The 144,179-nt window shown below is 35.9% G+C and overlaps 9 protein-coding genes and 2 long non-coding RNA genes across 22 annotated transcripts in view; 2 read left to right on the forward strand and 9 right to left on the reverse strand.

Annotated features, from left to right (window-relative positions):
- Positions 1-473: 473 nt before the first annotated feature.
- Positions 474-44,435, reverse strand: LOC144199646 (uncharacterized). Its single transcript, XR_013326954.1, has 4 exons — positions 43,151-44,435; positions 41,583-41,697; positions 1,316-1,471; positions 474-579 (listed from the first exon to the last, which is right to left on the reverse strand). It is a non-coding gene; the product is annotated as an uncharacterized LOC144199646 (long non-coding RNA).
- On the forward strand, positions 19,048-29,577 carry thrap3a (thyroid hormone receptor associated protein 3a). Of its 4 annotated transcripts, XM_077720787.1 has the most exons (10): positions 19,048-19,200; positions 20,831-21,676; positions 21,777-22,406; positions 22,483-22,655; positions 24,109-24,217; positions 24,395-24,479; positions 25,862-26,025; positions 26,092-26,263; positions 27,791-27,922; positions 28,046-29,577. In XM_077720787.1, exons 1-10 carry the CDS (start codon positions 19,070-19,072, stop codon positions 28,253-28,255), a joined length of 2,652 nt encoding a protein of 883 aa, XP_077576913.1. In that variant the 5' UTR covers positions 19,048-19,069; the 3' UTR covers positions 28,256-29,577. The 4 variants fall into 4 exon arrangements, with proteins under 4 accessions (XP_077576913.1, XP_077576912.1, XP_077576915.1 ...); XM_077720786.1 differs by having other exon boundaries at positions 25,862-26,263; XM_077720788.1 differs by lacking the exon at positions 19,048-19,200 and adding an exon at positions 19,901-19,997 and having other exon boundaries at positions 25,862-26,263.
- sh3d21 (SH3 domain containing 21) lies at positions 30,889-41,486 on the forward strand. Its single transcript, XM_077720444.1, has 17 exons — positions 30,889-31,024; positions 32,068-32,225; positions 32,293-32,350; positions 32,877-32,983; positions 33,216-33,306; positions 34,029-34,090; positions 34,164-34,203; positions 34,610-34,704; positions 35,049-35,150; positions 36,048-36,099; positions 38,026-38,076; positions 38,144-38,261; positions 39,392-39,557; positions 39,654-39,719; positions 39,797-39,996; positions 40,783-40,846; positions 40,926-41,486. The coding sequence occupies exons 1-17, from the start codon at positions 31,021-31,023 to the stop codon at positions 40,956-40,958; spliced, it is 1,467 nt and encodes a 488-aa protein (XP_077576570.1). The 5' UTR covers positions 30,889-31,020; the 3' UTR covers positions 40,959-41,486.
- Positions 44,436-44,451: 16 nt separating the features above from the next.
- On the reverse strand, positions 44,452-69,782 carry eva1ba (eva-1 homolog Ba (C. elegans)). 4 transcript variants are annotated; one of them, XM_077721455.1, is made up of 6 exons: positions 69,657-69,782; positions 61,064-61,159; positions 56,722-56,903; positions 47,528-47,682; positions 45,883-45,965; positions 44,452-45,048 (listed from the first exon to the last, which is right to left on the reverse strand). In XM_077721455.1, exons 5-6 carry the CDS (start codon positions 45,947-45,949, stop codon positions 44,591-44,593), a joined length of 525 nt encoding a protein of 174 aa, XP_077577581.1. In that variant the 5' UTR covers positions 45,950-45,965; positions 47,528-47,682; positions 56,722-56,903; positions 61,064-61,159; positions 69,657-69,782; the 3' UTR covers positions 44,452-44,590. The 4 variants fall into 4 exon arrangements, with proteins under 4 accessions (XP_077577581.1, XP_077577579.1, XP_077577582.1 ...); XM_077721453.1 differs by lacking the exons at positions 56,722-56,903; positions 61,064-61,159; positions 69,657-69,782 and adding an exon at positions 54,515-54,783; XM_077721456.1 differs by lacking the exons at positions 56,722-56,903; positions 61,064-61,159; positions 69,657-69,782 and adding an exon at positions 54,515-54,783 and having other exon boundaries at positions 47,524-47,682.
- A 2,314-nt stretch (positions 69,783-72,096) lies between these two features.
- stk40 (serine/threonine kinase 40) lies at positions 72,097-93,214 on the reverse strand. The gene is made up of 11 exons (XM_077721650.1): positions 92,987-93,214; positions 86,344-86,470; positions 84,551-84,636; positions 82,380-82,523; positions 81,820-82,044; positions 81,679-81,731; positions 78,921-79,036; positions 76,951-77,095; positions 76,601-76,720; positions 75,248-75,332; positions 72,097-74,208 (listed from the first exon to the last, which is right to left on the reverse strand). The coding sequence occupies exons 2-11, from the start codon at positions 86,459-86,461 to the stop codon at positions 73,972-73,974; spliced, it is 1,329 nt and encodes a 442-aa protein (XP_077577776.1). The 5' UTR covers positions 86,462-86,470; positions 92,987-93,214; the 3' UTR covers positions 72,097-73,971.
- Positions 93,215-93,876: 662 nt separating this feature from the next.
- On the reverse strand, positions 93,877-100,471 carry oscp1b (organic solute carrier partner 1b). Its single transcript, XM_077720719.1, has 10 exons — positions 100,159-100,471; positions 99,751-99,905; positions 99,008-99,175; positions 98,854-98,934; positions 98,205-98,308; positions 97,172-97,300; positions 96,353-96,422; positions 96,152-96,285; positions 96,011-96,074; positions 93,877-95,424 (listed from the first exon to the last, which is right to left on the reverse strand). Exons 1-10 carry the CDS (start codon positions 100,268-100,270, stop codon positions 95,296-95,298), a joined length of 1,146 nt encoding a protein of 381 aa, XP_077576845.1. The 5' UTR covers positions 100,271-100,471; the 3' UTR covers positions 93,877-95,295.
- A 630-nt stretch (positions 100,472-101,101) lies between these two features.
- LOC144199373 (guanine nucleotide-binding protein G(olf) subunit alpha-like) lies at positions 101,102-104,842 on the reverse strand. Of its 3 annotated transcripts, none has more exons than XM_077720968.1 (12): positions 104,567-104,842; positions 104,408-104,480; positions 103,396-103,447; positions 103,199-103,318; positions 102,977-103,074; positions 102,857-102,911; positions 102,707-102,780; positions 101,888-101,946; positions 101,696-101,816; positions 101,498-101,628; positions 101,346-101,413; positions 101,102-101,268 (listed from the first exon to the last, which is right to left on the reverse strand). In XM_077720968.1, exons 1-12 carry the CDS (start codon positions 104,700-104,702, stop codon positions 101,122-101,124), a joined length of 1,134 nt encoding a protein of 377 aa, XP_077577094.1. In that variant the 5' UTR covers positions 104,703-104,842; the 3' UTR covers positions 101,102-101,121. The 3 variants fall into 3 exon arrangements, with proteins under 3 accessions (XP_077577094.1, XP_077577093.1, XP_077577095.1); XM_077720967.1 differs by having other exon boundaries at positions 103,393-103,447; XM_077720969.1 differs by lacking the exons at positions 102,857-102,911; positions 102,977-103,074; positions 103,199-103,318; ... (1 more) ...; positions 104,408-104,480; positions 104,567-104,842 and having other exon boundaries at positions 102,718-102,782.
- Positions 104,843-105,880: 1,038 nt separating this feature from the next.
- Positions 105,881-108,650, reverse strand: LOC144199375 (cornifelin homolog). 3 transcript variants are annotated; one of them, XM_077720971.1, is made up of 5 exons: positions 108,542-108,614; positions 107,306-107,364; positions 107,105-107,230; positions 106,905-107,041; positions 105,881-106,077 (listed from the first exon to the last, which is right to left on the reverse strand). In XM_077720971.1, exons 2-5 carry the CDS (start codon positions 107,325-107,327, stop codon positions 105,973-105,975), a joined length of 390 nt encoding a protein of 129 aa, XP_077577097.1. In that variant the 5' UTR covers positions 107,328-107,364; positions 108,542-108,614; the 3' UTR covers positions 105,881-105,972. The 3 variants fall into 3 exon arrangements, with proteins under 3 accessions (XP_077577097.1, XP_077577099.1, XP_077577098.1); XM_077720973.1 differs by lacking the exon at positions 107,306-107,364 and having other exon boundaries at positions 105,882-106,077; positions 108,542-108,595; XM_077720972.1 differs by lacking the exon at positions 107,306-107,364 and having other exon boundaries at positions 105,886-106,077; positions 107,105-107,274; positions 108,542-108,650.
- On the reverse strand, positions 108,617-111,864 carry mrps15 (mitochondrial ribosomal protein S15). The gene is made up of 8 exons (XM_077720970.1): positions 111,589-111,864; positions 110,989-111,057; positions 110,825-110,900; positions 110,683-110,731; positions 110,532-110,616; positions 110,410-110,468; positions 110,032-110,223; positions 108,617-108,898 (listed from the first exon to the last, which is right to left on the reverse strand). The coding sequence occupies exons 1-8, from the start codon at positions 111,710-111,712 to the stop codon at positions 108,785-108,787; spliced, it is 768 nt and encodes a 255-aa protein (XP_077577096.1). The 5' UTR covers positions 111,713-111,864; the 3' UTR covers positions 108,617-108,784.
- Positions 111,865-112,638: 774 nt separating this feature from the next.
- csf3r (colony stimulating factor 3 receptor) lies at positions 112,639-122,064 on the reverse strand. The gene is made up of 16 exons (XM_077721513.1): positions 121,981-122,064; positions 120,793-120,874; positions 119,392-119,691; positions 118,362-118,494; positions 118,115-118,281; positions 117,483-117,643; positions 117,195-117,342; positions 117,027-117,109; positions 116,737-116,944; positions 115,839-116,027; positions 115,666-115,767; positions 115,388-115,534; positions 114,426-114,566; positions 114,256-114,352; positions 114,104-114,182; positions 112,639-113,275 (listed from the first exon to the last, which is right to left on the reverse strand). Exons 1-16 carry the CDS (start codon positions 122,062-122,064, stop codon positions 112,829-112,831), a joined length of 2,568 nt encoding a protein of 855 aa, XP_077577639.1. The 3' UTR covers positions 112,639-112,828.
- A 284-nt stretch (positions 122,065-122,348) lies between these two features.
- The window catches only part of LOC144199233 (uncharacterized), a 104,473-nt gene continuing 82,642 nt past the window's right edge, over positions 122,349-144,179 (reverse strand). For both annotated transcript variants that reach the window (XR_013326869.1, XR_013326868.1), the window contains 2 exons: positions 132,743-132,796; positions 122,349-122,478 (listed from right to left, as the gene is read on the reverse strand). This is a non-coding gene — a long non-coding RNA (uncharacterized LOC144199233). The remainder of the gene's footprint in view (positions 122,479-132,742; positions 132,797-144,179) is intronic.

Here is a 144,179-nt window from a genome sequence, read left to right on the forward strand (position 1 = left end):
TTTTTTTATAAATAATATTGCACATTGTTTTTGTAAAGTGTAATATTTTAGAATGACCTTATTCGGACATGACTTTTTAAAATAAATAATACTTTAAAAAATGTAAAAACTTGGTCTACTTTTTTTTTTATTTAATATTTATTGATTATTTATTTGTCTATTTTGTTGTTGTTATTTTTGCACTAAAAAACTCTAAATCTTGTCAAATTATAGTATTTAATTTAATATTAATTTTAATACATCAACTTTTACTTTTCATTTTTTTTCACGTTATTTTTTAAGCATATTCTATTTTTATAAGCAACTTTTTTCCAGCTAATGGCGTCTTTTTCTTTACACGAAAGCTTTTATGACGAATTGTAATTTCACGCAAATTTGACACGCATGTTTAAAGCCACAAAATTCCATCAGTCTATGCTAACAAGCGTGCTAGAAGGAAACTAAGACAAAAAATAAAAAATAAATGACACCTACCTTATGGGGGTCAGCCAAAGGGGGGATTTGAAAGTAGCATCAAAAACGGCTGTCCGTCGTGGCGAGAAAAAAAAATCCACTGCCACCAGAAAGTCGAGAGTCATACTGAAATAAAAAATTTAAAAAAATCATAAAAGAGCAGCTGAGACTATTTGTATGAAAACATGAAATATGTATTTGATGTATTTTTCTTTTATAAATGGATTAAAAGTCCTGAATATTCAGTTTTTTTTATAGATCTAAAACAATGCTTATTTTAGCTTTTTTATATATATTTTTTAGATTTTACAAAATGATTTTTGAACTAAAAAAACTGAAAAAAATTGATAAAAAAATTACAATTATTGATTTAAAATGGGGGAAAATCAGGAAATTTAATATACATCTATACTCTTTATTTTAATTTGATCCTAAAACAGAAAGTCGGCACTCATCATTGACTTTCCCGGACCGCACAAAATGATGCGGCGGGCCCAGATTTGGCCCCAGGGCCGCCACTTTGACACCTTTGTCTTATATTGTAATCAATTGCAATTTTAGCCATGTTGTGTAAACTTTGGTTTGAAAATCTTTTTTTAAAATATATTTTTAGATATTACAAAAAAAATTGAACTAAAAACAGAAAAAATGGATTAAAAAATGACAATTATTGATTTAAAAGGGGCAAAATCAGGAAATTTAATATACATCTATACTCTTCTATTTAATTTAATCCTAAAACAGAAAGTCGGCACTCATGATTGACTTTCCCGGGCCACAAAAAATGATTTGGCGGGCCCAGATTTGGCCCTTGGGCCGCCACTTTGACACACATGTGCACTTTTTAACTTGACAAACAAACCTGTTACAACTCATCTGTGATGTAAATCCCAGCCAGAAAGTTTCTTGATGTTCCATTCAGGAAAATCGGAACTTTCTAAGTCCTGTTATCGTGGAATTGTCTCCAGATGCAACGTACCTACGTACCAACGTACGTTCGTTGAATCCACGTTCGTGTCTACGGAAAAAGCAGAAAAGAGAAATTAAAGTCAGGAAAACGTTGATATCAATTGTATGTTGTGACATTTTTAAAAAAATGGCGAGTTTAAAATGTAATGACTCAAAGTTGTCAAAAGTTTTTGATGGCGTCAACGTTTGTGCTAATTATACGAGACAGATGGGCTATGCAAATTTGATTGGGTGTGGGCAAAGTATGAGTCATTCCTGAACCAGCTGCACAAAGCCTGTTGGCAATCATGAAAACATTTGAAGATGTTCAAGTTGCCTTGACTTTAATCATATTTTTTTGGGTCATTCACTTTTTCGGTTTAACCATTGTCCCCCAAAAAACGACTAATGGGAAAAAAATAATTAATGGGAAAAAAATAACTAATGGGATACAGTGGTACCTTGAGATACGAGTTTAATGCGTTCCAGGACTGAGTTTGTATGTTGATTTACTCGTAATTTAAATGAATTTTTTTCCATAGAAATGAACTAAAAAGTAATTAATTGGTTCCAACCCTCTGAAAAAAACACCAAAACAGGATATTGGATTGGAAAAAAACATTTGTATTTGTTTTATTTCGCCATCTATTAACAAAGTAACAAATATCTAGTGGTTTAATAGTAATAAATAATAACTCAAATGAATATTTTCCATAGAAATGAACTAAAAACTAATTAATTGGTTCCAACCCTCTGAAAAAACACCAAAAACATGATATTGGATTGGAAAAAACCTTTGTATTTGTTGTAATTCGCCATCTATTAACAATGTAACAAATAAGTAGTGGTTTAATAGAACTAAAATGTGTTTAATAGTACTAAGATGTGTTTAATAGTACTAAAATTACTTTTTGCATGGCAATGCGCTCGTAACATAAACAAATTTAAATGAACTTGGATTACGATGCAGGAACACTCAAAAATAAATTTAATCTAACTTTACACTAAACTTAATTCTAATTTTCTTTAAAATTTTGATACCTTTCTTCACCTGGATTGGCTCTATTAGCCCCGCCTCCACCTTGACTTTTAGACAACCTATCGGGGATTATTTGCTTTTGTATTCGCTTCAAAATATTCCCAAAATAATACACACAAATGTCCTCACAATAGGAAAACACACAAAACAAGAAGTAGTATATACTCCTCTCGTATTAGCCAACAAGCTCCGCCCTTTGCACTGACTAACAGCAAAAAAAAAAAAAACACGAACAAAATGCCACCAGAAAGATAGTGGCCTTGATGTACAATATTTGCTAGAATTTTTTACTTGTATCTCAAATTGCTCTTATGTCAAGGTATTACTGCATTCTGACTGCCATTTTTGGAGAATTTTCCAACCAAGACAATGCTAACGCTAATCATATCCAAGTGATTTTCCAATAAAACGAAGCCAAAGCATGGTAGAGTTTAAAAACCAAGATTGTGATTAAAACCCAAGTCGTTGCGCCACTTTAGCACAAAAGCGCATTGTGTGGCCACCCAAAAAAACACAACAAAAAAACATGTGCTGTTCATCTGGCTTTAAAATGGCTCAACATTGTTGAGTGAGATTTTTTTTTTAGGGGAGGAAAGTACAACCTTTGGGGGGTTCCAAACTTCTTCCTGATCAGCTGCTCGTAAAAACCGCAAAAAAATAGACGGGTGGACTAAATGAATCTTACAAAACGCGAAAATAAACAAAAAAAGTACAACAAATCTGTGTTTTTAGTGGTTTTGTGACAATGGAAGGTTTAAAAAAGCACATTTTTTGAGGGAAAACCATCTCCGCAATCATAGCTTGGCACCATTGTTTAAGGTGATTTTTTTTTTGCAATTATGCGGAATAATAGAAAGCCTTAACAAGTTTTTGGCATTCCAGTGGGTTACATAAAAAATAAATACCGTTTTTGGCAAGTCCAAATTCTTTTGGCATTCCAGCCTTGAGGAAAACCCTTGGCTGGATCTCATCAACAAATTTCTTTAAAAAAATAGCAGATTCTCATTCATTTTCCATAGCGCCTACCGTCACAATATCGGCAGGGGGTGCCGGAGCCTATCCTAATGGACAAGGGACATCTAGAATTGGTAGCCAGCCAATTGCAGGGTCCATTTTCTCTCTATTGTTGTGAAACTTAGATATGACATACACAGGACGCATTTTATAGTTGAGAAGGGTGTCAAAAGTATGGTCCGTGGGCCAGATTTGGCCCCAGTAGGGGGTCCGATTCGGCCCCCAGCGGGGTTTGTTCTGCCTGAGCGCTACTTTGTATTTTTTATACTGTACGTAAAGAACTACAATATTTTTTGGATTATAAATCACTTTTTTTCATTCACATTATTATATAATTTAAGTTATTTTCACACTAAATCGCAAGGGGGCGCTCTAGGCCGGCGGTTTTGACATTGCTGGTAATAAATGAAAACAACTTTTGCTAGTTATCCGAATAACTCTTAATATGTTACATAATATGAAATGTGGTAGACATGTCATTCATGTAACGTTAGTATGTTTATTTTAATTTGAATTTTCTTTTAAATAATACGTATATTTTTGGTGTTGAATTTGATCTAGTAAATTTCCCCCAAAATGCGACTGATACTCTTAGTTTTTTTCCTTCTTAATTATGCATTTTCTTTTGCCAATGCGACTTATAGTCCAGAAAATACGGTAAACACTTTCATTTTTCCCCCAAAAAAACAGATTTTTGTGAGTTGTGTGATCACTTTCACTCATTCGAAAACTATTATGCCCCCAAACTAACAACAAGTCACCAGAAAATGCTCAAAAATCAACATGAACCAACCAGAGAACCAAAATTCTCCAGTAAAAACCCTCAAAAATCAACATGAACCAACCAGAGAACCAAAATTCTCCAGTAAAAACCCTCAAAAATCAACATGAACCAACCAGAGAACCAAAATTCTCCAGTAAAAACCCTCAAAAATCAACATGAACCAACCAGAGACCCAAAATTCTCCAGTAAAAACCCTCAAAAATCAACATGAACCAACCAGAGAACCCAAATTCTCCAGTAAAAACCCTCAAAAATCAATGGGAAATGATCCAAAATGTCCTTTAAAATGACTACGATGACCCTAAAATGACCATAAAATGATACAAAACCAACTCATTACCTGGAATTGACAATGCCAAACATCCAACTCAGTTAACACAGTTTTTAGGCCAAAAAATAAAGACATCCAGTCTAGAAAATGATTGACACAGACTGACCAGTAAAAAGATGGATTGTAGTTCTTTATAAAAAATGGCTAAAGAGTTTGAAAGAAGATCAAGTTCATCTTTAGACCTTCATTGGATCGCACCATTCCAGATATTAATCTGTTTTTTAATCTGCTGACTTTATGATTGGCCCAGATCATGGCGGTCGGTGTAGGGTGTCGTTTTTGCTATTCTCGAAAGCTTAGAACGGCCTTCACGACGTGAAATTGGGAAACCATCCAAAAAGAACATGCCATGTAACTATAGGGTCAACGACAGGACGGCGCTATGTTATATCTGTACGTAGTGTAGTGGTTTTGACAGCCTGGCTATGTCAAAGACAGAAAAAAGAAGAAAAAAAATGTGTGGAAGGGAAATGCCACTAAAAAACTGAAAGTTGGAGGAAAACCAAGACCCGCAAAAAAGGGGAGCGTCTCAAAGGACGGACGGAGAAGACAGTAGAACAGTAGTTCTATTCAAAAGGCATTTTCTTTCCCCTTGGCAATGGTTTGAATGGGATTTAAAATGAGATCATTTTTTTTCTTCTTCTTCCTACAGAAACGCCAACAGAAGTTTAAATGAAGACAGAATGTGGAGGTTTTTCCACTGTTTGGGAAAAAATGAAAGATAAAGTTGAGTTGGATGGACGGAATGGCGACAGGATGAAAGAAAATATAATGTTAATGATATTAACATAGTCTTAAATACATTTACTATTTATAAAAATGGCTAGAAAAGGCATATTGCTAAGCATTAATGTCAACTTGATTTTATATGGGCTGGACCATTTTAGATATAATTTTTAGATTTTTTTTAAATTTATTTAGTATTCAGTTTTTTATATAGATCTAAAACAATGTTTATTTTGGACCATTTTAGATATAATATTTAGATCTTTTAAATTATAAATTAATTAAAAGAACTGGATTAAAAGCCCTGAATATTCAGTTTTTTATAGATCTAAAACAATGTTTATTTCGGACCATTTTAGATATAATATTTAGATTTTTTTTATTATAAATGGATTAAGAGAACTGGATTAAAAGCCCTGAATATTCAGTTTTTTATAGATCTAAAACAATGTTTATATCGGACCATTTTAGATATAATATTTAGATTTTTTTTATTATAAATGGATTAAAAGAACTGAAAAATATTGAATATCGTAAACAGGAAGGATTCGGAGTACGACAACAAAAAAAACACTAAAAAAATTATGATTCCCCAAAGAAGTATTCTTAACTAAAATATTCTATTTTTGCGGTTAATCTAGACCAGAAATGGCCGCCCTTAAATGGAAAAATGCAAAGTATGGTGACCCTTATTTAATTAGAAAAATTTAAAAAATTAAAAATTTACAAATAAAAAAATAAAACATTAGAAAATTAAAACATTAAAACGTTAAAAAAAATAAAAAAAATTAAAAAAATAGAAAATTAAAATATTAAAACATAAAAAATGGAAAAATTAGAAAATTTAAAAAAAATGTAAAAAATATTTTTTGGGGTCAATTTTCCTTTTACACAAGATGACATGCACATGTTATTCACAAAAAAAAAAAAAAAAATAAAGCCAATGTGTTTTTGTGACTCACGTTGGAATGCCACCGAACTAATGTGGGTTTACCCGGGGTCCCACTTTTTTTTTATATACACAGTACTGCTTTGATTGTTGTTTGTTTTCAACTTTGCTTGTGTGTCTGAATATGAAGACATGTGTTTCTTTTTAGCTGAACAAAAAGTTCACTTCAATCCCTTAAAAAGGGGAAACAAGGGCAACAAACACGTCAAGTTTCATTAGCAGGAACAAAAGTGCATTGTTCTCTGACAATTAGCATTAGCTTGTTGTACCCAATGAAACTATCCAATACACTCATTTTGTTTCCATAACAAGCAAAAAAAGAGCTAGCTTGACATCATAAAATGTTTAAATGTACCGTGGAACACCGAGCGACCGCTCGCGACCGCTCAAAGAGTGTCAACTTGCAAAAATCCACAGCTGCTTAGGCGTAAAACGTTAAGCACCTCTTTAATTTAGTTGGCCAACCAAATGTCTTGGAGTGGGCGGGGTGGTGTGGCCCGAAAAACAACAACAACAACAAAATGAGGATCAGATTAGTTTTTCCTCTCTGATCTCCATTTTCTTCAGGACTTGAAAAATCTTTTGAAATCAACCAACGGGTGCCTGATAATATTAAAGTTTATTAAATTGAGTTTAATTGTGGTTGAAGTAGTAGTAGCAGTCATATTAGTAGTAGTCAGAGTAGTCGTAGTAGTCGGAGTTGTAGTAGTAGTAGTAGTCAGAGTTGTAGTGGTAGTCGAAGTTGTAGTAGTAGTAGTAGTCAGAGTTGTTGTAGTAGTCGGAGTTGTTGTAGTAGTAGTCAGAGTTGTTGTAGTAGTCGGAGTTGTTGTAGTAGTAGTCAGAGTTGTTGTAGTAGTCGGAGTTGTTGTAGTAGTAGTCAGAGTTGTTGTAGTAGTAGTAGTCGGAGTTGTTGTAATAGTCGGAGTTATTGTAGTAGTAGTCAGAGTTGTTGTAGTAGTAGTAGTCGGAGTTGTAGTAGTAGTAGTAGTAGTAGTAGTCAGAGTTGTAGTAGAAGTAGTAGTCAGAGTTGTAGTTGTAGTAGTCGGAGTAGTAGTAGGCGGAGTTGTAGTAGTAGTAGTAGTCAGAGTTGTTGTAGTAGTAGTAGTCAGAGTTGTTGTAGTAGTAGTAGTCAGAGTTGTTGTAGTAGTAGTAGTAGTCAGAGTTGTTGTAGTAGTAGTAGTGGGAGTTGAAGTAGTAGTGGTCGGAGTTGTAGTAGAAGTAGTCAGAGTTGTAGTAGTAGTCGGAGTTGCCTTGCAACCATTTCAGGTTGTGGTCTTTATCGTCTGGGATGGGCTCCAGCACCCCTGCAAACTTTATGGGGATAAGCGGAAATAAAAATTAAGCAACAAACGCACTACTACGCTTATTCGTCAATACACAACTTGAATTTCCTGTACTTCAATCTACTTTGAAAGTCCAGACGGCCCCGCATTGAAGGTTGAGTGGCTTTTCACAAGGTCTAATTTTACTCTTGGTAACCCACAGATAAAGACTAGGCCATGTTGTTTTACAGTCAAGTGGCTTTTCAATAAGGGCAGGGCCTAGTTTGTAATTTTTTATTTATTTATTGTTTTAACGGGTGTAACAGATGGCAAGAAAGAGAAGAGAGTGGCGACCTCAGCTGTCGTGCTGACGGCTGTCCTCGATGGCATCGCTCCGTCACCGCTGTGATGAGAGCCAAAGTGTTTTTCCGCACGGTTCACCAACTCCCACCAGAGTATCGTGCGCATTGACCAACACACACGCGCCCACACCGCCACGGGTCAGTAAAAATAACGGAGAGCAGGTCCAAGTATGACTGGCGACTACTACTACTCTGACTACTATTCCGACTGCTACTACTACTCTGACTACTACAACTACGCCGACTACGACAACTATGACTAATACCACGACCGCTACTACTATGACTCCTACTACGACTACTTCAACCACGTCTACGACTGCTACTACTATGACTACTACTACAACTACTTCAACCACATCTACGACTATTACTACTATGACTACTACTACGACTACTTCAACCACATCTATGACTACTATGACTACTACTACTACTATTACTACTACAATGGATTCTACTACTATGACTATGACTATTATACTACTACTATTATTACTACCACAGCTACTACTACTACTACTACCACAGCCTCTACTACTACTACTACGATGACAACTACTACTACTACTACGATGACAACTACTACTACTACTACCACAGCTACTACTACTACTACTACCACAGCTACTACTACTACTACTACCACAGCTACTACTACTACTACTACCACAGCTACTACTACTACTACTACTACCACAGCTACTACTACTACTACCACAGCTACTACTACTACTACTACTACTACGATGACAACTACTACAACTACTAATACGATGACAACTACTACTACTACTAATACGATGACAACTACTACTACTAATACGATGACAACTACTACTACTAATACGATGACAACTACTACTACTAATACGATGACAACTACTACTACTACTACAATGACAACTACTATGACCACTACTACTACTCCTACTACAGCTCCATCTAGTAGTGGATGTATAACACAACCCACTACTACTACAGCTCCAACTAGTTGATGTATAACACCCCTTATTCCAACTCCAGCTTCATCTAGTGAAAGTATAACATAAACCCAACCACTACTACCACGCAATAGTCACCTCATAAAAACCACAGCGATCCCAGACATCCAGGCTCTGCACCCTTTCGCAGCCCGATTAAATATCCGATCCAAAACACCGAGGCGCAAAAGTGACAGGCGATCCGACGCCAAGGTCCACGAGGTGTCGGAGAAGATGCCGCAAAAGGTGAAGCGTGGCCTACGTGACCTCTCTTTAGTGCGGGTCGTCAATTAGACCGAGTGGCGTTGGCTCTAAGAGAAAAATGGCGGCGCCAACTTGGCCTCTCACACTACTAGTGGCGCATTTAGCTTTGCACTTTTAAGCTTAAGCATTCCCATTTACCAGTCCCTGTGGTCCTCACTCTGGAGACCTCTAGACTAAACAGTCCTCCCTCTTAACTCACTGGACTGACCATTCCCGTTCTTGTTGGCACAAACTTCAAACTAGGCGACTTACGACCCAAATTTACTCAAAGCATTGAAAGTTTTTTTAGAATAACGCTACTAATAATGTTAAAATATCTTCGCTCACCAAAATGTTTGCAATTAAAACTTAACATTGAGAGAAAGTTGACTATACAAGCAGGTAGTAGAGCTAAAGTAGTTGTAGTAGCCTAAAAAAAAGTTAGCAAGCGCAACCTAGCTCGATATGGTGTTAGCATATGCTAATATGTAGCTCTTAAAATCCAGGATCCTTTAAAAAATAAATAAAACGTAACCGATTTTATTGCGACTGACTGGGGACCAATTTATGGAAAAGTTTGCCGGGATAAGCTCCAGCACCCCTCTGGCGTTGTAAATAAATAAATGCATAACATTTCAGTTAGCAAATTCTAATAGTTAGTCCTATTATGATCCTATGTTGGAACAAAAAGTATAACTACTCGAAACTTGCAAACTTTTGTACCCGGGGGCCATTTTGACTTTAAAAATTTAACTGATGGGCGGGGTCAGCACTAGATAAGATACATATAAAAAAGTGCATCCGTTAACAGTACATATGAAACATAAATAGGAAAAAAAGGACTAAAGTATTAAGATACTCATCCCTCATCATTAAAGTAAAAAGTATTAAGTACAAAGTAAAAATAAATGTATTAAGAAATATTAAAATGTCATTTAAAAAAAGATAGAGGGGCAGTAAAACACCAAAAACAAATAAGAGTGGACCGAGCTACTGCCAATAGCTTCCACGTGGCGGCGCCATCTTGTGGAAGAAAATACCTTATTTGCACAATGTCGGCGGGCCGGATTAAAACACCTTGAGGGCCGAATATGGCCCGCGGGCCGTAGTTTTCCCACGTCTACCGTAGAAGTTAATTCTTTCGTTTACACTGGCAAAATAGATTCATCACGAGGACACCTGTTGGTGATTTTAGGTGGTGAAAGTCCAAATATTATTGGACATGGCCAAAGCATGTTGGGGACTGCGATTTGGTTTCAAGGAATTCCGCACTTGTAAAGCCACCTTTCTACTTTTAACTCCTCATTTGCCTCCTAATCAAAATGAGCTTTTGCTCGTAATCGCCGCCATCTTGGGTTTCCTCGGATTTTGCCTGTTTTGAAAACAAGGTTGCCCGTCTAAATCCCGCCGTGGACATATGGAGAAGGTGATAATGGGGCGTTCATAGGGGGGAGAACCGGGTGTTTGTCACCGAGGGACTTGAGGAGCCCTAGCCAGCTGTCTTTGAATATATGCTCATCTCCGTCACCCCCATGGCGCCCCATGGTGTTGACAACAAAGACAAGTGGGACATCCATCTTGCGGTTTGACGTGCGTCACATGGCGCGGCAATTGTGGCTATGGTAACGGCTAAAAAAGACGGAGGATTGGAATTACAGTATTTTCTCGCATATAAGTCGCATCTGCGTATAAGCCGTACCTTTAAAATAGCCTTAAAATGGTTGAATTTTTACAATTTCTCGAGTGTAAGGCGCCTCATGATTTATAATTTTATTTTCCATATTCATGGTTTTAATAGGGAGGACAAATGTGTTATTTTGAAGGGAAATTTTTAAAGAATTTTAATTTTTTTTAATCAAAAAGTGTGTGCGTAGTATAGTTTTTATCGCTAGGTAAAATGGCGGCGCCCTGATCGAGCAATGGCATATAAAAGTGAGTTTTTTAACGTTTTATGCAAGATATAGTTTGTTTTATTTTCTTGAATTTCATTAATAAGCGTAAAATACATTTTAGTGTTTTATTTGTTACATTTTTTTGCTTGAATTTCATTCCTAAACGTCAAAATAAATTTAGTTTAGCATTTTATCTGTTTATATTTTCTCTATTTTCAAATAAAATGGCCGCATTATTTTGCATTATGGCATTTTGTCCCAATTTCGTGGATGTCAAATCTAATTTATGCGCATATAAGCCGTACCCTCCATTCAATCATCATTTAAGCGACAAATACAACATATATTCAAGAAAATACAGTAGTTAAAACATCCCAAAACAGCAAAAAAAAACCTTTAATAAACTCCAAAATCCAAATTTTAGCCATTGCTAGCTTTAGCCATAAAAAAAACAACTTCAAGTCCTCAGTTTCACCTCATTTAACGTGTCGATTTCATTCCATTACCCTCATTAAAAACATAGTGCTACTGAAAAGTACTTTAGTTTAAACAATTGCCTCCTTTCTTCAAACTAAACAATGAATCATGCTACAGCCAATAAGAGACATTTGGAGATTTACAAGCGCTAACAACAACCAGATGCTGGAAAACATGGCCAATTCTTCATAAAAAAAACACTCCTCTCGAGATTCCGACCATCCAAACATGACTTCCAACTTTTTGGACAATAAATATTGCATAGTAACAACAAATATTGCAGAAAAGTACTGGTAAAGTAAAAGAACTTCTGAACTAATGTGTTGGAAAGGAGTTGAATTACGAGACCCAATGGGGGCTAACTGTTAGCGAGGACATGTACGCATCCAACAGGTGGCTGCGGGGTGCCGTGAACTCATTTATCCAGACAGTAGTGTCAAGGGGACAGGCTATAAATAGCCCAGATGGTCGGGAGGTTAACGGGGCACTAAAAATGAGATGGGAAGGGTTTAAAAGCTGAAATGTGGAATGAAGTTGAGGTTGAATAACACCATTGTTTTGATAGGTCAGGAATTGTTGATTAATATGATTCAAAAATATGTATTTTATCAAACTGGCAACAACTGATACATGACAATTTTGCTATGAATTCAGTTTATTGCTTATTTTTTTAAATAAAGTTTCTGATTGGCTGATGATTTATGAATTAAACGTTAATTTACAAAAGGGAAGCTAGCAGGATGTAGCGCTAACTATTAGTGATACTTTTTCCCAATGTAAACACAGATGCTAGCTTTATTTTGTAGTTTTTTTTTTATTCTGGCCTCAAGTTGAGTCAAACGAGTAGAATTATTTGGCAGCTTTGAAAGGCTGTCGTCATGGTAACGGCGTATCTTACTTTCCTGCAACGTAAACACAATCTGACGCGACTAATTAAGTTTCAAGCATGGTGGTCTCACACACTCACTCACTCACTCAGTCTGTACATTTTGTCTGGCTTTTTCCTGATTTCGCACAAAAAAAAACATCCATTTTTTTCCCTAAAGCCGTAAAAATGGGATTTGTAGGGCTTTCTATAACTAGAAGACTTTTGTCCAATTGTCGTCACCCCCCCAAAAAACTGCAAAAACAGTTCTTGTACTCATAAAAGTGATTAAAAACTTCAAATTTAATAAAGATACACTTTTTAAATCCGGACAATTAAGTCACCTGATTTAGAAGAAATCCTGGAGTTTACATGCTCAATAGATCTTGTGTGGGTTTTCTCCGGGTACTCCGATTTCCTCCCTGATCCTAAAAACTTGCATGCTAGGCTAGCTGGTAACTTGCATGCTAGGCTATCTGCTAACTTGCATGCTCGACTAGCTGGTAACTTGCATGCTAGGCTATCTGCTAACTTGCATGCTAGGCTAGCTGGTAACTTGCATGCTAGGCTTGCTGGTAACTTGCACACTAGGCTAGCTGCTAACTTACATGCTAGGCTATCTGATTAAGCACTTCAAATCGCCCTTAATAGATGCAATTGGTTGTCCTTTTGTCTGCGATTGGCTGGCAACCGATTCAGGGTGTCCCTGGGATGGGCTCCAGCACCCCCTGTGAGCCTTGTAAGAATAAGCAGTACAAAAAAATGAATGAATGAATAGATCACTGAGACTCTGAACACTGATGGCATTCCCCCACACACACACACGAAAAATGAAAAGTGAGTAGCATGGCCACGCCCCCTTCTCAAATGCACACACACACACACACGCATAAAACCACCGCCACACACCCACACACACACACCACAAGATGCCGTCGCGTCTGCAGATCGCACGCATGGAGCACTAGGACGACTTTTAGCGCTTTTATTGGTCGCCTCGTTTGAGTTGAATACAAAGCTGAAAAACAGAACGGTAAGTGTTGTTTTTGTTGTTATTTTGTCATTTTTTTGGTCAATTTAGCCTTATGTATGCATGTAACATATTGGGAAAACAGTTTAAATTGAAGGGAAGATGAGTACCGATAAATGTAAGGGTTAAAGTGATTGTGGTGGTTCTCAAAATAGGGGTGGTGGGCCCAAAAGTGGTCCGAAAGCTTGATATGTGGGGTCGAACTTAACTAGGGTGAAACAAAACAACATTAAATATCTATAATTGTCAATTCCACTGCAATTCCACTACTTTTTTTGTTTTATTTTTCAATTCTTTCACAGTTTTTGTTATTTTTTCAATTTAATTTATCTTTACTAGTCGTCTTTTTTAGACCGCAAAGTCAAAACGGAAACCCAAATGGCGACAGGGTATTTTTTGCAAGTATAGAGCTACAAATCATCACTGACCCGTCCCCCCCCTGTGGACCGAAATAGAGACAAGCGACTTAGGGTGATGGTGTACTTCTCGTGTACGAACTCGGCGATGACAAACGGGTCGGGAAGTGAGTCAACGCAAAGATGCCAGAATGACATTTGAGAGTAGCACCCTGAATCTTGGGACGTTGTCCATCAGTACTGCATGGAAACCATTAAAACACCCTTAAAAACTCAACTCACAACTTTAACCGTTAAAAATAAACACAAAAAAACCTGAGATTAGTCCAAGGGTGTCAGACTCGGGTTGGTTTGCGGGCCTCTTTAACGTCAACTTGATTTCACGTGGGCTGGATCATTTTAGATATAATATTTATATATATTTTTTTAATAAATGGATTAAAATAACTGGATTAAAATCCCGGAATATTCCATTTTTGTATAGATCTAAAACAATATTTATTTTAACTTTTTCTAAAATATATTTTTAGATTTTACACATGATTTTTGAACTAAAAACAGAAAAAAATGATTAAAAAATGACAATTATTGATTTAAAAAGGGGGAAAATAAGGAAATTTAATATACATATATACTCAAACAATGTTTATTTTAGCTTTTTTTGGATATATTTTTAGATTTTACAAAATGATTTTTGAACTAAAAACACAGAAAAAAATGGATTAAAAAATGACAATTATTGATTTAAAAAGGGGGAAAAATCAGGAAATGTAATATACATCCATACTCTTCATTTTAATTTGATCCTAAAACAGAAAGTCGGCACTCATCATTTACTTTCCCGGGCCACACAAAATGAGGCGGTGGACCAGATTTGGCCCGCGGGCCGCCACTTTGACACCCTCGGACTAGACTATTAATCCGATAAATTACGGTAGACATTGCATGGGGATTCGATGCAAAATTCGGTTGAACCAATTTAAAAATCTCTGAATTCGCCAAATTCTAAAGCGAACCAATTGAATGCTTTTATTGTCATTATACAAGTTTTATTATTGTTTCAAAAAACTGAGTCAGAACTGACATGGCTTATCTTCAATCCATTTTAAGCGCCTCCACGTGTCTTAACAATCACATTTAAATAACTTGCTATCTCCGCAAACAACAAATGTAGCCAATCACCCCCCACAACTCTACCGAGGCCACTTTGCAATTGGCAAATGTGATTCCAGCTGGCGGCTAAAACGATCCCGTCTTTAAAAGAAGTGGACTGTTTGTTTCCAGGCACTCAAAGTAGCCTATCAAGTTACAAGTCCATTGTTGATTATCTGAAATAAAACTACAGCTGCGTTGTCCTAGTACATTCTAGATCTGCGATACCTTACGACAACAGATCCTGGTTAACAAAAAACTTCTATAACAGTCATGTTGATCTCACAAACAATTGTCAAGGGATTACGCTAAGTGTTACTACCTCTAGCAAGAGGATTTAGCCCAGCATCCCCTCGCTAGGAGAACCTCCAGGGGGATTTTTACGAGTACTACCATGCAGTCATTTGATATTACCGACTGGCGCCGTCCATCTCGGGATGTCAAGTTTGCGATTTAATCCGGAATGAAGCACTCTATAGTTGTTAACCTGGAATAAAGTCGATATCTGCGTGACCGGACGTTTGGTCGCCAGTCTTTTGGTTCTTTTTGGTCGCCGGTCAAATGTACTTAGATATTAAAGAGTACTTTGTTATTAAACAGTACTTAGTTATTAAAGAGTACTTAGTTATTAAACAGTACTTAGATATTAAACAGTACTTAGATATTAAACAGTACTTAGATATTAAACAGTACTTAGATATTAAACAGTACTTAGATATTAAACGGTACTTAGATATTAAGCTCTCTCATAGATATTAAACAGTCTCTCTTAGATATTAAACTCTCACACTTAGATATTCAACTTTCTCTTAAAAAATATAATTTTGAGGGCTGGCTTCAACAGTAAACTCCCTGTCACCATTTGACCGGCGACCAAACGTCCGGGCGACCAAACGTCCGGGCGACCAAAAGTCCAGGCGATCCAACGTCAGGGCGACCAAATGTCCGTCAGTCCAACCAAACATCCGGGCGACCAAACATCTGGGCGACCAAACATCCGGGCGACCAAACATCCGGGCGACCAAACGTCCGGGCGACCAAACATCCGGGCGACCAAACATCCCGGCGACCAAACGTCCCGGCAACCAAAACATCTGATGACCAAACATCCAGCGACCAAACGTCCGAGCACCGATATCTGTATGCTAGCGTCTGGTAAACCTCTAAACAAAGTTCAACTACCACAAAAAAGTTGGCCAAGCTAGTCGATACAAAACGTGTAGCAACAAAACAGAACCTTGTTTACGAAATGTTTAGGGATTAAAATGTCCTCACCTGTCACTATGTATCATCCTCTATGGGAATTCTAACCTTGTTTAGTTAGCTTCTGTTGTCCTCGTTATAGAAACGTAGTATTTTCTCTGTGAATTACGGCTACTGGTGAGTGTTATCAAGTGAAAAAACCTGTGTGGTCTACAAAAAATTGTTGTGAATCCTTTAAAAAAAAAAAGGGGGGACCTCACGTGTGTTTTTTAGCCTAGCGCGTTTAGGAACAAATCCAGAGTTGACTGATTAAAAAGGTCGAATGTCCCACAGGCACACTTAAGAGGCTAAAAGCTTGGGTGATTAGCCTGTTGACAGAATTTTGCGGTGTGGGGGAACAGCTGCACGTGGTTATCAGTTCAGACCAAAACAGATGCTTCCACTGTGGAACTTTTTGTGACGTTTCAATGACGGGGAGAAAAAAAATGTTGTGTTTCGGGGGCGTTTCTTGAGTTTTTTTGCGAGATTAGTACAACACTATAATAGAGGGGTACCTCGATATGTGAGCAATTTGAGATCTGAGTAAAATTTCGGGCATATATTTATCTTGAGATACGAGTAAAATTTCGGGCAAAATATTTATCTTGAGTTATGAGTAAAATTTCGGGCAAAATATTTATCTTGAGATGCGAGTAAAATTTTGGGCAAATATTTGCCTTGAGATACGAGTAAAATTTTGGGCAAATATTTATCTTGAGATACGAGTAAAATTTCGGGCAAAATATTTATCTTGAGATACGAGTAAAATTTCGGGTGAATATTTATCTTTAGATAAGAGTAACATTTTGGGGAAATATTTATCTTGAGATACGAGTAAAATTTCGGGTAAATATTTATCTTGAGATACGAGTAAAATTTTGGGCAAATATCTATCTTGAGAAACGAGTAAAATTTTGGGCAAATATTTATCTTGAGATAGGAGTAAAATTTCGGGCGAATATTTATCTTTAGATAAGAGTAAAATTTTGGGCAAATATTTATCTTGAGATGCGAGGAAAATTTCGGGCAAAATATTCATTTTGAGATACGAGTAAAATTTCGGGGAAATATTTATTTTGAGATACGAGACAAAAACAAACAACCATCGATAGGTTACATCGGAAAGTCAGGGTGGAGGCGGGGCTAATCAAGCCAACCCAGGAGAAGAACGTTATCAAAATTTCGAAGAAAATTTGAATTAAGTTTAGATTAAATTTATTTTTGAGTGTCTGCATTGTAATCCAAGTTCGTTTAAATTTAAATCTGTCTAATGTATTACTATTAAACATATTTTAGTACTATTAAACCACTAGTTATTTGTTACTTTCTTACTAGATGGCAAATTAGAACAAATAAAAACATTTTTCCAATCCAATATCCTGTTTTTGGTGTTTTTTCAGAGGGTTGGAACAAATCAATTAGTTTTTAATTCATTTTTATGGGAAACGTTCATTTGAGTTACGAATAAATCGACATACAAGCTCACTCCCGGCACAAATTAAGCTCATATCTCAAGGTACCACTGTAACATAAAAACTTGATACCATAGTTCAATTCTCACAGCCACAAAAAAAAAAAACTTGTTATCAGCCCAAAGAAGACTTAGCTTTTCACCCGAAGAAAACCCGCTAGAGACCCATAACTGTCGCTAACCGTAAAAAAAACGTGTTCTTTAAATGCAATCATCGGCAATTTGAAAGAGAAAGCTCCCTCAATTTTACACAGTGTTTTTTCAATGTCATCCAGATGTTTTTAGCAAAAGCTACTGTCCATGCAAGGGAACATCTTAAATACATAAAGAAGAAAAACAGTCCACCATTTTGCTAATAAAACAAACATATGGGAATGCTACAGTCTCGAAATATGCAAGCTAAGCTAAATGGATGCACAAAAAAAGCCGAAAGGAAATGGTCCTTCGAAAGCCAATGACAACAAAGTGCCAGAGCTTGTCGAGCCCACGAATGTAGAAGACTGAAAAAGAGGCGGAGCTAACAGGAAGATGGATTGATTTAGCTATTTTCCACAATAATAGCGACTAGGACCACCAATGAAAAATCTGTCATTTGTGGTGAGTTGTATGTCTCCAATCAAAGTCCGTGGAGATGAACCTGTGATTTAATTGCTTAAAGACAACAAACTTCTGCCAAAAAAGTGAAGTTTTTCCTTGTTTGGGGGTTCTTTCCACCTTTGGGAGCTCGTTTAAATTGGATTGAAGCACTCACTACTTTACAGTCACTTCTAGAGCCAGCCATTGTTGATATTTTGGATTTTTTTGTATAAAAACTTGCAGTGGGGGAGGAGCTATATGATGGAAGATTTTCTAAACTAAGATGGCATTATCATATTTAAAAGTATTCAGTTCAGGCGTTTGTGTTTTTTTAATATCCGACAGTGATGGTTTTCTGTTTTTTTCCATATATAAGGCGCACTGGATTTTAAGGCGCACTGTCTATTTTGGAGAAAACATAACTTTTAAGCGCGCCTTATAGTCGTGAAAATACGGTAAAACCAAGAAATCCGAGAACTGCAGACAGAAAAACATCCGTTTTAGACTCTAATCTGCAATTTTTAGTATTGGAACATGGTGGTGTGGTGTAGTAGTAGTTGTCATGTGACCCCAAAAAATCCCGCCTACTAAAATACTAAACAAGAAGTAGCTAAATAAAAGCAACTTGTGTTGAATGCCTGACGGGAATAAGTGTTTTCTTCTTGTCTACTTTAGTAGCTGTGTAGTCTTTTTTCCCTACTTTAATTTTTTTGGTTTATTTTCAGTTGGGAGTGTCTTTATTTTTGCATAATGCTGATCTTGCTGTAATTTAAGCCTGCAATAATACAACGGATTCCATGTGCCACTGCACCCACTGTGCACAGTTTGCTTTTTGTGGGAAACAGTAGCTATAATTAAATACGTTTTTTTTTCTTTTTGCATATAAGTTTGAGTTCCTAGACCTGCCACCAGGAATGTCCCGAGCCACAAGATCAGCCTCTCGGTCTCCGAGCCACTCCAGATCCCGTTCCCGATCCCGTTCTAGATCCAGATCCACTTCAAAATCTCGAAGGAGTAACTCACGATCCAGAAGACATCGTTACAGGTAAAGGTTAGCAATTAGCATGACTTGTGTCCATAATAATTACCGTATTTTCACGACTATATGGCGCACCGCATTATAAGGCGCACCCTCAATGAATGACATTTTTTTCATATATAAGGCGCACTGTATTATAAGGCGCACAGTCTATTTTGGAGAAAATTTAAGACTTTTAAGTGCGCCTTATAGTGGTGAAAATACAGTAATTGCTATTGACTTCCAGGTATGAAGCACTCACTACTTCACAGTCACCTCTAGAGCCAGCCATTGTTGATGTTTTGGATTTTTTGTATCAAATCTTGCAGTGGGGGAGGAGCTATATGATGGAAGATTTTGTAAACTAAGATGCCTGATCTGCATATTTAACAGTATTGTTTCACTTCTGGCGTTTGTGTTTTTTTAATATCCGACAGTGGCGGTTTTTCCTCTTTGGTTTTCTGTTTTTTTTCCATATATAAGGCGCACTGTATTATAAGGCGCACTGTCTATTTTGGAGAAAATTTAAGACTTTTAAGTGCGCCTTATAGTGGTGAAAATACGGTAAGTTTCCACTCAAGGACGATACGATTCTAAAAAGGATTTTCTGTAATCAGATATCTTTTAATAATCTGGGCCATGTTAGTATAACGGCAAACATAGAGTCAAAGTTAATTTTGCGTAGAGCCCTCCTCCACTCGCTTGTCCCATTTGAAAGTGAGTTGGAGTGAAAGTGTACTTCATTTCCATTGAAGTTTTCCGAGCAGCTCAGTCATTTTGCTGCCTTTCGATTCGCTCGCTATTCCAATGAAAAAGAAGACGCGGTGAGTTATTTTAATACCTTTTGGCAGTCCGCCATCTTTTTTCCACATCTTGTCTTTTGGCGTTTCGTGTATTTATTGTTAAAAGAATGGAGTTCAGTCGTAGAATGTTTCCATAGTTGGAAGCGCTAAGACTATAATGCTATGCCTTTTAAAAGTCTGAAATATAAGTTGTTAATGTCTAACCCATATGTGGAACATCCATAAGACTAAATGTGCTATAAATCTATAGAATCGTGGCCATAAACTATAGACTTGTGTATCTTTTAGGTTGAGTCTAGACTGGTTTGCAAATGAGGAACGCTAAAGCCCCCTGGTGGACTATTGTGGTTCTTCTAGTTGCTTCTATGATAGTTCAATTCTTTACAAACAAAAATATTAAATTGGAAAAAGTCCTTGATGAACAACAATAAGTTTTCTTTCTAAATAATCTGCAAAGTACAGTGTTCCCTCGGTTATCGCGGTTAATGGGGACCGGGACCACCCACATTAAGGGAATTTCCGCGAAGTAGGTATTCCCCTTCAAAAATGCTTAATTTGAATTTAATTCCAATTTTTTTTTAATATTTTTTTTATTTATTATTATTTTTTTAAATTTGTTTTTAAATTTTTTTTAATTTTTTTTTAAAAAAAATTTTACCCCACTGTAACAGTACACCATATAGAATACGGGTAGAGAGAGTGAAATTCATGTTATAACAAAAAAAAAAACTAAAATATGTTATTTCAATGTAATATTTGTATTATTTTTTACCAAAAAAATCCGCCAAGCTCTGAGTCCACGAAGTAGCGAGGGAACACTGTATTTCAGTTGTAATACACTTTCTCTCTACTAGTTCTAGGTCTCGATCCCGATCCCGGTCCAGATCGAGATCTCAATCCCCGCACTACAACCGTGACAAGAGATACCAGAACCACCGTGAATTCCGTGGTTACCACCGCGGCTTCCGTACGCCTTACAACTTCCGAGGTAGAGGGCGTGGCTACTTCTCACGTGGCCGATTCCAACGTGGTGGCGGCAACGGTGGTGGTAGAGGCTACCATAACAATAACAACAACAACGGCAATTGCCGTAACAACTGGAAAAATTACAAGCAAAACCCACAGAAGCAACAAAAGCAGCAAATTCAAAACCAATCCCAAGGGCGACCATATAACCAAAAACCCTCCCGAAGCACTTCTCCGCCCGGCAACTCCCGCCAAAATGACCAATCCCCATCTCCCTTATCGAGACAACCCCAATATTCTAATGGCACTTCGCCAAAAACTGGTCATCAGAGACCTGACAATGTGAAAGAGGACCCCCTGGTCTCAAAAGAGGTCCAGATACAAGGGGTAGAACGGGAGAAAACTGAATTAGGAGACACCCAAAATGGGCTAAACATGGGGGACACTGATGGAGGCTGGCAAATTTTGACAGAATACAACAGTAGTCCAAAGAAAACTAGTCCAGAAAGTCTTGCTGTCAATATTCAAGACTTAGACCAGCCTGGTTCCTCAACCCCAAAGCTGAATGACGCCAGTAATGGCGCTCCCTCTTGGCAGCCAGTGTGTACTGCACCTAATGATACAAAAAAGTCTTCCCAAGAAGCTTTGAATGAAATGCTTTCCAGTCTTGACATCTTCAAAAGTGAAGAATACTCCAATGGCGATAAAACAGCTCTTTCCATCGCTTTTAGAAAGTAAGAAACTTTCAATTTTCTTTCCCGAAAATGTCTTTCCACGTGGTTTTATAGCTGAAACTCGATGTTTTTGTCTTTGTGTTTATTCCTCTTTGTTTAGGTTCTTAAAGGAGCAGAGTCAAAAGTCCAAAACGACTTGGGAAAATAGCCCAGAGTCAAAAACTATCGCCGAAAACCGAGTCGATACAAATGGTCCTTCACCTATTGGTCTTACTGAACCGCCTTTAAAGCGTTACAAAGAAGACCCGAATGGCAAAGTGGCTTTAAACCATTTATGGAAGGATTTGTCGTCCCCGTCTGATGAGACGGAGGACAAGATGCCTCTGAAGGCAAGAAACAAAGACGGGCAAAATGGCGATATCAACAACTCAAATGTAAACGTTGTTTACTCGGCGAGAGAGCCGTTTAAAGAGTGTTTTGACCGATGGAAAATAATGGCGTCCTTGCAGGAAGGTGGTGGAAAAACTGATCCTCTGAGAGATGAGCTATACATGGCTAATAAATTAGCTTCGGTCACTAAGCGAGACACGGAGGTGACGTTTGACGATCTTGGTTTCAGACCTAGAAAAATGTCCGAGTCTCCTTTAACGGCGTCTCCCACGGGAATGTTGAGGTGGAACTCTGACAGGGACATGTCCACAAAGGGAGAGGACATCCCGATTTTGCCTCTGAGAAAACCCGACACCAAGATTAACGTCAGGATGGATTTCCTCGGAGACGGTTTGATGGGGTGAGCTATTATTTTTCCTGCTGGCAGATTTTGATTTAAACGTTTGCTGATGTCCACAATCTACCGTTTTTTTTAGCAATTCTGAGATTTTAGCTCAAGAGAGACAGTTGTCTCAAGACCTGGTGCAGTCCTCAAAGAGGGACCAGGAGTTCCGGTCCATCTTTCAACATGTTCAGGTGGCCCCTGTGCAGAGGACTCCCACCGAGCTGTTTGCTCAGCACATTGTAGCCATTCTGCACCACATTAGAGGTGAGTTTAAACAGATTTAAGTCTAATCCTAGGCATGTAAAGACACTTGGACGCAAAAACTAGTCATGTAAAGACACTTGGGTGCAAAGACTAGTCATGTAAAGACACTTGGATGCAGAGACTAGTCATGAAAACACTCTTAGACGCAAAAACTATCCATATACAGCCCCTTGTAAAAAGTATTCAGTTCTTAACCATAAAATCTCACATGTAGACCGGCCATCTTTAGCCAAGAACCCATGTATACAGACACTTAAGATGTAAAACCTAATCGTATACAGAAACTTAGACGCAAAAACTAGTTATGTACAGACACTAGGACGCAAAAACTAGTGATGTAAAGATACTTGGACGCAAAAACTAGTCATGTAGACACATGAACCCAAGAACTAGTCATGGAAAGATACTTAGATGCAAAAACTAGTTATGTACGGACACATGAACCCAAGAACTAGTCATGGAAAGATACTTAGATGCAAAAACTAGTTATGTACGGACACTTGGACGCAAAAACTAGTCATGAACAGACACTTGAACGCAAGAACTGGTCATGTGCACACACTTAGACACGAAAACTACTCAGTTCTTAACCTTAAAATGCCATTGTAAGCCAAGAACACCATGTATACAGACACTTAGATGTAAAACCCAATCGTACACAGAAATTTAGACGCAAAAACTAGTCACGTACAGACACTTGAACGCAAAAAATAGTCATGTAAAGACACTTTTACGCAAAAACTAGTCATGTACGGACACTTGAACACAAAAACTAGTCATGTAAAGACACTTGTACGTAAAAACTAGTCATATACAGAGAGTTAAATGCAAAAACTTGTCAAGTATAGAAGCTTAGACGCAAAAACTAGTCATGTAAAGACACTTGGACCCGAAAACTACTTGTATAAAAACACTTGGAAGGCAAAATCTACTCAGTTCTTAATCTTAAAATCTCGTATGTAGACCAGCCATCTTAAGCCAAGAACCCCATGCATACTGGCACTTAAGATGTAAAACCCAATCGTACAAAGAAACTTAGACGCAACAAATTACTCAGTTCTTAACCTTAAAATGTAGACCAGCCATTGTTAACCAAGATCCCTAAGTATACAGACACATAGACGTAAAACCTAATCGTATACAGAAACTTTAACGCAAAAACTAGTCATGGTAAGACACTTGGATGCAAAAAACAATTTGTATACAGACACTTGGACCCAAAACCTACTCAGTTCTTAACCTTAAAATCTCACATGTATACCGGCCACCTTAAGCCAAGGACCCCAATCACACAGAAACCTAGACGCAAGGTATACTTTTACATGAGACTGACCAGAAGTCAATATAATATTAGTCATTTCACTCCTAAAAAAATAAATAAAATGACACCCCAGCATTCCGCATTTTGCAGGATTAAAAATCCTCCTAACACATCCATTCCCTCTTCACACAGCTCAGCACTTTTCTCCAATCCGACTGACACTTAACGAGAGATTCACCTTGTACCAAAGACAAGCCGCCGAAGAGAGCAAGAAGCTACGAAAAAGCCCAGAGATTCACAGGTAGAACCGCCCTTAACCAGCGGAACCGTCAACCTTCACCCTAACATTTATTTGTTTTCCCTTTTGGGCGTATTTCAGTTCCTCATTCGTCAATATCCTAACCGACATGGTCTTCGGTGCGGCTCACTAATTCCAGTGCGCACGAAATTGATGTATTTCTTATATCTTCCCTTACAGGAGAATTGATGTATCACCAAGTGCTTTTAAGAAACACCCTCAATTGTTTGAGGCACTGAAAAACTCAGAGGATGGCACTCAAAAGGTGACTGAAAATTTCGCACTATGACGTATAAACGTGGGGCAGACAAAAACAAAAAGTGAGCAAAGCCAAAGAGAAAGAGAGATGTCTTTTAGAGTGCTGGCCCTCCCACGAATGAATGAACAAGTGTGCCATGTTGACTTTGTGTTGTGACTCGGTTGTTGTGTTGGCATAAGCCTGACATGAGGCAAATGAGTAACATAAAAGTCAAACGAAACGTGGATGGCGCTGTTCCCGAGCTGTACGAGGGACTAATTGCTTTTGTAAGTATCAAAACAAGCGCAAGTTGTTGCAAATCTGCTTCAAAGTATATTCAGGAATAAACCTAATGTCATTAAATAAGCCCAAAGTATAATATATACACGGCAGCACGCTCGTAACATAACAAACAAATTTAAATGAACTTGGATTATGATGCACACACACTAAAAAATACATTTAATCTAACTTTACACTAAATTTAATTCTAATTTTGTTTGAAATTTTGATACTTTGATACTCCTGGATTGGCTCTATTAGCTCCGCCTCCACCCTGACTTTCAAACTCAACCTATCGAAGGTTGTTTGCTTTTGTCTTCTGATAGGTTAATTAATAATTACCCTTCTTTGTAATTATCAATAACTGCAGGCAGACATCTTATTCAATTATTGACATTTAATTAAATAGATTGGATCACAGATAAGAACCTTAAGGGAGGATGTCTTCAAAAGTACCCTTCAAAATATTCCCAAAATAATGCACACAAATGTCCTCACAATAGTAAAACACAAAAATGAGTAGTAGTATATACCCCTCTCGTATTAGCAAACAAGCTCCGCCTTTTTTACTGACTAAAAGGGTAAAAAAAACACTGTGAAAATGCAACAATCAAAATCTGTCTCGTATCACAAGATAAATATTTGCTCAAAATGTTACTCATATCTCAAGATGAATATTTGCTCAAAATTGTACTCTTATCTCAAGATAAATATTTGCTCAAAATTGTACTCGTATCTCAAGATAAATATTTGCTCAAAATTGTACTCGTTTCTCAAGACAAATATTTGCTCAAAGTGTTACTCATATCTCAAGGTAAAAATTTGCTCAAAATTGTACTCGTATCTCAAATTCCTCATATGTCGGGGCACTTGTATGTCAAGGTACTACTGTAGTTCAATTTCTTCCCACAGGCAGTGAAGGCATCGTTTGTTTTTTTAAGAGATTCTCGCAAAGAATTGAATGAAGACGATGTAAACAATTCAAATTAGCTAAGCTAAACTTGCTCCAATTCCCACAGACACTTTAGAGTTTATCTTGAGACCTTCTTGGCATTTTTTTTGTCAAAACATCTGCATGCTAATCAAAAGTCTGTCCACGATCTTGTGTTCTGTCTTTCATTGCTCAGGACAACATGGAGAAACCAAAGAGCGACACTTTGGACCTGCGTTTGGATATCGAACGCCGCAAGAAATATTCCAGCCTTGAAAGAGATTTGGACCAAGACAAGGTTGACGATTCCCCAGACCCAAATCGAGAGAGATCTCAGGAAAATGTCTCCATAAAGTCAAAGTATGTCCAACAACTTTTCTCAAAACATGATAGAAGATGGCTGCAATCCGCAATTTCCATCTGTAGGACCGGTGAGATGAAGACATCTCGCTCCAGGTCGTCTTCCTCATCATCGTCTTCCACAAAGTCCAACATGGACGATGTTGCCAAACCCGAAGTAAAAAATGAAGGTTTTAAAAGAGCACAGCTGTCGCCGATTGAAACCTCCGTTGAGAAAGAAACGCCATGGAGAGGATTTGTAAGCTTCTTTGTTTTCCACTCTGATAACCGATTACGGGATACTTTAACCCCGCCCACCAGTTTCTATTTTTTCTTCCCTATCTCTCGTTTCCCTTTAAATGAGTTGACTTATCTAAACCGAGGTATTTAAAGTGGTCTGATAAGTAGCCTCAACCTGCTTCAACCCCCCTAAAAATATTTAAAAACGTATTTTCTCGCATATTAGTCGCCTCCACGTATAAGCCGTACCCTTAAAATGGTCTAAAAAATGTTGAATTTTACAATTTATGGCCACAATTTCCTCTACATGCATGGTTTTAAATGTCACTCTGAACGGAAAACTTTAAGAAAAAACGTACGTGGTACTTTTGAAGTACTTTATGTATCGAAAGAACAGTATTCTGGATTACATATTGTTGCCTGCACGTAAACAAATTCAAAAAGGAAGTCAAGTGAGCAGTACAACCAGGAAATGTGTCCATAACGGGCTAGTTTTTAACTTAAATTAGTCTCTGGGTGCAATAACTGCATGGGATACACATTGCGCTAATATTTAAATAAGACCTTCAATCAGTCTTATAAACTATTTGGTTGACATAGTAAGATTTTCACGTTTTACCCAAGATACTTTTTTTTAATTGAATTTCATTCATAGACATAAAAATAAATTTAGTTTAGCATTTTATCGGATTATCAATTTTGACATAAATGACCGTATCGGCCACATTGTGGCGTTTTTGTCTTTGTAACCTTTCAGTTTTGTGCATGTCAAGTCTAATTACCGTATTTTCACGACTATAAGGCGCACTTAAGTCTTAAATTTTCTCCAAAATAGACAGTGCGCCTTATATATGGAAAAAACTGAAAACCAAAAACAAAAAACCACCACTGTCGGATATTAAAAAAAAGACAAACGCCTGAACTGAATACTCAATACTGTTAAATATGCAGATGCCACCTTAGTTTACAACATCTTCCATCATATAGCTCCCCCCCCACTGCAAGATTTTATACAAAAAAATCCAAAAGATCAACAATGGTTGGCTCTAGAGGTGACTATGTAGTGAGTGAATGCTTCATACCTGGAAGTCAATAGCAATTACCGTATTTTCACCACTATAAGGCGCACTTAAAAGTCTCACATTTTCTCTAAAATAGACAGTGCGCCTTATAATACAGTGCGCCATATATATGGAAAAAATGTCATTCATTGAATGTGTGCCTTATAATGCGGTGCGCCTTATTTTATTTTTTAGTAAGAAAATACTGTAAGTTGGAGTACAATCAAGTTTGCGAGCAAAACACTCCTCTAAATACTCCGCTGTGATTCTAAAAAACGGACTATGTTTTCATTTCCCATCCCCTTTTTAGGCACCTCTATAAGGGAATTAAAACGCCAAGACAATGGATAAACAAAAATTCAATAGTTCACACTCACTTCTCTCCCCCAAATTGTGAACTGCTATTTAGTTTCAACTAAATAAGCAACAGAATCGATTCAAAAAACCAAAAAACACAAACTTGAGTGGCTACATTTCTCTTGTAGCAAGTACAATTTCGTGGAAGGGGTTGGAAGAGTGTCCAGAAAGACGGCAATCCAGACAAGGGAGTACTACTACCAACCAAAAACCAAGACTGGGACCAGGAAAGTCCTCGAAAAAGCAGAACATACTACTTGGTAAGAGCTTTCCTTCTAATGTTTATGTCCATTTTTAAACTCCTGAAATTCCGGAGTCGTTGAAAGCTCTGGTTTTGTCAAAAAAATGAACATATTTATGGTTTTTGCAATCGTTTTACCTAGCATGACGACAGAGATGGACAGGCGGAAGACGGCAAGTTGTCGGACAACCGTGGAGGACAAGGAATCGGCGGAATTCCACGCTGTCGAGCAAGATTTATCGTACGCAAAAGCACCGAAAATTGGGCTCAAGATAAGTTCCTGGTCAATGGAGAGAAGGGCGACAAGTTGGAGAACCAGATGGAACTAAACCAGAAAGACAGAAATATTTAAAGAACATCTGGAAAGATCATCTGTGGGATCCGACTTAAGTTTTTTTTTTGACGGATTTAGATTCCAGAGTTTGGCGTTGGATAAAACTTTGTACGAAAATGTTACTGGATAGTCATTACACAGTGGATGTCTGTTCTGTTTTGAATAAGTTCTCTTGCCATTGGTTTGCTTTACAGAGTGACTATTGAAACTTTTAAAGAAAGTAATACAAAAAACAACAACAACAATCACAATTGTGCCCTGAATATTTATCATTATTACACGTTTCATGTTTTTTTTAGATACAGCTGTATCGCATTGGTACTGTTGATCTGAAAAAGGGACCAAACTACAGGTTACCGTATTTTCTCGCATATAAGCCCCCTTCACGTATAAGCCGCACCCTTAAAATCGTTGATTTTTTACAATTTCTCGCGTATAAGCCGCCCCTGATTCCCAATTTTCAACTTAATATTCATGGTTTTATTAGGGAGTACAAATGTAACAATTCAAAAATGAAGTCATGTAACCAGTACAACCAGGAAGTGTGTCTGTAGAGGTCTAGTTTGTCATCCCTAAGTAGTATAGCGGCACCCCGAGCTAGCGCAAGTAAGTGATTTTTTTCATGTTTTATGCAACACGTTTTTTTTCTTGAATTTCATTCATATACATCAAAAAAATAATTTTCTAGAGCGTTTTATCTGTTTATATTTCCTCTATTTTGAAATAAATTAAAGTATAGGCCACATTGCGTTATGACATTTTGTCTAATTTATGCGCATATAAGCCGCACCCTCGATTCAGTCATTTTTTAGCGACAAATACGGCTTATATGCGAGAAAATACGGTAATTAATTTAAATGTCTTGTCATCTAGAAGATTTACACTGACTTAGTATGACGTACTCTAATTGGTTTGAGGTGTTTATGCTCCATAAAATCTTATTTTTGCGTTTATTTTTCAAGCCAAAACAATACATCGTCTAATACTCAACATTTTAAAACTAGAAACCAATAGGAACATTAAACATTTTGTTGGTCGACATATCTTAAAAACAAATACTTTGTTTACATCTCTTTGTGTATACAAGAAAGTTTTAGTGTCTGCAGTATACACAGGATGTATACCTGAGCGATATTTATACAAAGTGTTGAAAATATTACAAAAAGTTGCAGTGACTAGTCAATTTAAGCAATGTGCCAAAATGAAATAATGAAATAGTACCTGGTGTGCCTGTTTGTGATACTCTGGTGCGCAGTGGCGCTAAAATAATCGCTGTTTCACGGGTGTTTACTGTGTTTTTGAAGATTATTTTATTAAATGGAGCAGTGATGACTATTGAATTTGACTCAGTCTTTCTTAATTACGACAGTTCAATGCATATTTTAACCACGTCAACTGACATTTTTGGACTAATGACTCATTAGAAGACAGACGGAAAGACGCAAATGGAAACCTAACGATGGATGTTGATTTGTGACAATTAATCTCTATTTTTACCACAAAATTTTAAATTGGCCTTCATTTGTTCACCATGTATCAATTCGGTAACGGTTCTTGTTATCTGAAATTTGTGTTTTAACTTCGTGTTGACTGATACTTTTGAAGAGTTTAAATTAAAAAGACAATCCACATCCACCGCTAAATGACCATAACAGCCAAGACAAACAGACTCAAATACAGTATCTTCCCAAGAGCCGTCACCATACTCAACTCGAATACTACACCTATGAGGACCTAATCAATACACACTACTAACCACTTTAGTCACTTTGTACCTACTTCTTTATGCAATCAATTATTCAATGTTGACTACTACTTATGTACATACTACATATTTCATGATTACTTCTTATTTTTTATCTCTTTGTTCGTTTGTTGTTATCATTTGTGCAATTCCCTACTTATTTATGTTGTGGCTACTTATATCGACTACTTAATTATTAATTACTTATTGATCATTTGTCTGTTTGTTGTTATTGGTGCACTTTACTACTCATTTAGGTTGTCACTACTTATGTTGACTATTTGATTATTTATTACTTAATCATCGATTATTAATCCATTTGTTTGTTGGTCTATATTATTAGTGCACTTACCTCCTTATTTATGTTGTGGCTACTTATATTGACTACTTAATTATTAATGATGTATTACTTATTGATAATTCATTCATTCAATTTGTGTGTTTTTGTTATTTGTGTACTTCCCAACTTATTTATGTTGTGACTACTTATTATTTATTACTTATTCACCAATTATGTATATGTTTATTTGTTTTTCTATGCTATTTGTGCACTTACCTCCTTAGTAATGTCCTGGCTACATATAATGATAACCTAATTATGAATTATTTATGACTTATTGATCATTTATTTCACTTTATGGTGAAAGCTCCAACTCTCATTCTACTTGTATCCTGACAATAACAGCATTTAATTTAATTCAATGGCCGGCTATCTCATGTCAATGCTCCAAAGTTACGTAAAGAAGGTAGTAAACAACCTATGAGGAAACCTGGCTAAGCTACGCCATTATAAACCTGCCTCACCTGTTTTTCTTCAGGCTGAATTCTCCCTCCCTCCGTCCCTCTTTCTTTCCTTCTCTTGTTCACGTCACCCTCCCTCCTTCCTTCCCTCCTCCTTGCTGTCGACTTGTACTTGTACATACATACGCCCGAGGAAGCATTTCCGCTAACGATAAGAAGAAAGGTCGCAAGCGAGAGCGACGCGGGGCTTGGAAGGTTCCGTGAACAAGACATATTGAGGAAGACAAAGTTGAATACAATGGGTGAGTGTTCTATATTGATTTGACTTTTAAGTCGCAATGTGACATGGCTGACATGTGGAGTTTAAAACTGACACTGTATATAACGATATCATTACATGAGGACTTCAAACAGCACCAAAAACAATGTATTATTCAAGTATATGATAAATTCTTCTACCCATTCTCACAAATCAGATCCCTTTTGAGTGATTTAAGTTTTCAAGGGACACTTTTTGAAAGGTTTATTCCAGCAATAACAAATGATATGTTCTAAAAATAGCAGTTATTGTTGGAAGTTTATTTTGTGAAAAACATTTTTTTTTTTTACATTTTGGTCTTGTTATTAATTCTGATTTTGATTCTCTGGCCTTTTATTGATAATTTGCATCAACTGTTTAATATCTAAGTACTGTTTAATATCTAAGTACTATTTAACATCTAAGTACTGTTTAATATCTATGTACTGTTTAACATCTAAGTACTGTTTAATATCTAAGTACTGTTTAATACCCAAGTACTGTTTAATACCTAAGTACTGTTTAATACCCAAGTACTGTTTAATACCTAAGTACTGTTTAATAACTGAGTACTGTTCAATATCTAAGTACTGTTTAATATCTAAGCAGTTCAATATCTAAGTACTGTTTAATATCTAAGTACTGTTTAATATCTAAGTACTGTTTAATATCCAAGTATTGTATAATAACCAAGTACTGTTTAATATCCAAGTACAGTTTAACATCCAAGTAATGTTTATATTCAAGTACCGTTTAATATCAAGTACTGCTTCTTTTCAAAGTACTGTTTAATATCTAAGTACTGTTTAATATCTAAGTACTGTTTAATGTCTAAGTACTGTTTAATATCTAAGTACTGTTTAATGTCTAAGTACTGTTTAATATCTAAGTACTGTTTAATGTCTAAGTACTGTTTAATATCTAAGTACTGTTTAATATCCAAGAACGCCAGGCGGTTTAAAAAGAACAAAAGTTAATCATTTTAATGACTTGAGAAACAAAGACAAACAAATCTCATTCATGTCCTTATTAATTATTTTGCCACAGAGGTTCTGGTGCTGCTAGATTTTGAGGGCACCATGGGCGACGAGATCACGGTTCGGACCGGTGACGTGGTGAAAAATGTCACCAAAGCCAGCGAGGATGGCTGGTTGGAGGGAGAAGTACGAGGGAAGCGAGGGATCTTCCCGGCTAACTTTGTCAAGGTTTGTTTTCTAGCTAAAATCAATGCGGTCATCACATTATTTACGATAATTTGGTCATTATTTTTAGGAGGTGCCTGTTTTTTTGATGGGTGACCACGAGAGGGTACCAAGAAGCATTCGGACAAGTATGTATGGCATCTACAATATACCCCAAAGTAAAACTAACGAACAAATTTGGTTTGAAATGTTTTTGGTTTGAAAAGATTTTGGTTGGAAATGTTTTTGGTTGGAAATGTTTTTGGTTTGAAACGTTTTTGGTTTGAAAAGTTTTTGGTTTGAAAAGTTTTTGGTTTGAAAAGTTTTTGGTTTGAAAAGTTTTTGGTTTGAAAAGTTTTTGGTTTGAAAAGTTTTTGGTTGGAAAAGTTTTTGGTTGGAAAAGTTTTTGGTTTGAAAACTTTTTGGTTTGAAAGGTTTTTGGTTTGAAATGTTTTTGGTTTGAAATGTTTTTGGTTTGAAATGTTTTTGGTTTGAAATGTTTTTGGTTTGAAAAGTTTAGGTTTGAAATGCTTTTGGTTTAAAACGTTTTTGGTTCGAAACGTTTTTGGTTTGAAATGTTTTTTGGTTTAAAATGTTTTTGGTTTAAAATGTTTTTGGTTTAAAATGTTTTTGGTTTGAAATGTTTTTGGTTTAAAATATTTTTGGTTTATCCAGCAAAAAGGAAGAAAGTACGAACCTGTGAAGTGGTATTTCCCTACCAGCCAATAAACGAAGACGAACTATCGTTGTTTATCGGAGAGAAAGTGGAAATCATCAGCGAGGTGAGCGATAGCCACTTAGCATCCACCACTAAACTCCTAAATAAATAATTAAATAAATATATAAATCAGTGTAGCGTACACAACAGGTTTGCTCATGTGAGAGTTTCCGTTTCACATTTCCAGTCTAGCGTAAACATTGTGGATTGTTATCTGTTTTGCGGGTTACATTTTAGGTAGTTAATGAACCACGATGCATTTTATTTAGTTTGTGTTTTTTATTTCAATTTGACAGATCGAAGATGGATGGTGGATGGGCATGAAAAATGGCAGAGTTGGGGCGTTTCCGGCTAACTTTGTCCGAGAAATTTTCGTGGTCCCGAAAGGTGCGTATACCATATTTTCTAACTAAAAAAATTATGAATGAATCAATTGTATGGCTTATATGCGCATAAGACTTGTTATAATGTTTTTTACTAGTCGATGTTGACAAAGTATCATTTACTATTTGTTGGTTATTTCCTGTTTTGCAGTAGTAAGAAAACAACTATTACTGGATGAATTAATTTCTTATGATATTGACTCTAATACTATGTTTTTGATTCAAAAAGTATCTCAGAAATACCGCATGTGTGATGATTTTTCTTAACATTTTCCCTTCAAAGTAACACATTTGTACTCCCTATTAAAACTATGAATATGCAGGTAAAAATTATGAATCAGGGGGCGGCTTATATGCGAGAAATTGTAAAATTCAACGATTTTAAGGAATTTAAAAAAGACAATGTGGCTTTTACTGTCATTTATTTCAAAATAGAGAAAAGATAAACAGATAAAACGCTCAACAAAATGTATCTTGATGTTTATGAATGAAATTCAAGAAGAGAAAAAAATGTATCTCGCATAAAACGTGAAAAAGTCACTTACTTGCCTTCCACTTCCCGCTCAAGGGGGGCTTATATGCGAGAAATTGTTAAATTCAATGATTTTAAGGCAATTTTAAGAGTGCAGCTTTACGCAGGGCGGCTTATATGCGAGTAAATATAATAAAATTTGAGGGAATTGCGGTATTCATGGTTATTTTACCCATTTTTTTTCTTCTTTTAAGATGGTAAACACAACGACAGCAAGACCAGACCAAAGCTAAGCGACGCCGTCTTCAAAATAGACGTAAAGCAACACAAAAAGTATTGCCTGAGACAGCTAAATTGGTCTTTAAATCATGTTTTTATCCATTTTCCAGAAAAATCATAGAACAACTGTACGCAGCAAAGCAAAAAATGGTAAGTTCCACTAAAATTCTCACTATTTTCATACTACTTCCAGATTTCCACAAAGAATAAACCATACACACGCTCTAAAATGGGTCTAATTTTAGCCTAGCAACTCGTCAACAAATGATAACCGGTAAGAAAAATGAACTCGTCAATAGATGACAAGCGAAAATTCCAGTAATGGCTTTGTTGTGGGTGAAGTCAGTTGGCTACAATGTGAATAATTGGCTGACGTCTGTTTGTTTTGTTCGTTATGACTAACTTTAGTGGAATAGGGATTTCCCAATGCTAAATTAGCGTTATGGTTATGATAATCTAGTTTGAGTTTCAACACAGTCTGGGAGTTTTTTTTTTTCTTCGGATGATTAGCTAATAAATTCCAGTTTAAACCATCGTGTCGGCCATCTTTCTACAGTGGTGGAGTGTTGTCAAGTTATGTTTGACTACAAGGCGAAAGCAGAAGACGAGCTGGAACTCAAAATGGGGGATGTTGTAGTCCTACTAAGAAAGGTTGGTGTTGTATTTTTACGAATATTCTTTTTGCTTAACAGTACCTTGTTTTTTATTGTTTAATGCTACTTGTCATTATGGTCAAAATCAGGTAAAACCAGTTCTACTGCTCTCAAAAAAATGTTTTTTTAAATCACAAGCCAAGATACAATACACAAGTCATATGAATGTTTTGATAAGGATTATTATGATGAATTGTGAGATTATTCAGATTTGGAAGATTATTTTGACAAATGCCTACAATGGTTTCGGCCATTTTTACATTTTCACTTTCAATTGTAATGTTTACGTTATGTTTAGTCTTATTTTTTTATGATAAATGCTACTGTTATCTAAATTTGAAGGAAACTGAAGATGAAGGCTGGTGGGAAGGCGAAATTGACGGACGCCGTGGGTTTTTTCCTGATAATTTCGTCATGGTGATACCGCCAAAGGACAGTCTAAAGGTGAGTACATTACGGCTAAAAATGACATACAATTGATACTTTTTATGGTACAATAATAGTTAAATGCCCACCTAGTGACAGTGGAATATAAAAGTAGATATTAGCTTTCTGAAATATGTCCCTAGAGGTAACCTTTGCAGATTTTTTTATGTATTGGTAATGCAACTACATGTTACATAATGTGATAAGTTTATTTGGCAGTAGGCATGGTATGCAGGGTCTTTGTTTAATTAAAAAAGGGTAATATTAATCATTTTTAATTAAATAAATGCTTTGGAACGTTTTGGTTTCAAATTAAATACAAGTGAATATTTGTTTTTTTTGTAGTATTTCCCTAGTAGTAGTTATTTTTCCTTAATCGTTACAGCTATATCTTTATGGTAAAAATATTTTTCTAAGAATTGGGGTTGAAAAAAAAACAATTAATTTTTTTAATAGATAAGAAAAAAATAATAAATTACAGCAAAAGGCCTGACATTTTACAAATACTATTTTAGCCAATCAAATGCACTAAAGTCTCACAGTGTGTATATGTGCGGGTATAACTGACATCACAAAATGGCCACACCCATAAATTGACATATTTTTGTGTTTAACACTCATTAGTATTCTTAAATACTTTGATCAACCATTATTGTCATGAACATCATGTCCTATACTTTCCCTTGAATAGTATTAATTCCTTGTTACTTATCCAGAAAAGTTATTCTGCCCGGATACTGAGTTTTTCCTCTATTTTGGGAACTACAACGCCCTAAAAAGTCCATCACTGGAAGCTATGTGAAAATGTCCAGGAATAAAATACATGAGTGTCCTGAATACACAAAGGACTACAGTGTGTTATGGGATAATTTGAGTTTTTTTTCCCCCTCTAAGTCTGTGCACTTTTTTTTTTAGGCTGGGGACAAGAGCTTGCCGCCTGCACGCAACATCAACAAGGAAGTCTCAGGTGTGTTTTGGAATGTTGACGCGTTTAAACACGGCGGTGCTTGGAAACTTTTAAACTCTGTGAGTTAGCTTTAGCTTGGATTGAGTCGTGAGGGCTTCTTGTTCTGTTTACAATTATTTCCCGTTTTTTAAAGTCATTGGAGTAATGCTTTTTTGTGGTTACAAAGTTTAGATAGGAATATATATAGTGTATTTTCTCATATATTGAAATAAATTACAAAAATAACATTAAAATTGCCTTAGAATGGTTGAATTTTAGAATTTCTCGCGTATAAGCCGCACCCTTAAAATTGCCTTAAAATGGTTGAATTTTAAAATTTCTCGCATATAAGCCGTACCCTTAAAATTGCATTAAAATGGTTGAATTTTACAATTTCTCACGTATAAGCCGCCCCTTGATTCCCAATTATTATCTCCATATTCATGGTTTTAATAGGGAGTACAAATGTGTTACTTTGAAGGTAAAATCTTAAGAAAAATTATCGGACATGGTTTTTCTGAGAGTTGAAGCTTCTCAGGCTTATTTTTGAGTAACTGCATGATATATATTTGTTATTTTTGGATTGTTTATCATTTTATACATTGGAACTGACGTTTGGGAGGGTGTGGTTGGTAGCTAGTTTCTTCAGAAAGGAACATTTTGACTGATTTAGCAAACAATAACAAATGTTTTCAGGTGTCAGGGTGATTACGGTTCAGATTTATAGGCTTAAAACAGGATAGAGTAAGTATTTGGTCTATGAGTCAAGAAGACATGGTTGAAAATGACCGTTTTTTGGTTGATGAGGTCTGCGCAAAGTCTGCTAAAATATACATTTAAGTGTAAAGTAAAGTACTTTTTTAACATGGGGTGTGTTAGAAAAATTCAAGGACTTGTGTCACAAAGACAAGAACTTGATTTGGTTCTCACCTGTTAAGGTTAGTAGTCACAAGATAAGGTCAGAAGTATTGTGGTTTATGGATTTTAGGGGGCGGATTTGATGGCATTGTTATTTTTTTTCCCTGAGGAAGTACCCCAAAAGTGGTGGTAGTGAGCAATAGCTCATGTGACAGTGTTTGGGAGTCTTGCAAGGAAACTAGAGGGTGGAGGGAGAGAGAGGCAGGACTTCTGGATTTAGAGGACCTTTCTACAAGTGGCATATCTGAGTGAGGTTTTACACTTGAGGAAATGCTGTGAATGCTCAAGGTGGACTTTCTGTGTCGTCGCTACGTTGGTTGTCGACTCTGCCATGTAAGTTTAAATCTGGTCAGCCTGGCTATGTTTTGTAAAACTGGATTCTAACTGGATGAGAGAAGGTGCGTTTCAATAATTGTCCCGGAGATGGTGCTATGACTCGAGGGAGTTGGGATTGCGGTGTGATTGGTTACAGCTGAGACCTGGTAGTAGTACTCCTTTGTGGCTTATTTATGTATTTGTTTAATCGAGAGTCGTGTTGACGTAAGGTTGATTTTTGAAACTTTATTAATGCACTTGTTCTTAACTTTATCTGAAACAAAAATAACATCGATTTGAAAAAAATCTAATGACGTTCTTTAAATTATTGTAATAAAACAATCATATTTCTATTGTTCTTGCTATTTTTCATCCAAAATGTCTTTTTTTAAACCTCTTTTTTGTTTTACAGATTTTTTTATCATTAAATGAAAATGGTTGTTTGATTTTTGGGGTAACGTTTAATGTTTGCGTCTCCAAAAGATAAAGGGGTATTTTTTTCAGAACACGGAAACTATTTGTTATTAAACGGTTCAGTTTGTTTAGTCCTTTTTCCAATAACAAAAAAAATGTAATTGATAGCTTTAACATGCGAGTACATCAAAATTCCTTCTAGCTACTTTTAATTGATTTTTTTCCATTTATCGTCAAACTAATGATTAAAAAAAACCACGAACATGAATGAAAATATATTTTTTAATATGCATTTTCCAGTGAAAAAAGACTCCCCAACCATGGATAAAGTTGTCCCACCAAAGCCAAAAGGTAAGCCGAAAAATGTGTCAAAAAATAAACCGGATATAACATTTTTTTTAACCTGGTCTCACCACAGAAGAAAAACCTGAACTAAAAGACCTTCGAAGCAATCCTCCGACCAAAGTCAAGCTTCCGAGCATCAACAAAGTCAACCCGATTCAACTTAAAGACAAAAGCAACAAGTCTCCATCCAAGTAAGACATACCAAAAGATCTCCAATGATTGTCCGACTTCCTGAAAAAACGAAAGGTCGCAAGGGAAAATATAAGAAACGCTGGTCTCGCTTGGCACCAAAAAGCAACAAAATGGAGCTTTTGGTTGCCACGGCGTCCTTGGAAAAGAAGAATGCCAGGATGCCCGACCTTTAGCAGCAAACAACGGAAAGTTTAGGATGAGTCAGGCGGTCCCCTCGGCGCGAGACTAGCCTACTTCCTGTTTCCTGCGTGAGTCTGTGTCTAGGCCCAGAAAACCAAAACAAACTTGTCTTGAAAATTCAATGGAGGAATAATATTTAACCACCAGTTATATTAACTGGTCTTTTAGTCACCGGTCAAATGGTGGCAGAGAGTTCACTGTTGAAACCAGCTCTCGAAATTATATTCATGAGAGTTTAATATCTAATAGAGAGAGAGAGTTTAATATCTAAGTACTGTTTAACATCTAAGAACTGTTTAACATCTAAGTACTGTTTAACATCTAAGTACTGTTTAATATCGAAGTACTGTTTAATATCTAAGTACTGTTTAATATCTAAGTACTGTTTAATATCTAGGTACTGTTTAATATCTAAGTACTGTTTCATATTGAAGTACTGTTTAATATCGAAGTACTGTTTAACCGACGTACTGTTTAACATCCAAGTACTGTTTAACATCCAAGTATTGTTTAATATCTAAGTACTGTATAATATCTAAGTACTGTTTAATATCTAAGTACTGTTTAATATATAAGCACTGTTTAACATCCAAGTACTGTTTAATATCTAAGTACTGTTTAATATCTAAGTACTGTTTAATATTGAAGTACTGATTAAAACAGTAGATATTTAGATATTAAAATCTCATGAATATGATTTTGAGAGCTGATTTCAACAGTACCTAAATATTAAACTCTCTCATGAATATAATTTTGAGAGCTGGTTTCAACAGTATTTGACCGAAAGACCGTCCACCAAACGCACAGTCACGATATTTACTCATTAGCTTCCATTGATAACAACATACATCCAATCCAGTCAAAACGGACTGGACGGCTATTTGTGAGCGAGTCAATGTCCAAAATTATTCACGAAAACTTTTGGCAAAGAAACATTTTTCCCCCTCAGAACCAACGGAGACGCGTCCCCAAACTCGCCGAAATCCCCCGGGGTGAAAAACGGCGACCATTTTGATGGCGTGGAAGTGGACAACGACAAGCTAAAGCACCCCACCGCCAACCGAGCTAAGCCTCCACAGAGAAGACCCCCAACGGGTGTTGTTATCGGAGGACAGGTATTTAAAAAGCCATAATTCTCAAAAGCCACAATCATAAATATGATTGTACATTATATAATTCCAACAAGTCCTAAATTGTCAAATTCCTGACAGACTCCAAGTGAGCCAGAACCACAGTCGCCTAAAATCCAAACTGACAAACTCCCCATCTTACAAAAGGTGAGCTATCGATTTCCACAAGTCAAAATTGCGCTATTTTACAAATTATCTAACCTTAATTTTTCACTTGTAATCAGAGTCCAGAAAATCTTAAACCGCCACCCACAAAGCTCGACCAGCGACCCAAGACCCCGCCTCCGGTGCGACCGGCGCCGATCCGGTTAGCGTCAACAGAAGCGGTAAACAAGACCCCGAAAAACGAGGTGACATTGCAGAGCCTCCAAGCGGAAATCAAAGAATTACAGACGGGTTTGAAGCTTCTGCGGACGCGATATGAGTAAGTCAGAAACCAAAATAACCTCCAACTTATACGTTTTTCCCATATGTCATATGTTTTTTTGATCATTTCAAAACGTGTACGCCGTATAACAACTTTTGTACGAGGAAAAACTAAATTCGCGGGCCACTTTAACGTCGACTTGATTTCACGTGGGCCGGACTATTTTAGATAGAATATTTGTTTTTTTTTTTATTTTTATAAATGGATTAAAAAAACTGGATTAAAATCCCTGAATTCAGTTTTTCAATGGATCTAAAATAATGTTCATTTGAGCTTTTTTTTAAAATATATTTTTAGATTTTACAATTTTTTTTGATCTAAAAAAAAAATGGATAAAAAAATTACAATTATTGGGTTGGTTTGCGGGCCGCTTTAACGTCAACTTGATTTCACGTGGGCCAGACCATTTTAGATATAATATTTAGATTTTTTATTTTTTATAAATGGATTAAAAGAACTGGATTAAAATCCCTGAATATTCAGTTTTTATAGATCTAAAACGATGTTTATTCAAGCTTTTTTAAAATATATTTTCAGATTTTACAAAATTATATTTGAACCAAAAACACAAAAAATGATTAAAAAAATAGCAATAATCTATTTTAAAAGGAGGAAAATCAGGAAATTAAATATACATCTATAATCTTTATTTTAATGACCCTAAAACAGAAAGTCGGCACTCATTTACTTTCCCGGACCGCACAAAATGATGCGGCGGGCCAGATTTGGCCCCCGGGCCGCCACTTTGACAACTTAACAAAATGTCAATTTTCTGTCCATCAGAAAGGACATCAAGGAAGTGAAAGACGAACTACAGGATGAACGCAACAAACGAATGACGCTGGAGGTCAGTCAAATTTCTCAATTTGAAAACCTAACTATACTATTAGCCAGTAAAATGTATACATATTTTTCCCCCACTTCAGGAAGAAGTAGACATATTGAAACTGAAACAATAATCTCAAAACACAGTGGACCACCGACCTGACAACCTGCCTAACAACTGCAAACAAGCTCACAACAAGCAAGAATTACGGAAACGTGCTTAAGGATTACTTTACATTTACTTTGCTGGGCTTACTATTATTTCTAATATTTTTTTTGTCTCAAATAAGTTAAAAAAAATAGATTTTGCACTGTCTTAAACGTTTTGGATCATCGCATCTAGAGCGGGTCACATTGACCCAAAAACATTTTTTGTAAGGCGCAAAAATGCAATAGAAGGGGAAGTATTTGTATATGGAAAATATATGTAATGGGCTTTATTTTTATATATATATATAAATATATGTGTAACATTTATTCTTATATGATATGGTTTGTGATGCAGTTATAGAAGGAGTCAATGTATTTTTTGCATGATTTTTAATAGTTTTGTTATGCTGGTCAGGAATGATATGCTCCTAATGTCCGCGTGGGGGCGCCATTTAGCTATTAAAAATCACCTTTTCTATGACTGCTATATTTGTGAAAGTGGACTCACAATATTCACTTACCGTTAACTTGGCCAATCATGTCACAAAAACTTATGTTACGCTACTGGTATGAGCTAGCATAAATCTAGCTTACCTTTTCTCACTCACCTTAGTTTTGATGGTTTTAAAGATGGGATTTTTGTTGGGTTTTTTCCTTAGCTGATTGTTTATAAATGAATCGTCCAAGTAGGCAAATTTTCTGTCCATCAAAAGAATAAAAGACCTGAAAAAAAATGTTAGAAAGTCAGGTTTTTTGAACGCGGGAGGAAATCGGAGTACCCGGAGAAAACCCACATAAGAGAAAACCTGCCTGGGATCGAACCATCGACTTCAGAAAAGTCAGGCCGTTCGTTACGCGAACAATTCGGACGCCAAGTATTTCACATATCTTACAAATTAATTAAATAATAACAAAAAAATTATAATAATCGACAAAATCTGCGGGTAATAATTTCATCCACTTGGGAGCACTATCCTCAAGACTTACAATAGTAGTATTTTTTAAATAGTTTAAACTGTGAAAGTGAAAGAGCACACTTTACATCAGAAACATAAAAAAATATCCAATTTTCAAAATTATATTTTAAATGTGATTTATCATTTGTTTTAATTAAGTTATGTATGTTTTAAGAGAGAATATATATATGAGAGAAACATGAGAAGGAAAGAGCCACAGTTTAGACAAAATATGATAAGTAGCGAAAAACCCACATTTATTTTGGCCGGGAGCCGCATGCGGCTCGAGAGCAAAGTGTTCCAAATGTGGCTTTATCGGGCTCTGTTTATTGAATAAATTATTTGAAATTGGCTTAGTCTTTTAAAAAAGTACTCAAAATATTTACTAGCTATAAAGAATAATGAACATTGTGTAGAATTTTCCATTCTTTGGCTCTCATTGCCAGCTTGTAATTCCACATGGAATGTATTTCTGGCATAAAATTCTCAATGTAATGATTACATTGGGCATGTTTTTCCTAAAATTGGCAATATTAGATGTTTCGTCGCCCAAAATTTTAGGGTTTGAGCACATCTGGCTTCCATCTGGAAGCGGTCCCATCCTTAAAACTGCCATGGGAATGTTCTATTTTTAAAACAGAAGCATGTTTTCTCTGGGGCTCTGCGGGATGTTGACCAAAAGGGTCACACAATAAATTTAACCAATGGTTTCCAGATATGAAAATGAAGTCTTTGTTTCACTCCCTAAACTGAACATTAGTTGCCTTGTAAGGAGGGATGGCAAGAAAATTGCTGGGGAGCTGATGAAGGGTAAAAAATAGAAATAATGATACAGGGCGAGTAACAAACAAAGGGTAGTTTGTCAAAGAAGTACATCATGTGTTTTTGTATGTCACTGGGGGGACATGGCAGACACAAAATGGCCACCACGGAGCCACTAGTATTGTTTAACTTGTATTGATACAATGGGGAGATGTTATTGTTTGAAATGCTTAAATCTACCACAACAATTGCAAATTTGGTGGCTTGGCTAGGACGGGAATAGCAAATCCACGTTTGTATTGCGTTTAGTTATGCAGTTTTTGAAATTAAATCCATATTTGAAATGCATTTTGTAGAAAACGATAGCCCGAGTACTAGCTAGAGCTAAAAGACGTCGAAGTAGAACTTTAGCAAAAGTGCGTTGTTACAATATAACATTTAAAAGTGTTTAGGCTAACCTGTGAAATTGTAAATCCACTCCTGTGAATTTATATATAGTTAAACATTGGGAAAACGTAGCAGGGTTGTTGTTGATGTGGTCGCCATTAATGAAAAGGAAAAAAAAACGCTACCTTACCACAGCTGTCACCTAATCAGTTTTGATTAGTATTCGGAAACGTATAACTTTGACCAAAACCAAGTATCTTGAGTGTTTTTGTCACCATACAATTTTAACGGTAAAATTAAGCCAAATAGTTCTGATTTATCAAATATAGTACGTATTTTGTATGTATCTAAAATCTGACTTACAGACTACTGACATAAACGGCCAGTTCAATGTGACCTTCACCCTGATTGGTCAGTGGCACAGCAATGCTGGCTTGCTATTGGCTGTCAAGATTTCAAATTCGCTGCGTTCAAATCCACCGTAAAAAGTTAAAATAATGAAAACATTTTCAAAATAGTTCCCACAAATTGTATCAATAAGCATTTGTATTTTTAAAAAGGCACACATTACAATGACAACATTTAAGGCAGTCACTTGATTCTGGCAACATTGTTTCTATTTTTCTCTACCCAAAATGCACCACCATCTGTTGTGATTTTACCTTAGCACTTTAATTTCCTTTTCATTTTAACTTTAATTTAAGAGTAACATTACCCGGCTCGCGCCGATTACGTGATGTGTTTATCTTCAAACAATGTGATTTCCTTTATGGGCTCTCTCACGGGTGTTCACCATCAACTCTATTAGCACATTAACTGCATATCGACTACACACAAAGTTTAATCTATTCGAATTAGATCGTAATTTCATCTTTCAATAGCTAAAAAGTGCAACAGTTAATGTGATTCTTGCTACCGCTAAATGTATGTAGGTATGCAATATGATCGTGTACAATTTATGCTGTACAGTCCTTCATTTAAATGCCTCGTCTGGCGCAACCTCAACCATAACAGTCATTTGTCCTCCTCTATGGAGTTGCACATGAATGCAACACACTCCTACCTGTTTACTTATTGGGCAAAAACGTCACTGGGCAATCGTCGCATTCAAATGACGTCAAAAGTAGTGCATTTTAGGTTCATCTTGAAATATCGGTAATCTCACTATTAATGGGCCGTTTTTCCTTTTTATTTAACCAGATAGAACTGGTTAAAATCAATATTTCTTTCACAATGTTGACTAGAATGTTCAAACAGCATACTATACATCTTTTTGGAATGTGGAAGGAAACCGTAGCACCCGGAGAAAATCCACACATGCCCACGCTGCTATAAAGTGTGCATTTTATGTTGTTAAACACTATTTCAGTGTGCATTTTATGTTGTTAAACACTATATTTCAAGTCTCATCAGCACCAGTACTGCATCTTTTTGGGCAATATGTATTCTTTAGTCGATATCAAGACACTTGTTGGTATTGTAAAGCTGCAATACGTGCATTAAAGTCTCCATTAGTAGTAATGCACCCTTCCAATGGTCCCAGTTCCTGACCCCAAGATGTCCGGTTGTCCATTCCTCCAAATCTCCCGTATGATTCGCTCCCGATCCTCCAATCGTTGTGCCCTCTCCAGCTCCTCGGCTGACGTGAATACGTTCAACGTCCCGTCCGAGTGGTTGCTGTGGTTCCCCATTGGGATCTCCGTGGTGACCGCAGTGGCGTCGCCGGTGGCGGCAAGGAGAAGTGCGGGTGTTTCCAGGTCCGCCCTGTCGTCGTCCTCTTCCTCGTCGTCGTCGCTTTCGCGGTCCTCGACGTCCCGTGGTGTTTTTTTCTCGGGGGTTGACGAGGAGGCCCCGTTGGGGGTTCGGGTTTGAGGTTCGCAGGAGATGCGGATGAGTAGTAAGCAAAGCGTCAGGACCAATCCGAAGCATACGCCTAGCACAAAGTATAGGCCGAAGCTCTCTGGGTTGGCTGGGGAAAAAAATGAGGATAATAGGAAAGAGTGTGAGGATTTGAAAGTAATACTGTATTTTCAGGACTATAAGGCGCACTTAAAAGTCGTACATTTTCTACAAAATAGACAGGGCGTCTTATAATCCAGTGTGCTTTATATATGGACAAAAATATTTAAATGTGTCACTCATTTAGGTTGCGCCTTATAGTCGTGATAATACGGTACATTTTTATTTATTTATTTATAGTAAATAAACATGGTACATTTTGCTGTTGGGGAAGACATTTTCACAATCGTATGACATGTACTGTCAAAAAAAATCAATAATTCAATTTTTTAATCATTTATTTCTATGTTTTTAGTTCAAAAGTCATTTTGTAAAAGATTATAAATAAACATTGTTTTAGATCTATAAAAAAACGAAATATTCAGGGATTTTTATCCTGTTCTTTAAATGGATTAAAAAAGTGGAACAAAAATACCTGAATATTCAGTTTTTGTATAGATCTAAAACAATGTTTATTTTGGCTTTTTTTAAAATATATTTTTAGATTTTACAAAATGATTGTTGAACTAAAAACACATAAAAAATGATTTAAAAAAAACACATAAAAAATGATTTAAAAAAATGACAATTATTGATTTGAAAGGGGAAAAAAATCAGGAAATTTAATATACATCTATACTCTTCATTTTAATTTGATCCTAAAACAAAAAGTCGGCCCTCATGATTGACTTTCCCGGGCCACACAAAATGATGCGGCGGACCAGATTTGGCCCCCGGACCGCCACTTTCGCACACGTCCTATAAAATTAACAACTAATTTAATCCTTCTACAAATTAAACTTACCCTTAATATGTGCATAAGCAGCTATGCTATTGCTGAGAAGATCCATTTCCTTCTTTTTCACATCCATCGTGCCTTCTTCAAAGCTAGAAAACAGAAATCACAAAGAGAGTGACTTAACGACAAGCCATGTGAAAAATTCCGCGTCAAAAACCTACAAAACCCGCGTTTTTGAACGCCGGCGGGTGGGCAGCGTGACGCTACGCCTGCGAGGGTTAAAACAAAAGCCCTACTGTGCGCTCTTTTTGGCTAGCGCTAACTCATCTGGCACATGGCCTCACCTCCTCAACTCATGGTTAGCCGTTAGCGACGTTAGCGGTCCATAAAACACTTGTGATTTTCTCACCTAATCAATTTCCACGCCATTAGCTTGATGACATCACCATGGAAATCAGATAAAACTATCAAACTATTGTCAATAATACTTTAATTCTCCCAAATGGTGAAAAAAAACAAATAATGACACATGGTGTCCCACTTTAACCTTTTTAAGTAAAACCATATGTCGGTGGGTTTTATATAGGTAAGATGGGGGAAGGGTGGGGGGTTGAAAATTGCACAAAACCTGGTGTTTACGTCTGCTGTTAACTTCATATTTCACCTACTTGTGACCTTAGTGATGGTTTGCTATGGTTTTTGGGTTATTTTCTAGAATTGGAGGCCATTTTACCTTTGAAAGTGTTAAAGAATAAGTCTAAATTTTTCAGATTTTCTGGTTGATATGAATTAATAAATAAGAAATGGCTTGATTAGACAATAACACAGATCAATGGTATACTTACCGTATTTTCATGACTATAAGGCGCACCGCATTATAAGGCGCACCCTCAATGAATGACATTTTTTTCATATATAAGGCGCACTGGATTACAAGGCGCACTGTCTATTTTGGAGAAAATGTAAGACTTTTAAGTGCGCCTTATAGTCATGAACATACGGTATTTACGCATATAGTTCCAAATGTATACTATTTTTAGCGTTTTTCCTAGCATAGATAAAGAAAATTGTCAATATGTATTGATAATAAATAACAAAACGAACTCATTTATCATAAAAATGAAGAAAGGACAGTCAATTTGCTCTAAAAGTTGTTTTGAAAGAGTGATGTTGTTAAATTTAGCTTCTGTGATCCATTAATTTATCTAAAAGTGACACATTTGTGAAGATTTGTAGCTAAGCTAGCACTTTAGCTAGCTAGCTCGTACTCTAACCAAGTAGCATGTATGTTATGGGACATTTATTCCAAGAATAATGATTATTTTCTTCGTAAATATTGTATTTGTTAAAATTAAATGAAATAATTCCCAAATTTATGAAGATTTGTAGCCAAGATAGCACTTTAGCTAGCTAGCTCTTACTCTAACCAAGTAGCATGTATGTTGTGGGACATTAATTCCAAGAATAATGATTATTTTCTTCGTAAATATTGTATTTTTTGAGATTAAATGAAATAATTCCCAAACAAGAAACAAATATACATTTAAAATTAGTAGTTTTACCTTCAATTAGGTCATTCAGGTGTGCTCCAGACTAAACAAAAAAAAATATTTAGTACATATTTGTTCCCTCCAAAAAATCTGATGTAGTGAAGTCGCGCTATTCGAGGGATTACCATAAAGAGAACACAAATAAAGTCGTACTTACTTACCTTTAACCCCAACAACAAAATGTTCAGTCTCGGCGCATGGTCGTCAGGAGACCAGTCAGTCGGTCAGGGATGGGAAAACAATCTTCTTTTGTGCTTTAGCGCTGGAGCCAGCTTGTGAGCTTTGCTCCTCAGGCTAAACAGTTCATTTGGCCACCCTGAAACAAGCGCAAACACACACAGACGTCAAGTTGCATTACATCCAGATTCACCCACGCGGCGCAAACAACAACGGGAGGCGGCTTGTAATGTTCACCGACCGAAAAAATGGTTTCAAAGTGGTTCTACTGTGAAAAACTTGTTTGTTTTTACCTTAAAGTCTCAAAGTTGTGATAGCTAAATCTCAGCTCGCTAGCCTGGCTAGTTTTTTCAAATCAAAAGAAATGGATTTGAGGGTTAAAGGTCAACGACCACAGTCTGACCCCCAGAGGAAAAGGTCATCAAGCGTGAAAAGTCATTTTGCGGTTTGTTGCTTTTTGTCTGGGGGTCTCGGGCAAAGCGATAAAATCGTTAAATAAGCCGGCAGGTGTCGGGGAAGATTGAAATGTGGCGTGCGGGAATTGATTTTTGCGTGATCGGACGTTTGGTTGCCGGTCTTTTGGTCGCTGGTCAAATGTACTTGGATATTAAATAGTACTTAGATATTAAACAGCACTTGGATATTAAACAGTACATATATATTAAGCAGTACTTAGATATTAAACAGCACTTGGATATTAAACAGTACATATATATTAAGCAGTACTTAGATATTAAGCAGTACTTAGATATTAAGCAGTACTTAGATATTAAGCAGTACTTAGATATTAAGCAGTACTTAGATATTAAACTCATGAATATAATTTTGAGAGTTGATTTCAACAGTAAAAAACTGGATTTTTCCTCCCAAAAAACAGAAAACTGAGCATGTCATCAGTTATCCTTTACTTTCCACCTTGCTAAGTTAAAAAAAAACATGTCTTCAGCAAAAACTAGCCTTTACTAGATAACATTGGTCAAATTTTTTGAACATTTACCTGCTAAAACTGGATTTTCCCCAAACAAAAACAGAAAACTAACCAAGAACAAATGTCATCACGGCAATAACTTACCTTACTTAATTCAGTTTGCATTCCAAAATATGTCTTTAGCAAAAACTAGCCTTTACCAGATTAAAATTGGTCAATTTTTAGAACATTTACCTGCTAAAACTGGATTTCCCCAAAGGAAAACAGAAAACTGACCAACAAAAGTAATCATGGCGAAAACTTACCATTCACTTTGTGTTTGTGTTCCAAAACAGCCTTCATAAAAACTAGCTTGATCCGGTTTATCAATCTGAACAAAAACGTAACCACATTTTAAGTCTTTCCTTCCCTCCAAGGAGCAAAAAAATACTTGAGTTTCTTGCAAAAACCCTTTGGAGCTTCCCTACTGGCTTTTCAATTCCAGTTACGACTCGGCTAGCCCCCTATGGCGCTAACGGCTTAGCGGCTAATCCAACTTTTTCCAGATAACGACGGCTCACTTTCAATGACATCATTGCTTTTGTTCCAAAGCTAATCATGTCAATGATGTCATCAGCCTTCACGGCCAAAGCTAACGGTTGCGCGACTTAGCCGGAACGCGGTAAATCGAGCTTGGCGAGGCCGCTAAAATCCACGGGGGATCCGTTTGGAAGCCCCTTTTCGTCGCTAATTACGGTGTTGTGTTGTTTTTTAGTGTTTTGGTTTTTACTGCTCAAGTAAATTGTGAACAGGCTGGATTTGTTTTAATCGGTAGTTTGGTGCCAAGTTGGCTTTTTTATCAGAAATGCTGGCGGTAGGACAACAATGTTGTGAGAAGAGCAGTAAAGCCGCCATTGTTGAGAACTGCTGAGAGCGGTAGAACTGCGGAGACAAAACGCAAAACAGACGGGGGTACTTTTTTGGGGGGTTGTTGTTGTTGTTGGTTTTGGTTGAAACTAACTAGCGTCAGGCTTTTTTGCAAATTAAATGTAATGTCGATGATGTTTCCATCAACATTCGGGTATTAAAATTCAAATTTAAGTCTTGAAAACTGAAAATACAAATTGCCAGATTGACTAAATGGAAGTAGATCAAAGTTTTGAGGTTCGGGATATAAATTCTGTACCGAGTTTGAATGTGTATTGGCTACTAAACTAATACAAAAAAATACAATGTTTGCTGTCGTACGATCAACTTGTGGTTGGACATATAATTTAATTTTCTGAAATATTACTCATCTTTGTAGTATTAAAAGATAAAAGATGTGTTTTCAGCTATACATTTTTATAAATAAGTTATTTTCAGTACAATTAGACGTTAGACTTAACAAATACAAGTTAGTTGTTCTGCAACTATAGAATATAAATATGTATATATATATATGTATATATATGTATATATATGTATATATATATATATATATATATATATATATATATATATATATATATATATATATATATATATATATATATATATATATATATATATATATATATATATATATATATATATATATATATATATATATATATATATATATATATATATATATATATATATATATATATATATATATATATATATATATATATATATATATATATATATATATATATATATATATATATATATATATATATATATATATATATATATATATATATATATATATATATATATATATATATAAATATATTAATATATATACATATACATGCATACATGTACATATACATACATACATACATGTACATATATACATACATACATGTATATATACATGCATAAATACATATACATGTACACATACATATATAGACATATACGTACATATACATATATATATATATATATATATATATGTACGTATATATATATATATATATATATATATATATATATATATATATATATATATATATATATATATATATATATATATATATATATATATATATATATATATATATATATATATATATATATATATATATATATATATATATATATATATATATATATATATATATATATATATATATATATATATATATATATATATATATATATATATATATATATATATATATATATATATATATATATATATATATATATATATATATATATATATATATATATATATATATATATATATATATATATATATATATATATATATATATATATATATATATATATATATATATATATATATATATATATATATATATATATATATATATATATATATATATATATATATATATATATATATATATATATATATATATATATATATATATATATATATATATATATATATATATATATATATATATATATATATATATATATATATATATATATATATATATATATATATATATATATATATATATATATATATATATATATATATATATATATATATATATATATATATATATATATATATATATATATATATATATATATATATATATATATATATATATATATATATATATATATATATATATATATATATATATATATATATATATATATATATATATATATATATATATATATATATATACGTACATATATATATATATATATATATATATATATATATACATATACATACATATATATATATATATATATATATATATATATATATATATATATATATATATATATATATATATATATATACATATACGTACATATATATATACATATACGTACATATATATATACATATACGTACATATATATATACATATACGTACATATATATATACATATACGTACATATATATACATATACGAACATATATATACATATACGTACATATATATACATATACGTACATATATATACATATACGTACATATATATACATATACGTACATATATATACATATACGTACATATATATACATATACGTACATATATATACATATACGTACATATATATACATATACGTACATATATATACATATACGTACATATATATACATATACGTACATATATATATATATATATATATATACGTACATATATATACATATACGTACATATATATACACATATACGTACATATATATACATATACGTACATATATATATATATATATATATACATATACGTACATATATATACATATACGTACATATATATACACATATACATAAATACATACATGTACCTATACATTCATATACGTACATATTTATACATTTACACACACATTTAAACACCCCAAAATCATTTTCACAAACTTTTTCAACATTTTTTTTCTCAAATGATTAAAAAAGTGACCTCAGATGTGACATGTATCTTGAACATGATGCCGCCAGCCTACACGCTGTATCAATTACACAGCCGCCACCGCCCATTAGCCCATGACACGCAACACGTGTTTGCCTTTTTGCGCCATCGGGTCCCCCAAGGGCATCTCATTGACATTGTTCTTGAAAGATGGCGTTTTGGACAAAAAAAAAACCCTTAAAGTACTTTTTCTAGCCAATTTGCTGACTTGGATGTGGAACTATGGTGTCTTTGATGAGTAAAAAGGGGATGATGGGTCGTAAATCCCATTTGGATGTAAAAATGGGGGTAAATTTGGGAGTTGACTTTGACAAGAAGCAAAATTGGCATTTAAGTTGGGTTTTTTTGGTGAACTTTCCCAAAGAAAAGTTGGGGAAGGGAAGAGAACTCCAGCAGGGACACATTAAGACGCTTGGCAAATCAGTAATCAAGAATGTGTGTGTGTGGGTGTGTGTGTGTGGGTTGGTGGGGGGTGACATTTGATCCAGGGAAACGCCGCGGGCACACAAGGATGTTGGCGAATGAAAACTATGAATGAGATGCAAGACAAACAAAAAAGTATCCACTATAACCGACTTTTAAACTGAAAATGAACTAGAAATGCTGTAAAACATGGATTCTTATTTTATTATTCCATATTGGATTATTTTACGATTGATTTTCGTTTTGAAAAAGTTGTGTTTTATATATTTTCAATAAATTGAGATTATTTTTTTAATTAAATTCCCATTTTACATCTTAAAAAGGGGTGGGGCTTGAATTTTTTTTAGCAAAATCAATTTGTTTTCGCAGCCCCCCCAAAAACCCACTTGCTATTTAAGCAAAGCTTTATACATTCATTCATTTTTTGAGTCCTTTATCCTCACAAGGGTCACGGAGGGTGCTGGAGCCTCTCCCAGCGAAGTACACCCTGAATTGGTGACCAGCCAATCATAGCTAGGGGCAATTTAGAGTGTTCAACTCGCTAGCTTAGCATGCTTTTCCGATCTGGGAGAAAACTGGAATACTCGGAGAAAACCCACAAGGAACAGGGATCGAACCCAAGACCCCAGAACTGCGAGCCCGACTCACTAACCACTCATCAACCGCATTTCAGTGTTTATTCCTTCTAATTTTAGCTTGATGGACAATGTGGGAGTAAAATTAGAACATAATCTAAGACAGGGGTGTCCAACATACGGCCCACGGGCCAGATCCGGCCCGTCTGGTGGTTTGGTACGGCCCGGGGAAGAAAGCTGCATTGTATAATAAAATATGAATTTTCCTTAAAAATGTGTAGTTCTTGTATTATCCGCTAAGGGGCGCAGTGTTTTAGTACGTGCAGACAACATGAATTGACATTTGTTTATGTTCTTAAGTTATGCTCTTGTTTATAATATATTGTTCATAATGTATAAGGAAAATTCTGTTAATAAACATTTTGATAATTGACTCATTCTTTGCACTAATTATTAGTATTAGTGACTAATACAAAGGAAAAAAAGTGGGCTTATTGTTAGTTCTATGTCATTTTGCACTGAGTTCACTCACACAGTTTACTGGTTTTAGTAAACATTCTTAGGACAGATAAAGGCAGGATGGACCAACGGGTCAATGGGGAGGGAAGCCAGGCTTCATCACTCATGGGGTCGTGTAGGAGTCAACTGTGGCACAGTGGCCTTGGGGTCAGGCGGACAGGGGAGGTCACCAAAAAAGTCTTATCTGATTAAATAGACCTACTTTTCAAAAGTCCAAAGTATCTGTCTATTTTGTTATTGGTGCAAGTAGCTTTAAATCTCATTATACTGTATAATGGGGTGGGCAAACTTTTGGGCCCGGGGGCCATATTGACTTAAAAAAATGTGACAGATGGGCGGGGTCAGGACATGATAGGATACATCTAAAAAAGTGCATCCGTTAACAGTACATATGAAATATAAAGAGAAAAAAAAGGACTCAAGTATTAACATACTCATCACTCATTATTAAAGTCAAAAGTATAAAGTACTAAGTCAAGTAAAAAGGAATGTATTAAGAATTATTAAAATATAATTTAAAAAAAGATAGGCGGACTGTAAATCACAAAAAACAAATAAGAGTGGACAAAGCTACTGTCACTGGCTTCCACGTGATGGCGCCACCTTGGGGATAAGAAAATAATAATTTGGGCAACGTCGGAGGGCCGTATTAAAAAGCCTAATGGGCCATATGTGGCCCGCGGGCCATAGTTTGCCCACCAATGTCTATATTAGTACTATAATCACCTTTTTTTCTCCATATTTTGGCTGGACCTGCGACTTATACACAAGTTACTTTTTTAACCATGTCTGCCAAAAGTTTTACATCCCATAATTATCCCAAAAACTATTACTATGTGCCATGAACAGGTGCTCTTATTCCCCTATTTTACCATTACTTTATTATAAAGTATAGTACAACTTCTATATCTTGTTTCCCCTTCATTGTGTACTTTTCTTGCGCCTTATAGTCCAAAAAATCCGCCACTTCACGTGTAGTAACGGACTCTGAGCCTTCCGCTTGACAAACCATCGCTCGCATGTGGTGAAATTCCTCCGCTGACACGCAACCGGTGCTCCACTAAGCATACTCACAACATCAAAAAAACACCAAAAAACAAAAATGGAAGCTAAAAAACATCCAAAACTTCCATTTTGAAGAAATCTAAAACTACTCACCATCAAGTCCTGAATCCCAAACCCTCCAGAGATCAAAAACTGCTGTGCAAACACTTCATTCTCTCAAAACTTGGGTGAAAACATGACCAAAAATGAGCCTCAGTTAGCGTTTCCCGCCGTGTTTCGTCCTTAAGTGTGTATTTGTGTGTATTTGTGTGTATTTGTGTGTATTTGTGGGGAGTCTTGGAAGAGGTGGTAACTTCCTCTCCAAAGTTAGAGACTGACTAACAACAGTTCTCTCTCGGAGAAGGAAAAAGCTGTCATCCAATCCCCCCTTACACACACACACACACACACACACACACACACACACACACACACACACACACACACACACACACACACACACAAAACCCACCCACACACCCACACACCCGCACACCAACCCACACACACACACTACTCAGAAAAGGGGAAAAAAAGAGGAACAGCCTAAAATGGTCAAGCAAGTTGCAGTCAGTGAGGCTATGAATGCACAGTATCAACTACAGGGTATTTTAGTATGTTTCCCTGACAAAGAAGCACAATTTGATGGACCAATCGGTGTTGTGGACATGTTTATGAATAGGTGATGGAATAATGAGTGAAAAGATGGACATTGTTAATACTACATTCCTTTTGACTTGTCTTTATACTTTATACTTTATTTTGTACTTTGTACTTTACACTTTGCGTTGTACCTTACACTTTACGTTGTACCTTACACTTTACGTTGTACCTTACACTTTGCGTTGTACCTTACACTTTACACTGTATTGTGTGCTTTAGACTGCATTGTGTACTTTACACTGTATTGTGTACTTTATACTGTATTGTGTACTTTATACTGTATTGTGTACTTTAGACTGTATTGTGTACTTTAGACTGTATTGTGTACTTTAGACTGTATTGTGTACTTTAGACTGTATTGTGTACTTTAGACTGTATTGTGTACCTTAGACTGTATTGTGTACTTTAGACTTGACTTTGTACTTAATACTTGACTTTGTACTATATACTTGACTTTGTACTATATACTTGACTTTGTACTATATACTTGACTTTGTACTATATACTTGACTTTGTACTATATACTTGACTTTGTACTATATACTTGACTTTGTACTATATACTTGACTTTGTACTATATACTTGACTTTGTACTATATACTTGACTTTGTACTATATACTTGACTTTGTACTATATACTTGACTTTGTACTATATACTTGACTTTGTACTATATACTTGACTTTGTACTATATACTTGACTTTGTACTATATACTTGACTTTGTACTATATACTTGACTTTGTACTATATACTTGACTTTGTACTATATACTTGACTTTGTACTATATACTTGACATTGTACTATATACTTGACTTTGTACTTTAGACTTGACTTTGTACTTTAGACTTGACTTTGTACTTTAGACTTGACTTTGTACTTTAGACTTGACTTTGTACTTTAGACTTGACTTTGTACTTTAGACTTGACTTTGTACTTTAGACTTGACTTTGTACTTTAGACTTGACTTTGTACTTTAGATTTGACTTTGTACTTTAGACTTGACTTTGTACTTTAGACTTGACTTTGTACTTTAGACTTGACTTTGTACATTATACTTGACTTTGTACTTTAGACTTGACTTTGTACTTTAGACTTGACTTTGTACTTTAGACTTGACTTTGTACTTTAGACTTGACTTTGTACTTTAGACTTGACTTTGTACTTTAGACTTGACTTTGTACTTTAGACTTGACTTTGTACATTATACTTGACTTTGTACTTTAGACTTGACTTTGTACTTTAGACTTGACTTTGTACTTTAGACTTGACTTTGTACTTTAGACTTGACTTTGTACTTTAGACTTGACTTTGTACTTTAGACTTGACTTTGTACTTTAGACTTGACTTTGTACTTTAGACTTGACTTTGTACTTTAGACTTGACTTTGTACTTTAGACTTGACTTTGTACTTTAGACTTTACATTGTACTTTATACTTTACATTGTACTTTATACTTTGCTTTGTGCTTCATACTTTATGTTGCACTTTTTAACGACATCAAGACACCCATTTTGGCTTTTTTTCTGAATACTTTTGTCAGTTTTTGACTAACGCTCGAAGCGATTGGTCTTTTCGATTTGAATTTCAAACAACAAACAGTGACAATTACCAAGAACTCCGGCGTTAAGTGGAAAGCAGGCGGCAGCAATAACTCACCCGCATAATCGTTTGCCGCTTTCAATTCAACGGAGCTCGTTAGTGGTTGTCTAAGATGTGATTTTCAAATGAAGACTGGTGGGACGGGCGCCAGGACAAAATGGTTGACAAGCAAGTGGGATGTGTTCCATTTGGTGCCATCTCACTTGTAAAGCTGACAAACTGCGATCAAATCCAGATGCCTGGGAATGAGAACAAAAAAAAGGGGCGTCGACTATCAAATTGGACAAGATGTAATAGAAAACAGCGCGTTCTGAAGTACCACACATGAATGACACAAAAAAAAAAACATAAGTTTCTCTAACATGTCTGCAAATATCTCATTTCAATGTTGCAGGTTTTTTTGATCAAAAACTGAATTTTCGTATTGGCCCGAATATAAGACGACCCATTCAAGATGAGTTTGTAAAAAGTATTTTTGGACATTAAATTAATTTTTTTGACAGAAAAAGATGACGGTATATTGGAAACAAAATATTCTAAGAATATATTGGAGAGATAAAACATGTTTTTTGCAACAATTGTCTATCAGAAGGTTGGCAAACAAATTCATTAATTTTACAATACAATTTTTAACAAAATATTTTTTATAGAATTTCTGTGAATTACGAGAGAATAAAAATTAGACAAACATGAAATGAGGTAAAAAGCCACAGTACATCCACAATACCATGAGCCAAGAGCTGCATGGGGCTCGTGAGCCACTTGTTCGTCACCCTTGCTCTATCACATTGGACTATGTGAACATTTAATCTGTAAAAAAATATTCTTTTAAAAAAGCAAATGAACCAATCTACTGTGATAAAACAAGAAAATTACAACAACTACCGTATTTTCACGACTATAAGGCGCACTTAAGTCTTAAATTTCCTCCACAATAGACAGTGCGCCTTATAATCCAGTGCGCTTTATATATGGAAAAAAACAGAAAAACAAAAAAACAGCACTGTCGGATATTAAAAAAAACACAAACGCCTGAACTGAATACTCAACTGTTAAATATGCAGATGCCATCTTTGTTTACAACATCTTCCATCATATAGCTCTTCCCCCACTGCAAGATTTTATACAAAAAAATCCAAAACATCAACAATGGCTGGCTCTAAAGGTGACTGTAAAGTAGTGAGTGCTTCACACCTGGAAGTCAATAGCAATTACCGTATTTTCACCACTATAAGGCGAACTTATAAGTCTTACATTTTCTCCAAAATAGACAGACAGTGCACCTTATATATGGAAAAATGTCATTCATTGAGGGTGCGCCTTATAGTCGTGAAAATACGGCACCATGACCACCAAAATGTTCAGCATTGGCTTTAAAAATATCTGGCGCCATCTAACACCATGAATAAGTACAACATCCACACGACTGACACTTTTTCAGTCTAATTTCAATGCAAAAAAACATCGTCTTATATTCGGGCCAACATGCTATGTATTTATGTTATCCCTAACAGTTTGATGCTACTGCTAAAAATATTAAAAGTATAGTATCACAATCCCCATCAGGGTAATTAAAACAGGGTGGGCGGACATAAAAGAGAAGAAGGGAAGTTCCAGGGACGGAAATTTGGCGAAAACGAGTCTTTACAAGCAAGGACGAGAGTGCTGTAATTACAGGGCAGCCACCTACTGATTCCTCCTGGATAATTCCAGACAAAAGAGAAGTGGCTAGCTAGCCTCTTAGCGTAAACACTCTCACGCCAGATAAGCCAACAATGGCGGAGGCTTTCGTTCCGAGAGGGTGGGAGATTTGTACGAGATAACGACCAAAAAATGGGAACAAAAGACGTGTTGAGTTTGAAATCGCGATAATACCCAAAGCGGGTGTTAATCTTCTACACCGTGACGAAAAGCCGAACAAAAAAGTGTCGTGACGGGAAGAGGAAATTAAAATGTGGAGAAAAAAATGAATGTGGATAAAAATCACGTTCTGGGTGTGATAGATTTGGTGGGTTTTTTAATGAAAAACACGGTTCAAAACATGTGTGGAAAGAAAGATGGCCGAATGGAGGGGAGAAAGGATGAAATGTTGGGATGGAAGCATTGGAGGAGAAATTTGATGGTTATGGTGGGATGGTTGCGACAATTAAAAAGAAAAACTGGATCGGGAAGAAATGCTTCAATAAAGATATATATCCAAAATGGTCCAACCAAATCAAGTTGACGTTAAAGCGGCCCGCCAACCAACCCGAGTCTGACACCCTTGCGTTGGAACAGAGGGCGGGGCAAACTTTTGGGCCCGGGGGCCCCATTGACTTTAAAAATTTGACAGATGGGCGGGGCCAGCACAAGATAGGATAAATATAAAAAAGTGCATCTGTTAACAGTACATATGAAACATAAACTGAAAAAAAGGACTCAAGTATTAACATACATCATTCAAATAAAAAGTATAAAGTACAAAGTAAAGTCAAAAGTATAAAGTACAAAGTCAAGTCAAAAGTATAAAGTACAAAGTCAAGTCAAAAGTATAAAGTACAAAGTAAAGTATAAAGTACAAAGTAAAGTATAAAGTACAAAGTAAAGTATAAAGTACAAAGTAAAGTATAAAGTACAAAGTAAAGTATAAAGTACAAAGTAAAGTATAAAGTACAAAGTATAAAGTGCAAAGTACAAAGTAAAGTATAAAGTACAAAGTACAAAGTAAAGTATAAAGTACAAAGTAAAGTATAAAGCACAAAGTAAAGTAAAAAGTATAAGGTACAAAGTAAAGTATAAAGTATGAAGTACAAAGTAAAGTATAAAGTATAAAGTACAAAGTAAAGTAAAAAGTATAAAGTATAAAGTACAAAGTAAAGTAAAAAATATAAAGTACAAAGTAAAGTAAAAAGTATAAAGTACATAGTCAAGTAAGTAAAGGAATGTATTAAGAAATATTAAATTTTAAAAAAGTTATGTGGGCTGTAAAACACCAAAAAACAAATAAGAGTGGACAGAGCTACTGCCACTGGCTTCCGTGTGACGGCGCCATTTCGGCGTAAAAATAAACAAATAAATAAAAATTGGGACAACGTTGGCGGACCGGATTTAGGGAGGACTCGATGTGAGGTTTAAGTATTTAAAGTGCAATGTTTTGTGGAAAAAAATAGAAAAGTAGGACCTTGGATGTCAAAAGTGATGAAGTTTTTGGTTGTTAAAACAAAAAAGGGCACTTTTGGCAGGTCTGGGAAAATTTTGTTGTCAGTTAAAGTGAACTATGAAGTCAAGTTTGTAATTGTAAACATTTTGAAGGGTGAACATCTGTAAAGTGGAGGCAATTTTGAGGGAATATTCGTGTTCTGAGCTCATTGGGGAAAAATGAGGGGTCGGAAAATGAATGGGTTCAAGGTATTGAGATGATTTTTTTGTTGTGATTAAAAACAGGATCTGATTAGAAGTTGGCTAAAAATGAAATTCTGAAAAAAAATTGGTTATAAAGGTAATAAAATTAGTTTTTGTTTTCAAAACAAGGGCCTAATTAAAATGACGCCAAAATAAGATATATTTTCAGTCTAATGAATGTAGTTTAATATAAAAATCCCATAATACAAAAGAATCCATGCACCTTATCTAAATAAACAGATTTATTGGAAATTTGGCTGGTTTGTCTTTTGAGGTGCGACTTATAGTCCAAAAAGACACCAAAATAAGACATTTCTACAATCTAATGAATGTATTTTAGTATAAATATCCCATAATACAAATTAAATCCATATGCAGTATCTAAAAAAATACAGATTTCTTGGAAATTTGGCTTGTTCGTCTTTTGAGGTGCGACTTATAGTCCAAAAAGACACCAAAATAAGACATTTCTACAATCTAATGAATGTATTTTAGTATAAATATCCCATAATACCAAAAAAATACATATGCAGTGCACCTTATCTAAATAAAATACAGATTTCTTGGAAATTTGGCTTGTTCGTCTTTCGAGGTACGAAATTTGACATTTCTACAGACTAATGTATGTATTTTAGTATAAGTATCCCATAATACAAAAAAATACATATGCAGTCAGCCTTATCTAGAAAAGTATACAGATTTCTTTAAAAAATTGTTTTGTTCCACTTGTTCGTTTAAGGGGGTGCGACTTATAGTCCAAAAATGACGCCAAAATAAGACATTTCTACAATCTAATTAATGTATTTTAGTATAAATATCCCAAGTTTATCTATAAACATAATTTCTTGCAAATTTGGCTAATTCGTATTTGAGTGAGATGCGACTTATATACCAACAACATCAGTAAAATAAGACATCGTTCATTTAAAGCTGCATGACATGAAATCCACACAACAAAATATGACTCCCGAACAAAAACACTGAAAGGGCAAACGACCAAAAAGTATTTGAGACTCACCTCGGAGAGATTGAAATTCCATCGTCGCAGCTGCGACGGCGTCCGGTTGCTTCCACGCCAAGGCGACCATTTTCTCACACTCGTGAACCCCGAGGCCTGAAACATGAGGATAAAAAATTAGAAATCGAATTTGGGCAAGCCAGAGCTCGAATGGCGGCCATGCCTTCAAAAAATTGCTAAATATTCTTTGTCTTCTACATTTTTTTTACATTGGAATGAATCAGAGATCCGTCACCCCCAGAAATCCACTTTGTTTTGACTGACGAGTTCACGGCAGGACGACTTAAAAAGACGACATATGCAAGTACGCGTGGGGGAACAATAAACAGGACTCCAACAAGCTGCAAGTCAGGGGTAAACTAAACACGCAAGACACTCTGTATTCAGCTGAGTAAACATTTCCTAGAGAGAAACATTCTACTGGTTGTGTGAGCGCCCATTTTGAATAAAAATTTTAGAGGACCGGAGGACAAAAAAGTCCAGCAAAAGACGGACGACTAAAAAAAAAAAAATCACACATGGCGCCTTCTACCTCTTCAATTTTAAAGGACCATAACAGCCAAGACAAACAGACTCTTACCAAGAGCCGCATACAGTATACTCAACTACTTATTGAGGTGACCACTTATGTATTCTATGCTAAAGTCAGCTGGGATATGTTAAGGGTTCACTGTCATGGGTAATTTTGAGAGTGGGTCAGTCTTAGTTGGGAATCAAACCAATGAGGTTTCCGATCTAGGACCACTGGAGATGAATTTTGGTGATTGGATTAGATTACTTGATTTATCCTGTATTCGGGAAATTTCACTGTCACAGTAGCAAGAGGGGGGAGAATACAGACACAGAAAAAGACATTTTAGAGAAATAAATAGGCAATAGGCAAGTTAATAAATAAAGCGTATTGCTGAAAAAAATATATAAATACATATAAACATACATACATATACACATACATAAATACGTACATATACACACATAAATACATACATATACATACATATATATATATATATGTATGCACATACATACATATATGTATACACATACATATATACATATATGTATACACATACATACATACATACATATATACATATATGTATACACACATACATAAATATATACATATATGTATACACACATACATAAATATATACATACATATATACATATATATGTATACACATACATACATATATACATATATGTATACACATACATACATATATACATATATGTATACACATACATACATATATATATATATATATACATATATGTATACACACACATATACATACATATATACATATATGGACAACACATACATACATACATATATACATATATGTATACACATACATACATATATACATATATGTATACACATACATACATATATACATATATGTATATACATATATACATATATGTATATACATATATACATATATGTATATACATATATACATGTATACACATACATACATACACATACATACAAATATATACATACATATATACACATACATACAAATATATACATACATATGTACATACAAATATATACATTCAACATACATACTGATATACATATATACATACACACATACATACATACATACATACACATACATATATATAAAAACATATATAGATACACCCTATGTATGACCCTCTCTCAACAATTCCTTGCCTATCAAAACAGTTTTTAATCAATTAGCCACTGGTCTTATCTCCAGACGTGTCAGATGTCCATTCCATCTCAATTGCGACGGCCTCATAGCACGACAGTCTTCCAAAATATTTAAAACCAGAACATAATCTCTCCCGACAACAGACATCCGGTATGCTCTTTCTGGTCCTGTACCCCAACCCCCCCCCCCCCCCCCACACACACACAGAAAAACACAAATTTAAAGCTGCGAAGCCAAGCAAAAAAACTGAAATGGGACGTGGCCCAAGCCCCAGGAATCTGCATAAAATCAGCAGAGTGCTCCAGACGTGTATTTTCTTGGCACCACTGGGGGACTTCTGGTGGATTTTACGAAGGGGCAAGTGGCACCCCACCCAATGCCAGGCCACAAGAATGACATCCCCTGGTTCGTACCAGTCTTCCCTTGGCCGGACCGGCGCCGCCACCGCCATGCGTGCGAGTGGCCATTCACGAATGATTCGGGGAAAGCCTTTAACGACCACGTCTCAAAAGTGCATCCTGGCTACGGAAAACGCCAAAATAGACATTTCCGTCTGGATGGCAGGCCGGCATTCGCGTGATAGTTAGTCGTCATTGTCGTTTAAGACGAAGCGTAAACAGTTCAAATGACAGTTGTCAGTTTGAGAGCGGCGTGCCGGTCTTACCTAGACTTGGTGGGTTGAAATCAGGATTTTAAGAACCCCAAATTGCAGGAGGCAGCCCATAATTGGACGTATTTGATTAGAGAACGTGTTTACATGTGACAGACTAAAGACGGTGTTCGGACGTTTGGTCACCGGTCTTTTGGTCGCGGGTCAAATGGTGACAGAGAGTTTACTGTTGAAACCAACTCACAAAATTATAGAGAAGTTTAATATCTAAGTACTATTTAATGTCCAAGTACTGTTTAATATCTATGTACTGTTTAATATCCAAGTACTGTTTAATATCTATGTACTGTTTAATATCCAAGTACTGTTTAATATCTAAATACTGTTTAATATCGAAGTACTGTTTAATATCTAAATACTGTTTAATATCGAAGTACTGTTTAATATGCAAGTACTGTTAAATATGCAAGTGCTGTTAAATATGCAAGTACTGTTAAATATGCAAGTACTGTTAAATATGCAAGTACTGTTAAATATGCAAGTACTGTTAAATATCCAAGTACTGTTAAATATGCAAGTACTGTTAAAAATCCAAGTACTGTTTAAGATCCAAGTACTGTTTAATATCTAAGTACTGTTAAATATCCAAGTACTGTTTAAGATCCAAGTACTGTTTAATATCTAAGTACTGTTAAATATCCAAGTACTGTTTAATATCCAAGTACTGTTTAATATCCAAGTACTGTTTAATATCCAAGTACTGTTTGATATCCAACTACTGTTTAATATCTAAGTAGTTTAATATCTAAGTAGTTTAATATCTAAGTACTGTTTAATATCGAAGTACTGTTAAATATCTAAGTACTGTTTAATATCGAAGTACTGTTAAATATCTAAGTACTGTTTAATATCGAAGTACCATTTAATATCTAGGTACTGTTTAATATCTAAGTACTGTTTAATATCTAAGTAGGGTTTAATATCTAGGTACAGTTAAATATCTAAATACAGTTAAATATCTAAGTACTGTTTAATATCTAAGTACTGTTTAATACCTAAGTACTGTTTAATATCCAAGTACTGTTTAATATCCAAGTACTGTTGAAAACAATAGATAACTAGATATTAAACTCTCTCTCATGAATATAATTTTGCGAGCTGGTTTCAACAGTAAACTCTCGATCACCAGTTATACTTGAATGAGTTTACGACTCTCTGATCTCAACTTTTCTAGAAAGTCAAAACACCAATCCACAACATTCCTGTCAGCAAGCTTCAAAGTCAACATTAATTATAACCAACCACTTGTATTTAAACTGTCGGCAGGCTTACCCCCAACGAGGGGTATTTTTTTCCATTTCTGGGATTTCCCTGATCGTATAATGATAAACGATCAGGGCCTTTCCCACATCATAGACTGACAATGGTTTTATCATTTATAGGACAAACCACATCCGGAATGTGCCTTCTTTTCATTAAGATAAAAAAACCTCTGTAGATCAAGGCCGTCCACTGAAGTCTTACGGTTTGGTATCCGGGTAAAAGTTCCTCGAAAATTGGAGCCCACATTATTTTTTTTTTTAGATTTGATGGACAGGTACTAGACCAGGGGTGGGCAAACTACGGCCAGCGGGCCACATCTGGACCGTTAAGCTTTTTAATCCGGCCCACCAACGTTGTCCAAATAATGTTTTTTTTAATCCCCAAGATGGCGCCGTCACGCGGAAGCCAGTAGTAGTAGCTCTCTGTACTCTTATTAGTTTTTTTGTGTTTTAAATGACATTTTAATTTTCTTAATACATTCCTTTTGACTTGACTTTGTACTTTATACTTTTTACATTACTTTGTACTTTATACTTTTTACGTTACTTTGTACTTTATACTTTTTACGTTACTTTGTACTTTATACGTTTTCCGTTACTTTGTACTTTATACGTTTTCCGTTACTTTGTACTTTATACGTTTTACGTTACTTTGTACTTTATACTTTTTACGTTACTTTGTACTTTATACTTTTTACTTTATACTTTTTACTTTATACTTTTTACTTTATACTTTTTACTTAACTTTGTACTTTATACTTTTTACTTTATACTTTATACTTTTTACTTAACTTTGTACTTTATACTTAGTACTTTGTACTTTTGACTTTATACTTTATACTTTTTACTTAACTTTGTACTTTGCACTTTTTTACTTTTCTTTGTACTTTATACTTTTGACGTTACTTTGTACTTTATACTTTTGACGTTACTTTGTACTTTATACTTTTGACTTTACTCTGTATTTTGCACTTTTTACTTTACTTCGAACTTTATACTTTTGACTTTACTTTGTACTTTATACTCTTGACTCGACTTTGTACTTTATACTTTTGACTTGACTTTGTACTTTATACTCTTGACTCGACTTTGTACTTTATACTTTTGACTTTACTTTGTACTTTATACTTTTTACTTTAATGATGAGTATGTTAATACTTAAATCCTTTTTTCTCTTTGTTTCATATGTACTGTTAACGGATGCACTTTTTGATATGTATCCTATCTTGTGCTGACCCCGCCCATCTTTCAAATTTTTAAAGTCAATGTGGCCCCCGGGCCAAAAAGTTTGCCCACCCCTGTACTAAACTCAAGTCTATGTGTATTCCTTCATCTCTTGATCTTAACCCGAAGGACAGTACCCCCCCCCCCCCCCCCCCCCAAACATAGTCTGGTTTCTTCCTTAGAGGGAGTTTTTCTTGGACCGTCTGGTTCAGTTGGTTTTATGACTTTATGCCCCTGGAGATATCTTCTGTTGTGAATCAAGGCTTTATGAATAAAAATAACTGGAGTCGCTGAGTGGGTACTGTCGGGTTATTACAAGCAACAACGACAGCATTTTTCCCCCGCATTTTGAGGCTCCGTCTACCCACATTGGGTTAAGAGAATGTGCAGTATTTCATTCCTTTTGGTTTTGCTGCAAGCCATACTTCAAAACAAAAATGGCTGGAACAGTTTGGTTTAAAAAGCAGTTTTGTGTCAATTATAATTAAAATCAATGAAAATAACTTCCCAAGAACTGTATTTTGGGACTAAAAATTCAGTTAGAACTGGAATAAATCCCTGAATAATCCGTTTTTATAGATCTAAAACAATGTTTATTTTAGCTTTTTTAAAATATATGTTTTAGATTTTACAAAATGATTTTTGAACTAAAAACAGAAAAAAATGATTAAAAAATGACAATCATATTTAGATTTTCAATAAATTTAGATTTTAGATTTTCAAATAAATGGATTAAAATCCCTGAATATTCCGTTTTTTATAGGTCTAAAACAATGTTTATTTTAGCTTTTTTTTAAATATGTTTTAGATTTTACAAAATGATTTTTGAACTAAAAACAGAAAAAAATGATTAAAAAATGACAATAATATTTAGATTTTTTTTAAATAAATGGATTAAAATCCCTGAATATTCCGTTTTTTATGGATCTAAAACAATGTTTATTTTAGCTTTTTTAAATATGTTTTAGATTTTACAAAATGATTTTTGAACTAAAAACAGAAAAAAATGATTAAAAAATGACAATAATATTTAGAATTTTTTTAAATAAATGGATTAAAATCCCTGAATATTCCGTTTTTTATCGATCTAAAACAATGTTTATTTTAGCTTATTTTTTATATATATTTTTCGATTTTACAAAATGATTTTTGAACTAAAAACAGAAAAAAATGATTAAAAAATTACAATTATTGATTTAAAAGGGGGAAATCATGAAATTTAATATCCATCTATACACTTAATTTTAATTTAATCCTAAAACAGAAAGTCGGCACTCATCATTCACTTTCCCGGGCCGCACAAAATGATCCGGCGGACCAGATTTGGCCCACGGGCCACCCCTTTGACACATGTACCATAAAGGAATGTCCCTCAGACTTCTTACAGTTTCAGTCTTTAGCATTGCAATTATTTTTTTTAATCCAGCACCATCCTCAACCTGATATAAACCCAATGAAGTACAATCACTATAAAATACCATATCCCTACCAGATGCACAACCATAAAAGAATGTCCCTCAAACTTATATCTTGCACTAAAACACCAAAGCTCCCTCAAACCCAAACATTGCTAACCACTTTACTCACTTTAAACTTCCCTCTACTTTTATTATATATAAATCTTATTTTTACAACCACTTGTGTGCACTTTATAGCCAAGCTTTAAATCTCATTGTACTTATTTAATAACACTAAAAACCATCCAATTCAACAACCCAAACACAAAATACCACAATCAACATCTAGCATAATTTCTTTCATAAATAGAATATGGATTAAAAACTATTCCTGACTTGAACATCTGTAATAAGGAGGGATTTTGTGAATATTTGTAATCAAAGAACAAGGACCGTAAATGCCATTTTAGGCCAAAACACAGCTGCTCTGTTTAACGGAATGGCAGACTGAAGGAAAACATCAGCGCCTCCGCCATATGCACGCCTGCCAAACATCAGTTCGGTCCTGTCGGAACTGGTTGGCTGTACACACGTCTCGTTGTGTGTACCTAACGACGGGTCGCCCAACAAGAGTTCTCATTGAGGGATGGGACGGGGAGGGGGGGCGGGGGGGTCGACCTTTTCCCCGTGGTAGCAGATGTTTAAGGTTGACAGACATGCTCATTCTAGTACTTTGTGCTTTAGTCATATTTGAAGACATAGTTAGTGGAGACATGATTAAAAAAAGTTGTAGTAATTTCCCAAGAGTCCTCAGGAAACGATAAACGTTTGCTGTGGTTGGAAAAGAAAAACTAACATTCGCCAGGGTGCAATTGTTATTTCCCTACAGATTTTTTTTTTTTTGTGCTGGGGTCCCAGAAAGTCTTGAAAAGATTCTGCATAATTCTGCAGCGACTGAACAAATAATTTATTTAAACCCATTTAAAGTAAATAAATCAATAAGTAAGGGTGCAAATCTACTTTTATAATATTTCTTCTATTTAAAAAACAAACTGAATTCAACATACAAACAGTGAACCAAACATACAACAACAAAAAATTCAACATACGAATAGTAGACCAAACATACAAAACAAAAAAAAAATCAACATTCAAACAGTAGACCAAACATGCAAATTAAAAAATCAACATTCAAACAGTAGACCAAACATACAAAAAAAAATTCAACATACAAACAGGAGACCAAACATACAAAAAAAAAAAAATTCAACATACAAACAGGGAACCCAACATACAAACAATTGACCCAACATACAAAAAAAAAAAATCAACATATAAACAGTTGACCCAACATACAAAAAAATAATTCAACATACAAAAAACTGACCCAACATGCATACAAAAAAAATTCAACATACAAACAGTTGACCCAACATACAAAAAAAAAAAAAAAATCAACATACAAACAGTAGATCCTACATACAAAATAAAAAAATTCAACATACAAACAGGGAACCCAACATGCATACCAAAAATTTCAACATACAAACAGGGAACCCAACATACATACAAAAAAACTTTCAACATACTCACAGTTGACCCAACATTCCAAAAAAAATACCCAACATACAAACAAAAAAAATTCAACATACAAACAGTTGACCCAACATACAAAAAAATAAATTCAACATACAAACAGGGAATTCAACATACAAACTGGACCCAACATTCAAAATAAAATAAAAAATTCAACATATACAAACAGGGAACCCAACATACAACCATAAGCATTATGCAGTAAAGATAAGTAAATTTTTTAAAAACCCGAGAAAAACCTCTTGGCCAACCAAAACTTCTGTCAATCCGACAAAATAAACCTAAAAAACACCACTTCCAGCCTAGTTTAAAAAAAAGTTATTTCATAGCAAAATAACTACAATTCCCACATCTGCTTTTCGACTCATTCACCTTATCAGCCATATCAATTCACCATTACAAATTTAAATCCAACTCACAATGCTGCTCATCTCCAAGGTCACCCACAAGAAGCTATAATTCATCTACTAGAACATCAAAACTGCAAAATGAGCAAAAATCCCCTTCATTTTGGAGACGTCTCATGGCCGCCACAAAGGAACTAAATTCTAATGGATTTGACATGTGACTGATACAATATGGATTTTTTTTTGGTGCAATTCTCCAACTGTTAATCTCATTACACTCTAAAACTACAGTTTTTTGTTCCTGACACGTACTTTTTGGAGTATTTACACAAGTTATTCAAGTAACAGACAATATAACTGGAAATGTTAGTTTTTTGCTTGATTTTAACTATGGACTTACTTGCTTTTAGGTTGATAGTGGGTCTTTTTGGATGTTTTTTTGTCATCCAGCTGTCATCAGAATGCACAAAATAACTCACAAGGGGAATTATGCAAGAACATAGTTGAAATCTGACGTATTGTAGCGGTCCATGTGATCCTTTTCAAGGCCCAGCTGCTCCATGTTAACTCCGTCAATGACATTTTCTGGAATGAAGATGCAAAAATAGGGAAATATTTGGAATTGAACATTTTAAAATTCATTTAAAGAGCAGAAATGTCCAAGAAAAATATTTTTTGTGTGCAAATTAACCCCATTTTGCTCCACAATTCCCATTTTTTCACTCTTAATTTACATTAGACTACCCAGGCAATCTGTCGTCTTCTTTGCGCAGCAGCAATCATATGGCGCGCAGTAAATAAAATCATTTTTTTTTAAGTTTTTACTCCGTTCCCCACGATGGCGCTGTTTAGGCAGCAAACAGTGGCAGTAGCTATGTCCACTCTTATGTTTTTGGTGTTTTAAGGCATGTTTTACATGAAAAATTAGAGGGAACATTGGCTATAGGTTTCAAAAGTTTTGGTCCTCCAGGTCAGGATTGGCCAAAAATGGTGGTGGTGGGTCCAGGTTTTTGTTCAAAATGATCAAATGGTTTAATAAATGTTCTTTTTGGTAATATTTGGAATTAAAAACTTGCCATTTTGGACATGGATGCTTTTGGTCTTCTTGGAAAAGTTACTAAAATTTCAACTCCTTGTTTTCTGTGGAAAAAAAAATAGTAAAAAAATGGTAGGTACATTTCTACATTTTAAAGAGTTAGTCCAAAAAGTAAATAATGCATAATTCCATAAAAAAATATACAATTTTTTACGAAGAAATATAAAAACAAGACATTGAAACAGTAGCGAAAAATTTGGTAGAATATTGAACAAAATTGTATATTCACATACACAAATTTATGAAAAAAAACCACCTAGAAAATTCTTTAAAAAATCATAAAAAGGACATTAAATGTAACCACTTGTATGATTAGTGCAGAATTCTCTCCAGCCAGCATCTGTTTTATGGAATAAATATTTCTGCAAAATTTGATTTACAATGTATTCAGTCAAAAAATATAAACAAATCCTGAATTGAATATACAAGATAAAGCTTGAAGGTCATAAAATTCTAAACATGCTGATTTATAAGCTTTACTCTTTATATAAAGAAACTACGCCACCTGCTGTTTGAAAATAGGTTTGCAATCTCTACAAAAAACGCGAGACTTAGTTTCCATATCAAAGTTTATTGCTGACATGCATGTAGTTTCTGATGAAGTAGAAAAATATGTTTTTTTTTAATACAAAGGTGATATTTCCCCCCGCCTGTACAATAATGTGTCTCGAGATGCCCCCAAAAATATGACCAAGCAGCTTAATAACCACAACAATGAGAACCAAAACACATCTGCCTTATCAAAAAAAAAATGTTGATCAAAAAATTTTTTTTTGATAAAAAACAACAACATTGTTTTGATCAAAAAAAACAACATTTTTTGATCAAAAAAACATTTTTGATCAAAAAAACAACATTTTTTGATAAAAACATTTTTGATCAAAACAAACATTTTTGATAAAAAAAAACACTTTGATCAAAAAAAACATTTTTTGATCAAAAAAAACATTTTTTGATCAAAAAAAACATTTTTTTGATCAAAAAAACTTGAAAAAAAAATCGCTTGAAACATGTCAGCAATATGTCCAAAAAAAATAAAAAAAAATACCCGACTACAGTACTTTAAAGCAGAGATGGTGATTGGAGAAAATAAAAATGGAAAAAAAACTGCTTGCTACTGAATAAGTGTACAATTCTGCAAAAAAGGGATGAAAAATAGTGTGATTTTTTTTGTAATATTACTATTTTTTAACGAACATTACCATTAAAAAAAGTCAATTTTTTCCAACTAATTTATCAAGAAATATTTCAAGAAAAATTTAATTTTCTTGCTACAAAAAAAAAAAATGAAAAATTACATATTAGGCCAAAAATGATATTTAATGAGTGGTAGAAACAGTGGTGAAAAAAATAAGCATTTCCACTCTTGCTACGAAACGAGTGTCAAATCATGCATTAAAAAGTTGCACTATTTCCATGCTTTGCAATAATCACAGTAGCAATTTTTTTGTGAAATTAAACGTGCTTAATATGGAGCAAGTGAGGGAGGGGGGGTGCACGGTTAATGTGTACAATTAGCTAGTCGATGCTAACGCTAATTAGCATTTTTGTGGGATATTATCGTCAATATGTGCCGTGTTTTACTATAATATTTTGATTGAAATAAGTGAGCAATTTTGAGAAGGAAGAAGATTGAAAAATATGAAAAGTTAAGCTTAAATTAGAATAGCTTAAAATGTGGCATTGGAGTAAAAATGAAGTTTTTATGGCAAGAATGTGGCGTGTTTTTTGTTTTTTTTTGGTGGGAAAAGGGGGAAGCTACTTTTTTAGGATGATGGAAGTGGACTTTGTTTTTGGGGAGAGAACAATAAATAAAAAAAATGCATGTTGAAATACATCAAAATAAGAGCGGGCTTTGGAAATAAATAGAACGTTAAATCCCGCGGCAAAATTCCATAACAGTTGCTGGTGTTGGCTTTGCCTAAAAAAACAAAACAAAAAAAAAAAACAGATTAAAACTGAAAATTTCCTTAGAAGAAAGAAAAAATAGGATTAATAACTAAAAAAAATGACAGTACGAAACTACACGGGAATTAAAAGATGGATGCTGTCTGGCGGGGGAAAAGAAAATATTGTTTTTTAAAGAAAATGAAGCGGGTCAAAAGGTCGGTGTACATTTTTCACAGTGTGCCAGATAAATTACATCATGTGACACTTTTCCGCTGCACGGTACTCACTTGTGATTGGCTGGATTTGAAGACCAATAATGTGAATTGTGGTTGATGTCCCGTTTCACCCTAAAAAGTATTTTTCCTGGCATTTGCCGTTTCTTTGGTTTTGCGCCAAAAACGCAAAAAATAGTGAAAGAAAATTGACAAAAACCTTGAATGGAATGGACTTAACAGAGACTGTGAAGTGTACTACTCCCGTAGTCATCTGTTAAGAACATGTAGTATAATGCTAAAAAAAAAAAAAAAAACAATAAAATGGGAGAAATAAGAATATTAAAAATACACGCACAATAAAATTGGCTTATACACGTGCACCTGTCATTTTGGGGAATACATTTGTGTACCAAATGTTAACAGTGAGGCCCAAAAAATGCCTGAAAGCAAATTTGAGGATGTTGTCATTGACGAAGATAGACATCCAATCCATTTGTCTGTCCTTCCGGTTTTGATTGGACGTCTAACAGAGTGAACTTTAACCTGTAGCCTCCCTTTCCCATGGCGGTCTAGTTTTTTTCCCATCTTTCGCCGAGTCGGGGTTAGTACCGCGTAGTAGAAAAGCATCGAGAAGAGGGAGAGAATAGCTTAAAAATGGCCGCCGAGTGGGGGGCCCTGGCATGAGAAACCCACGTGGGGGTGCACGCTCGAGTGTCATTCACATTCACCCTGGAAAAAAATAAAAAATAAAAATAATAATCCCAACCAATCGCACTGGTCGCCGGGCGGATCGCCAGGTAGATCGCCGGGCGGGTCGCCGGGAAGATCGCCGGGTGGGTTGCCGGGCATATCGCCGGGTGGGTCGCCGGTCAGATCGCCGGGCGGGTCGCCGGGTAGATCGCCGGGCAGATCGTCGGGCAGATCGCCTGGAAGTCGTTGCGGTTCCCTTTGTGGCCTGCCGTACCACCACCCGTGTGGGGGCTTTTCAAGTTTTGTTTACATTTGGCGTCCGACATCGGCATGGCGACTTCCCGGGAAATTCCGCGTGCTAGCTAGCTGCCTAATGCTAGAAAAAGAGATCTCCACAGGGAACGAGATGCCCAGTTTGGGGTACCTTGTTCTGTAAGGTCCAGTCTTTGTTGGGATAGTTAAAAATGCTACTCCGAGATCGTAAAGATTAAAAAAATTGGGGTTGGGGGGGGAAGCTTATTCCATTTTTTTCCTCATTGTCGAGGATTTGTTGTCGTTTTGTTTGTCAAACATGGACGCCGTCGTAAAAAAACGGCCAGCGTGGTTTACCAACACGGAAGAAGAGATGTATTGATTCCAAAAAAAGTGGGCTGCTACATATGGGTGGTCCCGTATGGATCAGGAGGTTCAGAAAACAACGCCATGGAGGTTTTTGCACAGTGACAACAAGGCGAACCCAGTCGGGGGCTTATTTGTGAAATAGTCCGGCCCCCCCTATGTTGTTCCCCATGAGCCTACCTTACGCCTTGGTTGATTTTCTGGATCTACTTGCGGAGGAAGCGCAGCGCCAAGATGGCGGCGTCCAGCGGGCTGACGGGTTGGGCGTCGTGGCCCAGGCGGCGTACGGGTGGAAGGCTGTTGAAGTGGCGCTTGAGGAAGCGTTGGGCCCCGTGGAAGGGGTTGTTGGCCTCGTGGAACGGGTTCTTCTCTTCGGCCAGTAGGAGCTGCTGTCGCATGTAGTTTTCAAACTCGTACTGCGATGACTCTTCTGTCACTTTGGCCTTGATTGGAAAGAATTGAATTGTTAAATGGGATTAAAAGCGGAAAGTGGGCGGTCTAAAATTGCCAATTTGTAAAGATATCCCTTAGGGCAAACTTTTGGGGCCCAGGGGGGGCCATATTGACTTTAAAAATTGGACAGATGGGCAGGGTCAGGACATGAAAGGATACATATAAAAAAGTGCATCCGTCAACAGTACATATGAAATATAAACAGAAAAAAAGGATTTAAGTATTAACATACTCATCACTCATCATTAAAGTAAAAAGTATAGAGTACAAAGTAAAGTCAAAAGTATAAAGTACAAAGTCAAGTCAAAAGTATAAAGTACAAAGTCAAATCAAAAGTATAAAGTACAAAGTCAAGTCAAAAGTATAAAGTACAAAGTCAAGTTAAAATTATAAAGTACAAAGTCAAGTCAAAAGTATAAAGTACAAAGTCAAATCAAAAGTATAAAGTACAAAGTCAAGTCAAAAGTAGAAAGTACAAAGTCAAGTATAAAGTACAAAGTAAAGTAAAAAGTATTAAGTAAAAATTAAAGTAAGTATAAAGTACAAAGAAACGTAAAAATTCTTAAGTAAAACATATTAAGTACAAATTAAAGTTAAACGTATAAAGTACAAAGTAACGTCAAAAGTATAAAGTACAAAGTCAAGTCAAAAGGAATGTATTAAGAAATATTAAAATGTCATTTAAAAAAAGGGAGGGGCTAAAAAAACACCAAAAACAAATAACAGTGGACAGAGCTACTGCCACTGGCTTCCGCAAGATGGCGCCATCTTGGGCTTGCTTGGGAAAAAAAACTATTATTATTAAATTATTTGGAAAACGTTGGCGGGCCGGATTAAAAGCATAATGGGCCACATCTGGCCCGCGGGCAGTAGTTTGCCCATGTCTGCCTTAGGATGACAATATGATATTTGCCATTGCAATACAATTTCAAGTACAGTGGAACCTCGAAATACGAGCTTAATTCCTTCCAGGATTGAGCTTGTATGTCGATTTTTCTTGTAATAATCAGTATGTATGAATTGTTTTACCTCTTGTAGATGCTCCGGGTGGTTGACCTGATCGTCGATATCGGGCACCACCTGCAGTGGACCGCTTAACGATGAAACCGACTGCCTATGATGGAACAAAAGGGGGTGATCGTTAAAAGGGTGCATCATTTTCAGATTCTCGACCGCTACTCCATTTGAACCCTGTGGCTTTTAGAACAAAGCTTATTTATAGATTCATAGTCTTGAAAACAATCTCCATGAGCTTAAAATTGAAAATCAATAGCTCCATTCACTTCTTATATTTCGCTCCACAGACCATCTGTCTGTATTTTTGGGTCCAGTAAACAAATACACCAGAGGCTAGAGAATACCCCGCCCCCCCAAAAAATCATTTTTTTCCCATATATATACCAATTTGGTGCCATTACAGAAGAACCGGAACACTAACACTGGATGTTAGATGTCCCGTAATTTCTCGCATGTTAGCCGCCTCTGCGTACTTTAAAATTATTGAATTTTATAATTAATCTCGTATAAGCCGCCCTGATTCACAATTTTTAATTTCATAGGGAGTAAATTTGTGACCTGGCAGTTTTGTGCATGTCAAGTCTAATCTGTGCGCATATAAGCCGTACCCTTGATTTAGTTATAATTTTGTAGCGACAAATACGGCCTATATGTGAGTAAATACGGTAAATGATATTGCACTATGGTATTTTGTGTTTGTCAAGTCAAATTTGTGCGCATATAAGCCATACCCTTGATTAAGTCATCATTTTTTAGAGACAAATACGGCTTATATGTAAGTAAATACGGTAAACGACGTTGCGCTATGGCATTTTGTGCATGTCAAGTCTAATTTGTGCGGATATAAGCTGCACCTTTGATTAAATCATAATTTTTTAGCAACAAATACGGCCTATATGCGAGTAAATACGATAAATGATATTGCCCTATGGCGTTTTGTGCATGTTACATCAAATTTTCGCACATATAATCATCATTTTTAGCGACAAATGGGGCTTATACGTGAGTAAATACAGTAAATGATATTGCGCTATGGCATATAGTGCATGTTAAGTCTAATTTGTGCGCATATAAGCCGTACCCTTGATTCAATCATCATTTTTTTTGCAACAAATACGGCCTATACGCGAGTAAATACGGTAAAAGATATGCAAATTTAGCTACGGCTACTATGCTAGCGCCTCTTTGTCAAACGTCATCAAAAACCTTGCTTTGTGGCACTATGGAAAAACAATTTAAGGCTAACTATGTGTTGCTGGGATGTATTTAAAAAGGGTCGAAAAGAGCAGCTATGGGAGGGCTAAAAAATGACCAGGGTAGGCCACGGAAAATCGTAATTGGGCTTAACGCTTGGGGCAAACTTACCAAGACGCGATGATGTCACCGAGTGACTCCAGCACCTCGCTGGCCGTCAGCCTTTGCTGGGGATCGAGCACCAGCAGCTTTCGGATGAGACACACCGTGTTCTCGGAAACGCGGCCATCCCTGTGGTAGACATTTGTCATGTTAGACACATTTTCTTTGACAAAAAAAACATCAGCACACCTATGTATCTTTTTCAGAACTTGGAAATTTACTCCAAAAATGCACTCAATTAAGAAGGGAAGTCCGATTTTAAGTTTCCTAGAAACATTCGAGTACGACTGCAGACTTTAACCTGAAACCTGAAAATATACAAACTTTCTCGGTAGGCGTTTCTACCCAGAAGTACTCACTCTGGGATGGCGTACTCGGCGGCCTTGATTTTTCGGAAGAGCTCTTGAGGTATGCTGTCGTAGAAGGGGAACTGGCCATAGAGCATGGTGAAGAGAACCACACCCAATGCCCACATGTCGCTAGGTTTGCCACGATATGGACGACCTGAAAGCAATCAAAAAACAATATTTAAATCTCAGGGACAGTTATAAACTGGCATTTTGCATTTTACCAATTCTAACAGGTTCATTTGGTTCTATGGCCGTAAACATTTCAAAGGAAAATATACTATGAAGCTAATTTACGGGCAAAATGTATAACACAAAGCTTACCGTATTTTCACGACTATAAGGCGCACCGAATTATAAGGCGCACCCTCAATGAATGACATTTTTTCCATATATAAGGCACACTTTATTATAAGGCGCACTGTCTATTTTGGAGGAAATCTTAAGAGTTAAGTGCGCCTTATAGTGGTGAAAATACGGTAATTGCTATTGACTTCCAGGTATGAAGCACTCACTACACCACAGTCACCTCTAGAGCCAGCCATTGTTGATGATTTGGATTTTTGGTATAAAATCTTGCAGTGGGGGAGGAGTTATATGATGGAAGAGTTTGTAAAATAAGATGGCTGATCTGCATATTTAACAGTATTATTTCAGTTCAGGTTTTTGTGTTTTTTTAATATCCGACAGTGGTGGTTTTTCGTTTTTCATTTTTTCCATATATAAGGCGCACTGGATTATAAGGCGCACTGTCTATTTTGGAGAAAATTTAAGACTTTTAAGTGCGCCTTATAGTCGTGAAAATACAGTATATTATATATATTTTGTTCATAACAAATACAACTTTCAGCCTTATTATCATGGATAGTGTAATGATTAACTAGATGAGCAATGGTAAACAAACCAAGTCCATATTTTCCATACACACTAATACCCTGACATACAAGCAATTAGAGATAAGTGTAAAATTTTGGGCAAATATTTATCTTGAGACATGAGATAACTTTTTATATACGATATAATACAGCGGACGTGAGAGGCTGCTCATAAAAACATCATGGCCACTGTCTTTCTGGTCGTAACGCCTTCGTGTAATGTCTCTAAGAGCACTAGGCGGAGCGTTGGATGTTTTTCAGTGTTTTTTTTTCCTCGTTAGTCAGTGTGAAGGGCGGAGCTTGTTCGCTAATACGAGAGGAGTATATACTATTTCTCATTTGTGTGTTATCCTATTGTGAGGACATTTTTGTGCATCATTTTGGGAATATTTTGAAGGGAAGACAAAAGCAAACAACCCCTGATAGGTTGTCTAAAAGTCAGGATGGAGGCGGGGCTAATAGAGCCAACCCGGGAGAAGAAAGGTATCAAAATGTAAAATAAAATTAGAATTAAGTCTAGTGTAAGGTTAGATTAAACTTATTTTTTAGTGTTTTTGCATCATAATCCAAGTATATTTAAAAATTTTTGTTATGTTACAAGCACGTTGCCATGCAAAAACTGTATTGCTGAAATTTCCGGATTAATGCAAATCTGCTGAGTCATGCAATCAGTTGACACTTGTCACCAAGTCTACATTAACACACCAAGTCATGCAAAGACAGTAAGATCCACAGAAACTAACACGGAAGCAAACACAGATAAACAAACAGGCACAATAATAGGTTTTTTTTATTTTTTATAAAGGGAGTAGTTTCCCTGTAGTGAGTCATCAATGTGTGAGTCACTGACTGAAGCTTGCTTTTAATTGCACGCTAGTCACGTTATGTCGACACGCACTTTAAAATCCGGGGTTTATGTACAGTCCTAACAAGCCATCAATAACTACTTTCCGTTGTAAAGTACAGTCATAGTCCCGTTTGACAAAATTCCACTGTAAAGTGTGTTTAAAACACAAAAAAAATGAAATTATGTTGTCTCTCCACCTGTATTAGTCAGCTTTTAAATGTTATGCAACAGTTCTTAGTACAACTTTTCTTGCAACTCACCACTTAGCACGTCAGGGCTAATGTAGGCGGGGCTTCCTCGTTGGTCTTTGAGGAGATCGTCTTCACTCACCAAGTGTTTTCCTAAGCAGAAGTTGGTGATGGTGATTCGGTGTGTCCTGCAAAAGAACATGAGACATGTTAAAATGTGTAGATAGAAGAAAAAGCATTTGTTTAACAATTTGAGTGTTTAATTTACATTAAAAATCACAGGTTGGGGATGTCACAACTAGTTTAGACTGGATACAACATCCATTAAGCTACCTTAGGCCTGTATAGTGTCTATGACAGTTATAGAAAGGAATTTATGTTATAGATATTTCATTATTTATTTTACTTGTTGAATAGTTGAATGGCTTCCCGAATTTGTAATAAGAAAGATAACCCATTGTTATGACTGTATACTGAACGGGTGTAATTGTACATTATGTTTTGTGTTCTAAAGTGGTGCTATAATATATACGGATGTTGAATTGTATATTATGGGTTTTTGTTGTAATGCGGGGGTAGGGAAGGTTTAGAGTTAGGGTTTTTTGCTATTGACTTCCAGGTATGAAGCACTCACTACTTTACAGTCACCTCTAGAGCCAGCCATTGTTGATGTTTTGTATTTTTTGGTCTAAAATCTTGCAGTGGGGGAGGAGCTATATGATGGAAGATATTGTAAACTAAGATGGCTGATCTGCATATTTAACAGTATTGTTTCAGTTTAGGCGTTTGTGTTTTTTTTATATCCGACAGTGGTGGTTTTTCGTTTTAGGTTTTCTGTTTTTTCCATATATAAGGCGCACTGTATTATAAGGCGCACTGTCTATTTTGGAGAAAATTTAAGACTTAAACCCGCCTTATAGTGGTGAAAATACGGTAATTGCTATTGACTTCCAGGTATGATATACAGTCACCTTTGGAGCCAGCCATTGTTGATGTTTTGGATTTTTTTGTGTAAAATCTTGCAGTAGGGGAGGAGCTATATGATGGAAGTTTTTGTAAACTAAGATGGCTGATCTGCATATTTAACAGTATTGTTTCACTTCAGGCGTTTGTTTTTTTTTAAATATTTGACAATGGTGTTTTTTTTTCCATATATAAGGCGCACTGGATTATAAGGCGCACCCTCTATTTTAGAGAAAATTTAAGACTTTTAAGTGTGCCTTATAGTCGTGAAAAAACGGTACAAAAAAAAAAGCGAGAGGACATCGAAATCGGGGTGGAGGGACATCGAATCGGCCATGACGGGAAAAGTGAAAAAGGATATGACAAAGGGAGACAAATGGCTTGGACAATGGAGGCAGGAAAAGAGGGGAGAGGGAGGTGGGTAAATAAATGATGACAATGTTTGAGTATGTGTGTGTGAGAGAGTGTGTGTGTGTGTGTGTGTACATGCATTGGTGTGTGTGTGTGAGTCAGCTCTGAGCTATGAAGCCTTTGGCAAGCCTCCTTTGTCTCCGCCATGGAAGGACTGTTCCATGGACGCCACCCTCCCTCCCGACCGACCGACTAAAAGGCTTCCACTGTTTGATCATCGTTGGTTGCTACTGGGGTCAATGGGGTCTTGGGGTTGAGATTACACTTGTTGATATTTGCAGAAAGTGTTTTTTTTATGAATTGGACTAATTGGGATGAGGTTTTTTTTTTGGAGGAGTGGATGAGAATGTGTGAGGGGTTGTGATGGTGTGAAGAGGGGAAAGTGTGCATGTGGAGAGCAATTTGAGTTAGGTAGGGAGATTCGTAATTATATGTCATGGGTAGTGTTGTTTTTGAAATGTGTGTGATATTTTAGAATGTGTGCAATGTTTTAGAAGTATGGGCAATATTTTATAATTGTGTGCATAATTTTAGAATTGTGTGCAATGTTTTATAATTTTTGTGCAATATTTTAGAATCTGATATATTTTAGAATTCTGTGGAATATTTTAGAATTTTGTGCAATATTTAAGAATCTGGGTAATATTCTGAAAATCTGGTCAATATTTTAGAATTCTGTGCAATATTTTAGAATTATGTCTGATATTTTAGAATCTGTGCAATGTTTTAGAATTCTGTGCAATGTTTTAGAATTTTGTGCAATATTTTAGAATCTGTGCAATATTATAGAATTATGTGCAATATATAGAATTATGTGCCTATGTTTTAGAATTTGCGATATTTAAGAATGCTGTGCAATATTTAAGAATTTGTGTAATATTTAAGAATGTGTAATATTTTAGAATTCTGTGTAATATTTTAGAATTCTGTGTAATATTTTAAAATCTGTTTAAAATTTTAGAATCTGTGTACAATTTTAGAATCTGTGTAAAATTTTAGAATCTGTGTAAAATTTTAGAATCTGTGTAAAATTTTAGAATCTGCAATATTTTAGAATTCTGCACATTAAATAATTCTGTGCAATATTTTAGAATCTGCGTAATATTTTAGAATTCTAAGCAATATTTTAGAATTCTATGCAATATTTTTTAAAATTATGTGCAATATTTGAGATTTCTATGTAATATTTTAAAATTCTGTGCAATATTTTATAATCCGTGCAATATTTTCAAATTCTGTGCCTGCAGACGGAAGCACCGCCTCTATGCGAGCAGCTAACTAAACAGTTGAGTTACTCAAGCCGCAGACAGGAAGCGGGCCAATGAGTCGTCTTTCGATGACTGATCACACTGTCGGGATAAGAATGTGACCCGCTGCTGCTCGGGGGTGCCGTGTCGGCTGCTAGACATACTGGCCAAAAAAACAACAACAACAAAAGCTTATTTGGAAATCTTACCGTTTGTTGAGCACCATGTTTCCCAGTTTGAGGTCTCTGTGGACAATGTTCTTCTGTAGACAAAAAAGACATGCAGGTTCTCGGTACATGATCTGAACGTATTTGTATGAATATATAAAATAAAATAGAGATTTTATTGACCTTGTGTAGGGCTTCCACCACTCGCACGACATCGTAGAAGATAATAATGGCCTCACGCTCGCCCAGGCGCTTTTCCTTAATGACGTAGTGCTGCAAGTTGATGAGGTCGGCCGTCTTGTCGCTAAAGTCGTGCGCGCAAAGGCAGTCCAGAACCAGGCAGATGCGCTTCTTCATTTTGCGCACCTCCACGGCTTCCGGGTCGTCCGCCAGCACGTAAGCTCGGTCCTGCATAACAGCCAAAACAAACAGACTCAAGGATACCTGTCTCAGTACTCGAGTTTTGAACCTAAGACCTAATCAAGACGTATTAGTTCTACTAATACTTATTTTTATGTTGACCAGTTATTTATTTATTACTATTTATTGATTTTTTATTTTTCATGACTATATATTGAATGTCTTTTTGTTGTCGAGTCCAAAGACTCAGCGAGACACTTGGCGTGGACGACGGACGTTTTAAGTTCATTTCTATGGGATAAGTTCATTTGACTTACGAATAAATCAACATACGAGCTCAGTCCCGGAATGCAATAAGCTCATATCTTGAGGCACCACAGTACCTGGAAAAGGCCGTGATGGTGGACCACGCCATCTTGGTTATGCAGCAAAGACAGCAAGGAATATTCTGTATGCAGCAACATCTTCCCTTGCCGTTCCTCCTGCGTCTCGCCGGCAGATTCCACTCGCTCCTCTAGCGTCAAAATCTACAAAAAAAATGGAGAAATCATGAATGCCATAGGTTCAAACTGCGGGTGCAGCTTTGACAGTTGACTGCTAGTTGAAGATGATCCTTGGCCTTGACACTGAAACCTTTTCAAGCGTGGGATGACGGCTGGAGACAAACCGTTGCCCCGGGGAGGTCAACCGAGGCTTTTTGTGAAGGTGTCGGAATTTATAACATAAAAAAATGTAAAAAAATCCAGTACAGTTATAAGCTGAACTTTGACCAAATGACTTGAATAAGTCATTCAACTAATGTACCGTATTTTCACGACTATAAGGCGCACCTTCAATGAATGACATTTTTTCCATATATAAGGCGCACTGTATTATAAGGCGCACTGTCTATTTTGGAGAAAATTTAAGACTTTTAAGTGCGCCTTATAGTGGTGAAAATACGGTAATTGCTATTGACTTCCAGGTATGAAGTACTCACTACTTTACAGTCACCTCTAGAGCCAGCCATTGTTAATGTTTTGGATTTTTTTTTGTAAAAAATCTTGCAGTGGGGGAGGAGCTATATGATGGAAGATTTTGTAAACTAAGATGGCTGATCTGCATATTTAACAGTATTGTTTCAGTTCAGGCGTTTGTGTTTTTTTAATATCCGACACTGGTGTTTTTTTCGTTTTTGGTTTTCTGTTTTCCCCCATATATAAGGCGCACTGTATTATAAGGTGCACTGTATTATAAGGCGCACTGTATTATAAGGCGCACTGTATTATAAGGCGCACTGTCTATTTTGGAGAAAATTTAAGACTTTTAAGTGCGCCTTATAGTCGTGAAAATACGGTAGTCTGAGAAAAGCTGAGTAGCGTTTTTGTTAACTGTTCTGGCTTCCATTTACATCCCAGAAAAACTCTCATTTGAGGGTTTTTTTAAAAGCCACTTTGGGTGTAGTTTATGTACTTTTTATTTGAAGAAAGATTAGACAGAAAAATGCTAAGATTGGAGGAGTTTGAATGGGATGAATGGTTGATTTGTATGAATAGAATAGCATTTGAAAATGAGGCAATTGGGAGTTTTGGGATTTGTAGTTTTTTGGGAGAGGAATTTGTCAGCACCGAAGCGTCACTAAACGTTTGGAATGTCTAGAGCTAAGGTGTCAAACTCAAAGGTTAGTTTATGTGGCCTGTAAAATAAAGTTTTCATATTTTCCGATGATAGTCGTTTTCTGTTTTGCCTTCATTTGTATTCCTTTCATTTCTAAGATATTGCACAAGCTAAGATATAGCACATTGTGCAATAAGAATGTGTAATGTCTTAGATTGGGTAATGTTTTTGAAGTTACCTTGCCAGGTTGTGACTTTTTATATTTTTATATAACTTATGGGTTTTTTTTTACTGGGAAATGTATTTCGTTATTTTGATTTGATTGTAAAATACATGAATGAATATGCATTTAACATTTTAAATTAGCTTTAGCTTTTTTAAAAACATTAAATAGACAAATAAAATTATTTGAAAAATAAGTATAATCTTAACAGTTTTATCCTTTAATATAAAAAAATATTTATTTGTCATTACAAACTAAAATTAAAAAAAAAACTATATCTACAGCTTTTCCCCTTCAAATATAAATATCAAACTAAAAAAATATTAAAATAAAATAATCATATCAAAATAAAAAATATTTTGTTTTTATCCTACAAAAAAAGGAATCTAAAAATATACCAATTAAAAACAACAAAAACAACAAAAAAATCAGATATTAAAAAGCCCCAAAAAGTCGTTTTGACAATATTCAGGCTAACAAAGTGGCAAAATCAACTACCAAAAAAACTGCTGATTCATCTGTCAATAAATGATAATAATAAAAAATTTATAGACGCAGTTGTGAAACAAAAACAAACCCCCCAAGAAATTATTTCGGATTTGACATGATACGATTCCACGCATGGGGAAGGGGGAGGAGCTTGCAAGTCCAAAACAATATTTTTTTTATGAAAAAAGGTGAAAAGTTCACGTGCCCACCAATAGACACTTGACCTGAAAGTTAGACCTCACTTACTTTAAGCTGGTAGAAATCATCAGTGCCATCTTTCCTGGCCAGACATTGCGCAATGCTGGGTACGGGTGAGTTGCCCAGACGAGACCCTGCAAAAAACACATCCACAAAATAAATAAATAAATGGAAACAAGAGCAGCTGCGTGACCAAAAGGCAGGGAACGTACTGGCTGGCGTGTGTGTGTGTGTGTGTGTGTGTACTCATTAAAAAAAAAACACACACATACACACATGGCCATTAACACCCCCGGCGCAATGTTTAGTTTGGCGCTTTTGCAGATGGCTCGTAGAGTAAACGAGATGTGTCAGGCGGGCCTCGGGACTGCGAAGTAAGTGCATCTTCCATAAGCTTGTGTCAATGGCCATCAGCTAAATTCTTTGCGTCGTTGTCTCAGGAGTACACACACACAAACGCACATCACACAAAAAACACAAAAAACAAAAAACACAAAAAAAACACGAAAAAAACACAAAAAACACGAAAAAACACCCAAAAACACAAAGAAACACAAAAAAACATCTTCCATAAGCTTGTGTCAATGGCCATCAGCTAAATTCCTTGCATCGTTGTCTCAGGCGTACACACACACACAAAAACACACAAAAAACACGAAAAAACACCCAAAAACACAAAAAACACAAAAAAACACGAAAAACACAAAAACACCCACAAAAATCACAAAAAAACACAAAACCCCCCACAAAAAAACTAAAAACAAAAAAAACACAAAAAGCAAAAACACAAAAGCACACAAAACCTCCCACAAAAAAACACGAAAAAAAATAAACACATGAAAACACACAAAAACACATGCAGACACATGCGATGTTTTGATTATTTCAGACAAGCATATTTCGGACACAATAACAAATGTGTTGTTGTCTTCCAACCAAAGTCTGGCACGAAGATACACCCTCTAAAATAGACCAAAACTTTCAAAAAAAGTGCACGAAGAATGTTTTAGATTTACGGCGATGAAAACAAAAGTTGTAGTATTCATTGAGAAGTGAAAATAACTATGGAAACTACAAGGATATCAAAACAAAATAGTTTCACGACACTAAGTAGTAATTCTAACGGCTATACACATTAAACATGTAAATTTAGGGTGTTCCAAGTCACAATTTTATTGCCGATGACTTTTCCACCCCTATAAACCATTCATATTCGGATTATTTTGGTAATTATTTAAACCATGGAACATTACATTAGCTTATGTTTAACTTTACATGCAGTAGTAAATGCTCATTTAGCTTACTGATGCTACATGCTAACGGCAAATGAGTTTTTTCGCATCAAATGACTTCACTTTTCTATTTTTAGCAGAGGCTGAAATAAACAGAAAATAAATTTATCTCAAGGCCCTATTAAATGACCTGATCGAATTACCGTATTTTCTCGCATATAAGCCGTATTTGTCACAAAAAAACAAAAAAAATCATCAAAAATGGTAAAATTCAATGATTTTAAGGCAATTTTAAGGGTACGGATTATACGAGGGAAATTGTAAAATTCTACGGTTTTAAGGCAATTTTAAAATGGAGGCTTATATGCGAGAAATTGTCAAATTCAGCGATTTTAAGGCAATTTTAAGGGTGCGGCTTATACGCAAATCCGGCTTATATGCGAGAAAATACTACTACACAACACCAATTACAAAAAAAACATTTAAAAAGCCACCAGTCCATACTAAAAACTGAAAAATCCTTAATTTAAAAAAAAAAAAAATCTAAAGTATGTATGATGAAAACAGGTTGTGTTTTCCAACTGTGTCCACTCAAGTGGACTTCCTTACCCAGGATGAAGGGTCCGGCTCGCTTGGCATTGCTGCCAGATATCCCGGGACACTGCAGCTTGCCGGCCCTGCCCGATGTCTCTCCGGACCCTCTCTCCGACGCACGCCGCTTGGACATACTGGAGCTCTGTGGGGGAGGGGGGGAAAAAATCATAAATATATTTATTTGGACCAGAGGTGGTTGATAGGCAGGATTCTGTAAGTGTCTGCACCCCGTCTGCATCGTAAAATTCATGATTGGTTCATTTTTAGTGGTTTATGGTTCTTTTTTTAAGGAATTTGGAATCTTACTCTATCACGGGAGTACAAAAATATATTTTTAGTACAGCAGATTTACAAAAAATAGTTGCAAAAATATTTGTCTATGCCATTTTCCCACCAAAAAAAAAAAGTGTACGATGAAAATAGTCACAAAAATAAAACAAAAAACCTGATTGACCGCCTCTGATCGATTATGCTTACTATGATACCTTTATAAAAAAAATCTAAATCCCATTAGGGTGTTGATAGGCAGGATTCTGTAAGTGTCTGCGCCCCGTCTGTGTCGCAAAATTCATGAAATGTTCTTTCAATTAGTTTATTTTTAGTGGTTTATGTTTTTTTTTTAGGAATTTGGAATCTTACTCAATCACGGGAGTACAAAAATATATTTTTAGTATTGCACATTTACAAAAAAAGTTACAAAAACATTTGTCTATGTCATTCTACGCGATTTTTCCACCAAAAAAAAAGCATACCATGAAAATAGTCACAAAAATAAAACAAAAAAACCTGATAGACCGCTCCCGGTCGATTATGCTTACTATCTTACCTCTATAAAAAAAAAAATCAAAATCCCATTAGGATGAATGCTTACATGGAATTCTCCCAAAAAAAAAAAAAAACATTGTGCAAGCTTAGGTGAAAACGGCATGACGCCATGAAGGTAAAACATGGGTCAACTCCTCCCGACCCATTTAAAATGTCCCTCCCACACGTTTACCGACACCCCAACGCCAACGTGAGACCCATTACGACTATGTTCACAAGAACGGCCGCAGGTGTCGAGGATGACGCCCTAGCTGACAAAAAAAATCCTGACAAAAAGAAAAAAATCCAGAAAAACAAACCCACATTCAACAAGCCTCGTTTTTTTCTCCCAAAAAAACAGTATCTGACTTGATCCTTTCCACTCTTAATCTTCGTTTTTTGATCCGAATATCTAGCGGCTTATCGGCGGTCCTCCCCGTCACGCGACCCACGTGCCGTAAATCCAGCAAAAAAAAAAAAAAAAAAAAAACAGCAGTGAGTTTTTAATGGGCGAGAACGAGCAACGATGACTCATCGCTTTCGACTTGGACGGAGATGCGTGTTTTAAATGTTCAGGTGATGACACGGTCATAAAAGACGACCGTATGTGCCCTCGAGGTTGTGAGGCGGGTGTTAAAGCAGTTGTGGATGGTTTCGGGTGGTTAAAAAAAGGGAACTTGGGTTTTTGAGCGTATGGGAATTAAGTGTGTAATGAGTAAGAGGAAAAGTGAAGTTCCGCATATAACCAGCAGTGGTGTTTGGATTCAGGTTTGCTATCTGTTGCTAATAAAGGACATTTGTTTAAGGGGCGATACTGTTACTCTTATTCTTTTTTACAATTGCCTTTACTAAATGTCATTATTACATTATTATTTTATTATTTTCAATTTTGCAGGTCTAAATAGGCAATTCCAATGACATTTATGTATATTTACAGCTGTTTGTATAAGGATGAACAGATGTAGAGTACATTTTTTTTGTATTGCCGCATTTTTCGGACTATAAGTCGCATCATTTTTTATTTAATTGGGGAGGGCCTGGGATTTATACTCTAATTTGACTTAACATATTTTCTCAAATATAAGCCGCACTGTTAAAATTGCCTTAAAATGGCTGAATTTTACAATTTATCTTGTCAGTTCATACTTCCAGGTATGAAGCACTCACTCACTACTTTACAGTCACCTCTAGAGCCAGCCATCGTTGATGTTTTGGATTTTTTTTTGTAAAAAATCTTGCAGTGGGGGAGGAGCTATATGATGGAAGATTTTGTAAACTAAGATGGCTGATCTGCATATTTAACAGTATTGTTTCAGTTCAGGCATTTGTGTTTTTTTCTAATATCCGACAGTGGTGCTTTTTTGTTTTTGTTTTTTTTCCATATATAAGGCGCACTGGATTATAAGGCGCACTGTCTATTTTGGAGAAAATGTAAGACTTTTAAGTGCGCCTTATAGTGGTGAAAATACGGTTTTTGGCTAAGCGTTTAGATAAAACTGGGATTCAGTATGTATTAATTCAAGACAGATTTGTATCCATTATGGCTACATCTGGAACATATATATACATATATATATTCTTCGCATCACCACAAATGAAGATTGACTGTACATACCCAGTCATAACTAAACTACTTTAAATTCAATGGACAGACACCAATGACTCACCCTAGCAGAATTTGACTGTAATATAAAGCAGATTCAACAGCATGCCGAGAATGTGGGAAGTCAAACTCGTTGGGTTTCTACTCTTGAGTGTTTTCAACCGACGGGTCGGTACGCCACTCGCCAGTTGGCACCTTGGGCCGCTAGCGGAGACGACGACAGTTGTCCGTGGCGGCCATTTCTCACTTCCGTCAGGCTTTTTTTTTTTTTGTATGTTGGCAATTCCAGACAGCGCAAACGAGTCATTGTCATGTCTCTCGCCCATCTGTCTCCGTCCCTACGAGTCATCGCCTGGGAGAATCTTGATTTCTGACAGACGGACTGAGCCGGACGGTGTAAGCCGCCCCGTGACGCCAAGTCATGCAAAAATTATGTTTGAGAAAGATAGTCGATTTGTATTTTAATTTGTCGACTTACTCTGAAAGATTTGTCAATTATACATCAAAAATCGTATATTTAGTCGCCAATTTTACGCCATATGCTCTTGACTGATCCAGAGTCGGTTCTGCTAACGAATAAGCATGCTAATTTTTGCCTCTTAACATTTTGATAGCACATTTAGATGAAAAAAATAAATACTACATTTTGAATTACTACAACAGGAAGGTTGTCTTTCTGCCTAGACCAACGAAAAATTAGAGGGTACATTGACTATGACCCATTTTTTATGACTAAAACTATATGCATTAGTGTTGGGTTACCTAAGGGCAAAATATTGTATTTTGGGAGCATAATTTATAAACCTGGCGGGTTGAAAAATTATTTTAAAGTCTATTGTTGTGAATGCTATCCAAATAGTGGACATTTTTGGTGACTCATTTTTATACCTGTGAACTTACACGTTTTTCCTGTTTTTTTATAAGTTTTTTTTTTATCATTACAGATTTCATATGCCGTGTCACAACTTTTAAGTCTATTTTTTTTGTAAAGGCGACCTTGTTTCAGCCATTTTGGCACTAATCCGGATCATCTCGGTGACTTTAGTAGACGAAAATGTGTTCATTGAGTGCTAATATTGTTTTAAGCATCATATGAGCACATTTTTCACTACATAAATATAGCGTGTCAGCAAGCAATGTACCCAAACAGTCAAACTATCTGCGACATCTACAAAATCTTGAATTTAGTGCATACTGATTGGGCAATTCATCCATTTTGGAGAAAATGCATGTAAATATGTGCCTTGTTGCATTTCTATATTTTTCTTTAATTGCTTAATAAGGGGAATTGCAATCATTAATATGGAAAGCAATTGTCTGAGGTTGACTGTTATGCATTTTAATCCGTAAAAAACAACAACAAATCTCAAACTTAGTAACCAAAACCCATTAAAGTACTCCATTTTCCTGCGATCCCGAACAACAAGCTTTTCCATAAAAAAACGCGGGTCAGCGCACAACAAACTTGAGCCATATTATCATCATCCGTCAACCTTGAAGCAATGTAAATGATTCACTGGGAGGAGCCATCATCACGCAACGAGCCATGGCTACCTGAAGGCAACAAACATGGCCGCTAAACACCAGACAACCCCCTTTCCTGAGACATATATAAAATAATAAAAGAAAATACGCAAAAGGTCAGCGGCGCCGCCGACCTAGATGACGTCGTCGTCCCGGTGACTTTTTTTCTTCGCGAACCAGTCTTGGAGACCGAAAAGTGGGCGATAGATGCGCGGAAATAGCGTGAGGGGGTGAGGCGCGATTTTTTTGGTGCCCACGGGACAAGACGGCGCCCTTAAATAGAAAGTGAATCAAACACAAATGGCGTCCTGGCTAGATTCGCCTACAGGACTTTTTGGCACGGGAACATATTGGTCTCAAAAACATTAAATACATGATTAAAGCATATTATAATACATATATAATTATATTATTATAATACATATTATAATGAGACTAGATAACTCATGTGGAATTAAAAGTAGATTTTGATTGGCAATAAAAACAAGTTTTTTTGTGTTAGAAGTCAACTTATACAAAGCCTAAATTAAAACTGATAGATTTTAATGTCTAAATCCAATTTTTTTGGTATTTAGGTATGATATTCAGCTCAATGTAAAGCTGACATATTTTGGTATTTTGGTTGCAAACAAAAAAAATAAAAACAACTGTTTTGTGTTATTAGTAGGCAACTTAAACAAAGCTTAAATTAAAACTGATAGATTTTAATGTCTAAATCCAATTTTTAGCTATTTATGTATGATATTGAGCTCAATTTAAAGCCAACATATTTTAGTATTTTGGTTGCAAACAAAAAAAATTACAATACGAGGTATATTTCGACAAACAAGGCCCATAATAAAGATGACCGATATGGTCACTTATTTCAAAATAAAAGATAAACAGATAATTTATTTTGACGTCTATGAATGAAATCCAAAAAAAAAAACCTATCCTGAATAAAACCTGAAAAAAGTCAGTTACCTGTGCCTGTCATTACTCACTCAGGGCGCCACCATCTTACCTAGACTCCTACAGACACACTTCCTGGTTGTACTGGTCACATGACTTCCCTTTTGAATTTGTCTATGTGTAAGCAACACTCTAGATTCAAACAGTATCTCAGAAATACCATGTTTGATGATTTTTCTTAAGATTTTCCCTTCAAAATAACACATTTGTACTACCTATTAAAACTATGAATATGGAGGTGAAATGTATGTAAAATGCTAATGTTAGCCGCGTCGCATCATTTTTTTTATTTGCAGGTTGTCTCGCGTGAAAGCAGCTAAAAATAACAATTCCATTCGGAGTTTCGCGTTTCCTGCCGTGTTTATACGGTATTGCTTTCCCATTGGTTAAAATTAGCCTGACCATGATTTATAAAAGCCTAATCTGCAGTTATGGCTAAATTTAAAACAGTGTTACCCAACTAATGTGTAGTAGGAAATTACAAATAAATCATACATTGTAATAATACAAGAGAGAAACATCAATATTAAGAGATTAAAATGGAACTATTACAATGTTAAAATTGAAATATATTGTTCTCTAACAAGATTCAAATTGTAATATTATGAGATTATTATTTTTTTTAACGTAAAGTAAACAGGGCTTCAACTTTAGTCGAGGTTAAAAGTCTGTTTAGGCACAAAATGGCTTCTCGAGTAACGCTAGTTGCTTGAGGTAATATTGGGAGGAATAAAAGTCATAATATTACGATATCAAAGGCATTTTCCGGTTGTTTGGTTTCAGTTGCTTCAATTTTTGTATCAGTGAGGAAAAATTTTAACATATTTTTGGGAGAAAAAGTCCAAAATTAAAATAAAATTAATTATTTTAACATCAGTCGAAATGACTGTTTGCAGACATCAATTTTTGTATGAAAAAATCTAATTTTGTATTAACTTGGGGCAATTACTTAATTCCTGTTAATAAAACTAGGATTGGAACAACTTTATAATGTTAATATAGAAGATCATCAGCTATTTTGATATTTTTAATAATGCAAAAAGTGGTTCAAAACACTGATTTAAAGAACACCTGCACCAGCCTAAATTGCCAAAAGGTAATTAGTATTTAATCCATACTCAAATATACTTGTACTTAATTGTAATGTTAATGATTTATATACTGAAAAAAACATATTTTGTGGGCAGAGGTGATAAACAGAAGAATTCAGTTTAAGTGTAATTAGCTAATTATTTTGAGGTTTTCAGAACTCGTTTGTCTTGAGTACATTTTTGCGATACTTTGATTACTGTACGTGCCTTGGCTTACTAATTAATATCTATGTCTAAAAATAACTATACTTTATATAAATTCGTTTTTATGGGTCAAGAAAATAGTCTTGGTGCACCTTTTCAAGTCCTTTTAAACATTAAAACAAACACTTAACATGAAACATGTCAGGTTTCCTTACGTTATGTTATATACATTTTTGTAATGCAAAAATGACGTTATAAATAAAGTTTTAATGGATTTAAAGTTGACATTCCCGAATTGGAAGCTAAACCGGTAACAGAGAAACACACAAAGAGGGCACGCTACACTACCAAGTTTTTGGTGTTCATAACTTTATAGCCGTTATTAGAGAATGATAGCATATCGAGCGAGGTTATTTCGATTTTAAAGACTTGTAAAATGTTTGTTGACGCGCGTCCAGTCAGTCAGAGAGTGAGAGAGTCCATTTAATCAAAGTAGGAACCACATACAGCTGGTTAGCCCGAAGCTAACTCGCTAGCTTACCTCGAGCCGAAACCGCCGGGTTAGATCAAGTCTCGCGTCGTCCTGCGCCCTTACAACGTCGACAATTCTCCGGTTGGTCGGCTTCTCTGCTTGTCGACGGCTCCGGACGAACCGTCGCGGGTCGTCTGGTGTTTTTTCGCCTCCTTTTTGTGACCAAAAAAGGAGCAATTAAGGAAGAAAAGCCCGCTCTCTCCTCGCTGATCGCATCTTTCCACAGCGACAGCGCCACCTGACAACGGATGTGACGCACGTTCTATTCGACAAGATTGACAGCACGTTCGGCCAATCAGAAACGAGTGGCTGGTCGATGATGACATTTTTTTCTATTTGCGTAATGGAACAGGATGGGATTACATCATTGTGTAAAACGATTACAAACCTTGGGCTTGTTTCTAATGTCTGGACAAGAAACAATGCTTCATACTAAAAAAAAATCGCGTTTAAATGTTCACGCTATGAACAAATACACATTGCATTCCACTCACTTTAACTTAGTGAGTCAGTTTTTGCACGACAGTGACTGGCAGTCACGATGGAAAATAAAGCCCCTTAAATCCAAATTCCGTTTGCACACCACAATAAAAGGCCAGTCAAAATGGCAGAAAGCTTCTTAAACTTACTATGACTCAGCTATGCATTGGCTCCAGGCCACATGAAAGATATTTACTGTCATTCATAGCCCACACTTTATTTTTGAAAGCATGAATGATTAATTCATGAGTCAATCGAGCTCAACTGTGATAGCATAAAACTGAAAAATACACATTATGCATGCTAAAAACCCACTTCCTAATAACCTATATCCTTAAAAATATGCATTTCTGTAGATAGAAGGGGTGTATAATTAATTAGATGTTGTGAATGAATGGTTAAATACATTAAATGAATGAAAAAAATCCCTGAAATATGTGCTAGTGTTTATATACAAATTAAAAACAATTGCAATAGCGCCCTCTATTGACAAATAACCAAACCAAATTTTGGAACTGTTAATTGCAGATATTTACTAGTCTATTCACCGAAAACAATACATAAAATCAATAAATAAAACAAAAGACTGCACATATGTACATATTTAAAAAATAATTGACGTCATAATTACAGTACTTAACTTACTAGACGTTCAATTCCTTAGAAATTGACAAAGTTATCAACAATTGCTGTCCAAATGGATTGGACTTCCATCACTGCCATTGGCATATGATATTATAACCATCAGAAAAGAGCACTTGGGTTTTCTCATCCCTACAAAGACGCATAAATTCACAAAAAAACTTATTTTTCACTTGTGGAGCTGGAAGAAAAAAAAAATAGTAATTCTCTGTAATTCGGGGGTGTCCAAACTAAGGCCCCCGGGCTAACTTTGGCCTTTTGCCCAGTTTTTATCGGGCCACAGGAAATTTCTTCAACACTGGGTGGATCTTACCATATTTTCACGACTATAAGGGGCACTTTAGTCTTAAATTTTCTCCAAAATAGACAGGGGCGCCTTATAATCCAGTGTGCTTTATATATGGAAAAAAATTGAAGGTGCGCCTTGTAATGCTTTGCGCCTTATAGTCGTGAAAATACGGTAGCCTATCATCGTCAATAGCAGCCAAATGAGTTCCTACTTAGTGTTTGTTTTTATATTTTTTACCTGAATATGATCAAATAAAAACATAAGGAACCCTATGAAAAAAAATTGGACCACCTTAGTGTAGTTATAGTCTAAAATGTTTACATAACATTTCCTATGGCTGAGTGCCCCGCCCCCTCCCCCCAAAAATGTGTTTTCTTGAAAACAAACTGATCAAAATTCCATTTTTTAAAAATGTCTACCTAAATTGTCCTCCAAATCCAGCAACGACCCACTGTTGGCAAAAGTACCGTATTTTCTCACATATAAGCCGTATTTGTCACTTAATTTTTTTTATTGAATCGAGGGTGCGGCTTATATGCGCATAAATTATACTTGACATGCACGAAACTGCAAGGTGACAAGGACAAAACGCCATAACGCAAGACAAATTAATTTTGACGTCTAGGAATGGAACTCAGAAAAAAACAAACGCGGCTTATACGAGAGAAATTGTAAAATTCAACCATTTAAAGGCAATTTTAAGGGTCCGGAGGTAGCTAATATGCGAGAAAATACTGTACATTTGCCTCCCCATATACTTTATGCCAATTTTCAGTCGGCCATTTTACTGAACATACCTCAGAAAACAGACACCAATCAGAACTGGTCAGCCAGAAAAAGCACCTGAAAGTTCTGCATGTGTTTTGCTGGTGCAGACAATGTATTGCAGTCCATGGGTTCACTAGCGTTACAGTCCATCCATCATAGCCAGGAGGTCATCTCCTTTGCTGCTGATACTTGGGGATTGGTCGGATGACTGCTGAGACTCGCTAAACTCGCCCATGATTTTGGCGAGCTCGGCATTAGTGGTTTGGTCCTGTGTGATGTAAAATGTTCAAAATAGAAATCAATGAAAAAATGCACAGATGTATGTATGTCTAGAACCATATTGGGCCATATTGTAGTAATAGTTTTTTTGTTTTCATGATGACTACTAACTAATAATGAATTACAAATTAATTTAGATTTTGATAGTAAATATTTTGAGGCTAAAAATGGTCCAAATCTGAAGCTTTTAAGGCAAAATATTCTGAACAGAAAACACTATTCTCTTAATTTATGTTTTAATAGTTCAAAATAAAACTGAAAATGTTAAGTCATGTTTTTATTAAAACTTAAACATATATTTATTTTAATGTTTGAAAAAAATATGGTGGATAAGTGGTTAGCGAATCTGTCCCACAATTTTAGGGTCGAGGGTTCGATTCCGGGACGAGTACTCTGGTTTTCCTCCAATATCCCAAAAACATGCATGCTAGGCTAGCTGGCTAACAGTCTAAATTTTGTTATCATCAATGTTTATTTGTTGTCTCCTTCTGCCCTGCGATTGGCTGGCCATGTCATAAGCTCCACCCCCTCTGCTCACATCCAAGGCAAATAAACATTACATAAATAATAATTACCTTTGTAGCATGGATGTTTATAAACCCATAAGAGAGCTCATCTGGCCTGGATATTAATGCCTCTCTGTGACCAGAAAATCCAAAATGTTACTTTTTAATGCAATAAATGAAATTGAAGGACAAAAACAAACAAAAACTCACTCTTCCTCCTCATCTGTGGCGAAAAGGTTGACCCGGAAGCCACTGTCGACATTTTTGTGGACGTCAAGGCCTCCCATGAGCTCGGCTAACAAGTTGAGCTCCTCTTTAGCCAGAGGGTTGGGAACCAAGTTGACCTATTGCAACACCAAATGTCAAGATAATGAACTTTTTGGGCAATTAATATTGATTTTTTTTGTTCACCTTTGTATGCTGAGCTAAGTGCTTAGAGGTTCCTGACATGTGAGTTTCCACTGGACGGCAAACGCTGTACCTGAAATCAATGTGGAACAAATATAAAGCTTATTATTATGCCATGTTTTTGGTTTTAGCTAACACAAGGCAAAAAAGGAAGTGGGCGCACTCCTTTCAAAATAAAGTGCTGTTTTGAAAACGTGTAAAATGCAAAATGTATTTAGAACATGACATTGCGTTTAGAAATGAATTGTCATCGTGACTTTCCACATTTTAATTTTTTTCTCCATATAAATTGCTTTATTTTTCCCCCTTGTTTTGATACAAAATGCATATTTACCGTATTTTCACGACTATAAGGCGCACTTAAAAGTCTTAAATTTTCTCCAAAATAGACAGTGCGCCTTATAATACAGTGCGCCTTATATATGGAAAATGTCATTCGTTAGGGGTGCGCCTAATAATGCAGTGCGCCTTATAGTCGTTAAAATTGCTTGATTTGTTTTTTCGAAGTTTTGATACAAAATGCAATTTTTGTACAGTAATGCCTTGACATAAGAGTACCCCAACATACAAAAATTCCATTGTAATATACTGTTTTTTTTAGATTTGAGATACAAGTAAATTGACATACGAGCTCGGTCCCGAATGCATGAAGCTCGTATCTCAAGGCGTTACTGTCGCTAGGTAAAAACTGGTGTTTTAAACTATGGAAGATTTGTCGTATTTGACAGTTCTGTTGATGTTTTGCTTTGTTTTGAGAAAAGTTTTCCAATTTTGTGCAGGTATTGAATATGATTTTTGGCATTTTTCAAATATATTACTTACATGTTTGTGCCCAATTTGGTGACCCTGTCACCAAAAAGGTCAAAAGATCCCTCGGAAACAGCCGGGGCATAGTTGCCAGCGTTATTGAACAACAGCATGCTCGACTCGTCGCCAGTACAGCTATACATCCTGTAATAAAAATATTTCAAAAGGTTAAAATAACAATTTACTTATTCCACAATCCTCCATTTATAGTGATTTATAACTATTTTTCTAATACAATGTATTAAAAAAAACAAAATTTCTTAGTCCCACCCCCAAAAAACAAAAACAAAATGTGTATGAGTGAGTTGAGGAGCTCCATTTTGGAAAAAAGTAGTGTTTTGACCTAAATTTATGCCAATACATATTTAAAATAAAATTAAAAAAAAAAATAGAAAGAAAATCTAAAGAAATGTTTTCTTAATTTGATTATTTTCAAAATTCTGAGAAAAAATGGCTAATAATTTTAATCAATTTTAGTGTACACGCAAATATAATCAATTCACCAGTAATATTATTTTTTTATGTATTTTGTGTACAGCATTTAAATAGTACAATTTTGTATATCATAATTTAGCATTTTTCTTGTCTAGTACAATGTATTCAAGCAGTAGTATTTTTGATAGAATATCATTAGTTTGTGTTCACGTTTTACTTCAAAAAGCCTATATTTTAAAATACTTTATACTCAATTTAATTCTAAAAGTAGATAATATATATATAAATAGAACTTTAGGGCAGGGTAATTTTTACCAAGCTATTTCTTAACCGCTTATTTTGAACTATATTTTTCTTCACTTTGACTATTTAAGAGACAATGGAAACCACGACACGTCTAAAGTTAGACGTCAAACACCAAAAAAGAACGCTAATGCAATTAGCTACATCTGGACTAGCTTAATCTTCACGCAACTGTGTAGGTGTTCAATTTAAAAAAATAGCCTGGAAGTGAAAACACAGTGCAGGGAAGGCCTTTTTGCCAATTTCTAATTAACTTCCCTCTGAATTTTTGCACTCAAACCCCAAAATGTCAAGTACAAGTGGGCGTCACCTTATCTCGCCCGGTATTTGCATTCCGTGGGGAATGGGTCCACTGATGGGGAGCACGAATCGACCATTGGAGTTCTGCACTTTGTCTTTGAGGAAAATGGACACCTGAAAAGGAGATAATCAATTGTTAGAATCACTTAAATATGACTGCTTTGCTGCCATCTGGTGGTAAATCAAGTCACTTCTAGTCATGAACATAGGAATTAACTGGTTTATAGTATTTTCTCGCATATAATCCGCATTTGCATATAAACCGTACCCTTAAAATTGCCTTAAAATGGTTGAATTTGATAATTTCCCTCATATAAGCCTCCCCTTGATTCACAATTTTCACTTTCATATTCATGGTTTTAATAGGGAGGACAAATATGTTACTTTAAAGGCAATGGCAAGCAAAAATTTGTGTTTTTTTACACGTTATACAAGATTTTTTTTTCTTGAATTTTATTCATTGACGTCAAAATAAATTTTGTTTAGCATTTTATCTTTTTTTCTGTTTTGAAATAAATACTATAATATAATATAATCTGCACTATGGCGTTTTGAGCATGTCAAGTATAATTTATGCGCATATAAGCCATACCCTTGATTAAGTCGTCCATTTTTTTAGTGACAAATACGGCTTATATGCGAGAAAATACGGTACTTACCCTTATGTGCATGTCCTGGAAGAAGATAAGAAGTGTTTGTCTAATCAGCTGGAATTCACCGCTTGACATTGGCGTGTACATCTGAAAGTGGGAGGGGTTTAAAATATGAAAACCGTGGCTAAATTGGCGGGCAAAGTTGAAAATGTAGTTGTACCTCAATTAGCTGTTTGTAGGTGTTCTCCACCTGGTCAAGAATGGAAGGAGTGTCCTTGACAAACTCCCGAATGGCGTCCATGTGGTTGAAGGACACCAGGAGGAGGTCGCGGGGACGAGGACACAAGAGGACTTGGTACTTAAAGGCCATGGTCATCAAGTCGTAGAGCTGGGGTGGGAGAAACCAGATGAATCCAGAAGTAGAAAATGAAAATTGACCATATTAGTTATGAATTAGTTAATTTTTTAAAATAAATTGATTAAAAGCCCTGAATATCCCGTTTTATATAGATCTAAAATAATATTTATTTTAGGATTTAAAAAAAATATTTTTGGATTTTACAAAATGATTTCTGAACTAAAAACACAGAAAAAAATTGATTAGAAAATTACAATTATTGATTTAAAAAGGGGAAAATCAAGAAATGTAATATACATCTTCACTTTTCATTTTAATTTGATCCTAAAACAGAACGTTAGCACATAATTTACTTTCCGGGCCACACAAAATGGTACGGCGGCCCAGATTTGGCCCCCAGGCCGCCTCTTTCATACATGTGATTTAGATTGGTAGCCAGCTAGCCTAACATGTATGCTTTTTTGGGATGTGGGAGTAAACCGACAAGCCCGGGGTGAACATGCAAACTCCACACAGTGAGGACCCACTTGGCATCGAACCCTCGACCCCTGAACTGTGAGACCGACCCGCTAACCATTTAAAACGAATCAATTCAAGATACAAACCTTGTCCATGCTAGCTTGATTGAGCCTCATGATGGAGGCGTGGGCAAGTCTGTCAAAGACAGTGCGGAGTGCCTTCTTGGAATAAAGTTCTTGAGGCTTGAAGAGCTCCTCAAGAAACTTCTTGTTGAACATGGTGGTGATGATGTCATTCATTACTAAACAGGGAAGAAGTGAAAGGGTTAAAACTGGCCCCAGCTGGACCTAATTAAAGCAATAAAGCTATGGCATTTGAACAGCGCCTTTTAGTCACGAAGTATCATAGATAAATATTTGAAATTTTGACCTATATATAAAAAATGACAATAAACAACAATAAATTATATATACCCGATACTACTTACTCAGAGTATTGTTTTGTTTTAATTCAGTTTAGAGGTTTGGTGCAGTGTAGCAAAAGGCTAACTATACCTTTCTTTGCCTTGTCCATGGGGATATTTTGTGCTCTTAGCCGCTGGTCCAGGATATAAAGCATTTCTCCTCCCAGGTTGATGAAGAGTAGTGGTAAAGTCGTCGACGACATGTTAAAAGGTGGGAGAATAATGGGTGACAAATAACGTTGAGGGGAAAAATGGAGCTAGCAGTGTGGACGGGTTGCTAAAGACGAGATTGGTTGCTAATGCCTCCGCCGTCGGTTGCCTAGCCACGGAGGAGCTAGCCAATCAGAGCGTTAAACACCTCCGAAACAGGAAGTTGAGATAGCTTTTGCGGAAGTAAGTGGCAACAACAACAGACTTGTAGATACATAAAGTTGGTGTTGGCTGCGTATGCATGTAGCGGCCATCTTGCCTCGGTTATTTATATGGCGTTTCCATCTATTTACTTAGTTTTGTGCAAGCTAACCACACCTTTCCATTTTGTCTCAAATGAAGAGGAATATATAGGTGTCAACAAGTTTATTTGAAATATATTTTATAACCAATACCCTTGTGCTAACGTGAAAATACAAACAAACCAAAAACGAGCACTTAAAGCAGGAGAAAATTGTATAAATTATGTATTTGTCCCTAGGAATTTGACATCTCCGTCATGTAAATAATCTTACATGAAAAAATATGTTTTAGTAGTAGATAGTGGTATTTTTGTGATACTCCAAATTTGAGTTGTCAAAACTTCTAAATTTGAATGTGCCTTTCATTGCATCAAAATATGTATATATGTTTTAGATAAAAAAACAATAAAATCACAACAAGACATGAAAATTTAAACATTTCTGCACAAATATCAAAACGTTGATAAGCATTTTACGTAAATCTGCTCTATACTGAACTTCAACTCGACAAGAATATCACTTTTTTAACAATAGATACAAATCTAACAACACAGCAAACTTACGCATGTCTCTGCACAAAATAAAATGAAATATTCAGCCAATCAGAGAAGCTCATACTGCCGCAGGTGCATACGCTGAATGATGTCACGACAGTCGTTAAAGACACGTCGGATGTTTTCCGTGTCCACGGCGCAAGTGAAGTGAGGGTAACAGTAATGTTTACCATCGCCGCTCGCCGTGCTGATCCTCTGACAAACACGCAAACGCACGTTAAAAGTCATACGCGAATAATGCTAACTATATGCTAACCATTTTCTTTCCTCACCAGAAACTCATCTCGGATGAAAAATTTAGCTCGGGTCACCCTGGCGTCTTCGTCTGTGACTGGAACTGCTACAAACATTTGCAAAAATTTGATACTTTTCGCTACTTCTTAGGATTTGTGGGTATATGTGGGTGGTTGTGTGGGTATGTTACCATCAGGAGGAACCGTGTAGTTAGCATAGGCCGGAAAATAATCTTCAACTTTAGATTTCCCAGCCAGTATTTTGTCAGCTAGCACGTCTTGTTTGTTCAGAAACAAAATGACCGAGATGGTCTTCAAAAACCTGAAACAAAGTAGGCGGGGCCATCTCAGCTAGAGATTGTGACCTGGCTAATTGGCTATGGGCAAACCTGTTGGTCCAAATGGATCGGAAAAGGTCCAGAGATTCTTGTAGACGATTAGTGGAGTTGTCTTCTCGGATGACCATGTTGTAGCTGCTACTCGCCGCCACGAAGATGATGGCCGTTACGTCTGATTGGTCGAAAACATCGTCCAATCCGTTACGGTTCGGAATCGGGGAGTCAATGGCGAATGAGGCTTACCATTGAAGCACTGAATCCACTTTCTGCGTTCATCCCGTTGTCCTCCTACATCGAACATACTATAATACACCATAATAAAACATACCGCAGCATTTTAAAGATACACAAACAAACATAATAATAATCTCACGAGAAAAAATATTCTGGTAATAAAATTGTAATATTTAGAGTAAAATAAAGCAATAAAGTTGTAATATTCTGATCTTAAAGTTGTAACTGGTTGGTCCGGCTGTTGAGTGGGTAGCATGTTGGCTTTACAGTCTTAGGGTCGAGGGTTTGATCCCAAATGGGTCTTGAACTGTGTGGAGTTTGCATGCTCTTACCAGGCTTACGTGGGTTTTCTCCAGGTACTCCGGATTCCTCCCACATCACAAAAACATGCATGCTAGGCTAGCTGGCTAACAGTGTGTTAGCGTAAACAGTTTGTTTGTTTGTGTCCTGCGATTGGCTGGCCATCAATTCAGCCTTTTGGTATAGACTCCAGCACCCCCGCAACCCTACTGAGGATAAGCGGTTCAGATAAGGAATGAATAAAATGGTAAAATGGAGAAAAACGTTCATATTATAATCCCGTAAAGTCATAATATTAAAATTTGTATGACTCAAATCTTGAAAATTTTATAAAAATCTAAGGATACAAATATTAAAACACGAACTAAATATCATAATATTATGACTCTATTGCCACAAAATGTGTTTTTTGTCCATTACTAATACTTCCTGACCCAAAAGCCAGTAAAATTCCAAAAAAGCACCCAATTGGTTCATGTGCCAGTGTAGGCGTGGCTACCCAGTGGAGGCGTGGCTAACTCAACTCACTGAAAATTGACCTTGTCCACTTGAAACCTGGTTTCGAAAATCCCCGAAGTCAGAACTCGGCACCTTAGCAAATCCTAGAGAGCAAAAAGACACCTGATTGGCTGATTACGGCACCTCACTTGCGTCCAATTGGTCGATTTATTTTCTTACCTGGTCGCTAGGTGAGTAGTCGGGTCTTCTCACCGATTCCAAACGGTCCAGGAAGCTAAGAAACCCCGCCTCCGGTTAATTCCCAGGAAGGTGTGTGTTAGCAAAGGGGGCGGAGCTTACTATTGAGCGCAGTCAATCAGCTGGTACTCGTTGGCCCGTTCGTAGCACGCCTTGACGCCCTCGTCTTCCCAGAGTTTGTGGGCGTGTTCAAAAAAGTCCTGTGGGAGAATCGTACCCGCCACCATGCAAATTCCCTCAAGCGCTCTCATTTCATCATGTCATTAACGAGCTCGCAACAAACAACAAATCTCCAGGCGCCGTCAAATGAGCGAGTACGTTTACCTCCGTGTATTCGAAGTCCGAAAGGGGCGCGATTCCCGTCATGTAGTCCACTCGGAACTGGTTGCCGGGGTTGCTCAAGGGTACGGGCGGGGTCAAGGTACTCATCGCCGTCACGATGGTCTGGTACGAGACGGGCAAAAAGCGGGTGAGAGGAAAAGCCGAGGCTCGATGGGGCGAGTCGTCGGACGACCGACCACGATGGCGTCCTTGACGTTCTTGCGGATGTCTTGAATTTTCTGCTGCTTTTCTCTGGGGAGAACAAACATTAGCATTTGGGCTGTTAGAATCATGGCAAAACAGGACTAATGTGTTAATGTGTGAGTGGGTGACGGGGTCAACCGCTAGGGGGCTCTACTGTCAATTAACAACACAATATTTTCAAAAAAAGTGACCAATAGGATCCATTTGCCCCCATTCAACTTCAAGTGTCTGAACCCATTAGCATTAGTGTACAACAGTGTCTGAAGCCGTGACCTTTGACCTACTGGCATTGGTATACAACAGTGTGTGGAGCCACGACCTTTGACCTGTTAGCGCTTGTGTACAATAGTGTCTGAAGCGACCTTTAACCTATTAGCATTAATGTACAACAGTATCTGAAGCCACGACCTTTGACCTGTTAGCAATAGTGTATGACAGTACCTGAAACCACGACCTTTGACCTGTTAGTGCTCGTGTACGACAATGTCTGAAGCCGCGACCTTTGACCTACTAGCAATAGCATACATTATCTGAAGCCACAACCTTTTACCTACTAGCAATAGTGTAGCACAGTGTCTGAATCCTCGACCTTTGACCTACTAGCATTAGTGTACAACAGTGACTGGAGCCGCGACCTTTGACCTGTTGACCTACATCCAGAGAAAAGTAATTTCAAATTTCTATTTTTTTTAGAATCGCATAAAAATGTGAAGGAGTAAATATGCGATAATCGAGGGAAAACTGTATATATTTTTTTCAAAAGCAGCACGAAGGTAAAGCGGTTCACCCAACTGGCTTCGGTGCAGAGATGCGCGGATTCGATTCCCACCGGTAGGGCTACCTTTGTGAGTACGAATAGTCATTTACCTCTCTTCGTTCCCTACAGCCGACTGGCAACCCGTCTCGAACCTCCATTTTCCTTCGACCCAAAGTCAGCGGGGATAGTCTCCAGCACCCCCTTACAGAAATCCACCCCAAAAATATTCCCATACTAAAAACATGACTCACTCAGCATTGAAACCATCAACATGAAGAATCCTCATCTGCTTGACGATGGTACTCTTCCCCGATTCGCCGGCTCCTGCGACAGTCATTCAAAAACGGGAAAAAACAAGGTTAGCAAATCACCAAAATGAGCAAAAAAACAAGTCAAGAAAGAAGACCAACCCAATAGTAAAAGTCGATGCGTAGCTTTGTAAGCTTGCCGTTCCTTTTGCAACTGTCGTTCAATCTTCTTGTTGGCGTCTCGCTTGACCTTCTCGTCCAGGCGTTCTTTGTCCGTCGTGCCTCCCAAGCAACCCATGTTCCGTCGGTCGGCCCGAAAACACCCGCAACCAACGGGCTGCGACGCTCCGTCGTTCCTGAGCGTCACTTGAACCGATCCGAATGGAAGTACGTAGAAGCGGTGTGTTGATCTTTCCACACTAAAGAGACCCTAGGGTATGTCGCCCAACCCGCCCACCCAAGGCCTCATTACGCCCATCTTTAGGGACCCGGGTTGTCTTCCATTGGAAAACGCTTTGTGGCTTCTTGACAACCGTGCGGTGCGACGACGCCCTAAAAATCGTTGCGGAGATACAATGACATTTTCTTTCGACGCACATTACATTTTCACCGATTATTTTGCCTTGACAACTTGGAAACGTGTCAAAAATTCTTACAAACCATGCCAACCCGCATAGTTTCCTACAACCCTCGAACCACTAGACTAATGGGCCCAACATTTGATAAATAAATATATTAAATACTAAATTAATTCATTCATTTTCTGTATTGATTATTATGCTAACACAACTTTATCTGTTAGCCAGCTAGCCTAGCATAAACATAGGAGGAAAAATACTTTGAGAAAACCCACACAACATGCAAACTCCACACAGTAAGAACCCACCTGGGATTGAACCCTCAACCCTAGAACTGCAAAATTTAACAAATAAATATATTAAATACTAAATTAATTCATTAATTTTCTATATTATTTACACTACCTTAGCTTCGTGTTAGCCAGTTAGCCTAGCATAGACATAGGAGGAAAACAAAGTACCCGGAGAAAACCCAAGCAAACTCCACACAGTAAAAACCCTACTGGGATGGAACCCTCGACCCCGGAATCGCGAGGCCAACTCTTTTAACCACTAAACCACTGGGCCGCCCAAAAATTTAATAAATAAATATATTAAATACTAAATTCATTCATTATTTTCTGTATGGATTATTACGCTCCCACCCCTTCATCTGTTAGCCAGTTAGCCTAGCATAGACTTGGGAAGAAAATGGAGTACAGTACATGCAAACTCTACACAGTAAGGACTTGCCTGGGATTGAACCCTCGACCCCAGGACCGCGAAGCCAACCCTCTAACCACCCAACATTTAATAAAGAACTATAAAAAATACTAAATTCAATTTTTGTATTGAGTATTATGCTAACAAAACTAACATCTGTTAGCCAGCTAGCCTAGCATAGACATAGGAGGAAAACACAGTACCTGGAGAAGGGCCTCTTGTAAACATGCATTTTTTTGGATAGATGGTTTATTTAAAATGTATTCTTTTTATGATGGTTAAAGACTTCTAGAGTGAAATTTCTCCGTTGCGGATGCGGATCTCTCGGGCCATTCTGCACAAGTCGCAGAGGCCGCAGAAGCAAGACATGAGGGCGTCGTTGCAGATTGTGCCCTGTAGGTGGACCAAATATTGGACAAAATATTGGGGCAAATATTAGCAAAAAAGGAAACCCAGATGCAAAAAAACATGCAAACTCCCTACAGGTAGCGCGACCTGGATTTTAACCCAGAACCCCAAAGCTGCGAGGCCAACATTCTAACCACTGACCACACCGCGTTAAGCCTCGATTTACACACAAAAAACTAGCTGACCAAAATGTAACCCAATTTGTGAACATTTCCCCTTTTGCAATAGCTTAGCACACAGGTGTCAAAGTGGCGGCTCGCGGGCCAAATCTGGCCCGCCACATCCTTTTGTGCGGCCCGTGTTTTAGGATCAAATTAAAATGAAGAGTATAGATGTATATCACATTTCCTGATTTCCCCCCCTTTTAAATAAATACTTGTCATTTTTAAAAATATTTTTCAGTTTTTAGTTAAAAAATAATTTTGTAAAATCTAAAAATATATTTAAAAAAAGCTAAAATAATCATTGTTTTAGATCTATAAAAAACTGAATATTCAGGGATTTTAATCCAGTTCTTTCAATCTATAATTCTATTGTTTTTATCCATTTGTGTTTTTAGTTAAAAAATCATTTAGTAAAATCTAAAAAAATAAATAGAAAAAAACTAAAATAAACATTGTTTTAGATCTATAAAAAAACGGAATATTCAGGGCTTTTAATCAAGTTCTTTTAATCCATTTATAAAAAAAAAAAAAATCTAAATATTATATCTAAAATGGTCCAGCCCACATAAAACCGAGTTGACGTTAATGCAACCCGCCAACCAACCCGAGTCTGACACCCTCATCTTATCAAAACAGAGTTTCACAAACCTCAATGCCATATGTGAGCCTCATATGGGTCCTCAAGGCCGTCAGTCCACCGGGCACAAAACCCAGGCAGCAGTTCTCGCCATATTTATCCGCCGTGTAACAGGCCAGCGCAGCCGGGCAGATACAGCCAAAAGCACCTGAGGGGGGCGGAGCCAAGATTCAGAACCAAGTTGGAAATGAAAAACGGGGCGGAGACTTACAAATCAACAGGTCGCTGCAACAACCGCATAGGCCGGTACTCCACTGTCCTGTTTGGACGTTGGTGCCGTAGCCGCCGGCGCCGGGTTGGCTGCTCACCACTGGGTTGGACATGGATGCGGCGGGTTCTAACGGAGAAATTTGGTTTCGTGAGCGAAGAACCAAGAGTCACCTGTTTTTTTTTTGGCGGGAGAAGAAATAACCTGAGTCTGAATCTTGCCACATTGCTCGTTATTTCCACCTTTCGAGATGAAAATTAAGCCTAAAAATGAAGTTTTAGTGAATTAGCAGATTGGCCTGAATATAAGACGGTCGGTTTTTTTTGCATTGAAAAATGTGGGTCGTCTTATATTCAGGGTCTAGATATTATACCTATTTACAAGGCTAGATGGTGCCAGATATCTTTAAAGCCAATGCTGAATACTTTGATGGGTAATGCAGTTAATGCGTGATGGATTATATGTTATACATCCACTAGATGGAGCTGTGCTAGAGGCAATTTCATGCACAGATTAACCAATATTAACCCATATATGTATAAGAAAGATGCAAATATATACGAAGGTTAAAATTTAAGTCTTTTAGTTGAGCATTATTGTGCGGAAATACACTTAATTTAACACTAAATACATTTAATTTTTATGTGTGGTCTGTAAATAATTTATATAAATATTTTTAAATCAAAACAATACAAAATATAGTGTCCTTAATAAATAATGCTAAAAAATATTGTTGTAACAGTATATTTTCCAGTAAAAATAATATTAAATTTTTGTTAATTTTCTTAACATAAATATAGATTAAAAAAAATGGTGAATTTTTTGAATTATATATTTAATCTTAACCTTCTTTAAATTCAGTTTTCAGATAAAAAATTGATTAAAAAGTTTAAGTTGGTAGTGTATAATGTTGAATCGTATTTCTATGTTACATTTAACAAATAAATTAAATTAAACAAATAAAAAACTTGAGATATTTGCAAAAATCGGTTATAAAAAATAAATTACAAAAAAGATATGGTAAATTCAATAAGATTTTCTCAGAAAATGCCAATTTTTTTTGCAATTTTTTATAATAATAATATTGAATTAATATGGAAATGAGTATTATGAAAAAATATAGATACATAATATAGACCATCCTAAATTAATACAACAAAAAACGACCCAATTTGACTTTGTAAACCCCCAAAATAAACCAATAAAACAATTTCTTATTGTCCATCACGACTAGTTTCACTACATTAAATGTTAAATTCTTATTTGTAGTCCTTTTAAACTACTACAAAAATAAAAGTACTGTAAAAATATACCAAAATATACCAAAACAAGTTCACACATACACAATTAATTTGACATCACACATTTTTTTACATAAATTGCTTTCCAATTCAACCGTAATAAAAATATACTGATTAAGAAAAGAAATGATCAACTTACCCAAAGAAGCGTCGTGTCGCAGTTTGCGATCAAAGTGGCAAACGGACGCTTGACGCCACACAGGAAGTTTGAGGGTTTGACTTGAGAAACTTTTATTGCTGAAACTCAACGGCTGACAAAGATGACGAGATCTTTGCGGTCATTCTAAGACCAAAAGATGCACTTTTCTTTTTTTTTTTTGCACAAACTGCAAACGGTTTGATTGCATTGACGGTAGCAATGAGTATCTTAATATAGATTAATTTAATTTTTTAGTTTTTTTTTTTCAAGTGAGGGCATTTCCTGGCCAGGAGATTTCTTATCGGTCGCTTCTTGCAGTTTCTTCTCGGCTTTCATCTTCTGCACTTCGTTAAAGACCTGAAAATAATTATTTAGCGTCATTTTGAGATAATTAAGCGCTACTAAGTTCCTCCACTTTAAACCCTGTGGCCTATATGTGGCAACGTGCATGTAGCATAACATAATTTTTAAAAAAATAATTCGGATTACAATGCAGACACTCAGAAATTAAGTTTAATCTAACCTTACACTAAATTTACTTCTAATTTAGTTTTACATTTGTATACCCTATTTTTCCTCGCGTTGACTATTGGCCCCGCCTCCACCCTGACTATTGAGGGTTGATAAATATTTGCCCAAAATTTTACTCTCATCTCAAATTACTCGTATGTCAAGGTACTACTGTACTTCTATATTATTATTTATTTAATAGTTATAGTTATTATTTATTCATTATGTATTTTTCAGTGTTTTTTTTATTATTAGTGCACTTGCCTATTTCTTAATTTTGTTGACTACTTATATATTTATTGATTATTTAATAATTTGTTATTATTATTTATTGTTTATTTGTTGTTATTTGTGCACTTTCCTTATTTATTTGTTGTTGACTCATTTATTATTTATTTATGAGCCATTATTATTTACTGATTGTTTGTTTATTAGTTATTGTTCTTATCTATTGATTATTTATTTGCCAGTTGGTGCACTTGCCTATTTTTTATATTATTGATTCCTTATTTATGAACTATTATTAGTATTTATTGATTTTTATTTATTGTTTTAATTTACTGATTATATATTTGTCTGTTTGTTGTTATTTGTGCACTTGCCAATTTCTTTATCGACTATTACTGATTATTTCTTAAGTATTGCTATTATTTATTGATTATTTATTTGTCTTTTTGTTGCTATTTGTACACTTACCATTTTTTTCACTTGTTTAATTTATTTCTGAGCTATTATGAATATGTATTGATTATTTATACCAATTTTTCACTCATGTATTATTCATTTATGAGCTATTATGAATATGTATTGATTATTTATTGGTCTGTTTGTTTGTTGTTGTTGTTATTTGTGCACTTTGTGAAGCTAGAAAACTCATCATTGTATACTAACAATAAAAACATTCAATTCATGAAATTTTGGGTTATGTGACTTGACTTGTGACCTTTTTTTGTATATTTTTTTTAATTTTTAACTTTTACCTTGATACAGAAGGCCTTCTTAGCAATCCAGCGTTTTGTAGCCTTCCTGTAGTACTCTGGCGGGAACGTGTATGTAATTTCCAACTGCTCGCAGACCTTTTGGAAAGCATCATATCGTTCCAATCGCAAATTCTTCAGCATCTTCTTCCTTCTATCGATAGCCATTAGCATCCGCCTCTTGTTAGCCTTATCCTGCAGGACCAAAAAAAAAATGAGGGCACACATTGGCGGAAATGGCGGTCCGACGATGTCGAAAAAGCTGACATTTTCCCACCGCGGTTGACGCCTATGCGGCGCCATTGACGCGGATATCCTGCCGCGGGCGCCTTTGACGCGACAGGAAACACGTTGACGCTTTTATATGCGGAGGAAACTCACCTTGTGATGTTTGAACATGTGTTCTTCAAGGTTGCGGATGATGCCGGTCAAAATGGCGACTGAAACGGACACAAAACATTCGATGTTATCGTTTTATTTCGCCACAAAAAAATAAAACTCACTTTTTACTTCCACGGAACTTCGGTCGCTTTCGTCTCGCTGCACTTTAGCGATTAGCTGCTCTGTTTTTAGCGCCATTTTGTCACTCTGTTGGGGGAATTATGAATGTTAATGATATGGTAGAGGTACTGGCGGCCATTTTAAAAAACTTACATGACTCGCCAACTCTAAGGAGAGAAGTCTTTTGACGATATCGTCAGCCCTGTGGGAAGAAATTAAAGATTTTTTTTTAAGGATAAATGTCATGTTAGTTTAGTTATTTGGACTTTTGAGGTAACAAAAATGTTGAGGTTACGTTTGGGCGAAGGGTATAGCAGCGTATTCCATCTTTAGCATGGATGGAGTGAGGTCGCTTACAAGGCTTTTGGGAGCTGTTGGTTGTGGAAAAAAAGGTTAAAATATTAACATTGTTGTTTTAAGTAAGAATAATAAGTCAAAGGATAATAATTGATGACATACGTGCCACTTTAGCTTTAGTTGTGCGAGCGTAGCATCGGATTTGACCCGGAAGTGGAAACGTTGTTGACACTGGAAAAATAAAATACATTGTTTGTTGCATTTTATGAAAATAAATACAAAATACTCTAACACATGACGAAAACTAATAAAATAATTTGAAATGAGCATAAAGTTTTGAATGAAAAATAAAGAGCTCTGACTTTGAAGGAAAACACGCATTTTAAAATTTTAATTACAGCTGTTGTGATGTAATTTAAGACGAGATAGGTCTGCATTCAAATGTTTACATTGCATTGAAATGATTTACTATGTTTTAGAGGCTTACTCATAACATTTTTTTATATCTGGAACTAAAAAAAAGTCAACAGGCATGTTTTTTTTCGCATGTTTATGCAGTATTTTAGTTATTTTATTCCAATATGTAACGTATAGTGTCCGCTGCGCATGCGCAATTCAGACAACTTGTGCAGATCATTTGGAGCGAGCGAACAATACAATAATTAGACGGTTTTTTAACAGCTCACTCTATTTACGTTTAGCCTCCATTTTCTTAAATGACCCCGTTTTATTTTCAGATATAAATATAAACATATTTCTTACCCTTGCTGACATTGTGACCAGAAGGCAAAGCTGCGCAGCACGTCTGTGGCGTCCTGACACTTTCCCTTAAAACGCTTAGCGAAGACCTAAAAACAGTCCTGAGAGCTATATTGGTTAACATCATTTAGGTGATAATTTAACAACGTAGGGTCCGAGGCGCTCAAAAACGCAGGAAAGGTGGAGAAAAGAGGAAAAAACAGTCGACCGCTAGACAAGTGCCGCCATTTTGGCTCGACCTGACCAGTCGATCCTCGAGCGAGGAATGCTAACGGAAACCAGAACACATCGATCAGGCAACGAAGTACAAATACTAATTGTTAGGCGAGTTATTTTTTATTTGATATCTTAATTTATTCATTAACAAGCAAATTTAGAATTTAAAAATATAAGATAGTAAATAATTTTGGTTAAATTGTAATGTAGAAATGTCAAGTTATTTTTTTTATAACTATTTCTGTGACCGGATGCCTGATTGGTTATCACAGTGGGAGACCTGGGTTCAAATCCACTGGCCACTGATTCAGGGTGCCCTGCAGGGTGACTGCAGTTAGCTAGGATAGGCTCCAGGACCCTAGTGATGATAAAGCAGTTCAGAAAATTAGAACTTTAATCCATAAAACTGCAGTGAAGCATATACAGTACAGCAATAAAATCAACTAGAGTTGCACCAATAACATATTTTGGAACCCAATACAGTAAATAAAAAAGTACAAAATCACTGGATACTCACTTAAACGTCAAGCAATTCCACTTATGGCTTGGTCAGATGATCCTTAACTCATTGTTTGTCATTTACGGTGCAAGACGTCCAATCCATTTTACCTGGGAGGAATGGCAAATGTTCATTTGGTGAGGATAGGCAGAAAATGCGGTTTAAAATAGATTGGGCGCGTACTCGGGGTAAACTCATTTAAATAAAGAGCAGAAGGATTGGACACTGATTGGACGTCAAGAAATGTTGGGTAGGGCAACAGTGATGTCATTTTAAGTACTATTTTGTACTTTGTAGTATTGGTGCAACACTATAATCAAATATTTTCAAGTCTTGCATTCATATATTGATTTTACCTTTATGTAGTTACAAATAGCAAAACATATATATATTTTTATACGTTTTAGATTAGCACCAAACATTGCACCATTCATCAGTTTAGCTGCCATTTTGAATAATCAAGATGCTGTATAATACTTTCCCTTTGATTTGCTCTCCTTCTTAATGCATATTTTCTACAAAATGCACTCATTGAGTGTCATTCATAGCTAATGCCCTGAGAAAAGGAAACTCCTCCCACTCAACGGCAACCATGTTGGATTCTTCTTCTGGCTCGCATGGTCCGAAAAAGCATTCGGGACCTTCAGATATGTCCACGTTTTGGTAACATTTTGGACTGGGCGTGTCCTCTGATTCCAGGAGGAGGGGCTGTGTGGACTCGGATCGAAGGTACTGAGGGTTCTGGGCGGGGAAAATGACGGTGGCGTAAGGCACCGCGTCGCCATTGGACGACGAGAAGTCGTGGATTAACGGAGAACCGCAGATGGACTCTCCCAAGTCGCTGGTGTCCTCTTCAGTGTTGTTTAGCCAAGCACTGACTTGGTCCTTGTTGGGTTTTTGGGGGATTTCCAGGAAGCTCAGGTGGGACAGGTAAATAGGATTGGGGTCCTCAAAGTCCACTGAAGCCCGGAGATCCTGACAAAAAACAATAAAGGATTAATTGCATGTTAAAGACGGTATGGTGCCAGGTTGTTTTCATTTTGGTGGGTTTGGAGCCCTCTAGTGGCGAGTTATATTTTGTTAGTTGTCAGATGTTATTTCTGTGGCAAAATGTGACATTTTTAGTTTTCGTATATGTGAAAAAAATGATGTCTGGGCATTACTATGTGGTTATTCAATGGGTAATGTTATTAATTTGCGTAAATATGAGCATTTGCAGGCCCGTACCTGCAATTAGCCTGTTAGCATAGCATGAATAAATTTAGTATTTCTTGCTATTGCTGTTAGTTGTATTTTTAAAGCCATACATTTAAAGTAAACATCATTAGCATGTTAGCATAGCATGAATATATTAAGTAACATGAGTTAGAATTTCTTGTAATTGCCGTTAGTTGTATTTTTAAAGGTATATACTTAGAGTAAACATCATTAGCCTGTTAGCATCGCATGAATATATTAAGTAACATGAGACTTAGAATTTTGTGTAATTGCCGTTTGTTGTATTTTTAAAGCCATACATTGAATGTAAACATCATTAGCTTGTTAGCATAGCATGAATACATTAAATGTAACAGAAGTTAAATATTCTTGTAATTGCCTTCAGTTGTATTTTAAAAGTTATACATTTAAAGTAAACATCATTAGCCTGTTAGCATAGCATGTATACATTAAGTGATGGGAGACTGAAAAGTTATTGTGCCATTAGTTGTATTTTAGAAACCACAAATATAAAGTAAACATAATTAACCTGTCATACTAGCCTCCATTATCCTTTTTATATCATACTTTAAAAGAATATGTTACCTGTGTAGATTTAGAAGTCCAACTTTTGATGCTGCTGTTTGCAGGATCGGGAATATCGGGCCAAACATGTTTCTTAAGCCTACGTAAAAACACAGAAAAAAAATCAATAAATTACAGAAAACTCCCAATAAAGTAGCTTAAATTTCACTTACCGATTATTTTTGGAGTAACATATCTTGACCCCAAAAATGACCACCACACACAAAACAGTTAAAAGTCCCAAAGCGATGACCAATGAAAACACGGGATCTAAAAGGGAAAAAAAAATAAATAGTTCATTGTACATATAAAATAATGAAAAAAATAGATATAAGATACAAACCCATTTCCTTGATGTCAAAATGAACGGTGGAACCGTTGCGGCTACCGCCTTGCGTGCTAACCATCAAAACGGCGCTGTAAACGGAGGAGGATTTCAGACCCGTCAGGACCACTTTGCGTTCTTGGAGGTCTCCCGTCACTGCTGAAAGGACAACGGTGGCACATGACGTGGACAGATGGGTGCTTGGACTTTTGGTCCCCGGTCTTTTGGTCGCCGGTCAAATTGTGACAGAGAGTTGATGTTGAAGCCAGCTCTCAAAATTATATCCATGAGGGAGAGTTTAAAAGAGTTTAATATCTAAGTAGTGTTTAATATCTGAGTACTGTTTAATATCTAAGTACTGTTTAATTTCTAAGTACAGTTTAATATCTAAGTACTATTTAATATCTAAGTACTGTTTATTATCTGAGTACTGTTTAATATCTAAGAATTGTTTAATATCTAAGTCCTAATTAAAATCTAAGTACTGTTTAATATCTAAGTACTGTTTAATATCTAAGTACTGTTTAATATCTAAGTACTGTTTAATATCTAAGTACTGTTTGATATCTAAGTACTGTTTAATATCTGAGTACTGTTTAATATCCAACTACTCTTTTATATCTAAGTACTTTTTAATATCCAACTACTGTTTAATAAAGTACTGTTAATATCGAATTACTGTTGAAAACAGTAGCTATTTAGATATTAAACTCTCTCATTAATATAATTTTGAGAGCTGGTTTCAACAGTACTTAGATATTAAACAGTACTGAGATATTAAACAGTACTTAGATATTAAACAATACTTAGATATTAAACAGTACTGAGATATTAAACACTCCTTAGATATTAAACTCTCTCTCATGAATATAATTTTGAGAGCTGGTTTCAACAGTAAACTCTCTGTCACCAAAAGACCGGTGACCAAAAGAGACCGTCACGGGACGGATGGGAAAAAGAGAAACAAAAAGTCGGCCTACCGTGCGTTTTTTCCGTTTCGTCCCAGTAAAACAGTTTGTAACTTTGAATAATCCCGTTTTGATGCTCCAGTGGAATTTCATCCCAGGTGAGTTCGACGTGGTAAAGCCAGTTCTTTTTTATTCTCATTTTGGGAACGTCAGATGGAGCTAAAAATAAACAAAACATACAACAACAAATCAGCCACAAGAGGCCGCTGTTTTAGCCCCAAAATAGGCCTTACTGGTGACTTCTTCCTCCTATTGGTTAACCACACCTTATCTGTGATCTTTGAACGCACCTTTTTGCAGCGAATAGGCTTTCACAGTGACAGGTGGGCCGACGCCATCTTTAAATCTGGGGTATACCCAAATTCCATAAGGCTTGTATGGCTCAAAGCCGCCTGCCAATCAAAAGCGGTTAGCTAAAAGTATGTACGTTAGCTTCGGGTGGGGGCATAAAAGAATAGGATACCTGTGATGGCGAGCCTGGATAGATTCCGTCCCACGGTCTCAAAATGAACCAGGGACAGGTCGCTGTTCAACAGGGGTCTCCATTCCACTACATAATCCAGCAGAGTGGGTGACATCATATTTTTCCAGGAGACAAGCAAGGACCCGTCATCAGCTGTGCTAGCGCTAAGATCCAACATGGCGTCGCCAGCTGCACATAAACAAATTAGATCTTCATAAATGTATATTACATGAAGGGTGGTTTATTAAATGGGGTATAACATAACATAATAACATATATATTAAATGGAGGTAGTATATTAAATGGCAGGGTGGTATATTAAATGGGGGGTGGTATATTTAATATGCCCCCGTTTAACATAACATGATGACCCCTCTTTAATATGTCCCCCCGTTTAACATAACATAAAATAGCATAACATAGAATAACATAACATAGCGTAGAATAACATAACACAGCGTAGAATAACATAGCATAGAATAACGTAAAAAAAGAATAACATAACACAGCATACAATAACATAACATAGAATAGAATAACATAACACAGCATAGAATAACATAACACAGCAAAGAATAACATAGCATAGATTACCATAGCATAGAATACCATAGCATAGAATAACATAACATAGCACAGAATAACATAGCATAGAATAACATAACATAGCACAGAATAACAGCATAGAATAACATAACAGAATAACATAACATAGAATAACATAACATAGAATAACAATACAGAATAACATAACATAGAATAACATAACATAGAATAACATAACATAGCATAGAAAGACATAAAATAGCATATAATAACATAACACAACGCAACAAAACATAACATAACATAACATTAAATGGGGGGTGGTATATTAACAAGCCAGTCCCAGTCTTACCTTTTGGATGGTAGATCCGGACAGACGTGGGGCTAGATTGCCCAGCGGCGTTCCGAGCCGAGAGATACACTTTCTTGGCTTTCCTGGGGATTTGGAAGGTGCAGTAATTCCAGGTGGTGGCGCACAACTTCCCCTTGCGACTCGACTCTTTTAGCAAGGAGGCCACGTAAGACAGGTTACGGCCGTTAGCTCGGAAACGCTCCGATGGCTGAGGAAAAATAAATGTTAAATAAAATGGTTATTGTTAAGGACAGCAATTTTGCAGATTGAGCGTTGATAACGGAGAGCACCTTCCAAAATAAAAGCATGTCAAGTTGTTTGCCTGTGGGATCACCGATAACCTTCAGCCAGGATTTGAGGATTCCGGTTGGAACTAATAAAATATAAAAATATTTTTTTTAAAATAATAAAAGGTCATAAATTGGTCCGAAATTAGTCAAAAATGATTCAAAGTCTACCTGTTTCGAAGGTGAATGCTGATTGGCTCTCACTCCAATCGCTCCAGGGGCCCTGCTGGTATCGAACTCGGATCTGGGCGACGTACTGCGTCCCGTGTAGAAGACCGTGCTGGTACACGGGTCTCTTGGGCAGAACTTGGTTCAGGATCTGAAACCAGAATATGAGTTTTTTTGATGTAAAAGTGTGAATCAAAGCCGAAAAAAAGCGTGACTGGACGTTTGGTCGCCCAGACATTTGGTCGCCCGGATGTTCGGCAAAAAAAAGTGAATGGCGTATGGCGTACTCACTGGTCGCTGGACCCAGACGCCATTAGTCCTGGTCTTGAGTCGGACCTCAAGACTGACATATTCACTGATCCAATACTGGTCTTTGTAAAACTTCCAACTGACCCTGAGGCATCCAAGACTCCATGATTGGAGCTCTGTAATCTCTGGTTGGTCAAATTTAGCTGGAATGTCAAAGAAAATCGGGAAAAAAATCAAAAAGTACTTCCAACAAGTTCAAAAGTACAGTACAGTAATAATAAAAAGTGCACCTTATACATGGGTGTGCCTTATACTCGGATGAATAAGGTACCTATAAATTAAATGTTTAAAAAAATGTATACCAATTTTCAGTCACAAATTATGGGTGCGCCTTATACACAGGTGCTCCTTATACATGGGTGCACCTTATGCTTTGATAAATGTGGTACCTATATTTTAAATGTTTAAAAAAAAAACAATTTTTATACCAATTTTCAGTCACAAATTATGGGTGTGCCTTATACACGGATAAATATGGTACCTATAATTTAAAAGTTACAAAAAATAATAATAATTGTATACCAATTTTCAGTAACAAATTATGGGTGCGCCCTATACATGGGTGCGCCTTATACTTAGACGAAAACTCCACCCCAATTTCCCTTATAGACTACCTGATCCAACGGGTTCCAAAGTCAGGCGATCCGATTCAGCCTCTCCAAGCACATTCAAGGCCTTCACGTAAATTTCCATATCGGCGAAGAAGACAAAGCCGCTTCGAGGGATGGTGAAATTGCGGACCCCCGGCGGGATCTCGTAAACAGACTCCCTCTTCAAGTCCCTGATGTTAAAAACCCAAGTGAAGATTCCACAGTCTGACCATTCTCATAATAGCTCCAAATATTCCATTGTGATATTTACCATAAATGTGTATGGAGGCTGTAATTGGTGGGCAGGCCGGTATCCGGGAGACTTAATTCCCACTTGCAAGTCAGGGTTTCAGGAAATGAGAGGTTGGTTTGACAGCTCAAATTTCGGGGTGCTGTAGGCGGATCTACAGAACACAAAATAATTCATTATATGTATTAAAGGTCGCCAAAAATTGCAAATCAGGTCAAAAAAGCGAAGTAAAATGTCATTTAACATGTCAAAAACCAACTAGATAGTCCAATTCAACACGGTGGATAAGTGTGAAGTGTGTTGGGCTCACAGTTTTGGGATCGAGGGTTCGATCCCAGGTGGGTCCTGACTGTGTAGAGTTTGCATGTTCTTCGAGAGGTAGTGTGGGTTTTTGCCGGGTACTCCGGTTTCCTCCCACATCTCTAAAACATGTATGCTAGGCTAGCTGGCTAACAGTCTAAATTGTGTTAGCATGGTTATTGTAGTACAATCTGGAGTTTGTAGTTTTTAGTTTGTAGTAATTAATCGATGATGTACAATAAATACATTCTTTTTCCGTATAGTTTAACTGAAAGGTCGCAAGGGTGCTGGAGAACTTCCCACCCAACAATGGACAACAAGGCATGCTAGGCTAATTGTATGCTAAATTACAATTAGAATTATGTTAGCATGGTTATTGTAGTACAATCTGGAGTTTGTAGTTTTTTTTGTAGTAATTAATCCATATTATGTACATACAATTCATTTTCCGTATAGTTTAACCGAAAGGTCGCGGGGGTGCTGGAGCCCTTCCCAACCAACTATGGACAACATATATTCTATGCTAATTATATGCTAAATTACAACTAGCTATGAGTGAATGGTTGTTTGTGTCCTGTGATTGGCTGACCACCGATTCAGGGTGCCCCCTATAGTTAGATGGGATATGCTCCAGCACCCTCCACGACTTATTTTTGGATGGATTTATATTCAAACTATGTTCTCGTTTTGTTAAAAAGACAGTTGACATTTTATAGCACCGCTAACACGTAGCATTTGCTAGTTTTCTTACATCCGGCTTGGATTTGCACCCCTGCAACGATCTGATTGGGCGAACCCCGAATGCAGCAGGTCAGGACGGCGCTTTTTTGGTTGAAAGAGAGGATTTCCGTCCGGTAGACTGTGGTGTTCCCATCCGACCCGGAAATCACGGCGGGGAGGACCTGTTCGCCAAGCCGCCATTGGACGCCGGCGTTTTGGGCGGCGCCACCGAAGCAGTCGGCGTGAATGACGCAGGTGGCGTTGATTGGCGAGCCAATGGGCACCACTGAACTGGAAAGGTGGATTTTGGCGCATATTCGGCGGCCATTCTCTGGGAAAAAGATTGGTCATTTTGAGTTGGATAATTTCGCGTTTTTGTATATTTTGGAAAAAAAATATTTTGCCCAATTGAGAAGTGGAAAATATTTAGTTTGAATCAGACTTCAATTTAATCGTGTATGTTTGGGGATTCAAACCACTGGTGTTAAAGTGGCGGCCAGCGGGCCAAATCTGGTCCGACAAATGACTTTATGCGGCCCAAGAGTGCTGATTTTCTGATTTATGATCAATTTTAAATTGAGTTAAGCGATGTACATAGAATATTTTCTGTTTATCCCTTTTTAAATCGATAATAGCAATTTTTTTCATCCAAAATTGTATTATTTTTCGGACAATTTCCAAATAAAAAAAAATCCAGAAAAATCACAAATTTTCCCCGTAAAAATATGCAGTAGTACCTCAACACACGATTTCCTCGATATACAAGCAATTTGAGATATGAGTAAAATTTTGGGCAACATTTTAGTACTATGAAACACATTTTAGTACTATTAAACACATTTTTCGAGTACTATAAAACATATTTTTGTACTATTAAACACATTTTAGTACTATTAAACACATTAATACTATTAAACACATTTTAGTACTATTAAACACAATTTAGTACTATTAAACTCATTTTAGTACCATTAAACCACTAGTTTTTTGTTACTTTGTTAATAAATGTCTAATTAGAACAAATAAAAATCTTTTTCCAATCCACTATCCTGTTTTTTTGTGTTTTTTTAAGATGATTTGAACAAATTAATTAGTTTTCAGTTCATTTCAATGGGAAACCTTGATTTGAGTTACGAGTAAATCGACATACAAGCTCTTATCTCAAGGCACCACTTTAAAAAGTATGAATTTAGTTTTTTTTCCCCCCTGCAAGACAACATTCAATCTCATGGTATGTTTTTCCTACGAATTTTGTGTACATTTTGACTTTAACGCGAGCATGTATGACAACATTCGGGTGAAGCCAATTAAGAATATGCCACCAATTGCGGCAAAGTTTTGACAGGCCAACAACGGCGACGTGACGACGAGGGCAATCATCTCGCCTTCGCCATTTTCCGCCGTCCCGTTCTTCCGTGACAGCGACTCTTACCGTGTTCTGCGGCGTTGGCGCCCCCCAACATGATGAGCACTGACATCCAGGCGGCGGCGGCGGCGTCCATGACGGCAAAAACCTGTCAACCAGCACCAAAAAAAATGTGTCATTTATTTACAGATGATTGAGCCTGTAAAAATAGTTTGTTCTTTCTATTCAATGTATAAGAGAGTATTTCATTGCATAATAATTGTAAAAATAAATAAATAAGGGCTTCTACTTCATGGATTTTGCTTATCATGGGTTCTTTTTGGAACCTGGATCTAATCTAATGAATAAACATATAAATAAGCGTGTTGCTGAAATAAAATTAACATATACATACATATATACATATACATACATATATACATATATACTTACATATATATAGATATACATATACATACATATATACAAATATAGATATACATACATATATATACATATACATATATATATATATATATACATATGCATACATATATACAAACATACATATCCATAGTTATATAAATATACATATACATACATGTATATGAATATACATATTCATAAATGTATATAAATATACATATATACATGTAAATGTATATACATATACATACACATACATGTATATGTATATAAATATACATACATTTATATGTATAGAAATACACATACATATACATACATATATATGTATATAAATATACATCTACATACATGTATATGTATGTAAATATACATATACATACATATACATACATGTATATGTATGTAAATATACATATACATACATGTATATGTATGTAAATATACATATACATACATGTATATAAATATACATATACAACATGTCTATAAATATACATATACATACATGTATACGTATATAAATATACATCTACATTTATTTATATGTATATAAATATACATATACATACATGTATATGTATGTAAATATACATACATGTATATGTATATAAATATACATATAAATACATGCATATAAAGATACATACACATACATGTATATAAATATACATATACAAACATGTATATGATTATACATACACATACATGTATATACATGTACATAATTACATATATACATACATACATACAGATAGATGTATACATAGGGTTGGTGGTTAACATTCAGCCCTTTCTTTTGTTTTTGTCATTTCAGTGTTGCGTCCGAATCTTGGCCAGTGTCGCAACTATCGTACTACAGCGTCCATATGTTTCCTTTCCCGTGGGTGGAGGAGTACCGAGTCCATTGCGACACCCGCCATTTAGCAACATCCTTGACAAACAGTACAATTACACACGCCATACCACTTCCACATTTTTGTTCGGATTTCTTACAACCAGAAAAACCTTCGATAATTCTTGAAAAAATGTATACAATTCAACCTTCTCTTAAAAATGTATAAATAAAATAAAACAGCCTAATTAGAAATTCTGAAACCTTGTATTTAAATCTGGACATTAGCGCATTGAAACTAGAGTTAACGAACTGTATGTAATTTAAAAAACTGGGTAAAAAAAGGGTATTTGATTAAAATTTGGGATTCGAACCCACTCACCTCAAGTGACGGAATCACGTCTCCGGGTTCATTTCTGTCCACGTGCAGCCGTCAAGAAAAACAACCTTGTTTTGAAAGTGGAGCCCAATTTTCCAGGAAGAGCCTCTCGACTGTCGGGGAGGCGGAGTAACTAAAAAAACAACAAAAAACAAACCAGACAGTTTTTACAGAAAAAAGTATACACATGTCAAACCCCCCCAAAAATCCCCCTTTTAGAGTGAAAATATCTGTAAAAACAGTCCCTACTTATCATTTTGTCACACTTTTACTTAAAAAAAAGTTGATTTTTTTTGTTGCTACATGCTAAGTGAACAAAAAAACCTCTAAAAACGCATAATGAAGTCCCAGTGCTATTTTTAGGGATTAGCACGCTAGTTAGCGGGTTTAAAAAAAAAAAACGCCATCCAATTGCTCCGGAGGGACATGACCAAGCTGCCATTAGTCACGGGGTTGATAAAAAAAATGGCCCCCGACGGTATTACACGGTCGTTAAGCGCCATTGGGACTGTCATTAAGCGCCGCGGCGGCTAATCGCTAATGCTAACGATGTACTACTGAAGTCCATTGAGTGAAATGTGTAGTTCAAATTAGTGCAGAATTACCAATTAATCAAAACTATGTTAATTCCTTCATTTTTTATAATGATTACCCTTACAAAGTTCACGGGGGTGCTTAACCCAAGCCCAGCCAACTATGGACAACAGGTGGGTGACACCTGGAATTGGTAGGCAGCCAATCACAGGGCAGAATGAGACAAACAACCAATCATGCTCATACTTATGCTTTTTTGGGGAGAAAAACAGAGTATCCGGAGAAAACCCACGCAAAGTCAGGGAAACCTAAATAAAAAAGTTAATTTTACTGATTTTTAAGGTCCAAGCAGACAGTTTGCATGTGTCCAAGAATGCTAAAGATACCACATAAGCAGAGAAGAGGAAGAGAAAGTCAGTGTGATGCATTTTAGCACGTATGCTTGCTCCATTGGAGATCTGCATTTTAACAGCATTTGCCTCCAACGGACAAATTGAATGTTGAACGCGAGTGGCTAAACAGCGTTGCTGGAGGGGGAAATCACTGGTGAGTGATTGATCCACTCTTAAAATAATTGGATGTGGCAATGCTTGCTAGTCTAGTATGTATGACACAACTCCGACTATTACTACTACCACCGCCACTGTCATGAACATTATCATTATCACTATTCCTCCCACTACTACCACCACCACTACCAATACTACTACTATAATTACTACTACCACCACTAGACCAAACATGACCACTACTTTTACTACTACTGCTACTCACTACTAATAATATGTACTACTACTGCAACTTACTACTATTAGTATGTACTCCTACAAACTACTACTGTTACTACTAAGTACTCCTACAACTTACTACTGTTACTACTATGTACTACTACTGCAACTTACTACTGTTACTACTATGTACTACTCCTACAACTTACTACTGTTACTACTATGTACTACTACTGCAACTTACTCCTATTAATATGTACTCCTATTACTTACTACTGTTACTACTATGGACTACTACTGCAACGTACTACTGATACTACTACTGAAACGTACTACTGTTACTACTACTATGTACTACTACTGCAAATCACCACTACTACTACCAATATGGATTACTACTGCAACTTACTAATGCTACTATTACAACTAATATGTACTACTACTGCAACTTATTACTACTACTACCACCGACTAGTACTACTTCTACTACTTACTTAGGCTACTAATAATATTACTAAGGCTTCTACTACTACTACTGCTATGGCTTCCCCTACTTACTATGTCTACTAATACTGTTACTACAGCTTCTACTACTCACTATGGCTACTAGTACTATTACTACGGCTTCTACAACTAACTACTACTCTCACTACCACCACTACTACAACAACAACTACTACTACTACTGCATCATATAATCCAGTGTCTCTTCTATATGAAACAAATTTCAAGATTCATAGAAACTTTGCTTTAAAATCCAATGTCCGGTTCAAAAAACATTTCCTACTTTCATGTCACGATTATCATAATACATCACTAGTACATTAACAAATTTTGGCACAAATGACGGCTCTAAAAAATAAAGTAGATTACCCTTAAAGACATACAATGTCACAAGGCTTCAACTAAGCAAATATGCTCTGTTAAAATAATACGTTTTGATTAAAATGGGCCATTTTGGGACATGGAGAAGCTTGTTTGGACTCGATAATTATCCGTCATATTGGACATTTACACTTGAGAAAGCTTTATGTTCTTCGGTGTGGAGGATGAAGAGGATGAGGAGGAAGAGGAGGAGGTGGAAAGGAGGGGGGGGGGGGGCAGTCAAGCTTGGACTTGCACTGGTGCTCCAGACATGCACCCAATCGGCTCTTATCTAGTAGCTGTCACACGCTACGATGGCAAAATGGAATTGACTATTGATTTCCAACAACCCTTATCACAGGTCACTTGTGGCCTAGTGTGCTGGGACAAAAGCGGGTAAGACATGCTACGGCAAAAACGCGGGGACGCAGTTTGCTGTTCAGTGCACTCGCCAATGACCGTTGCTTCCACTCTTAAAACATCGTGTAAAAAAAAAATCCCAACAAGCCGTTTCATGCGACTCTAAGTCATAACCTAACCATTTTCTGAACTGCTTTGCCTATGGGTGTCAAAGTGGCGGCCCGCGGGCCAAATTTGGTCCACCACATCATTTTGTGTGGCCCGGGAAAGTCAATCATGAGTGCCGACTTTCTGTTTTAGGATCAAATTAAAATGATAGAAATAGATGTATATTAAATTTCCTGATTTTTCCCCTTTTAAATCAATAATTGTCATTTTTTTTAAGCCATAATTTTTTCATTATTAGTTCAAAAATCATTTTGGGAAATCTAAAAAATATTTTCTTTTTTCCACTTTAATATGAAAAATAATTAAAGAATTTAGTTTCCTTTTGAAATTAAAACCAAAAGATTAAAATAAATTTATCCCTTATTAAGAAAAAAATACGGAAATAATTGTCCCCCTTTTAAATAAATAATTGTCATTTTTAATCATTTTTTTGTGTCTTTAATTCAAAAATAATTTTGTAAATTCTACAAATATATATAAAAAAATCTAAATTAAACATTGTTTTAGAATTTAGATCAATAAAAAACTGAATATTCAGGGCTTTTAATCCAGTTTTTTAATCCATTTATATTAAAAAAAATCTAAATATTATATCTAAAATACTCCAGCCCACATAAAATCAAGTTGACGTTATATCAACCCAAGTCTGACACCCTTGGCTTAACCTCACAAGGCTCACAGAGGGTGCTGTAGCCCATTCAGCTAACTATGAGCACCAGGCGGGGGAAACCCTAAATCGATGTTCATCTAATCACTCGTAGCTAAGGACAATTGAGCCTAAAATTAGCTTAGCATACACATTTTAGCAACATGATAGTAAAGTAGACCCCCCAAACAAAACCCACAAACTCCACACTTCTAAAAGCCCACCTGGGATCGAACCCACGACCTCAAAACTGCGATCCTGACACGCTAACCAGTACTTGGACAAAAAGAAAAAGTTTCTACAACAACATACTAAGCCACAATCGGTATATGATGTCGTAAAATAGCAATTCCATGCAACATTTTGAACAAAATACGGGTTTGTCGAGTCTTGTATTGTAGCGTTCATCATCATTTTGGCGGCGCTAACGGCTCATTGTTGCGCTAAAGAGCCACCCGAGCTCCATTATTCTCAGCCATCATTGTTTTATAAGCCTCTTTTCTCCTGAATAGCCATTGTTCGCTAACTCGTCCGGCACAAATCCATTTTTTGGCAGGATTCTCTAACTGGCAAAATGAGGAAAGAAAATATAACATTTAAAAAAAAAACGGCTTTTTTATATCCCTATATATGGGCTCTAATATTATATTTTTCTCGCATATAAGCCGCCTTTGCATATAAAGGTAAAATAGTAAGCATAATCGAATTTTTATTTGATTTTTGTGACTATTTTCATCGTATGCTTTTTTTGGGTAGGAAAATCGTGTAGAATTACCTAGACAAATATTTTTGTAACAATTTTTTGTAAATCTGCAACACTAAACATATTTTTTCGTACTGTCGTGATTGAGTAAAATTCGAAAATTCCTAAAAAATAATCATAAAGCACTAAAAATGAACCATTAATGAATTTTGCGACGCAGACGGGGCGCAGACACTTACAGAATCCTGCCTATTAACGCCTTAATGGGATTTTGATAGAATTACCTAGACAAATATTTTGGTAACTATTTTTTGTAAATCTGCAATACTTAAAATATATTTTCGTACTCCCGTGATTGAGTAAAATTCGAAAATTCCTAAAAAATAATCATAAACCACTAAAAATTAACCATTCATGAATTTTGCGATGCAGACGGGGCGCAGACACTTACAGAATCAAATATTTTGGTAACTATTTGTCTGTAAATCTGCAATACAAAAAATATATTTTTGTACTCCCGTGGTAAGATTCCAAATTCCTAAAAAAAAACATAAACCACTAAAAATGAACCAATTGAAAGAACCATTCATGAATTTTACGACACAGACGGGGCGCAGACACTTACACAATCCTCTCCACACCATTAAAACAATCAGAATTGTGTTATTAATCATCCTTCTCTTGATATTTTGATCCATTTTTTTGATTACACCCGAAACTAATTGATCTTAAGTGTGTTTTGTAAAACTTAAAACAAATCTTTGCCCAACAAAAACGGGTTGAAAAGGTCATTGTGAAGGAAATTGCTTGTAATAGTTGCAAAAAAACAGCTTGTGAACAGATTCTGGGATTTGTCCGAGCTTTGACCTTCTGTCAAACAACACCTGTGAACATCAATGTGAGCCAAAAAAAGAAGGAAATAAATAAATAAAAAGACATATTTTTCATTCCCAACATCTCCAACAGAGGGCAGACTTGTACCACGCAGTAAAGCCACATAGAGAAGATAGGATTATGTATACAATTTTGAATTTGTATTAAAAAGGGGCTTTTTTTGGTTGAGAAAATTATTTTTTGGCAATAAATTAATGGATAGCTTGTTTTAGTACAAAAATAAGTTTTTTGATGAATTGACATGGGATAAAATGGACATTTTTTGGCAGGCATTTAACTGTTTGTCTTCATCTTCAACATGAAATTGTGTATTGAAAAATAATTAGTATGACTTGAAGTTTTGATTGATAAAATTTAAAGGTTTTAGTCTTAGAACCCAATTTTGAATAAAAAGTCATCATGTGATGACTTTTTATTCAAAATTGGAAAAATGAGGAAAAAAATTGAAATATGAAAAAAATATGGAAATATGAAGAAAAAAAATTAAACATGAAGAAAAATACGGAAATATGACTACAAAATGAAACATGAAAAAAAACGGAAATATGAAAAAAAAATTAAACATGAAAACAAATATGGATATATAAAAAATCCGGAAATATTAAAGAAAAATACAAAGATATGAAAGAAAAATACAGAAATATGAAATAAAAATCCAGAAATATGAAAGAAAAATACAGAAATATGAAAAGAAAATCTGGAAATGTATAAAATATAAAACAACATTAACACAATTATTTTTACGCTCTTTAAAAAATGAAGTATTAAAACATCCAATAGCATCAGCAATCCTTCTCAACAACTTTGGCTTCAACTTTTGACTTTCCCAAGAAAACGAAGCACGGCAGCGTTTTATTTCCTTTCCACAATTAGCGTCATTCTCGTTATAACGACTTGACGCGCACATACGTACGACGTAGCATGCTGAGCCCGCAATTCGGGACAAACAATTAATTTCAAAGCCATCTTTGTCGTCGTTTAGCTAACGCTGTTAGCGACTCCCAACTGGTTCGGAGAGAAACAAAAGCACCCCCAAGTCTCATCTACCACTGTGTTTCTATCTTTTTTTTAATTGCGCACCAATTAAAGGAAAGAAAAGTCAGCAAATATTTTCCGTCAGGCGACAAGCGGACGGCCCTAGCGGACGCTAAAGGCGGACCGCGACGGGGATTCGGGTAGCTAGCTGTCAGGCTACATTTCCGAGTGTTCTATTTTTCTAAATGTGTCACAGAGAATGGTAATTAGCGACTCAACCACTTTGAGGACAATTTTATGATGATTCGACAATTATGTCATCCAATTACTTAGCAAAAGTTGACTTTGCTAGAAAAAGAGATTGCTAACTTTGTGTTGGAGAGACTTTTTGTTCGGTTTGATGTTTTATTTGTTATATGTATTAGAAAAACAAATTCCTGACATTAAAAAAATACATTGTAAATATTGTACTAATAAGAATAGATTACTTTATACATCACGTATTTGGGGAATTTCACTGTCACAGTAGCAAGAGGGTGAGAATACAGACACAGAAAGACATTTTAGACATGAATAAGTAAATAAATATAAATATGTATATGTAGCTGTATCTTTATCTGTATCTATATCTGTATCTATATCTGTAGCTGTATCTATATCTGTAGCTGTATGTATATCTATAGCTGTATGTATATCTATAGCTGTATGTATATCTATATCTGTAGCTGTATCTATATCTGTAGCTGTATGTATATCTATAGCTGTATGTATATCTATAGCTGTATGTATATCTATATCTGTAGCTGTATCTATATCTGTAGCTGTATGTATATCTACAGCTGTATGTATATCTATATCTATAGCTGTATCTATATCTATATCTGTAGCTGTATGTATATCTATAGCTGTATGTATATCTATATCTGTAGCTGTATCTATATCTATATATGGAGCTGTATCTATATCTATATATGGAGCTGTATCTATATCTATATCTGAATCTATCTGTAGCTGTATCTATATCTGTAGCTGTATGTATATCTATAGCTGTATGTATATCTATATCTGTAGCTGTATGTATATCTATAGCTGTATGTATATCTATATCTGTAGCTGTATCTATATCTACAGCTGTCTACATCTGTATCTATATCTATATCTGTCTACATCTGTAGCTATATCTATATCTGTAGCTGTATCTATATATGTAGCTGTATCTATATCTGTAGCTGTATCTATATCTATATATGGAGCTGTATCTATATCTATATCTATATATGGAGCTGTATCTATATCTATACCTATATCTGTAGCTATATCTATATCTGTAGCTATATCTATATCTGTAGCTGTATCTATATCTGTAGCTATATCTATATCTGTAGCTATATCTATATCTGTAGCTATATCTATATCTGTAGCTATATCTATATCTGTAGCTATATCTATAGGTATATCTGTAGCTATATCTATAGGTATATCTGTAGCTATATCTATATCTGAAGCTATATCTATATCTGAAGTTATATCTAGATCTAGATCTATATCTATATATATATATATATATATATATATATATATACATCTACATCTATATATTTACATATTTATGACCTATTTATTTGTATACAGTACACCATATAGAATACGGGTAGAGAGAGTGGAATTCATGTTATAAAAAAAAACCTATAAAATATGTTGTTTCAATGTAGTAATTGTATTAATTATTTTTATTTTTATCCAAAAAAAATTCACGAAGCTCTAAGTCCGCGGTGGCTGAAGCGCGAAGTAGCGAGGGAACACTGTATTTCCTTACGAATCCATTGTATAACCAGACCAGCATTCATAGCCACATTTCCCCCAAAACGGATTACGACAACAATCAGGCAATTTAGAATTTGGACAAGATTGAAGGATTAGAAAGAAGACAGCCAGCGAGTCAGCATCCCCGAAAGTTCAACCTTCCCGGACTGCGATTAGCTTCGGACGCGGTGCAAAGGACACGCCAAAAAAGAAAAAAAATCCAGCTGCGACACCCCTGCGAATAAGCCGGCTCATATCTGCAGGTGTCTGGCAGATAATGTAGCACATCTGGACGTGTTCTGCAGCTAAAAACGGCAGGTGGGAATAAAATAGCCAGCCCTATTTTTTGGGGGGGAGCAAAAATAAGCGCTGGAGGGAAAAGTATATATAACATTTATTCATTTTTAGAACTTCTTATCCTCACAAGGATGGTGGAAGTATGTATCAGGGAATAGTGAATATATGTTGATGGGGAAAAAACTGATTTTTTGTCGTTAATACCGTATTTTTACGACTATAAGGCACACTTAAAAGTCTTCAATTTTCTCCAAAATAGACAGTGCGTCTTATATATGGAAAAAAAAAACAGAAAACCAAAAACGAAAAACCACCACTGTCGGATATTAAAAAAACACAAACGCCTGAACTGAAACAATACTGTTAAATATGCAGATCAGCCATCTTAGTTTACAACATCTTCCATCATATAGCTCCTCCCCCACTGCAAGATTTTAGACAAAAAAAATACAAAACATCAAGAATGGCTGGCTCTAGAGGTGACTGTGTAGTGAGTGAGTGCTTCATACCTGGAAGTCAATAGCAATTACCGTATTTTCACCACTATAAGGCGCACTTAAAAGTATTACATTTTCTCCAAAATAGACAGACAGTGCGCCTTATAATCCAGTGCGCCTTATAGTCGTGAAATTAATAGTAATTGTCATACGGAATATTTATTTAGTTTATATATAACAGGGGTAGGCAAACTTTTGAGTCCGGGGGCCATTTTGACTTAAAAAATGTGACAAAACTGAAAAAAGGACTGAAGTAATAACATACCTGTCACTCATCATGAAAGTAAAAATTATAAAGTCAAGTAAAAAGGAATGTATTAAGAAATATTAAAATGCCATTTAAAAAAAAAGATGGAGGGGCTGTAAAAGACGAAAAACTTATGTACATATAAGCCGGGATTCAGTCATCATTTTTCAGTAAAAAAAATATGGCTTATATGCGAGAAAATACTGTATTTATTATTTTACCAATTTAATATTCACTTTATGCTTGTATTAAAACTACAACAAGAATAAAATTGAACTCTTGCTCCTAAATAATGAACTACAATTAGATAAAATGGTTATTTTTAGGCCCTAAAAAACTTACAAATCAACTCTGGCATTTTTATTAAAACTTATAATGACAATTATGGTAAAAATTACAACTGGAAAGTCAATTTAAATTAGTATTAGCATGTTTTTTTTGGTGCGTAGCAGAAAAAATTGAGGAAAATGAAGGTCACGCCACCTGTTGTTCTCTCCTAAAGGGAGGATGGCCGTGATTGGTCTTTGCTTCATTAATACGGCACGCGGGGGTGCGCTTACCGCTGTTATGTTGATTGAGCTGAAAGCAACGTGCATTCCAAGCCCTCCAAATCTTATTTTTTAACTTTTTATTCACGCGAGCTAACAAAAACCATGCATTTTTCCTGATGGATGTTGGGGGGTGACGTTTTAGACTGGGCTCCATATGTTCCCGTCATTTGGGGGTCCCGGAGCCCCCCTGTATGGATAGCATAGATTTGGCTCACTGCCATTCAAAAGCCCTTTCAGATTTGGCAACCTATTTTGGTTAGCTAGTGGAATAAAATGGAGTCTTAGATTGATTTTATACTGGCATGAATGAATGTTTCAATGCTAAAGGCAGAAATAGAAATAGGAGTTGTTAGCTCCGATCCAGCAGGTGGCAGTGTTGTGAGAAATGCGTTTTGTTCATTTTTTTTAAAGGGAGTAAAATTAACGCTAAACTAAATTTATTTTGATGTCGACGAATGAAATTCAAGAAAAAAAGTATAAGTACATGTATAAGTATAAGTACATGTATGAGTATATGTATATGTACAAGTATAAGTATAGGTATAAGTATAAGTATAACTATAAGTATAAGTAGGTATAATTATATGTATAAGTATAACTATAAGTATAACTATGACTATAAGTATGACTATAAGTATAACTATGACTATAAGTATAACTACAAGTATAAGTAGGTATAAGTATATGTATAAGTATAACTATAAGTATATGTATAAGTATATGTATAAATATAGGTATAAGTATAATTATATGTATAAGTATAACTATATGTATAAGTACACCTATAAGTACAAGTATAAGTATAACTATAAGTATAAGTATGTATAAGTATATGTAAAAGTATAACTATGAGTATAACTATGACTATAAGTAGAAGTATAAATAGGACAATAAGTATAACTATAAGTATATGTATAAGTATGTGTATAAGTATAGGTATAAGTATAGGAATAAGTAAAATTATATATTTAAGTGTAACTATATGTATAAGTATAACTATAACTACAAGTATAACTATGACTATAAGTATAACTATAGGTATAAGTATAACTATAGGTATAAGTATAACTATAAGTATAAGTATGTGTATGCGTATGTGTATATGTATATGAAGATAAATTCTCACTTACTCGTGGCGGCCATTGGTCGCTCAGGGTGACGCCATCTTGGTGCAAACTGTAACGCTGTGGACAAACAGAGCAGTTAATATGTGAGAAAATACGGTAATAAGATAAAACGTAACAACCCTAACTCATACACAAATACTGCTTAATAATGTACCAAACTTTTTCGAGTTACTTAATATATTTTTTCCCCACTATATTTTCTTGCTGAGTGGTCATTGCCTTCTCATTTTTTTGCAAAATCCGTGTACAGTAAAGTTGTGATTGCATCGTGAAATATTTTTTTCCATCTTCGCAACCATCTGGAAGATAAGGCTTACATTATTTTCTCCGGGTTGTCCTTTTTTTCGTTTCTTTTTGTCCCCCAGTCAACAATCATTTGCTTTTGCTGAATAACACATTTTGAGGCCTGTAATTGGTTGACTGCTTCGCAGAGGGACGGGATGCCGTTATTCTTATATTCTATTTGTATGGAATATGTGCGACCGGCCGGGTTGGTGCAAATATATTTATTTTATTGAGATATGAACTGGAGCTTGGACATTTTTGGTTTATTTTTGGGTACATTAGTCTTTTCATATGCTTATAACTGTAATATTTAATTTACATGTGTCAAAGTGGCGGCCCGGGGGCTAAATCTGGTCCGCCAAATCATTTTGTGTGGCCCGGGAAAGTAAATGATGAGTGCTGACTTTGTGTTTTAGGATTAAATTAAAATGAAGAGTATGGATGTATATTAAATTTCCCGATTTCCCCCTTTTTAAAATAATAATTGTCATTTTTTTTAATTTTTTTCAGTTTTTTTTGTTCAAAAAATATTTTGTAAAATCTAAAATATATATATAAAAATGCTAAAATAAACATTGTTTTAGATCTGTATAAAACTGAATATTCAGGGATTTTAATCCAGTTCTTTTAACTCATTAAGAAAAATCTAAATATTATTGCAATTTTTAATCCATTTTTTCTGTGTTTTTAGTTCAAAAAATCCCCTTGTAAAATCTAAAAAATATATATAAAAAAGCTAAAATAAACATTGTATTATATCTATAAAAAACGAAATATTCAGGGCTTTTAATATATTCATTAAAAAAATATATAAATATCATATTAAAAATGGCCATTTTTGGTTCATTGTTTGGTCTACAATATCCGCGATATTTGTCTCCTTGAGCCCTGCCACCTGGTCCCATAATTGGCTGGGATAGGCTCCAGCACCCCCCACCACCCCATGTGAGGAAAAGCAGTCCAGAAAATGAATAAATAGCGCTTATATTCAAGTAATAAATGCTTTAAAAACAAAAAATTCTTGAAGATGAAAGTTAAATAGACCTAACGAGTATTCAGGAATCGTACTGGCACCCCTTGGAGAATCAGCTCTCTAATTTAATTACAGTGGACCTTGGCACAAGCAGGCAAAGCCCACGGCGGGTGGGGGTGCCGTACGACGCCAGCCGGGAACATCCTGTCTCGGACCACGGGAATATCAGACGCGACAGATGGCTCATAAATTATGAAAACCAGTACCACGGGAAGCCTTCCACCGGAGAGCGAATGGACTTTGAGCTGGGGTTCTCCGGTGGGCGGGAAATACACGGCTATGTCATTGTAAGCCCCGCCCCCCTATCGCGTTGTGAGCTCAGTGTTAGTTTATATTTTATGACGAGTCGCATGTTTTAATCAAGATCTCTGTCGCCGTGGGAAACGTCTGCGCCGGTTGACTGGGAAACGTGGCGGATGTGTGTCCATTTGCGTTTCAGGAAATAGGGACATGGTTATAAAATTAGCCATGCTGCGAACTCCAGAGATAAAGCTTTAACTTTTAAAGCATGTGATATTTACTACTACTACTACCACTACCACCACTACTGTTAATACTTCTAATACTACTACCACTACCACCACTACTAGTAATACCGCTAATACTACTATCACTACCACTACTACTACTAATACCTCTCATACTACTACCACTACCACCACTACTAGTAATACCGCTTATACTACTATCACTACCACCACTACTACTACTACTAATACTGCTACCACTACAACCACCATTACTACTATTACCACTACCATCATCACCACCACTACTACTACCACCACCACTACTACTACCACCACCACCACCACTACCACCCCCACCACTACCACCCCCACCACTACTACTACTACTACTACCACCACCACCACCACCACCACCACTACTACTACTACTACCACCACCACCACTACTACTACTACTACCACCACCACCACTACTACTACCACCACCAGTACTCTTTCTAACACTAATACTACTACCACCACCACTAATACTACTACCACCACTACTACTTCTAACACTAATACTACTACCACCACTACTACTTCTAACACTAATACTACTACCACCACCACTACTACTACTACCACCACCAGTACTACTTCTAACACTAATACTACTACCACCACCAGTACTACTTCTAACACTAATACTACTACCACCACCACTAATACTACTACCACTACTACCACCATTACTACTACTACCACCACTACCATCATCACCACTACTACCAGCACCACGGATAAAACTACAATATTTGCTCAAAATTTAACTCATGCTTTCAGTGATAATTTTACAATTGGCACACTGCGAGTCCCAGGGATTCGCTTGTCTGAAAACTGTGCGTCCCAGAAAACTTGTCACGAGTCCCAACATACTACGGATGCAAATAAAACATAAACAACGATATATAAACATTCAGATTTAATTTATTTATTATATGGTTTAGGGTTAGGGTTTATTTATCATTGTACTAGTCTTTCAGCTGGTAGATCCTCCTCTCTTTGCAGCCAAAAGTCTTTTGAAATGTGCGTATTTTTCCTTGCTTCCCCCGTTTTGCTTCATGATCATCGATCGAATCTTCTGCAGTTCTTTTCTTACTAGTTGTATTTTTTAACTGCGAAATAACTATCCAGACTGTTTTGCTTTTTCTGAAACATTTTTTATCTTTCTTACACTATTACGAAACTCTTGCTATCGCTTTCTCTCCTTCGTCTGCTAGTGTCTGCTAGTCTCGCGAGAATTATTTCGCAAAGATTATGCGGAATAAATTGGTTTGCTATCGGATATATGTGTTTTGGTTTTTTTTTTGATAAAAATTTCTTTGCGTCCGAAAAAAGCACATTACTTGAAATTGTGCGTCTGGAAGAAAAGCTGTGCGTATCAGACGCAGGACGCAGAGGTAACGAGAACACTGTGCTTTACTTTACTACTAACAGAAACAAAAAAATACGCAAAAAAGCCCCACCCAGTGCTCGTGCAGACTTTACACCAGGTATTTGCTACCAGAAACACACAAATTTGACTACTATTAATGAAAAACGGCGGGATAGTCAAATATTTCAATAATAAATTGGACAACAATGCACAAATTGAGCCCACCGTCCCAACCATGTTTGTCATGGCGACCTAGCATCGACCCCTAACGTCCTCCCAGGTAAACAAACATGTAAAACTCGCCACTTATGTCCCACTCACGTCTCAGAATCGTCTTGTCCTATCCCGTCTTGGCCTCAACTCGCCATGTTTATTTACCGCCTGTCTTATCAAGCAAAAAATAAAACTGTCCCCCCCAAAAAATGATTTACGCAAGTAACTGAGGGAAGAAGAAATTGTTTTGGGGATTTATTACCACCAAAATGACAAGAAAGACAAGTACGGCAATGTTATATTGACTCTTGCATTTTTGTGGTTTTAATGGTTTGAGACAAAAATTGGGTTTACCGTATTTTCACGACTATAAGGCGCACCGCATTATAAGGCGCACTGTCTATTTTGGAGAAAATGTAAGACTTTTAAGTGTGCCTTATAGTCGTGAAAATACGGTCATTGCTATTGACTTCCGGATAATGAAACCCAGACACTTTGTTTACCCTGTTGTAGTAGTTGTATTTGCAAGGGAAATAAATGCCCATTAATGAACTTTTTGAACCTTGTCACCTAAGTAGATGACAGGGGTAGGGAACCTATGGCTCGGGAGCCACATGTGGCTGTTTTGGATGGGTGCTTATGGCTTTCTGCTAAAGTTAGACACATTTTCATATACTTTATTTATTCTAAGACATTAATAAATCATTTTTTTATAATTTTCTATCATATTTGTGTGTTTCCTCACATTTTTCATACAAAATTGGGACACTTTGACCCATTTTAAAGGGTTATTTGAGGACCATGGAACAAATTTGAGAATTTACATATAAAGTACACTTCTACTTACGAAATTAACAGCCGTGCAGGACACATTTTCATATACATACTTATTCTAAGACATTAGTAAATCATTTCCTTTTAATTTTCTAGCATTTTTGTGTGTTTACTTACATCTTTTGTTACAAAATTGGGACACTTTGAACAATTTTAAAGGGTTTAGTTGGTAGTTGAACATGGAACGAATGAGGGGATTTACATATAAAGAACACTTCTACTTACAAAATTTTCAAGTTACCGTATTTCCACGACTATAAGGCGCACAGCATTATAAGGCGCACCCTCAATGAATGACATTTTTTTCCATATATAAGGCGCAGTGGATTATAAGGCGCACTGTCTATTTTGGAGAAAATTTAAGACTTTTAAGTGCGCCTTATAGTCGTGAAAATACGGTATTTCCACTAAGTCCAGAGCAGACGATTTAGGAAAGTCATCATATGTGGCTAAAGTGGCGAAGCTTGGGTTAAAAAGGACAGCGGGAGAGCGACTAGCGTTTACGTTTTGAACGTATTTGTCGGTTGAAAAGACCTTCGGGGGGAGCTGAAGAACCTGGCGACGATCAACGGCACCCCCCGCTTAGCAACTTCTATTCAACCTGCACTTGAAAGCTTCAGGTGTTTTATTATTTTTTTATATGGGGTCTGTATTGAAGCTGATTGCAAAAATAAAATGGCAAAATAGGACTGAAATGGTGTCTTATTTTGAAAGAGTCTATAAAAATAATCAGTGTAGTCCAAGAATTTAAATACCTAGAAATCAATTTTGACTCTTAACTTCTCTTTAAATGTCAGATAATTAAATAAAAACACGGGAAATAACATTAAATTCAATTTGTACGATTTTAGGTTGATCAGAAACAATCAAAAAGGAGGTCATGTGAGCCGTACAACCAGGAAGTGTGTTTGTAGCGGTCGAGGTAAGATGGCGGTGCCTTGAGAGAGCAATGGCAGGCAAAAGTTCGTTTTTTTAATGTTTTTATGGAAAATACGGTTATTTTTTTTCTTGAATTTCATTCATAGACGTCAAAATAATTTTTTTTGTGTTTTATCTGTTTATATTTTCTCTATTTTGAAATAAATGACCGCATTGTTTTGCGTTATGACGTTTTATCTTGCAGTTTCGTGCACGAAAAGTCTATTTTATGCGCATATAAGCCGTACCCTTGATTCAGTCATCAATTTTTTTAGTGACAAATATGGCTTATATGAGAGAAAATATGGTAAACATCAATACATTAGTCCAAAGGTGTATAACTGGCATATTAACGTCAACTCAGTTTCATGTGGGCCGGACCATTTTAGATATAATATTTATATTTTTTTTAATAAATGGATTAAAAGAACTGGATTAAAAGCCCTGAATATTCAGTTTTTTTATAGATCTAAAACAATACATATTTTAGCTTTTTAAAATATATTTTTTAGATTTTACAAAATGATTTTTTAACTAAAAACAGAAAAAATGATTAAAAAATGACAGTTATTGATTTAAAAGGGGCAAAATCTGGAAATGTAATATACATCTATACTCTTAATTTTAATTTGATCTTAAAACTGAAAATTGGCAATCATCATTTACTTTGTCGGGCCGCACAAAATGATGCGGCGGACCAGATTTGGCCCCCGGGCCGCCACTTTGACACCAATGTATAAGTCTTTGATTTTATTGCCCCTTTGTCAGGTGGCAGAAATGTCAAAAAAAAACAAATACACACTCTGTTAGTCCATTTTTTTGACATGTCTAACATGGCAATTTCCATTGAAGACATCTGCTCAGTTTTTGGCTGGTAAAATCTTGACATGCCTTTTTCCATGTCGCACTAAAATTTGTCACCGTTTGTTTATCCTCCCACAAACTGTTCCCAGAAGCAATTTTTTTTTCACCCGAACTTGTCGTTTAGCTAAAATGTGGGTGTCGAAACGGTGGTGTTTCTGGAGGGCAAAAATGGGATGTTCATTCCAAGTGAGAATTAATTGGCGGCACTTTTTGGTCCGTTTTCACCACTTGATGATGACAGAGGTCGGACCTCCTGCAGCTTTTGTCCTTGCTTCTCATCTCAAGAAGGAGAAGAAAAAAATCTTTCTTCTGGGCTTTTTTTTTGACTATTTTTTGGCAATGTCAAATTTGGATCTTTTTTGGGTCAATGTGGTTGTCATGGAATTGTCTTAAAATGGGTTGAAATTAATGTCGTATATTGGCTTAAAAAACTTTTTTCAAGTTATGAGTGACTGCAAATTCATTCATTTTCTGAACTGCATGTCCACGGGGGTGCTGGAGCCGGCTATGAAGAACACCTTGAATCGATGGCCAGCTAATCGCAAGGTACAAGTACACAAAAGATAAGAATTTGCGCTAAGACAATTTAGACTTTTAGCCTGCTAGCGTAGCATGACTGTTTGAGGGATTTGGGTGGAAACTGGAGTACCCGGAGAAAACCTACGCAAACCCACAAACTCCACACAGTGACAAGTGAAAACCCACCCGGAATTGAACCCTCGTGCCCAGGATTACAAGACTGACAAGAAATAAGACTTTTAGCCAGCTAGCTTAGCATGGATATTTTGGGCATTTTGGGAGGAAACCGGAGTACCCAGAGAAAACCCACGCAAGCCCACACAGTGAGTACTCATCCGGGATCGAACCCTTGAGCCCAGAATTGCAAGACGAACACAATTTTGACTTTTAGCCAGCTAGCCTAACATGAACGTTTTGGGATTTTGGGAGGAAATCGGAGTACCCGGAGAAAACCCACACAGGCCTACAAACTCCACATAGTGAAAACAAATCCAGGATCGAACCCTCGAGCCCAGAATTGCAACTGACGCTAAATTCAGGCTAACACAATTTAGACTTTTAGCCAGCTAGCTTAACATGAACGTTTTGGCCATTTGGGAAGAAACCGGAGTACCTGGAGAAAACCCACATAGTGAGAACCAATCCGGAATCAAACTCTCGACCCCAGAATTGCAAGAATGACACAAATTAGACTGTTAGCCAGCTAGCCTAGCATACATGTTTTGGAGGAAACCAAAGTACCCAGAGAAAACCCACACACGCCAACAAACTCCACACAGTGAGCACCCGTCCGGGATCGAACTCTCAAGCCCAGAATTGCAAGACTGACGCTACATTCACATTAACACAATTTAGAGTTTTAACCAGCTAGCCTAGCATAGCATGCACATTTGTGAGGAAACCAGAGTACCCAAAGAAAACCTACGCAAACCCACAAACTCTACACTGACAACCCATCATGGGATCGAACCCTCGAGCCCAAAATTGCAAGACTGACACTACATTCACACTAACACAAGTCCGACTTTTAGCCAGTTAGCTTAGCATGCATGTTTTGGCCATTTGTGAGGAAGTTACCCCTATAATTTACTCAACATCCCTTCCAAAGAGGGAGAAAAAATGAAGATAATATTAAAGACAACCCGCATAAATGACAATCTGCTGATTTTTTTTTATTTTTTTTATCGTAACGTGCCGAAGCGAAACAAGTCGCGGAACATCAGCGACAAAGACAACGCCGCCGAGGGAGAGGAGACAACTTCATGATTCAGTGAACGAACGAACGCGTCTTTGTTGTCGTGCCGGGGGCGGGACCACGCCGCCCGCCCGCCCGCCCGCCACCTCTGGAGGAAACATCTGGCGAATCCTGCGTCTGGTTTCTCCCTTCCACATATTTCAAACAAATCCCCCATGTGGAAAACTGCCCAGGGTGTTTCCCTTTGTACCTGGCAACGTGATGTGCAATCCAATCAGAGTTGACATGATGAGTGAGGCATCTTTTTTTAGAGAAATTCACCATACAACTCACCCTAAACCTTCATTTTCAGAACACAGAAAAGCTGTCAAGTACTGTTGATCAATTTTTACCATATTTTCTCGCATATAAGCCGTATTTGTCGCTAAAAAATGACTGGGTACGGCTTATATGTGCATAAATTAGACTTGACATTCATGAAACTGTAAGGTGACTTTGGGCAAAAAGAAGGGCAGTTGGTCACTGTTGATTGACTAATGCACTGGTGTCAAAGTGGTGTTCCGCGGGCCAAATCTGGCCCGCCGCATCATTTTGTGCGGCCCGAGAAAGTAAATGATGAAGATGAAGAGTATAGATGTATATTACATTTCCTGATTTCCCCCCTTTTAAATCAATAATTGTCATTTTTTAATCCATTTTTCAGTTTTTTGTTCAAAAATCATTTTGTAAAATCTAAAAATATATTTTAAAAAGCTAAAAATGAACTTTGCTTGAGATCTATAAAAAACTATATTAAATTTCCTGATTTTCCACCTTTTAAATCAATAATTGTCATTTTTAATCCATTTTTTTCTGTTTTTAGTTCAAAAAGTATTTTGTAAAATCTAAATATATACTAAAAAAGCTCAAATAAACAGTTTTAGATCTATAAAAAAACTTCAATTTCCTGATTTCCCTCCTACTAAACCAATAGTCATTTTTAATCATTTTTTCTGTTTTTAGTTTAAAAAATAATCTTGTGAAAACTAAAAATAACATTAAAAAATGCTAAAATAAACACTGTTTCAGCTCCATAAAAAAACTGAATATTCAGGGCTTTTAATCCAGTTCTTTTAATCCATTTATATAAAAAAAAATCTAAATATTCTATCTAAAATGGTCCAACCCACATAAAATTGAGTTGACATTAATGCAGCCCGCGAACCAACCCGACCGAGTCTGACACCCTTGCTCTAATATACCCAATCCAAACCTTTAGAAATATGATTTTTAATCCCTTATTTAGTCTTTATTGAGGCTCCTCTAGATGGCAATGTGGAGCCGTTTGTCGGGTGGTCGGTCATGTTTTTTCTTCTTTTTTTCTGGCCTTGTTCTTTTTACCTTTTCACAGCCAATTGCGCTTTGTGAATGGCCAAGTCATCGGGTCAATGACAAAATAAAACCCCCCAAAAATGAAAGACCTGATGTGAGGGTTTGGGCCCGATTGTGCGTGTTTGTGGGGGTGTTAGATGACGGCAAAAATGGTGGTTTTGGAATAGCTACAACAGTTGCATTTAAAATTGGGATACAAGTTGAATTATGGTGGATGAGTGGTTGGAATTAAAATGAAGATTATAGATGTAGATTATATTTCCTGATTTTCCCATTTTTTTATCAATAATTGTCATTTTTTTTTATACATTTTTGGGTGTTTTTAGGTCAAAAAGCATTTTGTAAAATCTAAAAATAAATATATAAATAATATTTATATCTACAAAAAACTGAATATCTAGGGCTTTTGATCTAGTTCTTATAATCCATTTATAAAAAAATGTCTAAATATTATATCTAAAATGGTCCGGCCCACAAGAAAGTTTGAGATATAATATTTATATATTTTTTAAATAAATTGATTAAAAGAACTGGATTAAAATCCCTGAATATTCAGTTTTTTATAGATCTAAAACTGTTTATTTTAGCTTTTTTTAAATTTATTTTTAGATTTTACAAAAGGATTTTTGAACTATAAACACAGAAAAAATGATTAAAAAAATGACAATTATTGATTTAAAAGGGGCAAAATCAGGAAAATTAATATACATCTATACTCTTCCTTTTAATGTTATCCTAAAACAGAAAGCCGGCACTCATGATTGACTTTCCTGGGCTATACAAAATGATGCGACGGGCCAAATTTGGCCCCCGGGCCGCCACTTTGACACAAGTGCTCTAGACCCCGCTTCTAAGACGACCAACATTTTGCTAATTTCAACAAAACCTATACGTATGAACCAGTTCTCTCTCTCAACTAAATGTAGCGGGATAGCATTTCCAATAGCGTCTTTCACACAAAAAAATATACCGTATTTTCACGACTATAAGGCGTACTTAAAAGTCTTAAATTTTCTCCAAAATAGACAGTGCGCCTTATAATACAGTGTGCCTTATGTATGGAAAAAACAGAAAACCAAAAACCACCACTGTTGGATATTAAAAAAACACAAACGCCTGAACTGAATACTCAATACTGTTAAATATGCAGATGCCATCTTAGTTTACAACATCTTCCATCATATAGCTCCTCCCCCACTGCAAGATTTTATACAAAAAATGCAAAACATCAACAATGGCTGGCTCTAGAGGTGACTGTGGTGTAGTGAGTGCTTCATACCTGGAAGTCAATAGCAATTACCGTATTTTCACCACTATAAGGCACACTTAAGTCTTAAATTTTCTCCAAAATAGACAGTCCGCCTTATAACCCAGTGCGCCTTATATATGGAAAAAAACAGAAAACCAAAAAGGAAAAACCACCACTGTCGGATATTTAAAAAACACAAACGCCTGAACTGAATACTCAATACTGTTAAATATGCAGATCAGCCATCTTAGTAATCTTCCATCATATAGCTCCTCCCCCACTGCAAGATTTTATCCCAAAAAATCCAAAACATCAACAATGGCTGGCTCTAGAGGTGACTGTGTAGTGAGTGAGTGCTTCATACCTGGAAGTCAATAGCAATTACCGTATTTTCACCACTATAAGGCGCACTTAAAAGTCTTAAATTTTCTCCAAAATAAACAGTGCGCCTTATAGTCGTGAAAATACGGTAGTTTTTCAATGTCAGTTCCCCACGGACGGTGTAGCGCAGGGGTGTCCAAACTTTTTGCAAAGAGGGCCAGATTTGGTAAGGTGAAAATGTGTGCGGGCCGACTTTTAGCCTGACATTCTTTGAACCATTAACATTAAATGCAAATTAAATTTTTGGGATTTTTTTTTTTAATTACAAATGGCATACTTTTACTTTTACATTTTTTTTACATTTAGGTTTTTACCGAAATCACAAACCACAAAAAATTAAGAAAACTATCAAGGATATCTAAGTTCATGTGAAACATCACATATTATTCACTATTATATGCTCACTGTAGGAACAGTGCTGAAAACAAAACAATGATCACTGCATATTCAAACTGTGATTTTGACCATCACAAAAAAATAATGAACTGAGATTTAAGAATTTATTCAACTCAGAGGACTTAACAAATATCTTGCCTGCACTAATGTGAAGGGTGATACTGGGATCTTGACTACAGTATGTAGTCCAGGTCTTCATCGCACGCTAACGAGAAAAAGTCAAACTCAGTTCCTTTTGCCTCTAAATGTCTCTTAATATCTAATGAAACGTCTTCAATTCTCCGTGCCACAGTAT

This window comes from Stigmatopora nigra, chromosome 7 (assembly GCF_051989575.1).
Source record: "Stigmatopora nigra isolate UIUO_SnigA chromosome 7, RoL_Snig_1.1, whole genome shotgun sequence".
Taxonomy (NCBI): Eukaryota; Metazoa; Chordata; class Actinopteri; order Syngnathiformes; family Syngnathidae; genus Stigmatopora; species Stigmatopora nigra.

Bases quoted from the DNA above. Each gene is read 5' to 3' on its own strand.
- LOC144199373 (XM_077720967.1), bottom strand. From the start codon at position 104,702: ATGGGTTGCTTGGGAGGCACGACGGACAAAGAACGCCTGGACGAGAAG. The intron at 104,481-104,566 runs GTTGGTCTTCTT...TGACTGTCGCAG, and splicing joins GCATCGACTTTTACTATTGG to GAGCCGGCGAATCGGGGAAG. The intron at 101,414-101,497 runs GTAACATACCCA...AAATGTTTGTAG, and splicing joins CTACACGGTTCCTCCTGATG to CAGTTCCAGTCACAGACGAA.
- oscp1b (XM_077720719.1), bottom strand. From the start codon at position 100,270: ATGTCGTCGACGACTTTACCACTACTCTTCATCAACCTGGGAGGAGAA. The intron at 99,176-99,750 runs GTTTGTATCTTG...CTCCCACCCCAG, and splicing joins ATCAAGCTAGCATGGACAAG to CTCTACGACTTGATGACCAT. The intron at 95,425-96,010 runs GTAATTATTATT...TACATCACACAG, and splicing joins TAAACATCCATGCTACAAAG to GACCAAACCACTAATGCCGA.
- csf3r (XM_077721513.1), bottom strand. From the start codon at position 122,064: ATGTTGCTAAATGGCGGGTGTCGCAATGGACTCGGTACTCCTCCACCC. The intron at 119,692-120,792 runs GTAAGAGTCGCT...TCTTTTTCCCAG, and splicing joins CGCCAACGCCGCAGAACACG to AGAATGGCCGCCGAATATGC. The intron at 118,282-118,361 runs GTAAATATCACA...TTTTAACATCAG, and splicing joins AGCCTCCATACACATTTATG to GGACTTGAAGAGGGAGTCTG.
- thrap3a (XM_077720786.1), top strand. From the start codon at position 19,070: ATGTCCCGAGCCACAAGATCAGCCTCTCGGTCTCCGAGCCACTCCAGA. The intron at 19,201-20,830 runs GTAAAGGTTAGC...TCTCTCTACTAG, and splicing joins TCCAGAAGACATCGTTACAG to TTCTAGGTCTCGATCCCGAT. The intron at 22,407-22,482 runs GTGAGCTATTAT...CGTTTTTTTTAG, and splicing joins CTCGGAGACGGTTTGATGGG to CAATTCTGAGATTTTAGCTC.
- eva1ba (XM_077721455.1), bottom strand. From the start codon at position 45,949: ATGGATGTGAAAAAGAAGGAAATGGATCTTCTCAGCAATAGCATAGCT. The intron at 45,049-45,882 runs GTAAGTTTAATT...TTTTTTCCCCAG, and splicing joins TGCTTATGCACATATTAAGG to CCAACCCAGAGAGCTTCGGC.
- mrps15 (XM_077720970.1), bottom strand. From the start codon at position 111,712: ATGATGTTAACCAATATAGCTCTCAGGACTGTTTTTAGGTCTTCGCTA. The intron at 111,058-111,588 runs GTAAGAAATATG...TTATTTTTCCAG, and splicing joins TGGTCACAATGTCAGCAAGG to TGTCAACAACGTTTCCACTT. The intron at 110,617-110,682 runs GTAAGTTTTTTA...TTCCCCCAACAG, and splicing joins CCTTAGAGTTGGCGAGTCAT to AGTGACAAAATGGCGCTAAA.
- LOC144199375 (XM_077720971.1), bottom strand. From the start codon at position 107,327: ATGTGGCAAGATTCAGACTCAG. The intron at 107,042-107,104 runs GTAAGTCTCCGC...CGCCCCCCTCAG, and splicing joins TTGCAGCGACCTGTTGATTT to GTGCTTTTGGCTGTATCTGC. The intron at 106,078-106,904 runs GTTTGTGAAACT...GTCCACCTACAG, and splicing joins GGCTCACATATGGCATTGAG to GGCACAATCTGCAACGACGC.
- stk40 (XM_077721650.1), bottom strand. From the start codon at position 86,461: ATGTCCAAGCGGCGTGCGTCGGAGAGAGGGTCCGGAGAGACATCGGGC. The intron at 75,333-76,600 runs GTAAGTTTGCCC...GTTCCATCATAG, and splicing joins GGTGACATCATCGCGTCTTG to GCAGTCGGTTTCATCGTTAA. The intron at 74,209-75,247 runs GTAAAACAATTC...TTTCCAATCAAG, and splicing joins ACCCGGAGCATCTACAAGAG to GCCAAAGTGACAGAAGAGTC.
- sh3d21 (XM_077720444.1), top strand. The intron at 35,151-36,047 runs GTGAGTACATTA...TTTTTTTTTTAG, and splicing joins CGCCAAAGGACAGTCTAAAG to GCTGGGGACAAGAGCTTGCC. The intron at 39,720-39,796 runs GTGAGCTATCGA...ACTTGTAATCAG, and splicing joins AACTCCCCATCTTACAAAAG to AGTCCAGAAAATCTTAAACC.